The sequence below is a fragment of the Triticum urartu genome, chromosome 5, assembly GCF_003073215.2.
Source record: "Triticum urartu cultivar G1812 chromosome 5, Tu2.1, whole genome shotgun sequence".
Taxonomy (NCBI): Eukaryota; Viridiplantae; Streptophyta; class Magnoliopsida; order Poales; family Poaceae; genus Triticum; species Triticum urartu.
Genome location: NC_053026.1, coordinates 250,815,508 through 250,959,686, shown reverse-complemented (window position 1 = coordinate 250,959,686; position 144,179 = coordinate 250,815,508).

Below are 144,179 nucleotides of genomic sequence, written 5' to 3'. Positions count from 1 at the left end.
TGTGGACATATTTTTCGATTTCGGCTTTTCGCTTGAGGACAAGCGAGGTCTAAGCTTGGGGAGTTGATACGTCCATTTTGCATCATGCTTTTATATCAATATTTATTGGATTATGGGCTGTTATTACACATTATTTCACAATACTTATGCCTATTCACTCTTATTTTACAAGGTTTACATAAAGAGGGAGAATGCCGGCAGCTGGGATTCTAGGCTGGAAAAGGAGCAAATATTAGAGACCTATTCTGCACAGCTCCAAAAGTCCTGAAACATCACCGAAGACGTTTTCCAAATATATAAAAAATACTGAGAGCAAGAACTTCACCAGGGGGGCCACACCCTGCCCACAAGGGTGGGTGCGCGCCCTACCCCCTAGGCGCGCCCCCCTACCTCGTGGCCCCCCTGGTGGCCCTTCGGTGGGCATCTTCTACTATATGAAGTCTTTCGATTGCAAAAAATAACAAGCCATATTCTCAGACGAAACTCCGCTGCCACGAGGCGGAACCTTGGCAGAACCAATCTAGGGTTCTGGCGGAGTTGTTCTGCTGGGGAAACTTCCCTCCCGGAGGGGGAAACCATCTTCATCGTCATCACCAACGCTCCTCTCATCGGGAGACAGCAATCTGCATCAACATCTTCATCAACACCATCTCATCTCGAAACCCTAGTTCATCTCTCGTATCCAATTCTTGTCTCCAAGCCCGGGATTGGTGCTAGTAGGTTGCTAGTAGTGTTAATTCCTCCTTGTAGTTGATGCTAGTTGGCTTAATTGGTGGAAGATCATATGTTCAGATCCTATATGCATATTAATACCCCTTTGATTATGAACATGTTTATGCTTTGTGAGTAGTTACCTTTGTTCCTGAGGACATGGGAGAAGTCTTGCTATTGGTAGTCATGTGAATTTGGTATTCGTTCAATATTTTGATGAGATGTATGTTGTCTCTCCTCTAGTGGTGTTATGTGAACGTCGACTACATGACACTTCACCATTATTTGGGCCTAGAGGAAGGCATTGGGAAGTAATAAGTAGATGATGGGTTGATATAGTGACAGAAGCTTAAACCCTAGTTTATGCGTTGCTTCGTAAGGGGCTGATTTGGATCCATATGTTTCATGCTATGGTTAGGTTTACCTTAATACTTTTGTTGTAGTTGCGGATGCTTGCAATAGAGGTTAATCATAAGTGGGATGCTTGTCCAAGTAAGGGCAGTACCCAAGCACCGGTCCACCCACATACCAAATTATCAAAGTACCGAACACGAATCATATGAGCGTGATGAAAACTAGCTTGACGATATTCCCATGTGTCCTGGAGAGCGCTTATCTCTATATAAGAGTTCGTCCATGCTTTTCCTTTGCTACAAAAAGGATTGGGCCACCTTGCTGCACTTTATTTACCTTTGTCACTTGTTGCTCGTTACTAATTATCCTATCATAAAACTATCTGTTACCACTTATTTCAGTAGTTGCAGAGAATACCTTGCTGGAAATTGCTTATCATTTCCTTCTGCTCCTCGTTGGATTCGACACTCTTACTTATCGAAAGGACTATGATAGATCCCCTATACTTGTGGGTCATCAGGCTGTTATCCGGGCTAATCACCACCAACCCCGGTGTGCGCGGAGCGCTCGCCGGGTGCTGGACACCTGTCGAAGCTTTCACTCTCTTCGCCGCCCTCTGAGCCAGCGCCTCCGTGTCGCTGCAAAGATAAGGTCAAGTTAGGGAAGATGGTACAGGCTGAGGGTCAGAAATGTAGAAGGGCGAAATGCTTACTCATCCTCCTCTGCTGGCCTCCTCTTCCTCTTCGGGCTGAAGGACCCAAGGTTGAAGTCAGTCTCCGGGACGACGTCTGTAGGGGGAGGGGAAGGAAAAGGCATCCTGCGCCGCTTGGATGAGGAAGAAGCGGCGGCCATGGCCTTCTTCACTACCACAACCCTCGTCTCGCGCGCGGGTTGTGCCTGGGCCTGTTGCCGTTGTGTGGCCCTCCCGGGCCGGACTGGCTCGCCGGAGCTAGCCTGCCGCAGGGAACGCTTTCTCTCCAGGGCCAGGGGGTCATCCGCCTCGGTCTCCTCTTCGACCGGCTCCTAGACCATGTCTTCAATAAGGGGGGCTCTAGCGCCGGCACCGCTGGACCCTCCAGCAGCTCCCGCCCACTCAGCGAACTTTCTCTCCTCTGCGGCCATGTCGGCCTCATTTTCCATGGTGCCAAGGCTACCAGCCTCCTCGACAAGCGCTGCCTCCTCCGCCAGGGCGGCGATGTATGCTAGTTCCTTCGTGGTGGTGTCGCGGATGAGCTGCGGCTCGTCGCGAACCTACCTCTCTAACAAGTTGTCAAAGAATTCCTGCACCAGCTCTACTTCTGGCTCGGCCCAAGTTGGGTCGAAGCCGTGCGTGTTGAAGACATGCATCATGGAGATGATGGTGGTCTGGCAAGAGTTATTGCTCAGCGGGACCACCTCCTTTGGCAACCCGAATAGAGACCTACCAGCCTTGCCGGTCTTCTCCTCCTTGCCGGTCCTCTTGGCCCTGCCGCCCTCGTCGACCTTGAGATGAAAAAGCCTCTGGCAGAGGTGGGTGTGCTGCAGCACCATGAAGTTGTGATTTAGACCAGGCCGGAGCCTCATGATGTCGACCGCGTTCCTGAAGTCCCAGGCCGGCCTCCCCTTATTGTGCAGCGGGGCAATCCGGTGATGGATGAAATCGGCCCCGATCATCTCGAGGGTGAGCCTGGCCGAGGTGAGGCGATGGATCCTGGTGATGGCGAACGTGAGCTTCTTGTCGTCGGTGTCGACATCACTCCAGTCCTTCGTGCGGACCGGTGGCTTTCGACGGACCCGGCAGAACTCCCGCGGATCCTCCTCCATAATCCAGCACCACCGGGCCCGCCACTCTTCCCACCTCTCCTTCTGAGCGCCCTCCGGGTACGTGCCCTTTCTCTGGGTCTTCAGGATCCAGGCAATGCAACCAGAGATGGCGGCCCCTGACTGGATGCGAGGGGTAAAGTAGTGGTAGAAGAGCGCCGTGCTGGGATGCACTTTGGCAAAAGCCCTCACAAAGGTGGGCGAAGAAGGCCATGCATGCCACAATGTTCAGCATAAAATCCAGAAGATGGAAGCCGAAGGTGTGCATGATGTCGTTGAAGAAATCAGAGAAAGGGGGGCAGAGCCCGCTGGAGAAGTAATCGACAAAGAAGGGGTACCGATTTGGACCGACCTTGGCTAAGGTGGCGGGGATGATACGCGTGGCGGGGTGCCCCGACGTCTCCATTCCCACCAGGGGCCTGAACTTCTCCTTGAGGGTGAGCGCGTCGACCGTCGAGGTGAAGAGGGCGCATTCTATCCACATCCGCACCAACTCGCTCTCCGGCGCCTCTTTCTCCTCGGCATCCTTGGCCGCTCCCTTGCCCTTGCCTGTCTTGGGTGCCATGGCAGCTGAGAAGAGGTAAGGGATCGAGAGCAACGGGGGTGCGGCGGCGGTGGCGAGCAGAGGTGAAAGCTTCGGTTCAGGCTTGGAGAAGAAGAGAGGAACAACGATTCCAAGATTGGAAAGGGCGCAGAGGGTAAATGAGCAGCGCCCCTGCGGTTTCCTCTTTTTTATGGGGAAGACGTGGGCCACCTCTTTACTATTCACCGCAAGGTGACGCAAGCGTGCTGCAACCATCCCATGCACGACCCCCACGTCACGCACTCAATGCGGGTCCTGGGGAAGCGCAATTGGCGAAGGGATTACTACAGTTAAAACTCTGCCACGTGTGCCCGCGCACCGTTTTGGGCCTGGCCCAACAACCCTCCGTGCTTATGTGTGGCCCAGGCCCGGGGGCTCCTGTCGGTGTACAAAAGAAGGGGCCCTTCTGTACACCTTTACTTGTGCATGGGCAGTCGTAGCCACACCTGCGGCCAGGCTCGGCAGGGCAGAGGAAGCGAAGATACAAGGCTACCGAGGCAGCACTCAAGCCAGAAGCATATAGAGCAAGGGGACAAGATGGGCTTCCCCCGGCAAGATCCCTACCGGGACGGCCTACATGGCCCCGGCAAGAGCCTTGCTAGGGCAACTTGCCCAACACCAGGAAGACCGCCACCCTTGAGCCTGAGAGTTATGACGCCATCAACAACGTCAAGACCAAGGCTCGGGAGTGCCTTGCATGGTGGCATGTAGGTCTTTGTGGAAACCAAAGGCCTGCAAGCTTAGATGAGAACCAGAAGACGAAGACCCCTGGCAGGATCTTGTCGGGGACAACCGAAGACCCCCGGCAACCACGAGACCACGGCAAGACCCTTGTTGGGGGCGTATGCGGGGCCGAGGCCCGCACTTACCAAAGCTTCGCTGCCCCGCGCCCGTTCCATCGTGGCAACCAGCCTACCAACTAGGCACGCACTTGTGTGGCAGCATGCAGCTTTGGGGCCAACTAGCCGAGCACCTGCATGGTGGCATGCAGATCCTCGTGAAGCCCCAGCCACCGCACCAGCTCAGCAGCCAGCCAGCATGGCGCTACATGCCACATCAGCTTGGACGCGCGTCAAAGCGAGGCGAGGTGGCGATGGACGGGACGAGCTTCTTTGTCAGGAGATAAACTTGTACATTGTACATACTTTCCACCTCCTGTGCGCCACTGTGGCAACCCCTTTTGACATATAAAAGGAGGCCCGAGGTGTATTGAGGAAGGATTCAGACTTTTTGGACTAGGCACGCATCGCAGGTAGTTCAAGAGCTCAAGAACACCAAATACACACAAAGGAGGACGAGGGTTTTACACATCGTTTGTGGCCCGAACCTGGGTAAAAATCCCCACGTGTTGATCTTATAGACCCGCTCTTTGCGCAGCCCCATGCCACGCCAACCGTAGAAGGGACTCCCCGAGGGATCTCATAGGTGTCGTTCCAGAACCCCGACATCTAGGTTAATAGGTTAGTCCCAAAAATCATATAAAATAGCGTATAAAACATCCAAAATAGTTAATATAATAGCATGGAACAATAAAAAATTATTGATACGTTGGAGATGTATCAAGGGGGTGTCTGGTGGAGACAAGGAGAGATATGCCCTTCGTTTCTCTTTCCCGTGACTAATATTTTATGAGAAAATATAAACATTCACAATGCAGAAAAAATACTATTGGATGCACCATGCAATTAACTTTCACGTATAACTTTGTATTATTGTATATGCTTATTTTCTTAGTGGCCGATTGCGTGTGCGGTGTGGTGGACACATCATTTCTAGTTTTGGTGGGTCAACGTGAGGACTCATGGGTCGTTCCATCCTGCGCCACTTTGGTTGGACCGACACGCTACAAGTGTGGAGGACTCGGAGTACAAGACTAAGCTACAAGTGTCGTGGAGGACTCTATCCCCACTAATGATAATTCGGCTATATATGATTTGTAACCCTAGTCCATGAGTATGTTATAGAATCCAAGTGGCTAGTTCGTCAATAGTATACACACACACACAATGCCTGGTATTCACATGTACTTCGTACACACCCCTATCGCAAATATACAATACCAGGAGTAGGCTTTGTCCTCAACTGCCAGGGCGCGGACTTGGGTAAAACTTTGCCTCCTATTACCATCCAGCCTAACAGTCAGGGCTATCCTACCGAATGATCTGATGGAATCATATCTGCCAACTACTGAGAGAGGTGTGTGTGGGGAGGTCTAAAGATAATATGCATGGGGGAGACACGTTGGCACATATATGTGCCTATAGAGGGCTAGTAGAGACCGTGCGTGTGTATATATGCATGTGAGAGAAATAGTGTTTTCCAAGTGAGATTAGTCAAAAAAGTGGCACATAGTAGTAAGAAAGAGAGAGGGAGATATATAGAGCGTGTCTGAGTGAGACACCCCGGGAGAGATTGTGAGCATGTGTGAGAGAGAAATGTCGATGTATATAAAGTGTGTGCACTTATGCGTCAGATGTAGAGATATATAGCACATGTGTGCACTTACAACTTTACGTGTAAAAGGCGGTTCTACGCATTAAATTAAAATATAAATGGCATTATTATTTTTGGATGAGATCTTGAATTCTGCAATTTGCGTATGAACGAACATCGGTCTATCAGACACCCATACTCTATTGAATTATAGCATGTTGATGGGTTTATTTCATATCATCAATCCATAGAGTGAGAGTGGTTTGAAATCCGGATAATGCATTGCTTTTGCAATTCATATGTAAACACTAATTAGTGCCCTCCATGTTGTTAGTGTGAAGCACTTTATACATTTGTCACTTTCATGGATATATTCCAAATTGCTAGCTATGAAATAAAATACATGTTGAATTCAACATAAAGGGGGTTTCGAAGATTCGAATTCACAGGGAGTGCATTCATTTATTTGAATCCGAGATAATGGCATTTTGTAAATCAGATCTAAAAGGGGGCATCAATCTTTTTTATGTGTTTGAACATGCTATATATCCATACGCATGTCTAACTATTTTGTTGAAACCAAGGAGATTATATTTGGAACCATACATGAACTGAGGTAAGTTGCATATTTTTTAATATATACTCGTGTACATTCTATATTCAAAGGTACCCCCTCCATTCCAAAATAATCATAGTTTTAGGATTTTCAAGAGTCAAGATTTGTGAAGTTTGACAAATCTTGAAAGTGCAATTCAAGTGAATCGAAAACGTTAATGCTTCTGCTCCCAAATATTGAACGAAGTGCGAAATAAGACTCTGGTCACCCGAAACCGTGTAAGACTAATGTTTGGTGGTAGGAAATTATCGTCCTCACTCTGGCCCGTGTAGCATATCGGCCTGATGTCCAAAGTTTTAAACTGGGGTAGGTTTGTAACTTCACCAAGATGCCAGTCTCAACTGCATCCCAGAAGCATTCATACACCGTGGGCTCCTAAACACCCAAGCGCTCAGACGAAATCTATCCCGCCCACCATTTGGGACACCTGAGATTACTGTCCTACCCCCGACCCGCAATATGTGTGAAATTTTAGATGGGGGAAAAGTTTGTAACTTTCCCTGAATTTCAAACAAGCGCATCCCAAACGGAAACATTATTCCCCCTTAGTTCCCACTCCCCCCATTTCCCCATTCATACTCCGTGGGCGCCAAAATGCCCTCTCCACCAGCTGCGAAACCGCAGCCTCCTCCGTCCTCCACACAATCGCGCCCAATCCACCACCGCCCTCCTCCATCACGCCAGAGTCAGTACCCCGACGTCGTCGTCCAACGCAACCGCACCCGCAACACCCTTAAGGACTTAGCAGCCGAAGCTGAGGCAGAGCCGCCTCCATGATGCCGATGCCGACGTGTGCCATAGCAGAACGATATCGACCACGTCGTGCCATGCCTCACCACTACTGCTCCACTATCGCAACCGTCCATCGCACCGGAGCTGTTCCCGCAACGCCGAAATTCGCCGCCTCGGATTTGGTTCCCCGCCGCCGACAGACGGCCACCACGACACTCAACAACTTGGCATGGGTTCATCCAAGGCTCCATCGTCCTCCACAACTTCTTGTTTCCAGTGAACCCCAAGAAGATCGTTTTAAAAACAGAAGGAGGACACAACACTGCCAGCAGAAAGAGGTACTCCTCTTCCTTATTTTTGCAAATCTTACATCTCTGCTCACACCGTATTCATCCCATGAAAGAAACTAGTTGAGCACTTCTTACTGCATCTTCTTCATGATACTAAATACACAACGTTTCCTCCCATTTACTATTTCACCTTGGCTAGAGGTTAATAGCCCTCCTGGATTTCATTTCAGGGTTAGTTGATTCACAATTAAAAGAAGCGGCACCTGATTAGGCGCAGAGCACCTAGTCTGCCTGTTCGCCGGGGAAGCGGCGCATCGGTGTTTATCATAGGGGTGTGGGGGCGCAGGAGCTGCTTGCACCCGATTTGGAGGTCAGCGAGGCTTGAAGGGATAGCCGGGGCGGTGCCAAGAACGGCGTTGCGATGAGGTCGAGGGGAGGGTGGAGGCAGGGGACTTGGCCGGTGGTTGCTAGCGTCTCGAGGAAGATCGTCAACACTAAGTGGCTGGAGGTAGATGAAGGCGATCTACCCGTTCTTTGTACATCGGACGGTGCAGAAAAAATGGACTGACCTATTTGTTTTCGGTCGACTGTTATTTTCATAGGACCGCACCTTGTGGTGTGTTGGAGGAGCATTTACATTTCCCAGCCATCCGTTTTCTCATATTTCAAATCCTAGAATGTAGTAATTTCGTGTGTCATGCATGTTGTAGAGCTATCATATGTCTCCCATCATTTATTTCTCACTGAACTGCTATCTTCTACTTTTACACTGTACTACTTGTGCACACACTTCACCCATACTCACACTATTGTTTTTTTTATGCATGGGTATTTTAGACTCTGATGTAGTGTTCATGAATACACAAAAGAAAAGAAAGAAGTCGCTCTAGTGTAATTCAAAGATAAGCACTAATCATTTCAGTGCTCTAAAGGGTGTAGTGTGAGCAGATGGAGATAGTAAACATAGCTCTGCAGTTGATAATCTCAATTGCCACACACAACCATCCCAGGTGCTTGCTTTAACTTCACGTTGTCAAATGTGGTTGCATGTTTCATATGGTGTCTAGCTTGTATTGCTTCCAATTTGGTTAAGTTGCATCTGCTTACTTTACACATTATACCTTTGATAATGACATGCCTTCCTGTTTGTGATATATACTACATATGTCTAGTAACCATGTTAGTACATCAAACTAATGCTCTTTTGTATCCCTCATCAATCACTTATGATGAGACAGTCACCCAGGTGGGTTATTATGAGACACGCTACTCGTTTAAAGAGTGTAGTGTCATCCTCCCCACATGATTCTCAAGAAATAGCAAGGCTAAATGAAGATAGTCAACCTAGCTCTCTAGTTGATGACCGCAATTCCCCTACACCACCATCATAGGTGCTTGCTCTTACTTGGCAATGTGATATGTGGTTGCATGTTGCATATGGTGTCTACCTTGTAATGCTTCTAATTAGGGTAAATTGCATCTGCTTAGTTAACACATTATACCTGTGAATATGACATGCCTTCCTGTTTTTGGTACATACTACGTCTTTCTATTAACCATGTTCTTACATCAAACTACTTTTCTTGTGTATCCCTCATCAATCACTTCTGACGAGAGACCTTCAAATTGATAGTGTAATATTGGTTGCATCTTGCATATCATTTCAAACATGTATTGCCTCTGATTTGTTGAAGTGCCACTTATAATGAGACACATCTAACTTGGTATAGTGATTTTGGTTGGATATGGTGTCTAGATTGCATTGCTTCCAATTTGTTGAAATGCCTTCTACTTAGCATTTTTCGTACATATTCCATCCTCCTACAATGTGGCTGCCTTACATAAAAGTTTTGTTCATCAGTATCATGCATCAACAAATTTGGAAGAGCGAATTTCATTCCTTTTTCTTGTGTGTTTACTTGACAAGGAAAAATCTAAAAGGACGAACGCATGGAATGATGGTGGTCCTCTGGAGCAACCGAAACAAATGATCTTTGCAGATTCTCCTCCTACTCCTACTGCAGTGCAAGTTCCAAATCTCATGTCCCCTACTCCACAACCCCAGGTGCTTGCTCTAACATGGCAGTGTGATATCTGGTTGCATGTTGCATATGGTGCCTAGCTTGTATTGCTCCTAATTTGTTAAATTTCATCACCTTAGCTTACACATTATACATGTGAATATGGCACGCCTTCCTGTTTTTGGTACATACTACATTTGCCTATCACACCATGTTCTTACATCAAACTACTGTTCTTGTGTATCCTGCATCTATCACTTATGATGAGACAGTCACGCCCGTGGGTTAGTATGAGACGTCCTACTCTTATAAAGAGTACAGTTTCATCCTCCCCACATGATTCTCAAGAAACAGCAAGCCTAAATTAAGATATTGAATGTAGCTCTGTACTTGAAGACCGCATTTCTCCTACACCACCATCGCAGGTGCTTGCTCTACCTTCGCAGTGTGATATGTGGTTGCATCTTGCATACGGTGTCTAGCTTGTAATTCTTCTAATTAGGGTAAATTGCATCTGCCTAGTTTACACATTATACCTGTGAATATGTGATACGTCTCCAACGTATCTATAATTTTTGATTGTTCCATGTTGTTATATTATCAATCCTGGATGTTTTATAATCATTTTATAGTCATTTTATATCATTTTTTGGTACTAACCTATTGACATAGTGCCAAGTGCCAGTTCCTGTTTTTGCTATGTTTTTTACATCACATAAAATCAATATCAAATAGAGTCCAAATGCCACAAAACTTTATGGATAATTTTCCTGGGCCAAAAGGAACACAACAGGCCCTGCCTGCGCCTGGGGGTGCCCCGAGGGGGCACAACTCACCAGGGCGTGCCAGGAGGCCCAGGCGCACCATGGTGGGTTGTGCCCACCTCAGGTGCCCCCCGGGCCGCCTCTTTGCTCTATAAATACCCCAAAAATCCCAGAACCCCAGGGAAGTTGACAAAATATTGATCCAGACGCCGTAGAGTCCAGAACCACCAGATCCAATCTAGACACCATCTCGGATGGGGTTCACCACCTCCATTGGTGCATGTTCAATGATGCGTGAGTAGTTCTTTGTAGACTTTAGGGTCCATAGTTAGTAGCTATATGGCTTCATCTCTCTCTTGAGTCTCAATACGATGGTCTCTTGGAGATCCACATGATGTAACTCTTTTTGCGGTGTGTTTGTTGGGATCGATGAACTTTGAGTTTATGATCAGATGTTTCTTTTTATATCCATGAATGTATTTGAGTTTCTTTGATCTCTTTTATGCATGATCTCTTATAGCCTCGTATTTCTTCTCCGATATTTGGGTTTTGTTTGGCCAACTTGATCTATTTATCTTGCAATGGGAAGAGGTGATTTGTAGTGGGTTCGATCTTACGGTGCTTCATCCCAGTGACAGAAAGGGAACCGACACGTATGTATCGTTGCTACTAAGGATAAAATGATGGGGTCTATCTCAATATAGATATATCTTGTCTACATCATGTCATCATTCTTATTGCATTACTCTGTTTCTCCATGAAATTAATACACTAGATGCATGCTGGATAGCGGTCGATGTGTGGAGTAATAGTAGTTGATGCAGGAAGGAGTCGGTCTACTAATCTTGGACGTGATGCCTATATAATGATCATTTCCTGGATATCGTCATGAGTATTTGAAGTTCTCTCAATTGCCGACAGTAATTTTTTCACCCACTGCTTTGCTATTTTTCTCGAGGGAAGCCACTAGTGAAATCTACGGGCCCCCGGGTCTCTTTCTCATATTATTTGCCTTTGCGATCTACTTTTATTTGCTTTTATTTTCAGATCTATTAATGCGAAAATACAAAGTACTTTTTTGCACTTTATTTTATATGTGATCTATTCAATATATTACAAATTTTTCCCGTCACGCACCAATTTCTGGCACCGTTACCCGAAAGGGATTGACAACCCCTTTAACACGTCGGGTTGTGAGGATTTGTTCTCTGTGTGCAGGGGTTGTTTACGTTGTGTTGCTTGGTTCTCCTACAGGTTCGATAACCTTAGTTTCATATCTGAGGGAAATACCTATCACCACTGTGTTGCATCATCGCCTCCTCTTTGGGGAAATACCAACGTAGCTTCAAGCGACATCAATATGACATGCCTTCCTATTTTTGGTACATACTACATCTATCTGTTAACCATATTCTTACATGAAACTACCTCTCTTCTGTATCCTGCATCAATCACTTATGATGAGACACCTTTATTCGTTTCATATTCCATATTATTTCTAGCCTGTTGCCATGTATTGCTTATAATTTGGTCAAATACATTTATGAGGCTACCCTTTTAATTTGGCAGAGTGATATTGGTTTCATCTTTCATATGGTTTCTATCTTGCATTGCTTCTAACTAGTTCAAACACCTTGTGCTTAGTTTACACTTTATACATCATACATGTCAATATGTCATGTCGTCCTGTTTTTCATACATATTCCACCCTCCTATCATCCGGCTGCCTTACATGAAAGTAGCGTTCGTCAGTATCATGCATCAATGAGTTATGAAGAGCAAATTTTATTCCTTTTTCTTGTGATTTTGACTGGACAAGGCAAAATCAAAAAAGAGGAAGGAAAAGAGTAAGGAAGGCGATGATGGTGGTCCTCTGCAACAACGTAAACGGAGCATTTGTATAGATTCTCCTCGTACTGCTAGTGCATTACATGTTCCAAGTCTCCGCTCCCCCACTCCACCATCCAAGGTGCTTGCTCTAACTTGGCAGTGTGATATCTGGTTGCATGTTGCATATGGTGTCTATCTTGTATTGCTTCTAATTAGTGTTAACTAGATCTGCTTACCTTACACATCATACATGTGAATATGACACACCTTCCTGTTTTTGGTACATACTATATCTGTCTATCACACCATGTTCTTACATGAAACTACTCTTCTTGTGTATCCTCCATCAGTCACTTATGATGGGACACCTTTAAGTTGGCAGGGTGATATTGGTTTGCGTCTTGAATATGATTTCTAGCATGTAGTTCTTCGAGTTTGATGATTGCCACCTATGACGAGACAGTTTTAACTTAGCAGAGTGATATTGATTGCACCTTCCATATGGTGTCTAGCTTGCAGTGCTTCTAATTTGTTGAAGTGCCTTCTGCTTAGTTACCACATCAGAGGTGTGAATATGCCAAGCTATCCAGTTTTTCATACATATTCCATCCTCGTATCATGACTTTTCCTTTCATCAGAGTAGTGTTCATTAGTATCATGCATGAATGAGTTTTTAAGAGCGAATTTTATTCCTTTTTCTTGTCGGTTTGACCTCACAATGCAAAATCAATAAAGTGGAAGGAAACTGGTAAGGCATTGGATGATGGTGGTCCTTCCGAGGAACTGAAATGCAGGGTCTCTATAGATTCTACTCCGCCATCCTCCCAAAGAGATTCGCAAGACAACGTGAGGCTAGAAAGTCAACGTAGTTGTGTAGATGATGAGCACCTCTCCCTACTCCACCATCAAAGGTGTTTGGTCTAACTTGGCACTATTATATGTGGTTATATGTTGTGTATGATGTCTAGCTTATATTTCTTCTAACTTTGTTGAATTGCATCTGCTTACTTTACACATAATGCCCATGAATATGATGTTGTTCCTGTTTCTAGAACATACTATATTTGATCACACCATGTTCTTACATCAGACTACTGTTCTTGCATATACCGCATTAGTCACTTATGATGAGGCAGCTTCAAGTCGCCACTGTAATATTGGTTGCATCTTGCATATGATTTCTAGCATGTACTGCTTCTAATTTTTTTAAACGCTAGACAGTTTGAACTTGGCAAGGTGATATTGGTTGCATGTTTCGTATGGTGTCTAGCTTGCAGTGCTTCTAAATTCTTGAAATGCCTTCTGCTTAGTTACCACATCATAGGTGTGAATATGTCACACCATCCTTTTTTTCATACATATTCCGTCCTTGTATCATGTGTTTGCCTTTCATCGGAGTAGTGTTCATCAGTATCATGCATGAATGAGTTCTGAGGAGCGATTTTGTTCCTTTTTCTTATCGGTTTTACCTCACAATGCAAAATCAATACAACTGAAGAAAATTAGTACGGCAGTGGACGATGGTGGTCCTTCAGAGCAACTCTAACAGAGGATCTATACAGAATCTACTCCGCCGTCCTCCCAACAAGATTCGTAGGACAACACAAGGTTGGACAGTCAATGTAGCTGTGTAGATGATGAGCACATCTACCCTACTCCACCATCACAGGTGCTTGCTCTAACTTGGAACTGTTATATGTGGTTGCGTGTTCTGTATGATGTATACTTTGTATTGCTTCTAATTTTGTTTAATTGCATCTGTGTAGCTTACAACTTATACATGCAACAATCACTTACCCATAAGACACATTTAACTTGGGAGTGTGATGTAGGTTGCATCTTGCATTGTCTTCTAGCTTCTACTTCTGTTAATGTATTGAAAATGCACTTACGATGAGATACTTTTTACCTGATAGAGTGATATTGATTGCATGTTCATATGGTACCTAGCTTTCATTTCTTCTAATTTTTTTGAAATGCCTTCTGCTTACTGTTTTTCATAGGTATTCCATCCTCCTATCGTACGTGTGAATATGCAATGTTGTCTTTTTTTGTATATATTCCATCCTCCTATTCTACGCTTGCCTTACATCAAAGTAGTGTTCGTCTATATCATGCATCAACAGTTATGCAAAGCTAATTTTATTCATCTTCTTGTGGTTTTGACTTCATAAGGCAATATCAGAAAAGTGGAAGGAAAAGAGTAAGTTAGGGGATATTGGTGGTCCTATGAACCGACACAAACCAAGACTCTCTAGATTTGCCACTGCTACTGCTAATGTAGTTGAAGTCCCAACTCTACATGATGAGTCCATCTCCCGTACTCCACCATCGCAGGTGCTTGCTCTAAGTTGACAGTGTAATAATTGGTTTCATGTTGCATATGTTGTCTAGCCTGTATTTCTTCTATTTTGATTAAATTGCACCTATTGAGTTTATATGTTATACATGTGCATATGACATGCTTTTCTCTGTCTAGAATACACTACATCTATCTATCAAACCATGTTCTTACATCAAAGTACTGTTGTTGTGTATCCCGCATCAGTAATTCATGATTGGATGCTTTTAACATGGCAGTTTGATAGTGGTTGCATCTTACATTGATTTCTACGTTGTACTGCTTCTAATTTTCAAAATGCCACTCATGTGTAACATCCCAATTTCAATTTGGATGTTATTTAGATCATTCAAATGCATCCATGATTTATGCATTTTTGCCTATTTGTTTTATTTGAAATTTTGATCCAAAGGGCCTTAAGCAACTCTAGGACCAATTGAGAGAGTTGGGGGTTTTCCTAAAAATCCATTTTTGAATTTTCAAAATTTGAAAATTGGACCAAATTGTTTTATTCACAATTTTTTCCAATTAGTTCAAATAATAAAATAAAGAGAGAAGATAAAAGGACTTCTTCAAAAACAACAAGGAAATATAGGAGATTGAAATTTTGAATAAAAATATATTTTGATTTTATTTGCAATATTATTTATTGTATTTCAAAGTTTATTTGCACAAAAATGTTTTTTTATTTTAGGCATTTAGGCCCAGAAAAATGTTCACGAGGTCATTAATAAGGCCATATAGCTATGTGAATTTTTCTGGAATTTTTAAAAATATATTTATTTATGTTTTCCATGTTTTTCTTATTTTTGGTAAATGATTTAAAAAACCTTTCAGACCGACCGAACTAGGCCGTGCCCAGCCCAGCCGGCCCAGCCGCGTGCCCGCCTCGTCCCAGAGCTCGGGAAGGAGTCCCGAGCGATCTCGCGCCGCTGCCGTGTCCGCCTTGGACACGCACTGCAGCCGCCTCTCCCTTGCCCCTCCCGCAAGCCACCGCCTCCCCCTCCCCCTTTATAAGCCAACCCCGGACCCCCCTCTCCTCGCAGCAGCAGCAAGAGCCTCCTTTGCCGCAAGCCGCCGTCGCTGCTACCGCCGCAAGCCGCCGTCGCTGCTACCGCCGCAAGCCGCTGCCTCCACAAGCCGCCGCAAGCCGCCTCGCATGGCCCCGCCCCGCGTAGCCACCGCTGCTCCACCCGCCGCCCGATGCCGAAGCCGCCGCCACCGTCCATCCGCCTCGCTGCTGGAGACGCCCCCGTCGTCGGTAACCGCCGCCAAACCGCCCAGTTTTCGTTCCGTTTTTTCGGTTATCTTTAAAACCCGATTTATTATTTATTTTAGTTTTTTTAGCAAACGTTCGTTTGTTTAGGTTCTGTAGCGAATATATTCATTAGATTAGGTTCTGTAGCGAATGTCCGTTCGGTAGATTTTTTTTCTTTCTATTTTAGTTTTCTACCAGGGACCTATTTGTAAGTTTTCTTTCATAGTTTAGCCCCTGGTTTTCAAACGATCAAAACTTTTTACTCGTTTATCCAAATCCAACGAAACCAACGCCAAATTCTTCGTTATGATCCCTTCTATCCATATAACTAACTTAATAGTATTTTTGAAAGTTTAAAATTTGTTTTCAAACAGATTTTATTTTGAATTTCTTTTGTTCATAACTTGAGTTTTGTAACTCCGATTTGATTGATTCTTTTTGCAAGTTGAAGTTCTTCAAATGAACTTTCTGTTAAGATCTTTCTCTTAGGTTTTTCCTTTGCATTTTCCTGTTTAAGTGCTTATATATGCTATTTTTTGTTTGCGATAGACTTTTTGGAGTGCGAAGCTTGCTACTACGAGTCTCTAGGGTTTACCGATCGTCTACAAGGCAAGTTACACTTTGATCATACTTTTTCATACCCAGTTTTATTATGCATTAGCTACAACCTCAAACATTGCATGAGTAGGATTAGGAACATGTGGTTTGCTTTGTAGTTCATGAGGTAGGAACCTATTACCTTCGATCACCCTAGGAATATACGTTATGCTCATAGACGAGATTGGTATGTGAGAATCATTTAAGTTGGGAGAGTTATTAATTAATGATAACTTAAGGTGGCAACATTAATACACATTTGGGTGGATTGGTTGCGGGCACCTGGAGATTCAAGTGTTGTCCTAGGAGATCCCGGAGTAACCGTGTGATCATCCTATGGAATGCCACCTAAGCTCAAAGGGATCATATAATTATTCATGCCTAGAAACTTTCGTGTGCAGCCATAAGCCATTATGGTCTCTGGCATAGTTGAGTAAGTTGTGTGACCTCTTTCAGTGGTGGAGTAGCAGATGTAGGGGAAAGTAGGTGTACCGGTCTACCCAGAGTAAAGAGTAAATGCTTCAGAAAGACTGTGTATCGATCTTCCGATCATCGAGGTGGTCGAGTCTTTTGGGGAAAAGTGCGCAACCTCTATAGAGTGTACAAACTAATCATGATTAGCTGTGTACCCAGTTATGGACAACTTTGAGTATTTAGAAGTAGACTATTTGTTGATCTCATCATTCTGTCTAATGAAATTGTTGGGTTAATATTTTATACTTGGTAATTTGGGATTGAGTTTGAGGAACCTTTTAATATGGGTAATATAACTTGGTAGTAAATAAAATTTATTCTTTGTTTTAGGGGAAAATTAGCTTTATGAAAAATTAAACTTAGAGCCTCCACCAGCCAAATACACATGTAGTGATAGTTATTATTCATTATTGCTCTATAGTGTGATCTTGCCAGCATATTCCATGTGCTGACCTACACGGCTGCAATGTCTCATGTTGCAGAATTTTCAGACAAGGATTAAGGTGTGATAGGTCATTGCCGTGCACTCAGTTTTGCCATGGAGTTGGATTGACTAATTTATCTTCAAAGCTTCCGCAATTATTTTATTTAGTTGGCCTTCAGCCATATTTATGTAATAAGTACTCTTTATGAGGACCTCGATGTAATAAGTGTGTGATTGAACTTTGTTATAAATCCTCGAGTACTGTGTGTGTCAGCATACTGATCGAGGGATGACACTTACGCACAGAGACTTCGATCCATTGGGATCAGGTCTCTACAAGATGGTATCAGAGCACACGCTGACTGTAGGATGTGACCACTAGGAAAAGCCACATGATACTCCTCTCTAATCATTTCTAATCCTTCTCTATTTCTACACTATAGATGTCGGACCCCAGGAACAAGTTCACTCAGCCCGATGACGACACCCCTTTCGGACGACACTTGAAGGAAGTCACGAGGTACCTGAACATTGGCATACCAAGCTTCATCAGAACCTTCAATGAAACTTTACCAGAAGAGAAGCGCTGGAAGATCAAAGTTTGTGTTCCTGGAAGGACTTTCGCACCAACTACCAAGCCCATCGAGTTTTCCTTTTGATGCACCAACCTGGAGCTTAGGAAAAAGCATGGATGCCCACATCACCATTGGACGCATATGCAAGGTGTACGCCGGGATGAACAATGGGAGATGATTTGAACCAGGAAGGATGGATCTATTCCAGCCTACAAACATGGGATGAACCAGCACATTCGGTGATATGAGAATCAGATGTGCGCTATCATGATGGATACCAAGAAGGTGATGATTCGGAATATGGAGCTAGAAGAGGAACTCAAGGCAACCTACGATGGATATGAAGAAGAAATTGTTGTACTACTAGAGCTGAATGAAGACCTAAGGAGGAAGCTAGGAATACCCATGGTGAAACCAGAACCTGAAGTGGACATTCGTTCGGAAGACTACATCATACTAGATGACACAGACACATACCCCAACAGTGATGATGAAGAAGACATTGATGATGAGGACAGTGATGATTTTGAAGACGAAGCTGGAGTGGATATTACGGAGTCTTCCACCGATCAAAACTTCTAGTCGACCACCATATTTATATTATAATTCTCAAGTAGTTAGAAATCGTTCACGAGATTTTGTAATAGTAGCTTAGATTGATTGTATGAATCTTGTTTGAAATTGAGTGGTGTGAATTGAATATGTTTGTGTCATATACATATGGGTAGTGAAATCTCTAATTAGAACTTATTCTATTCTATTTCTCACCCCTCTAACCTATCAGATGCCTCTGAGATTGACCCGGATTCACTTTCCTGCCTGAGCTCACCCAGTTGATCCAGCAGCAGAATGCCTTAATGCAGATGCTCATCCAGAACCAAGGAAACAACAACAACCCAACACCATCACCACCACCACCCCTAGTTGACAACCTAGCTCGTTTCCTAAGGTTGAATCCGCCGGTGTTCTCTAGCAGCACCGAGCCGATTGTTGCTGATGACTGGCTCCGCAAGATCGGAAGGGAGCTGAGCACTGCTGGATGCATGGATGCGGAGAAGGTGCGCTTTGCTGATGACCCACAAGTATAGGGGATCTATCATAGTCCTTTCGATAAGAAAGTGTGTCGAACCCAATGAGGAGCAGAAGGAAATGATAAGCAGTTTTCAGCAAGGTATACTCTGCAAGCACTGAAATTATAGGTAATAGATAGTTTTGTGATAAGATAATTTGTAACGAGCAACAAGTAACAAAAGTAAATAAAGTGCAGCAAGGTGGCCCAATCCTTTTTGTAACAAAGGACAAGTTTGGACAAACTCTTATATAGAGAAAAGCGCTCCCGAGGACACATGGGAATTATCGTCAAGCTAGGTTTCATCATGATTAGATGGTTCACGTTCGGTACTTTGATAATCTGATATGTGGGTGGACCGGTGCTTGGGTGCTTTCCTTACTTGGACAAGCATCCCACTTATGATTAACCTCTATTGCAAGCATCCGCAACTACAACAATTTTTTAAGGTAAACCTAACCATAGCATGAAACATATGGATCCAAATCAGCCCCTTACGAAGCAACGCATAAACTAGGGTTTAAGCTTCTGTCACCCTAGCAACCCATCATCTACTTATTACTTACCAATGCCTTCCTCTAGGCCCAAATAATGGTGAATTGTCATGTAGTAGACGTTCACATAACACCACTAGAGGAGAGACAACATACATCTCATCAAAATATCGATCGAATACCAAATTCACATGACTACTAATAGCAAGACTTCTCCCATGTCCTCAGGAACAAACATAACTACTCACAAAGCAAATTCATGTTCATAATCAGAGGGGTATTAATATGCATATAGGATCTAAACATATGATCTTCCACCAAATAAACCAACTAGCATCAACTACAAGGAGTAATCAACACTACTAGCAACCCACAGGTACCAATCCCAGACTTGGATACAAGAGATGAACTTGGGTTTGAGAGGAGATGGTGCTGGTGAAGATGTTGATGGAGATTGACCACCTCCCGATGAGAGGATTGTTGGTGATGATGATGGTGATGATTTCCCCCTCCCGGAGGGAAGTGTCCCCGGTAGAACAGATCTGCCAGAGCCCTAGATTGGTTCCGCCTCGTGCCGGCAGAGTCTCGTCCCGAAAGCTTGCTTCTGATTTTTTCCTCAACGAAAGACTCCATATAGCAGAAGATGGGCATCGGAGGGCCACCTGGGGGCCCACGAGGCAGGGGCGCACCCAAGGGGGTAGGGCGTGCCCCCACCCTCATGGGAAGGGTGTTGCCCCCCTCTGGAACTCCTCGCACTCAGTATTTTTTATATATTCTGAAAATGACTTCCGAGAAGTTTCAGGACTTTTGGAGCTGTGCAGATGTAACGCCTGGATAATCATGCTACAGTAATCTCACGTTAATGGTGCCACGTCACCTCTGTCACTGTAGTTAATCTCGGGTTAATTCGAAACCGTTTCAAAGTTCAAGTTCAAATTAATGTCAACAACAAAAGTTTTCAAAAATTGAAACAAAAATGTTTGGTGGTTGCCGAATATTACAAGGGTAATTATAGTACAACAAACATTTTTTTAGAAAATTCTTAAATGATTTAAAATGAAATAAAATAGAATATAAAATAAGTAAAAGAAAGAAAATACAAAAAAGAAAAAAAACAAAACTAGAACTAGAAAAAAGAGGAGAAAACCCCCTGGGCCATGGCCCAACTGGGCCAACCCATCAGGCCCAGCCAGCCACCCACTCCCCCCCCTTATCCACTCACCACCCCACCCACTCCATCGACACCTCCACTCCCCCCCCATGAAATATCTCCCCCCTCTCTCTCCCGATTGGATCGGGATCGAGAGGAGGCCGCCGTCGCCGTCCCCGCGCCAGGACCACGCTACCTCGCCTGGACCTCGTCGGCGCCTCTTCCTCGCCGGCCTGCCCCTCTCCATCCCCGACGTCCTCGTCCTCTTCCCTGAGTCGCTCCTCGCGCCCCACTGCCCTTGCCCTGCGAATCCCGGTGAGGACCCCCGCCGCTGCGCCTACTTGCCCCGCCTACGCGCCGTTCGCGCACGCGCCCGCGCTCACCGTGGCTCCCGCACCGCCTCCACGCCCTGAGCTCCTCGTGCCCCCTGCTGTCGTCCTACCGCGCGCCGCCCACGCAGGGCAGCGCCCGCAGCCGCTCGCGGCTCCGGCCGGCCCGTATCGGCCTCACCACGCATCGTCTGCGCGCGCGACCTCGTGGCCACGTTCGGCCACCGCCGACCCCGCGCAGCCCGGCGCCCGTCTGCTGCCCCCGCGCTTGCCCACCGCTCCTCCTACAGGGCTCACACCTAGCCTGGTCGCACTCCTACGCCTCGGAGCCATGCACGCGCGCGCCCGGGCCACGTCTCGCTCGTGTGCGCCTACCCGTCGCCTCCCATGTCTGCTGAACTGCTGCTGCTCCCCGCTGCGCCTCCGCCGCCCGCTCCTGCCATGCAGCTGTGCTGCTCCCGGCCTCGTCGCTTGACCGCACCTGTGTCACGTCGCCCTGCTCGCTGCTCCTTTGGGCGCTGCTCTGCCCGTCGCTAGACGCCGCTCCCAGCGTGCCCCGCCTCCGCCTGGCCGCGTGGCCTCCCCACACGCGCCACCCGCGGCCGCCTCCCCACTGCCCCGCCCGGCAGGCTTTCTCGTCGCCGGTGGCCTTGCCTCTTGCCCCGACGGCCTCATCCTGCCCTGCGGGCGAGTGCCCGCTCGGGTACGCCCGCAACCGAACACCCGCACCCGCTAAGGCCCAGTGGCCCTATGACAATGGGGCCCCATGCCCAGAACGTTTTAACAAAAAAAGGATTAAAAATATAATAAATAAAGTAATTAATTAATTAATCTTAATTAATTAATTAAAGAATAAATTAAACTAATTAATCCTCATTAGATTAATCCTAGTTAATTAATCTAAACCCTAATTAGGCTAAGCAGAGAATGACAGGTGGGTCCCACTGGACCCACACGTCAGGTTGACCAGGTCAATGGGAAATGTTGACTAATGACATCATGCTAACATCAGCAAACACTATTCTGGATAATGTTGAATTTAAATAATTAAATAAATCCTAAAAATGATCTAAATCTTTTAAAATTAATATAAAATAAACCGTAGCTCGGATGAAAAAACTTTGTGCATTAAAGTTGCTCAGAACGACGAGACGAATCCGGATACGCAACCCGTTCGTCTGCCATGCATCCCTAGCATAGCAAACACGCAACTTTTCCCCTCCGATTCATCTGTCCGAAAACACGAAACACCGGGAATACTTTCCCGGATGTTTTCCCCCTTCACCCGTACCACCTCGTACCGTGTTAGGGCACCCCTAGCACCGATACCTGTCATGTCATGCATTGCTATGCATCTGTTTGCTTAATATTTATTGTTTCTTCCCCTTCTTCTCTTGCTAGACACCTAGACCAACGCCGCTGCTACCCAGTACGACTATGGTGTTGACGACCCCTCTCTCTTGCCAGAGCAACCAGGCAAGCCCCCCCTTTGATAACCAGATATCGCCTATTCTTCTCTCTAATACTTGCATTAGAGTAGTGTAGCATGTTACTGCTTTCCTCTATCCTATCACGATGCATAGCCTGTCCTTACTACTACTGTTGTTACATTTACCTGCAATCCTAAATGCTTAGTATAGGATGCTAGTGTTCCATCAGTGGCCCTACACTCTTGTCCGTCTGCCATGCTATACTACTGGGCCGTGATCACTTCGGGAGGTGATCACGGGCATATGATATATACTTTATACTGTTACATTACTTATGATACTGTTCGGAGATGGGGGCTGAAGGGGCAGGTGGCTCCATCCCGGTAGAGGTGGCTCCGACGGCCCCCGACTGTTACTTTGTGGTGAAGCGACAGGGCAGGTTGAGACCACCTAGGAGAGAGGTGGGCCTAGCCCTGGTCGGCGTCCGTGGTTAATTCAATTAAAACGCTTAACGAGATCTTGGTATTTGATCTGAGTCTGGCCACTGGCCTATACGCACTAACCAACTACGCGGGAACAGTTATGGGCACTCGACGTCGTGGTATCAGCCGAAGCCTTCGTGACGTCGGCGACTGAGCGGCGCGCGTTGGGTTGGACTAGAACACCTGCTCTTGTATAAGGGAGGCTAGATCTGCTCGCCGGCCGCGTTCGCAACGTGCAGGTGTGCAATGGGCGATGGGCCCAGACCCCTGGGCCATAGGATTTAGACCGGCGTGCTGACCTCTCTGTTGTGCCTAGGTAGAGCTGCGACGTATGATCTTTCCGAGGCTGGACATGACCCAAAAAGTGTGTCCGGCCAAAGGGGATCGAGCGTGTTGGGAAATGTGGTGGACCCCTGCAGGGAAGTTTATCTATTCGAATAGCCATGTCCCTCGGTAAAAGGACGACCCGGAGTTGTACCTTGACCTTATGACAACTAGAACCGGATACTTAATAAAATACACCCTTCCAAGTGCCAGATACAACCGGTGATCGCTCTCTCACAGGGCGACGAGTGGAGGATCATCGGTTAGGATATTGCTATGCGATGTTACTTGGTGAACTTACCATCTACTCTCTTCCACACGCTGCAAGATGGAGGTGGCCAGAAGCATAGTCTTTGATAGGACTAGCTATCCCCCTCTTATTCCGGCATTCTGCAGTTCAGTCCACATATGATACCCCTTTTCCATTTCATACCAATGCATACATATGTAGTGTAGCTCCTTGCTTGCGAGTACTTTGGATGAGTACTGACGGTTGCTTTGCTCCCCCTTTCCCCCTTCCTATACCCGACTGCTGCGACCAGATGATGGAGCCCAAGAGCCAGACGCCACCGTCGATGATGACTCCTACTACACTGGAGGTGCCTACTGCTACGTGCAGGCCACTGACGACGACCAGGAGTAGCTTAGGAGAATCCCAGGCAGGAGGTCTGCGCCTCTTTCGATTTGTATCCCAGTTTTGTGCTAGCCTTCTTAAGGAAAACTTGTTTAACTTATGTGTGTACTCAGATATTGTTGCTTCCACTGACTCATCTATGATCGAGCTCTTGTATTCGAACCCTCGAGGCCCCTGGCTTGTAATACGATGCTTGTATGACTTATTTTTATTTGTAGAGTTGTGTAGTGATATCTTCCCGTGAGTTCCTGATCTTGATCGTACACGTTTGCGTGTATGATTAGTGTACGATCGAATCGGGGGCGTCACAAGTTGGTATCAGAGCAGACTGCCTGTAGGAATCCCCCTTCCATACTCCTTGGCCGAAGTCGAGTCTAGACATTACAAAAACTTTTACTGACATGGCTGTGTGCCTTACGGGCCCACGTCGCCATCTGGGTTGTATTAGGATCTTTTACTCCTCGCTCCTTACTCTGGGACTCTGAACTCTCTCCTACTCGGGTTAAACGATTTTCTAACTCTAACATTAGGATCCCATGACCATGTTCACCCCAAAGTTGGATAAGCCCTAGCTATTCTTTAGAGTAGTATATTGAACATTGTCCACACTGTCAGTTGACTCCTTTGAAACATCTTTGTTTTCAGATGGAACCCACGAGACACGTCGTGCGCCACACGACGACCATTGGTGCCTCAGGATCACCTGCTGTGTTGGTTGAGATGATTACCTATCTGGGTTATCGCTGGCACCCTGAGTACACTGTCTACGAGGAGTACCAGGACTTCAACCAGGAGCAGTACCGAGCCATCGTACACCTCTACTCTCGGGAGTATGACTCCACTACCGTGTTGCACACTACTCATGGTGTTGGAGTGACTATCGATATGGCGGTCCACGATGCTGCTTATGCTGCTCTGACACGTCTTTGTGGAGAGTATCAGGAGTTGGACACCTCCCCCTTCAGGCACATTGCTATCGCATCCGATGTTGGTGCGGAGGGATACTACACTGCTGCCTACTCCACTGTCACCCGAGAGCCCTTCTACCATCAGAACCTGGTTCTGCATGCTGATGGGCTGGATAGAGCTAACCGAGCTCTTCGCCACAAGTTGTACACCACCCATCAGCACCTGTACCGTGCTCTGATGCTGTTGCACCCTTCTATCCCATATGGTGATCTATCGCGTTCTACGATCTACCCTGCCAGGACCGTGATGCCCCAGGGTATCGGCTGGCCAGATGTGGGAGGCTACTCTCCCGCACTTGGTCCTCTCCTGCCACCTGCGCGTCGGGTTCCGCACCAGAGTATCCACGCACCCCAGGCTACTCGCGTGGAGGTCTTCCCTTCGCGTCACTACCAGCTGTCAGGCTACACCTACCTCCACAGTTCCTCCTGGGACTGATGTAGGCTTGCTTGTTAGTGTTAGATGCATTCGTCGCGAGCCTGCGTGCCGCCTATGATGTTCTTAGCCTATGTACTGAACTCTGTGTACCGAACTCTATGCATGATCACTTTTGTAAGATATACCAACTTCTAAGTAGTATCTATCGTGCTCCTTTCATTATGCATGTTTCATCATGAATGATTTTTGCCCTTGCAAATTCTCAATGCTGAACTACCCTTGTTATATATTAGCAGGATGGTTAGACCATATGGCCGTGGTCGTGGTGGCAACGCCCCACCACCGCCTGAGTACATGGCTGGTATGATTCAACAGCTTGAGATGAATCGCCAGTTCATGGAGAATATGATGGGTCAGTTTCCTCACCCCAATATGAACCAGCAGCTAACCCTAGTAACTGCAGGATTTCATGCGCTTGAACCCAACTGTGTACCATAGCTCAACTCAGCCTCTGGATGCTGATGACTGGCTCCGTGACATCACCTATGAGATGGAGTCTGCTGATGTAGCCCCTGCCAGCTATGTCACCTTTGCTTCCTTCTTCTTGAAAGGACCCGCTGCTCAATGGTGGGACAGCCATAGGCGTACTCTGCCAGTTGGAACAATCATCACCTGGTCAGACTTCCAAGCTGCCTTCCGTGCTCGCTTCATTCCTGAGGGAGTCATGGACTGGAAGAAGCGCAAGTTTCACAACCTCACTCAGGGCAACACAACTGTGGAAGCTCATCAGTGGGAGTTTCTGGATCTGTCCCGCTATGCTGAAGAAGACATTACAACTGATGCACGCAGGGAGGAGAAGTTCCGTGATGGCATTCAAGATGATATCAAGCTCACACTTCTAGTGCATGACTTTGTTGATTTCGCCACCTTGGTGAACAAGGCCATCAATGTCAAAACTGGTCTACAAGAACACCAGAGCTCTCACAGGCGCAACCGCGACATGGGCTCATCTTCGGGCCCGTCCTCGCAGAAGCATAGGATATGGATTCCCAACAGCATGTACCAGCCAACTGCACCTGCTCCAAGGCAGTCCTATGCTGCACCGCGTCTACCTCCCCCACCAACTAGGCAGCCAAGGCTTCCAGCTCCACCACCCCAAGCTCCTGTTCCCACTCCCAATAATGGTCTGTGCTACAAGTGTGGCCAACCAGGTCACCTCGCCAGGAACTGCTTTCAGAACCAGAATCAACTGGCCCTTCCTGCAGCTGGCCGTGGAAGCAACCAGCCTCGCAACAACAATGCCAGGTCTTATGGTCATGTTCATGCCAACCATGTTGATCTCAATGAAGTTCTAGACCAGCATGCTACCGTGATGGGTACACTTCTCGTAAATTCAGTACCAGCATCTGTTTTATTTGATACAGGTGCATCGCATTCATTCATGTCAGAAGATTTTGCATGCTTGCACAACATTAAATGTGAGGACATGAACACTTCGCTATTAGTGCACACTCCCGTGGGCCAATGTCGGACCTCCATGATTTGCAACGACGTCCCCATTGAAATCGAAGGACTGGAATTCCTTGCCTCTCCCATCGTACTGAAGTCCTGTAGCATCGACCCCATTCTGGGAATGGATTGGTTGAAAGCGCATACTGCTTCTATAGTTTGCGCCACTAAGGTCGTCCATCTGCTACACCCTTCTGATGAAATAATTGCTTACCAAGCTCATCTAGTTCAGAACACCGAGGCACGGCTTTATGCCTTGAATGCGTTGAACGCTGCACCACTCGAGGGCATTGAAAACATTCCCGTCGTTTGTGAATTCCAAGACGTCTTCCCAGAAGAACTTCCAGGGATTCCCCCTGCTAAAGCTGTCGAATTCATCATCGACTTGAAACCCGGCACCACCCCTATAGCTAAACGACCCTACAAGATGCCGCCACATGAACTCATTGAGCTTAAGGAGGAAATCAACAAATCTCTTGTCAAAGGTTTCATTCGCCCAAGTTGCTCTCCTTGGGGAGCACCTTCTCTCTTTGTTAAGAAGAAGGATGGGACAAACTGATTAGTCCAAGACTACCGTCCTATAAACCAAGCTACCATTCAGAATAAATATCCTCTTCCTCCGATCAATGATCTTTATGATCAACTGGCTGGTTCATCAGTGTTCTCCAAACTTGACTTGAGGTTGGGTTACCACCAGATCCGTGTTCGTGAAGAGGACATCCCAAAAACCGCCTTCGTGACTCAGTATGGATCATACGAGTACACCATCATGTCATTCGGCTTAATGAATGCTCCAGCCACCTTCTCTCGTCTGATGAACTATATATTCATGGATTACCTCGACAAGTTCATCGTGGCTTATCTGGATGATATCCTTGTATTTTCCAAGAACAAAGAAGAACATGCTGAACATCTTCGTCTTGTGCTGGAAAAGCTTCGAGAGCATCAACTGTATGCTAAGTATTCCAAGTGTGAATTCTGGCTCCCCGAAGTAACCTATCTTGCGCATGTCATCTCCAAGGATGGTATTGTCATCAACCCTGAACGAGTTCAGGCTATTCTCGATTGGACTCCTCCGAAGAATGTCAAGCATGTCCGAAGTTTTGTCGGACTCGCCAGCTATTGCCGTCGATTCGTCGAGAACTTCTCCAAGATTGCCAGGCCTCTGACTAATCTGTTGCATAAGGGTGTCAAGTTCGAATGGATAGACAAGTGTTAGGAAAGTTTCCAGGCGCTCAAAGACAAATTGACTTCTGCCGTAGTGCTTGCTCCACCTGATACTAAGAAGGACTTCGTCTTTTACTGCGACGCTTCCCTTCAAGGATTAGGTTGTGTCCTACTGCAAGAGCGCAGAGTGATTGCTTATGCCTCTCGTCAACTGCGCCCTCATGAAGAAAACTACCCAGTTCACGACCTCGAGCTTGCTGCTATCATTCATGCATTGAAGCAGTGGCGACATTACCTTCTCGGTAATTGTTGCGAGATCTTCACCGACCACCAAAGTCTGAAGTATCTGTTTACTCAGCCAGATCTGAACCTCCATCAGCAGAGATGGATGGGGACTGTTGCAGACATTGACATGGGTATATTCTATACCCCCGGCAAGGCTAATGTAATGGCTGATGCCTTTAGCCGCCAGTCTTACTACAACCACCTCCAGGTTCACAAAGTTCAGCCCTCGCTTGTCGAAGAATTTAGAATGTTGAACCTTCATATTGTTCCTCCTGGAGCACTCGCTCCCCCTCCCCCAGAGTTCCAAAAGATGAAACTTCGTGTTGTTACTAAGGGTTGTCTAAATACCCTGGCTGTCATACCAGATCTCGTAGGTAGTATAAAGACTATTCAAGGTTATGACTCTGAAGTCCATAAGATTAAGCGCCATCTAGCAGAAGGAAAGCCCTCATTCTTCACTATCACCGATGATGGCACCATGTACTTCAAAGGCCGCCTAGTGGTACCACGTTCGAGGAAAAACCTGGATCAGACTAAAAAGGTTATGAAAGAAGCTCATCATACACCTTTGTCTATTCATCCTGGTAGTACAAAGATGTACCAAGACATCCGTCAAAGATTCTGGTGGTCTAATATGAAGCAAGACATTGCTCGATATGTTGCTGAGTGTGACGTTTGCCGCTGTATCAAAGCAGAGCATCAAAGGCCTGCTAGAACTCTACAACCTATCTCTATTCCTGAATGGAAATGGGACCATGTTGAAATGGACTTCGTCACTGGTTTTCCCAAATCGCAGAAAGGTAATGATGCTATTCTTGTCGTCATTGACCGCCTTTCTAAAGTTGCACATTTTCTGGCGGTCAAAGAAACAATCACCGCTAGCCAGATTGCAACTCTCTACATGTCCAGAATTGTTTCACTTCACGGTATTCCACTGGTTATCAGTTCAGACCGTGGTAGCTTATTCACTTCAAGATTCTGGGCAAGTTTCCAAGAAGCTATGGGAACTCATCTGTCGTTCAGTACTGCGTTTCATCCTCAGTCGCAAGGTCAAGTTGAACGTGTCAACCAAGTTCTCGAAGACATGCTTTGATCTTATGTAGTTTCCTTTGACAAGAAATGGGAGGAATCTCTTCCATATGCCGAGTTCTCTTATAATAATAGCTATCAAGCTTGTTTGAAGATGGCCCCTTCAAAGTGTTATATGGACGAAAGTGCCGAACCCCTCTGAACTGGTCAGAAACTAGGGAACGTCCACTCTTTGGTCTGGATATTATCCAACATGCCGAAGAACAAGTCCGCATTATTCGCGAGAATCTCAAGACTGCTCAGTCATGTCAGAAAAGTCAGTATGACTGTCATCACCAAGACATGGTCTATCAACCTGGCGAAAAGTCTTATCTTCGAGTTACACCAATGAAGGGTGCTCACCGCTTCGGGATCAAGGGCAAGCTATCTCCTCGCTATATTGGTCCCTTCACTATTCTCGAAAGGCGTGGAAAAGTGGCATATCAACTGGAGCTTCCGCCGAACCTTTCCCAGGTTCACGATGTGTTCCATGTGTCACAACTCCACCGTTGCTTCAAGGATCCAATCCGAGCAGTGGATCATGAAGTGCTCGAATTGCAATAGGACCTCTCCTACAAAGAGCATCCGGTCCGCATTCTTGACCAAGCTGAACACCGCACACGTTAGAAGGCGATCAAATTCCTCAAGGTCCAGTGGTCGCATCACTCTGAAGATGAAGCCACCTGGGAACGCGAGGATCTCCTACGTGATGAATACCCCGCACTGTTTCCTTCTACCTCCTAAATCTCGGGATGAGATTTCTTGTAGTGGAGGAGATTTGTAACGCCTGGATAATCATGCTATAGTAATCTCACGTTAATGGTGCCACATCACCTCTGTCACTGTAGTTAATCTCGGGTTAATTCGAAACCGTTTCAAAGTTCAAATTCAAATTAATGTCAACAACAAAAGTTTTCAAAAATTGAAACAAAAATGTTCGGTGGTTGCCGAATATTACAAGGGTAATTATAGTAAAGCAAACATATTTTTAGAAAATGCTTAAATGATTTAAAATGAAATAAAATAGAATAGAAAATAAGTAAAAGAAGGAAAATACAAAAAAAGAAAAAAAACCAACTCTAGAACTAAAAAAAGAGGAGAAAACCCCCTGGGCCGTGGCCCAACTAGGCCAACCCATCCGGCTCAGCCGGCCACCCACTCCTCCCCTTAACCACTCACCCCCACCCACTCCACCGACACCTCCACTTCCCTCCCCCCACGAAATATCTCCCCCTCTCTCTCTCCTGATTGGATCGGGATCGAGAGGAGGCCGCCATCGCCGCCCTCGCGCCAGGACCACGCCGCCTCGCTTGGACCTCGCCGGCGCCTCTTCCTCGCCGGCCTGCCCCTCTCCGTCCCCATCGTCCTTGTCCTCTTCCCCGAGTCGCTCCCCGTGCCCCACTGCCCTTGCCCTGCGAATCCCGGTGAAGACCCCCGCCGCTGCGCCCGCTTGCCCCGCCTACGCACCGTTCGTGCACGTGCCCGCGCTCACCGCGGCTCTCGCACCGCCCCCACGCCCTGAGCGCCTTGTGCCCCCTGCTGTCGTCCTACCGCGCGCCGCCCACGCGGGGCCGCGCCCGCTGCCGCTCGCGGCTTCGGCCGGCCCGTGCCGGCCTCACCCCACCTCGTCTGCGCGCGCGACCGCCGTGGCCGCGTTCGGCCACCGCCGACCCCGCGCAGGCCAGCGCCCGTCTGCTTCCCCCGTGCTTGCCCACCGCTCCTCCTACAGCGCTTGCACCCGGCCTGGTCGCGCTCCTGCGCCTCGGGGCCACGCACGCGCTCGCCCGGGCCATGTCTCGCCCGCGTGCACCTGCCCGTCGCCTCCCATGTTTGCTGAACTGCTGCTGCTCCCTGCTGCGCCTCCGCTGCCCGCTCCCGCCACGCAGTTGTGCTGCTCCCGGCCTCGTCGCTCGACCGCACCTGCGTCGCGTCGCCCCGCTCGCTGCTCCTCGGGCACTGCTGTTCCGCCCGTCGCTAGCCGCCGCTCCCAGCGTGCCCCGCCTCCGCCCGCGCCGCCTGGCCGCGTGGCCTCTCCACACGCGCCACCCACGGCCGCCTCCCCACTGCCCCGCCGGGCAGCCTTCCTCATCGCCGGTGGCCTTGCCTCTTGCCCCGGCGGCCTCGTCCTGCCCTGCGGCCGAGTGCCCGCTCAGGTATGCCCGCAACCGAAAGCCCGCACCCGCTAAGGCCCAATGGCCCTATGACAATGGGGCCCCATGCCCAAAACGTTTTAACAAAAAAAGGATTTAAAAAATATAATAAATAAAATACTTAAGTAATTAATTGATTAATTAACTTAATTAATCTTAATTAAAGAATTAATTAAACTAATTAATCCTGATTAGATTAATCCCAGTTAATTAATCTAAACCCTAATTAGGCAAAGCAGAGAATGACAGGTGGGTCCCAATGGACCCACACGTCAGGTTGACCAGGTCAACGGTCAACGTTGACTGTTGATGTCATGCTGACGTCAACAAATACTATTTTGGATAATGTTGAATTTAAATAATTAAATAAATCATAAAAATGATTTAAATCTTTTAAAGTTAATATAAAATAAACCATAGCACGGATGAAAAAACTTTGTACATGAAAGTTGCTCAGAACGACGAGACAAATCCGAATACGTAGCCCGTTCATCCGCCACGCATCCCTAGCATAGCAAACACGCAACTTTTCCCCTCTGGTTCATCTGTCCAAAAACACGAAACACCGGGAATACTTTCCCGGATATTTTCCCCCTTCACCGGTACCCCCTCGTACCACGTTAGGGCACCCCTAGCACCGATACTTGTCATGTCATGCATCGCTATGCATCTGTTTGCTTAATATTTATTGTTTCTTCCCCCTCTTCTCTCGCTAGACACCTAGACCGACGCCGCTGCTACCCAGTACGACTACGGTGTTGACGACCCCTCTCTCTTGCCAGAGCAACCAGGCAAGCCCCCCCTTTGATAACCAGATATCGCCTATTCTTCTCTCTACTGCTTCCATTAGAGTAGTGTAGCATGTTACTGCTTTCCGCTATCCTATCCTGATGCATAGTCTGTCCTTGCTACTACTGTTGTTACCTTTACCTACAATCCTAAATGCTTAGTATAGGATGCTAGTGTTCCATCAGTGGCCCTACACTCTTGTCCGTCTTCCATGCTATACTACTGGGCCGTGATCACTTCGGGAGGTGATCACGGGCATATGATATATACTTTATATTGTTACATTACTTATGATACTGTTCGGAGATGGGGGCTGAAGGGGCAGGTGGCTCCATTCCGGTAGAGGTGGTCCTGGGTTCCCGACGGCCCCCGACTGTTACTTTGTGGCGGAGCAACAGGGCAGGTTGAGACCACCTAGGGGAGAGGTGGGTGTCAGTGTCAAAACCGGCGGATCTCGGGTAGGGGGTCCCGAACTGTGCGTCTAGGCCGGATGGTAACAGGAGGCAAGGGACACGAAGTTTTACCCAGGTTCGGGCCCTCTTGATGGAGGTAAAACCCTACGTCCTGCTTGATTAATATTGATGATATGGGTAGTACAAGAGTAGATCTACCACGAGATCAGAGAGGCTAAACCCTAGAAGCTAGCCTATGGTATGATTGTTGATGTGTATGTTGTCCTACGGACTAAAATCCACCGGTTTATATAGACACCAGATAGGGTTAGGGTTACATAGAGTCGGTTACAATGGTTGGAGATCTGAATATCTGTATCGCCAAGCTTGTCTTCCACACCAAGGAAAGTCCCTTCCGGACACGGGACGAAGTCTTCAATCTTATATCTTCATAGTCCGGGAGTCCGGCTGAAGGTATAGTTCGGCTATCCGAACACCCCCTAATCCAGGACTCCCTCAGTAGCCCCTGAACCAGGCTTCAATGACGACGAGTCCGACGTGCAAATTGTCTTCGGCATTGCAAGGCGGGTTCCTCCTCCAAGTACTTCATAGAAGATTTTGAACACAAAGATAGTGTCCGGCTCTGCAAAATAAGTTTCCACATATTACCATAGAGAGAATAATATTTACAAAAATCTAATCTGCTGACGTATTCCGTAGTGTGACATCACACCACGGCCAAGCTTTTATTCGAACCGTTTTACTGTCCCATCTCAGCGCGTTATGCGAGGAGGCTTCCTTGGCACGTCTTGTTAAAGCAGAGATCGTGTCCCCTTATTCCGGGATTCTTATCAATACGGGCGTGGGTAACCCAACCGCGCCATCGATTACGGCGCTTGGGAGATAAGCGAGTTTTGCCAGGCTGGTGGGGACACGTAGTTGCGTCCACCCATATAAGGGGATAAGGATCCACCTTTTTACCTATGCCTTCTTCCTCCTTCGCCTATCCATTCTTGCGCACTCGAGCTCCAACGCCCAAGTACGCACTCCCCACCTCAACCTTCTCCAGCCATGTCCGGAGCGGGAGGCAAGTGGATGGTCTCCTCCGTCATGGAGGGACACATCAAAAAACTAAGGAAGGTCGGATACCTGTCTAACGACATTGCGCACCGGCTTCCCGAAGAGGGGCAGCTCATCCCCACCCCTAGGCCCCATGAGAGGGTGGTGTTCCTTCCCCATTTCCTCCGCGGACTGGGTTTCCCTCTCCATCCATTTGTCCGGGGGCTCATGTTCTACTACGGCCTGGATTTCCACGATCTGGCCCCGAATTTTGTCCTCAACATCTCGGTGTTTATCGTCGTGTGCGAGGCTTTCCTCCGCATCCGCCCCCATTTCGGCCTACAGCTCAAGACTTTCAACGTCAAGCCGAAGGTGGTGCGCTGCAACCAGGCGGAGTGCGGAGGAGCCATGGTGGGCAAGATGGCCAACGTCCTATGGCTCAAGGGCTCCTTTGTGGAGACCCTTAAGGGGTGGCAATCGGGGTGGTTTTACATCACCGAGCCGTGCGACCCTCAGTGGGTCGCAGCCCCCGAGTTCCGGTCCGGACCCCCAACGCGGCTCACGTCCTGGAAAGAGACGGGCCTGTCGTGGGGCAGCCAAAAGGAGGTGACCGGACTACAAACATGCATCCAATCCCTGGTGAACAAGCAGCTCAGGCTTGTCAACATAGTCCAGGTTATGCTCATCCGCTTGATCCTCCCGTGTCAACAACGGGCTTTCAACCTGTGGGAGTTTGATCCATCGCGGCACCAAACTCTGAGCAGGCTCTTCGACACGACGTACGAAGATGCCTGGAAGGTGCTTTTCAAAGGCGCCGAGGCTCCCGCATCTGCTACCGAGGATCGCGGATTCTGCGCGCAGCGTCATGCTAGCGTGGTAAGCTTTTGGTACTTTTTACAGGGCACTAGTTTTTCATAGTTTAACTCTGTGCGGGATCTAAGCTCCCTTACCTTTGACAGGATTGGCAGGCGAAGTTCGGACGGATCGACTATCCGGCACCTTTGCCCCAAGTCCCAGCCGATGCCCACTTGGCAAAGCTGCTGGTTCCGGCACCCTATGTGGTGCCGGAGAAGAAGGCCGCAAAAAAGGCCACAGAACTCGAAAGAGTGCCCGGTGCCTGGAGGTGTCGGATTCACCATTCGACGAATCGAAGACGCACTCCTCCCATGAAGATAAGGAGGAGGAAGAAGAGACCCCCCTTCAGCGGGGGAAGGGAAGAAAAGGAAGGCCGCCCCAACTGGGGAGGCCGAAGGGTCCAAGAAGGGGAGAACCCATCCTCCGGACTACTCCACCAACGCCGACGACGGCGAAGAGGAGTGGCCGCTTAGGGCCAAGCCCCTGGCGAAATCATAAGTATCCGGATACCAGAGTAATGCATAGTATTCATTTATTGTACAACTTTCCCTTATGTCGAATGTGTTTATGCAGCCCCCCCCAAAGACCAGCTCGACGCGTCGTCGAGCGGCTCACTGGACTCATCGGAGGTGAACTCGCTTCCGACGGCTTCCTCCCCCCGCCTTACGGATGACACCGAAGTGTTGTCCCAACAAGTTCCAATCCGGGAGGAGGTGGTCCTAGAGGCGCTGCAAGGCGACCTCCCGGACTCCAGGAGTAAAGGTGACGGAACCCCCCAGGGCTCCAACTCCGGCCCTAGGCCGGACACCGCTCCAGAACCTTCAAAGGTTCCAGAGTCTAGCGGGGGACCTTCTTCCAAGAGGAGAAAGCCCACCACGCCGGCGACCTCCGTCCAACCGGAGGCGCCGGACAATATGTTGGAGGCGCTCCAAGGCGCCTCCATCGACGAGGGGCACCGCACTATCATGAGTGCGTTGACCCAAAAGGTTCAGTCCACCAAGAGCGGACTGACTGAAGCTTGTACAAGCCTTTTAACAGGTTTTGAGGTAAGTAAAGAATGTGGAAATAACATAACCGCATAGACAGTAGCCCCTGATGCTCTGTTTGGCGTTCGGGAAGAAAAGCCGAATAGAGGATCAAATAAAATTCGCAGGAGTCTAACAAAAAGAAGTCAATATGCGTGTGCAGGCTTCCCTGCTGGCGTCCGCCGCACTGACTGCGGAAGTGGACGTGCTAAAGCAGGACCTCGAGCGGTCCGAGCAAGAGCTCGGACGTGCCAAGAAGCAGCTAGAGGACAGTGAAGGTAAGAAATACCTTGTATAAAATGTGTATAAAAAGGTGCAATTGCGAAAAATGATAGGAGTATCGTGGCTATTGTAGGGGCTGTGTCTGAGGTGGCGACCCTGAAGCAAGCGCTGCTCGAGGCCGAGAAGAGGTCGGCCGCGGAGCGCACTGAGCGAGAAAAGTATGAGGCCGAGGTTGGCAAGGTGCGGCAAGAGCTCCAGGCTCTCATGGAAAAACATGAGAGTTTGGAGCGTGACTCAAGGACGCGAGCGTCCGAGCTTGCGGCGGCTACTGAAAGTGCCAAGTCTGCCAAGGCCGAATCCTAGAAGACCCTCTAGGAGTTGGATGAGGTGAAGAATATAGCGGCGGGTAAGGCATTCTTTATGCAAAGTAAACACATAAGCGTGAGTTACTCATTACTTACCCAAATCCGGAGTTCTCCAAGCGCGTTCGCAGATCTTCCCCAGAGTATATCTGATGCTGCCGCATTCTATTGAGCCGAGGAGGGCAGCTCGACGGAGAAGGTGTTCTGGTCTTAGTACGCTGAGGCCAGACACCCCGTGCCCCTGAGCCACCAGTTGAAGCAACTGGTCGAGCTCCACAAGGCGGCCGAACATGCCATGAAGGGCCTCATAGTTCGGCTGTGGCCTGGAGAGGCTCAACCTGGGAGCTATTTCGGGCTGGTGCGGCGGCTGGTGGAGGCTTGTCCAAGGCTCGAAGTCATCAAGCGCTCCGTCTGCATTGAAGGTGCCCGTAGGGCCCTTGCCCGTGCGAAGGTGCACTGGGGCAAGCTGCATGCTGAGAAGCTTGTGAAGGACGGGACACCGCCGGGGAAGGAGCATCAGAAGCCCGAAAATTATTATAAGGATGTTCTGAAGGGTGCCCGCCTTGTGGCGGATGAATGTTCTATGGATGTAATCTTTGAGTAAAACTCGCTCGTTTTGTCCTATGCGCTGAAAACTTGTTCATATGCGCTTAAGCAATGCTGTTTGAATTCAAAATATTACCTTCTGTGCGGCTGTTTATCAATTCTGAGAGATGGCGAGTCGTCGGCTTCTGCCCCCGTGCCGCTAGTGCTGGGGTGTTCGGGGATAAACCTGAGGGCTCTTTTTCCCATGTTTGGGTCCTTCGAGGGAGGCGCTCAGCCCAACGAACAAGGCAATCAGACTATAATGCGTGAACACTCTCACTTAGCCATAGAATTCTATAATTTGAAATTTCGGCGAAGCCCCTGGTATTCGGAAGACCGAGTTCGGGGCGCTATCCACGCCTTGGCCGGACAGAGCCGGCTCCTCGCCCTAAGCGGCATAAGTCTTTAAGGACTCGAAAAGACCTCTCGAACAGCGACCAGCTCTCGCCTCATCATGACGGTCAGTTTTAGCTTTCTCCACTGAGGTGCTCGACCCAGCTCAACCGGGGCACAATCGCAGTGGTTCTCCTAGTGCTACCTTAGCCGATATAGCGGAACATAAGGCACCAAAACATAGGAGCCGGGCAAACCCAACTATTGACCCAAGACATGATTCGGAGCCGATGCATATAATGCTATAAGTTCGGGGTGCCGCACTTCTTAAAGTGTTCGGACTTCTCACACCATGTTGAGGGGTACTGAAGCCCCTGGCGTATTTTGGCCGTACCAAAGTGTATGGGTGCAACATGTCATTAAGGAACATATATAAATATAAAAAAAAGAGTAATGCAAAAATAGAGAAAAGCTATGCATTGTTTATTAAAGAGGGCTGCGATCAAAGCAGAACGATACAATTAATGCGATAAGCAAACGGTTGAACTATTTAACATGTCCGCTCCAGGGGCAAGCTGTGGAATAATATGCGAAACAGGTATACTGCTCGTGATAGAGACCACCTGGGAGTTCCATAATGCGGCGTGGCTTGTCTGCTTCCCTAGTTCTTGCATCATTTGTGCGGCAATTGAACTGCCGAACAGGCCTTCCAAAGAGTGGAGTCCTGAAAGTAAGAGAAAATTAAAAAATCGGCAGCCCATGGTGCGGTTTAAGCCGTGTTTTGGGCGTGCCGTGATGGTGCCCCTCCCCCTGTGCCCATGGTATCTCTAGAGCGTAGTTATGTACGCGAAGTACTGGCGTCGCCTTTTTGCGAGGGTTGGGGTTGGGGCCGCATTGCTACGCCTGCTCGGATCGTGCCAGGCGGTCTTGTTGTAGGTTACTCCAGGCACGCTTGACAGTGTTCGGTCGTTGACTGGCCGGACTGGAGAACTGCCTGGAGAGGCTGCTTTGTACTTCCGCTGCAAGGGCCGCTGTGTGCTCCTCCGTTCAGAGGGAGCGTTCGGTGTTTCCATTGAACGTAATTACTCCTCGAGGGCCTGGCATCTTGAGCTTAAGGTATGCGTAATGTGGTACCGCATTGAACTTGGCGAATGCAGTTCGCCCGAGCAGTGCTTGATAGCCACTGGGAAACGGGACTATGTCGAAGATTAACTCTTCGCTTCAGAAATTATCCAGAGATCCAAAGACCACTTCAAGTGTGACTGAGCCTGTACAGTTGGCCTCTACACCTGGTATTACGCCTTTAAAGGTCATTTTGGTTGGCTTAATCCTCGAGGGATCGATGCCCATTTTTCGCACTGTATCCTGGTAAAGCAGGTTCAGGCTGCTGCCGCCGTCCATGAGGACTCTAGTGAGATGAAATCTGTCAATAATTGGGTCTAGAACCAATGCGGCAAATCCGCCATGACGGATGCTAGTGAGATGGTCTCTTAGATCAAAGGTGATCGGGAAGGAGGACCATGGGTTGAACTTTGGGGCGACTGGCTCTACCGCGTATACGTCCCTTAACGCGTGCTTCCGCTCCCTTTTGGGGACGTGGGTGGCGTATATCATGTTCACCGTCCGCACTTGTGGGGGAAAACCCTTTTGTCCATTGTTGTTCGGCGGCCGGGGCTCCTCGTCGTCATCTCTATGCAACCCCTTGTCTTCATTGTCGGTGCTTAACTTGCCTGCCTGCTTGAACACCCAACAATCCCTGTTGGTGTGATTGGCTGGCTTTTCGGGGGTGCCGTGTATTTGGCACAAGCGGTTGAGTATTCGGTCCAAGCTGGACGGGCCCCTAGGATTCCTTTTGAATGGCTTTTTCCGCTGGCCGGATTTAGAGCCTCTGAATCTGGCATTAACTGCCGTATCCTCAGCATTGTCGCCGTTAATGCGACGCTTCTGCTTGTTGCGACGCGACCTGCCACTAATGTCCCTAGTGTCTGAACTACCAGGGTTCTTGGTTATATTGTTGCTACGAGCAAGCCAGCTGTCTTCTCGCGCGCAAAAGCGGGTCATGAGTGTCGCGAGTGCTGCCATAGATTTCGGCTTTTCCTGTCCAAGGTGCCGGGCCAGCCACTCGTCACGGATATTGTGCTTGAAGGCTGCTAGGGCCTCAGCGTCCGGACAGTCGACTATTTGATTTTTCTTTGCTAGGAACTGTGTCCAGAATTGCCTGGCCGATTCATCTGGCTGCTGAATTACGTGACTTAGGTCATCGGCGTCTGGGGGTCGCACATAAGTGCCCTGGAAATTGTCGAGGAATGCGGCTTCCAGGTCCTCCCAACAACTGATTGATCCTGTTGGCAAGCTGTTGAGCCAATGCCGAGCTGGTCCTTTAAGCTTGAGTGGGAGATATTCGATGGCGTGGAAATCATCGCCGCGGGCCATGTGGATATGAAGGAGATAATCCTCAATCCATACCGCAGGATCTGTTGTGCCATCATATGATTCGATGTTTACAGGTTTGAAACCCTCGGGGATTTGATGATCCATTATTTCGTCTGTGAAGCAGAGTGGGTGTGCGGCACCTCTGTACTGGGCTATATCATGATGTAGCTCCAGTGAGCCTTGTCTACTGTGTTCAGCCCTGCCGAATTTGTGGCCGGCATGATGGATGCCGTCTCAAGCCGTGGGGCGCCCACGCGATCCATAGATCGATCTTGTTTGTCTAGCCTTGTCCTCCAACATATCTCGTAAGTCCGGCGCATATTCCCGTGCCTTGGTATGGGGTGCGGCTTGAGTGGAGGGCCGAGAGGCCTCTCTGTCGCGGCCACGAGGTGGCCGGTCGGCCGCATCAAGTGCTCCCTCCTCTAATTGGGGTAGCAACCTGCGCTTTGGGTAGCTCTTGGAGGGGTGTTCGAGTTTATGCTCTGCGGCCGCAAGGACTTCGGTCCATCTGTCGACTAGCAAATCTTGATCAGCTCTAAGCAGTTGCTGTTTTTTCTTGAGGCTTCTTGCCGTGGCCGTAAGCATGCGTTGAAAACGCTTTTGCTCGATGGGATCCTCTGGCACGACGAATTCGTCGTCGTCGAGACTTGCCTCGTCATCGGAGGGAGGCATATAATTATCGTCCTCGACCTCTCTGTCTGCCGCTCTCTCATGAGGGCTGGTTTCTCCATCCTCCTGTGCTAAATCTTGCTGGAGGGGTTTTTCTTCGGCGCTTTCCAGAGTATTATTATCTCCCGTGCAGGAATCGCCATGTTTGTTTTGGTAGGATTTTGAGCGGCGCCGCTGACGCCGGCGCTTAGGCTGTTTCTTGGAGGGGTCATCCTCCGCTGTTCCATCACCATCTCCCTCTTTTGGGGTGTCCACCATGTATATGTCATATGACGACGTGGCTTTCCAGGGCCTATTAGGCGCTGGTTCATCATCATCTCCTTCATCGGCGTCCATATCGTCGATGTCTTCGGAGTCAAAGTCGAGCATGTCGGATAAGTCGTCGACAGTGGCTACAAAGTGGGTGGTGGGTGGGCTTTGAATTTCTTCATCGTCCGAATCCCAACCCTGCTGGCCGCAGTCCGGCCAGGGCTCTCCTGATAAAGAGAGAGACTTCTGACTTCAGAATATCGCCAAAAGGCGAGTGCTAAATGATGTCTGTGGCAGTAAACTCCATGATCGGCGCCCAATCGGATTCGATTGGCCGGGGAGCGGAGGGTTCGGAGTCCGGAAAGGAGTCCGGCTCCTTGGAGTCACGAGTTTCGCGGAGTGCGGGGCTAGTGTTTGGCTCAATCGCCGTTGGGATCGCAGCCCCTGAGGCGGCGTCCAATCGCCCATCCTCGATCGGCGTAGTTGGCTCCGAATTAAGGATCAAGTCCAATCGCCCATCCTCGATGCGGGTGCGGCCTCCAGGGCACTGTTCGGCGGCAGAGCTAGATCATGCTCGTCGGGACAGTGCGGCGCGCTCGGCAGTGGCTCGAATCCCTCGAGGATCAAGTCCCCACGGACGTCATCCGTGTAGTTTAAACTTCCAAATCTGACCTGACGGCCAGGGGCGTAGCTTTCGATCTGCTCCAGACGGCCAAGCGAATTGGCCCGCAGTGCGAAGCCACCGAAGACGAAGATCTGTCCGGGGAGGAAGGTCTCACCCTGGACTGCATCATTATCGATGATCGTAGGAGCCATCGAGCCTGACGGCGATGACATAGAGGAACTCTCAATGAAAGCACCAATGTCGGTGTCAAAACTGGCGGATCTCGGGTAGGGGGTTCCGAACTGTGCGTCTAGGCCGGATGGTAACAGGAGGCAAGGGACACGAAGTTTTACCCAGGTTCGGGCCCTCTCGATGGAGGTAAAACCCTACGTCCTGCTTGATTAATATTGATGATATGGGTAGTACAAGAGTAGATCTACCACGAGATCAGAGAGGCTAAACCCTAGAAGCTAGCCTATGGTATGATTGTTGATGTGTATGTTGTCCTACGGACTAAAACCCTCCGGTTTATATAGACACCGGATAGGGTTAGGGTTACATAGAGTCGGTTACAATGGTAGGAGATCTGAATATCTGTATCGCCAAGCTTGCCTTCCACGCCAAGGAAAGTCCCTTCCGAACACGGGACGAAGTCTTCAATGTTGTATCTTCATAGTTCAGGAGTCCGGTTGAAGGTATTGTTCGGCTATCCGAACACCCCCTAATCTAGGACTCCCTCAGTGGGCCTGGCCCTGGTCGGCGTCCGTGGTTAATTCAATTAACATGCTTAACTAGATCTTGGTATTTGATCCGTGTCTGGCCACTGGCCTATATGCACTAACCAACTACGCGGGAACAGTTATGGGCACTCGACGTCGTGGTATCAGCAGAAGCCTTTGTGACGTCAGCGACTGAGCGGCGCGCGCCAGGTTGAACTGGAATGCCTGCTCTTGTATAAGGGAGGCTAGGTCTGCTCGCCGGCCGCGTTCGCAACGTGCAGGTGTGCAATGGGCGATGGGCTCAGACCCCTGCGCCATAGGATTTAGACCGGCGTGCTAACCTCTCTGTTGTGCCTAGGTAGGGTTGCGACGTGTTGATCTTCCAAGGTGGGACATGACCCAAAAAGTGTGTTCGGCCAAAGGGGATCGAGCGTGTTGGGAAATGTGGTGCACCCCTGCATGGAAGTTTATCTATTCAAATAGCCGTGTCCCTCGCTAAAAGGACGAACTGGATTTGTACCTTGACCTTATGACAACTAGAACCGAATGCTTAATAAAATACACCCTTCCATGTGCCAGATACAACCGGTGATCGCTCTCTCACAAGGTGACGAGGGGAGGATCATCGGTTAGGATATTGCTATGCGATGTTACTTGGTGATCTTACCATCTACTCTCTTCCTCATGCTGCAAGATGGAGGTGGCCAGAAGCGTAGTCTTCGATAGGACTAGCTATCCCCCTCTTATTCTGGCATTCTGTAGTTCAGTCCACATATGATACCCCTTTTCCATTTGATACCAATGCATACATATGTAGTGTAGCTCCTTGCTTGGGAGTACTTTGGATGAGTACTCACGGTTGCTTTGATCCCCCTTTTCCCCCTTCCTATACCCGATTGCTACCGTTGGAAATATGCCCTAGAGGCAATAATAAACTGGTTATTATTATATTTCCTTGTTCATGATAATCGTTTATTATCCATGCTAGAATTGTATTGATAGGAAACTCAGATACATGTGTGGATACATAGACAACACCATGTCCCTAGTAAGCCTCTAGTTGACTGGCTCGTTGATCAATAGATGGTTACGGTTTCCTAACCATGGACATTGGATGTCGTTGATAACGGGATCACATCATTAGGAGAATGATGTGATGGACAAGACCCAATCCTAAGCCTAGCACAAAGATCGTGTAGTTTGTTTGCTAAAGCTTTTCTAATGTCAAGTATCATTTCCTTAGACCATGAGATTGTGCAACTCCCGGATACCGTAGGAGTGCTTTGGGTGTGCCAAACGTCACAACGTAACTGGATGGCTATAAAGGTACACTACAGGTATCTCCGAAAGTGTCTGTTGGGTTGGCACGAATCGAGACTGGGATTTGTCACTCCGTGTAAACGGAGAGGTATCTCTGGGCCCACTCGGTAGGATATCATCATAATGTGCACAATGTGACCAAGGAGTTGATCACGAGATGATGTGTTACAGAACGAGTAAAGAGACTTGCCGGTAACGAGATTGAACAAGGTATCGGATACCGACGATCGAATCTCGGGCAAGTATCGTACCGATGGACAAAGGGAATTGTATACGGGATTGATTGAATCCTTGACGTCGTGGTTCATCCGATGAAATCATCGTGGAGCATGTGGGAGCCAACATGGGTATCCAGATCCCGCTGTTGGTTATTGACCGGAGAGTTGTCTCGGCCATGTCTGCATGACTCCCGAGCCCGTAGGGTCTACACACTTAAGGTTCGATGACGCTAGGGTTATAGGGAATAGATGTACGTGGTTACCGAATGTTGTTTGGAGTCCCGGATGAGATCCCGGATGTCACGAGGAGTTCCGGAATGGTCTGGAGGTAAAGATTTATATATGGGAAGTCATCATACGGTCACCGGAATAATTCGGGGGTTACCGGTATTGTACCGGGACCACCGGAGGGGTTCCGGGGGTCCACCGGGAGGGTCCACCTTCCCCGGAGGGCCCTATGGGCTGTACGTGGAGAGGGACAGCCCCTTAGTGGGCTAGGCGCCTCCCCCCTAGGGCCCATGCACCTAGGGTTTGGGGGAACCCTAAAAGGGGGGCGCCCCCCTTGCCTTGGGGGGCAAGGCAACCCCCCTTGGCCGCCGCCCCTCCTCAGATTGGATCTGAGGGGGCCGGCCCCCCTCTCCCTTGTCCCTATATATATGTGGGGGTGGGAGGGCAGCCATACCCCAAGTCTTGGCGCAGCCCTCCCTCTCTCGCAAGTCCTCCTCTTCTCCCGCGGTGCTTGGCGAAGCCCTGCAGGATTGCCACGCTCCTCCTTCACCACCATGCCGTCGTGCTGCTGCTGGATGGAGTCTTCCCCAACCTCTCCTTCACCCCTTGCTGGATCAAGGCGTAGGATACATCACCGGGCTGTACGTGTGTTGAACACGGAGGTGCCGTCCGTTCGACACTAGGATCATCGGTGATTTGGATCACGACGAGTACGACTCCATCAACCCCGTACACTTGAACGCTTCCGCTTAGCAATCTACAAGGGTATGTAGATGCACTCTCCTTCCCCTCGTTGCTAGATCCATAGATTGATCTTGGTGATGCGTAGAAAATTTTGAATTTCTGCTACGTTCCCCAACAGTGGCATCATGAGCTAGGTCTATGCGTATTTTCTATGCACGAGTAGAACACAAGTTACTGTGGGCATCGATTTTGTCAATTTGCTTGCAGTTACTAGTCTTATCTTGATTCAGCGACATCGTGGGATGAAGCGGCCTAGACCGACCTTACACGTACTCTTACATGAGACTGGTTCCACCGACTGACATGCACTAGTTGCATAAGGTGGCTAGCGGGTGTCTGTCTCTCCCACTTTAGTCGGATCAGATTCGATGAAAAGGGTCCTTATGAACGGTAAATAGAAATTGGCATATCACATTGTGGTTTTGGCGTAGGTAAGAAACGTTCTTGCTAGAAACCTATAGCAGCCATGTAAAAACTTCCAACAACAATTAGAGGACGTCAACTTGTTTTTGCAGCATATGCCTTGTGATGTCATATGGCCAAAATGATGTGATGAATGATATATGTGATGTATGAGATTGATCATGTTCTTGTAATAGGAATCACGACTTGCATGTCGATGAGTATGACAACCGGCAGGAGCCATAGGAGTTGTCTTAATTTATTTATGACCTGCATGTCAACATAAACGTCATGTAATTACTTTACTTTATTGCTAAAGCGTTAGCCATAGTAGTAGAAGTAATAGATGATGAGACAACTTCAAGAAGACACGATGATGGAGATCATGATGATGGAGATCATGGTGTCATGCCGGTGACAACGATGATCATGGAGCCCCAAAGATGGAGATTAAAAGGAGCAAATGATATTGGCCATATCATGTCACTATTTGATTGCATGTGATGTTTATCATGTTTTACATCTTATTTGCTTAGAACGACGGTAGCTTAAATAAGATGATCCCTCACTAAAATTTCAAGAAAAGTGTTCCCCCTAACTGTGAACTGTTGCGAAGGTTCGTTGTCTCGAAGCACTACGTGATGATCGGGTGTGATAGATTCTAACGTTCGAATACAACGGGTGTTGACAAGCCTAGCATTTACAGACATGGCCTCGGGACACATGCGAAACACTTAGGTTGACTTGACGAGCCTAGCATGTACAAACATGGCCTCGGAACACGGAAGACCGAAAGGTCGAACGTGAGTCGTATAGAAGATACGATCAACATGAGATGTTCACCGTTGATGACTAGTCCGTCTCACGTGATGATCGGACACGGCCTAGTCGATTCGGATCATGTTTCACTTAGATGACTAGAGGGATGTGTATCTGAGTGGGAGTTCATTATATAATTTGATTAGATGAACTCAATTATCATGAACATAGTCTAAATTGTCTTTGCAAATATGTTGTAGATAAATAGCTCACGTTGTAGCTCCCTGTTTCAATACATTCCTAGAGAAAGATTAAGTTGAAAGATATTGTAAGCAATGATGCGGACTAGGTCCGTAGTCCGAGGAGTGTCCTCACTGCTACACAGAAGGCTTACGTCTTTGATGCACCGCTCGATGTGCAAACCCCTACAACATCGTCTGTGGATGTTGTGAACACCTGACAGACACATCCCGATGACTACTTGATAGTTTAGTGCACCATACTTTACGGCTTAGAATCGGGATTCCAATGACGTTTTGAACGCCATAGAACATATGAGATGTTCCAAGATCTGAAATTGGGATTTCAGGCTCATGCCCGTGTTGAGAGGTGTGAGACCTCTGACAAGTTCTTTTGCCAACAAGATGGAGGAGAATAGCTCAGCTAGTGAGCATGTGCTCAGAATGTCTGGGTGCTACAATCACTTAAATCAAGTGGGAGTTAAACTTCCAGATAAGATAGTGATTGATAGAGTTCTCTAGCCACTATCACTAAGCTACTAGATCTTCGTGATGAACTATGACATGCAAGGGATGGAGTTGATCCCGGAGCTGTGCGCGGTGCTTAAGACCGCAAAAGGTAGAAATCAAGTAGGATCATCAAGTGTTGATGGTTTAATAAGGGCAAGGGCTAGAAAGGAAACTTCATATGGATGGCAAACCAGTTGCAGCTCAAGTGAAGGAACCCGAGGTTGAACCCAAACCCGAGACTAAGTGCTTCTATTGTAAGGGGAACGGTCACTGGTAGCGGAATTACCCCAAATGCATGGTAGATAAGAAGGCTGGAAACTTCAACAAAGTATATACGTGTTATTAATGTGTACCTCACTAGTACTCCTGGTAGCACCTGGGTATTGGATACCGGTTCAGTTACTATTATTGGTGACTTGAAGCAAAAGCTACGACTAAACGGAGACTGGCTGAGGGCGAGGTGAGGATGTGTGTTGGAACTGTTTCCAAAGTTGATGAGATCACCATCGCACGCTCCATCTGCCTTCGGGATTAGTATTGAACCTAGATAAATGTCATCAGGTGTCTACGTTGAGCATGAATATGATTTGATCATGGTCATTGCAATACGGTCATTCATTTAAGTTAGAGAATAATGGTTATTCTGTTTACATGAATGATACCTTTCATGGTCATGCACCCTATGTGAATGGTTCATTGAATCTCGGTCGTGGTGATACACATGTTCACGCCAAAAGATGTAGAGTTAATAATGATAGTACCACTTTCTCGTGGCACTACCGCTTAGGTCATATTGGCGTAAGATGCATGAAGAAACTCCATGTCGATGGATGTTTGGAGTCACTTGATTTTGAATCACTTGACACATGCGAGCCATGCCTCATGGGCAGAATGACTAAGACTCCGTTTTCAGGTACAATGAAACAGACAAGTGACTTGTTGGAAATCATGCATGCTGATGCGTGTGATCCAATGAGAATTGAAGCGTGCGGTGGATATCGCTATTTTCTCATCTTCACTAACGATTTGGGTAGATCTACTTAATGAAGCACAAGTCTGAAACGTTTGAAAAGTTCAAGTGATTTCAGAGTGAATTTGAGAATCATCATAACAATAAGATCATGTTCCTACGATCTGATCAAAAGGGGATTTTCTGAGTTATGAGTTTGGCAATCACTTAAGACATTGTGGAATTGTTTCACAGTTGAAGCCACCTGGAACACCACAAGGTAATAGTGTGTCCGGACGTCGTAATCGAACCCTACGAGATATGGTGCGATCTATAATGTCTCTTACCAATCTACCGTTTTCATTTTGAGGTTATGCGTTAGAGACAGCTGCATTCACTTTAGATAGGACACCATCTAAGTCCGTTGAGACGACGTCGTATGAAATTGGTTTGGCAAGAAACCAAAGTTGTCGTTTCTTAATGTTTGGGGCTGCGATGCTTAAGGCTTCAGCCGGAGAAGCTCGAACCCAAAGCGGACAAACACATCTTCGTAGGATACCCAAGGGTGACAGTTGGGTATACCTTCTATCTCAGATCCAAGGGCAAATTGTTTGTCGCTAAGAGCGGGTCCTTTCTCGAGAAGGAGTTTCTCTCGAAAGAATTGAGTGGGATGAAGATAGAACTTGATGAGGTTGTCGAACCTTTACTTCAACCAGAGAGTGATGCAACACAGAAAGATGTTTTCTGTGGCGCCTACGTCTGTTGAATAGGAAGTTAATGATAGTGATCATGAAGCTTCGGATCAAGTTGCTATCGAACCTCGTAGGTCGACAAGGATATGAACTACTCCTAAGTGGTATGGTAATCCTGTCTTAGATATCATGTTGTTAGACAAGAATGAACCTACGAGCTATGGAGAAGCGATGGTGGGCCCGTATTCCGACAAATGGTTAGAAGCCATGAAATCCGAGATAGGATCCATATATCAGAACAAAGTATGGACTTTGGTGGACTTGCCCAATGATCGGCAAGCCATAGAGATAAATGGATCTTTAAGAAGAAGACGGACGTGGGTGGTAATGTTACCGTCTATGAAGCTCGACTTGTCGGAAAGAATCTTTTCACAAGTTCAAGGAGTTGACTACGATGAGAATTTCTCACCCGTAGCGATGCTTAAGTCCGTCGGAATCATGATAGCATTAGCTGTATTTTTCGATCATGAAATCTTACAGATGGATGTCAAAACAAGTTTTCTTACCAGTTTTCGAAAGAAAAGTTGTATGTGATACAATAAAAGGTTTTGTCGATCCTAAGGATGCTAAAAGGTATGCTGGCTCCAGCAATCCTTCTATGGAGCAAGCATCTCGGAATCGGAATATATGTTTTGATGGAGTGATCAAAGCTTTTAGGTTTATACAATGTTTGCTAGAAACTTGTATTTACAAGAAAGTGAGTGGGAGCACTACAACATTTCTGATAAGTATATGTGGATGACATATTGTTGATCCGAAATAATGTAGAATTTCTGGAAAGCATAAACGGTTGTTTGAATAGTGTTTTTCAAAGGAAGACCTGGATAAAGCTGCTTACATATTGGGCATCAAGATCTATAGAGATAGATCAAGACGCCTGATGGTACTTTCAAAGAACGCACACCTTGACATGTTTTTGAAGGAGTTCAAAATAGATCAGTCAAAGAAGGGGTTCTTACCTGAGTTGTAATGTGTGAAGTTGAGTAAGACTCAAAGCTTGACCACGGCAGAAGAAAGAGAAAGGACGAAGGTCGTCCCCTATGCTTTTGTCATAGGCTCTATATGGTATGCCATGCTGAAGTACCGCACCTGATGTGTGCCTTGCCACATGTCTGGCAAGAGGGTACAAAGGTGATCTAGGAGTAGATCACCAGATAGCGGTCAAAATTATCCTTAGAGGAATAAGGAAATGTTTCTTGGTTATGGAGGTGATAAAGAGTTCGACGTAAAGAGTTACGTCGATGCAAGCTTAACACCTATCCGGATAGCTCTGAGTAGAGATACCGGATACGTATAATGAAGCAATAATTTAGAATAGCTCCAAGTGGAACGTGGTAGCAGCATCTACGATATAAAGTTTTGTGAAATACATAGGGATCTGAATATGGCAAGACCCATTGACTACAACCTCTCTCACAAGCATAACATGATCAAACCAGAACTCTGTGAGTGTTAATCACATGGCGATGTGAACTAGATTATTGACTCTAGTGCAAGTGGGAGACTGTTGGGAATATGCCCTAGAGGCAATAATAAATTGGTTATTATTATATTTCCTTGTTCATGATAATCGTTTATTATCCATGCTAGAATTGTATTGATAGGAAACTCAGATACATGTGTGGATACATAGACAACACCATGTCCCTAGTAAGCCTCTAGTTGACTATCTCGTTGATCAATAGATGGTTACGGTTTCCTAACCATGGACATTGGATGTCGTTGATAACGGGATCACATCATTAGGAGAATGATGTGATGGACAAGACCCAATCCTAAGCCTAGCACAAAGATTGTGTAGTTCGTTCGCTAAAGCTTTTCTAATGTCAAGTATCATTTCCTTAGACCATGAGATTGTGCAACTCCCGGATATCGTAGGAGTGCTTTGGGTGTGCCAAACGTCACAACGTAACTGGGTGGCTATAAAGGTACACTACAGGTATCTCCGAAAGTGTCTGTTGGGTTGGCACGAATCGAGACTGGGATTTGTCACTCCGTGTAAACGGAGAGGTATCTCTAGGCCCACTCGGTAGGACATCATCATAATGTGCACAATGTGACCAAGGAGTTGATCACGGGATGATGTGTTACGGAACGAGTAAAGAGACTTGCCGGTAACGAGATTGAACAAGGTATCGGATACCGGCGATCGAATCTCGGGCAAGTATCGTATCGATGGACAAAGGGAATTGTATACGGGATTGATTGAATCCTTGACGTCTTGGTTCATCCGACAAAATCATCAAGGAGCATGTGGGAGCCAACATGGGTATCCAGATCCCGCTGTTGGTTATTGACCGGAGAGTTGTCTCGGCCATGTCTGCATGACTCTCGAGCCCGTAGGGTCTACACACTTAAGGTTCGATGATGCTAGGGTTATAGGGAATAGATGTACGTGGTTAACGAATGTTGTTCGGAGTCCCGGATGAGATCCCGGACGTCACGAGGAGTTCCGGAATGGTCCGGAGGTAAAGATTTATATATGGGAAGTCATCATACGGTCACCGGAATAATTAGGGGGTTACTGGTATTGTACCGGGACCACCAGAGGGGTTCCGGGGGTCCACCGGGAGGGTCCACCTACCCCGGAGGGCCCTATGGGCTGTATGTGGAGAGGGACCAGCCCCTTAGTGGGCTGGGCGCCTCCCCCCCTAGGGCCCATGCGCCTAGGGTTTGGGGGAACCCTAAAAGGGGGGCGCCCCCCTTGCCTTGGGGGGCAAGGCAACCCCCCTTGGCCGCCGCCCCTCCTCAGATTGGATCTGACGGGGCCGGCCCCCCTCTCCCTTGTCCCTATATATATGTGGGGGGTGGGAGGGCAGCCACACCCCAAGTCTTGGCGCAGCCCTCCCTCTCTCCCAAGTCCTCCTCTTCTCCCGCGGTGCTTGGCGAAGCCCTGCAGGATTGCCACGCTCCTCCTTCACCACCATGCCGTCGTGCTGCTGCTGGATGGAGTCTTCCCCAGCCACTCCTTCACCCCTTGCTGGATCAAGGCGTAGGAGACATCACCGGGCTGTACGTGTGTTGAACGCGGAGGTGCCGTCCGTTCGGCACTAGGATCATCGGTGATTTGGATCACGACGAGTACGACTCCATCAACTCCGTTCACTTGAACGCTTCCGCTTAGCGATCTACAAGGGTATGTAGATGCACTCTCCTGCCCCTCGTTGCTAGATTACTCCATAGATTGATCTTGGTGATGCGTAGAAAATTTTGAATTTCTGCTACGTACCCCAATAGCTACGACCAGACGATGGAGCCCAGGAGCCAGACGCCACCGTCGACGATGACTCCTACTACATTGGAGGTGCCTACTGCTACGTGCAAGCCGCTGACGACGACGACTAGGAGTAGCTTAGGAGGATCCCAGGCAGGAGGCATGCGCCTCTTTCGATCTGTATCCCAGTTTTGTGCTAGCCTTCTTAAGGAAAACTTGTTTAACTTATGTCTGTACTCAGATATTGTTGCTTCCGCTGACTCATCTATGATCGAGCTCTTGTATTCGAGCCCTCGAGGCCCCTGGCTTGTAATATGATGCATGTATGACTTATTTTTATTTGTAGAGTTGTGTTGTGATATCTTCCTGTGAGTCCTTGATCTTGATCGTACACGTTTGCGTGTATGATTAGTGTACGATTGAATCGGGGGCGTCACAGCAGAATAGGTCTCTAATATTTGCTCCTTTTCTAGCCCAGAATCCCAGCTGCCGGCATTCTCCCTCTTTATGTAAACCTTGCAAAATAAGAGAGAATACGCATAAGTATTATGACATAATATGTAATAATAGCACATAATGCAATAAATATCGATATAAAAGCATGATGCAAAATGGACGTATCAACTCCCCCAACCTTAGACCTCGCTTGTCCTCAAGCGAAAGCCAAAATCGAAAATATGTCCACATGTTTAGAGATAGATGTGTCGATAAAAATAAAATACGGACATGAGGGCATCATGATCATTCTTAGAAAAGTAACTTATATAATTCTTGTCATATGATCTCTTATGCTAGAGTAACAATTCAATCACAATTTCAAGTATGAATCATAAACTTCATTGAAAACTAACAAACTATAATCTCAGTCATTGGAGTAATTGCAATTTATCATAACATAGGAAAGAGTCAATATAAGAGCTTTTCAGCAAGTCCACATACTCAACTATCATATAGTCTCCCACAATTGCTAACACTCACGCAATACTTATGGGTATGGAGTTTTAATCGGACACATGGAAAGATAGGGGCTTATAGTTTTGCCTCCCAACGTTTTACCTCAAGGGTGATGTCAACAATAATAGTTCATGAAAACTCACTTCCAATTAGCCATATATACCAGGATCTTTCCAACATGTTGTGCTTGCCAAAAGATAAAATGTAAAAAGGAGGGGTGAAGATCACCATGACTCTTATGCAAGATAGGAGATAAAATAAAAAGATAGGCCCTTCGCAGAGGGAAGCAAAGGTTGTCATGCGCTTTTATGGTTGGATGCACAAAATCTTAATGCGAAAGAACGTCACTTTATATTGCCACTTGTGATATGGACCTTTATTATGCAGTCCGTCGCTTTTATTTCTTCCATATCAGACGATCGTATAAAAGCTTATTTTCTCCCACACTAATACTCATACATATTTAGAGGGCAATTTTTATTGCTTGCACCGATGACAACTTACTTGAGGGATCTTACTCAATCCATAGGTAGGTATGGTGGACTCTCATGGAAAAACTTGGTTAAGGGTGTTTGGAAGCACAAGTAGTATCTCTACTTGGTGCAAAGAATTTGGCTAGCATGAGGGGGAAAGTCAAGCTCAATCATGTTGGATGATCCATGATAATATAATTTATCTCAGATGTAAGAAAACATAACCCATTATGTTGTCTTCCTTGTCCAACATCAACTCTTTAGCTTGTCATATTTTAATGAGTGCTCACAATCATAAAAGATGTCCAAGATAGTGTATTTATATGTGAAGACCTCTCTTTCTTTATTAGTTCCTATTAATTGCAACGATGACCAAAACTATGTTTGTCAACTCTCAACAACTTTTATTCATAATACTCTTTATATGTGAGCTCATAACTCTCCATAAGATCCATATGATCTCTTTGTTTCTTTTTATTATTTTATCTTTCTTTTAATCACTCAAGATCATTGCAAAATAATCAAGCCCCTGACTCAACACTAATCTTTATTATATAGCTCACTGACTCGATTACATAGAAGGATCATAAAGCAAAACAACTAGATCGTACTAAAACTTTATGATACTAGATCAAGATATTACCAAAAGAATTGAACTAAAAAAATGGTAAAGATAAAAGTGATGGTGATACGATATCGGGGCACTTCAAGACGACATGACGACCTAGATCTGTCAGAAAAACAGCTCGAAACAAAGACGAGAGATATTTGCGTGATACGGGAGTCAAAACCTTCGGGAGATTATATAATGAATTTTTACCGACCAAAATACGTATCATGCAAGAAAACAGAGTCCGGAGAGCACACGAGGTGCCCACGAGGTAGGGGGCATGCCCTCCACCCTCGTGGAGCCCTCGTGTCCTTCCCGGACTGCTTCTTATTTTTCTATTTTTCTAAAAATTCCAAAACGGAGAAAATTGCCATTAGAACTGTTTTGGAGTTGGTTTACTTACCGTACCACATACCTCCTCCTTTTCGGAGTCTCAAATGATCTGGAAACTGTCCCTTATGTATTCCTCCAGGGTTACGGTTTCAATAACATTGGTTTCAACATTTATAGGATTACCTGAGATATAATGTTTGATTCTTTGATCGTTCACCACTTTCGGATTTGTGCCTTCGAAGTTGTTGATTTTCTTGGCGCCGAAACGATGGACCTCCTCGATAACGTAAGAACCTTCCCATTTAGAGAGAAGCTTTCCTGCAAAAAATCTTAAACGAGAGTTGGATAGCAATACATAATCACCTACATTAAACTCACGCTTTTGTATTCTTTTGTCGTGCCATCTTTTAACCTTTTCTTTAAACAATTTGGCATTCTCATAGGCTTAGGTTCTCCATTCATCAAGTGAGCTAATGTCAAATAACCTTTTCTCACCAGCAAGTTTGAAATCATAATTGAGCTCTTTAATGGCCCAATATGCCTTATGTTCTAGCTCAGGAGGTAAATGACATGGTTTACCATAAACCATTTTATATGGAGACATACCCATAGGATTTTTATATGCAGTTCTATAGGCCCATAATGCATCATTAAGTTTCTTGGACCAATTCTTTCTAGATCTATTAATAGTCTTTTGCAAAATTAATTTGAGCTCTCTGTTACTCAATTCTACTTGTCCACTAGACTGTGGGTGATAAGGCGATGCAATTTTATGATTAACACAATACTTAGCAAACATTTTACGGAGAGCACCATGAATAAAATGTGAACCACCATCAGTCATTAAATATCTAGGGACTCCAAACCTCGAAAAAATAACTCAAATATGTAGAGGTGTTATGATCAGCACTACTAGTTGGAATAGCTTCTACCCACTTAGTAACGTAGTCAACAACAACTCAAATATGTGTATATCCATTAGAGGTAGGAAAAGGTCCCATATAATCAAAGGCCCAACATTAGATGGTTCAATAACAAGTGAATAATTCATAGGCATTTCTTGACGTCTACTAATATTACCAATTCTTTGACATTCATCAAAAGACAAGACAAACTTACGGCCATCCTTGAAGAGAGTAGGCCAATAAAAACTGGATTGCAATACCTTGTGTGCAGTTCTATCTCCAGCATGGTGTCCTCCATAAGCCTCGGAGTAACACTTGCCTAGGATCTGTACCTCTTCATGATCAGGTACACAACGTCTAATAGCACCATCTACTCCTTCTTTATAGAGATGTGGGTCATCCCAAAAGTAATGTCTTAAATCATAGAAAAACTTTTACTTTTGCTGGTATGTGAAACTAGGCGGTATAAATTTGGCAACAATGTAATTAGCATAATTAGCATACCATGGAACAGAATGAGAAGCATTTATGACATTTAATTGTTCATCAGGAAAGCTATCCTCAATAGGTAGTGGGTCATCAAGAACATTTTCCAACCTAGACAAGTTATCTGCAACGGGGTTCTCAGCTCCCTTTCTAACAATAATATGCAAATCAAATTCTTGTAGCAAGAGAACCCATCTAATAAGTCTAGGTTTAGCATCTTTCTTTTCCATAAGATATTTAATAGCAGCATGATCAGTGTGAATAGTTACTTTAGAATCAACAATATAAGGTCTGAACTTATCACAAGCAAATACAACTGCTAAGAATTCTTTTTCAGTTGTAGCATAATTTCTCTGGGCATTGTCTAGAGTTTTACTAGCATATTGAATAACATTTAATTTCTTCTCAAATCTTTGCCCCAAAAAAGAACCTACAGCATAATCACTAGCATCACACGTAATTTCAGAAGGTAAATTCCAATCAGGTGGCTGAACAATAGGTGCAGAGAATAATGCTTTCTTAAGTATTTCAAAGGCTTCTACACAGTCATCATCAAAGACGAATGGTATATCTTTTTGAAATAAATTAGTTAGAGGCCTAGAAATTTTTAAGAAGTCCTTAATGAACCTCCTATAAAAACCGGCATGACCAAGGAAACTTCTTATACCTTTGATATCCTGGGGACATGACATCTTTTCAATAGCATCAACTTTAGCGTTATCAACTTCAATTTCCCTTTCAGAAATTTTGTGCCCCAAGACAATACCTTCATTAACCATAAAGTGGCATTTCTCCCAATTCAAGACAAGGTTAGTTTCTTCACATCTCTGCAAAACTCGATCAAGGTTGCTTAAGCAATCATCAAAAGAGGATCCATAAACTGAGAAATCATCCATGAATACCTCACATATCTTTTCACAAAAATCAGAAAATATAGCCATCATGCATCTTTGAAAGGTAGCAGGTGCATTACAAAAACCAAAAAGGCATACGTCTATAAGCAAAAGTACCGAAAGGGCAAGTAAAAGTGGTCTTAGATTGATCATCAGCTGACACAGGTATTTGGGAGAAACCAGAATAACCATCTAGAAAGCAAAAATGTGTATGTTTGGATAATCTTTCTAGCATTTGATCAATAAAAGGTAAGGGGTAATGATCTTTTTAGTAGCCTTATTTAATTTGCGGAAATCAATTACCATCCTATAACCTGTAATATTTTTTGCGGAATCAATTCATCTTTATCATTAGGAACGACAGTAATACATCCCTTCGTAGGAACACAATGGAAAGGACTTACCCACTGACTATCAGCAACGGGATAAATTATACCTGCCTCAAGGAGCTATAGTATTTCTTTTCTTACCACTTCTTTCATCTTAGGATTCAGTCATCGTTGGTGATCAATAACTGGTTTGGCATCTTCTTCCAAGTTTATTTTGTGTTGACATAGAGTGGGGCTAATGCCCTTAAGATCATCAAGAGTATATCCAATAGCAGCACGGTGCTTCTTCAGAGTTTTCAATAATCTTTCTTCCTCCTTCCCTGAAAGGTTAGCACTAATAATAACAGGATATATCTTCTTTTCATCAAGATAAGCATATTTAAGAGTATCAGGCAATGGTTTAAGCTCAAACACGGGATCACCCTTGGTTGGAGGAGGATCCCCTAAGATTTCAACAGGCAAGTTGTGTTTCAAAATAGGTCCCTGTTTAAAGAACACTTCATCAATTTCCCTTCTTTCATTCATATACATATCACTTTCATGGTCTAGAAAATATTGTTCTAAAGGATCACTAGGAGGTACGGCAGTAGAAGAAAGACCAATAATTTCATCTTTACTAGGCAATTCCTCTTCACGGTGTTGTCTATGAAATTTAGAAAAGTTGAACTCATGAGACATATCACCTAAACCAATAGTAATAACATCCTTTTTGCAGTCTATCCTAGCATTATCAGTGTTTAAGAAGGGTCTACCAAATATAATGGGACAAAAGCTATCTTGTGGGGAACCAAGAACAAGAAAATCAGAATGATATTTAGTTTTCCCACACAAGACTTCAACATCTCTAACAATCCCAATTGGTGAAATAGTATCTCTATTGGCAAATTTAATTGTGACATCAATATCTTCTAACTCAGCGGGTGGAATATCATGCATAATCTCGTTGTACAAGTCAATTGGTATTGCACTAGCACTAGCACCCATATCACACAAGCCATGATAACAATGATCTCCTATTTTAACAGAAATAACAGGCATGCCTACCACAGGTCTTTGTTTATCTTTAGCACAAGGTTTAGCAATTCTAGCAGTTTCATCACAGAAATAAATAACATGCCCATCAATATTATCAGCCAAGAGATCCATAACAATAGCAATATTAGGTTCAACTTTAACTTGCTCAGGAGGTGTATAGGTTCTAATATTGCTTTTATGAACCACAGTTGAATTTTTAGCATGATCTTTTATCCTAACAGGAAAAGGTGGTTTCTCAACATAAGCAGCAGGAATAATGGGATCATTATAAGTGACAGTCTTTTCTTCAACTTTAATAGGTGCAGCTACATTTACTTCTATGGGAGGATGATATGTAAACCACTTCTCTTTAGGGAGATCAATATGAGGACCAAAAGATTCACATAAAGAAGCTACTATCTCAGAGTCAAGTCCATATTTAGTGCTAAATTTATGGAAAACATCGGTATCCATAAAAGATTTAACACAATCAAAATTAGGTGTCATACCTGACTCCTTACCTTCATCGAGATCCTAATCTTCAGAGTTGCATTTAATTCTTTCCAATAAATCCCATTTGAATTCAATAGTCTTCATCATAAAAGAGCCATCCCAAGAAGTATCGAGTATGGTGCGGTTGTTATCAGAAAGCCGAGCATAAATTTTTTGAATAATCATTTCTCTTGAGAGCTCATGATTGGGGCTTGAATATAACATTGACTTAAGCCTCCCCCAAGCTTGAGCGATGCTTTCTCCTTCGTGAGGCCAAAAATTACATATATAATTTCGATCACGATGAACAAGATGCATAGGATAAAACTTCTGATGAAATTCCAATTTCAATCGTTTGTAGTTCCATGATCCCATATCATCACATAGCCTATACCATGTCAATGCATCTCCCTCCAAAGATAAAGGGAAGACCTTCGTCTTGATAACATCATCGGGCATACCTGCAAGCTTAAATAATCCACAAACTTCATCCACATATGTTAGGTGCTCATCAGGATATAATGTTACATCTCCTGAAAAAGGATTAGCTAGCAGTTTTTCTATCATACACGAAGGAATTTCAAAGTAGACATTTTCATTTTCAGTAGGTTCAGTAGGTTGAGGAGCAACTATTTGCTCTACTGGTCGAGGTGAACATACCCCAAACAAGCCCCTCAAAGGATTACTTTCCATAGTAACAAGTGACAGTAAATTTCAGCACACTATATAAATTTTTCCTTACCAAATTCCACCTACCAAAGGCGCTTCACTCCCCGGCAACGGCACCAGAAAAGAGTCTTGATGAATCACACATATAGGGGATCTATCGTAGTCCTTTCGATAAGTAAGAGTGTCGAACCCAACGAGGAGTAGAAGGAAATGATAAGCGGTTTTCAGCAAGGTATTCTCTGCAAGCACAGAAACTATAGGTAATAGATAGTTTTGTGATAAGATCATTTGTAATGAGCAACAAGTAAATAAAGTAAATAAAGTGCAGCAAGGTGGCCCAATCCTTTTTTGTAGCAAAGGACAAGCCTGGACAAACTCTTATATAGAGAAAAGCGCTCCCGAGGACACATGGGAACTATCGTCAAGCTAGGTTTCATCACGGTCAGATGATTCGCGTTCGGTACTCTGATAATCTAATATGTGGGTGGACCGGTGCTTGGGTGCTGTCCTTACTTGGACAAGAATCGCACTTATGATTAACCTCTATTTCAAGCATCTGCAACTACAACAAAAAGTATTAAGGTAAACCTAACCATAGCATGAAACATATGGATCCAAATCAGCCCCTTATGAAGCAACGCATAAACTAGGGTTTAAGCTTCTGTCACTCTAGCAACCCATCATCTACTTATTACTTACCAATGCCTTCCTCTAGGCCCAAATAATGGTGAAGTGTCATCTAGTCGACATTAACATAACACCACTAGAGGAGAGACAACATACATCTCATCAAAATATCGAACGAATACCAAATTCACATGACTACTAATAGTAAGAATTCTCCCATGTCCTCAGGAACAAACGTAATTACTCACAAAGCATATTCATGTTCATAATCAAAGGGGTATTAATATGCATATAGGATCTAAACATATGATCTTCCACCAAATAAACCAACTAGCATCAACTACAAGGAGTAAACAACACTACTAGCAAGCCACAGGTACCAATCCCAGACTTAGAGACAATAATTGGATACAAGAGATGAACTAGGGTTTGAGAGGAGATGGTGCTGGTGAAGATGTTGATGGAGATTGACCCCCTCCCGATGAGAGGATCGTTGGTGATGACGATGGCGATGATTTCCCCCTCTCGGAGGAAAGTGTCCTCGGAAGAAGAGCTCCGTCAGAGCCCTAGATTGGTTCCGCCAAGATTCTGCCTTGTGGCGGTGGAGTCTCATCCCCAAAGCTTGCTTCTGATTTTTTTCCTCAACGAAAGACTCCATATAGCAGAAGATGGGCATCAGAGGGCCACCAGGAGGCCCACGAGGCAGGGGGCGCGCCCCCACCCTCGTGGGCAGGGTGTGGCCCCCCTCTGGAACTTCTTGTGCTCAGTATTTTTTATATATTCTGAAAATGACTTCCATGAAGTTTCAGTACTTTTGGAGCTGTGCAGAATATGTCTCTAATATTTTCTCCTTTTCCAGCCCAGAATCCCAGTTGCCGGCATTCTCCCTCTTTATGTAAACCTTGTAAAATAAGAGAGAATATGCATAAGTATTGTGACATAATGTGTAATAATAGCCCATAATGCAATAAATATCGATATAAAAGCATGATGCAAAATGGATGTATCATTTGACGCACATCAGCTTAATGGACCCGTAGACTCTTGGTGGGAGAACTACACCACCACCTTCCTCGTGGCCAATGTGACACAGGATCAATTCCAGAGGGCTTTCCGCACCGCACATGTCTCGGCTGAAGCCATGAGTATGAAGAAGCGTGAGTTTCACAACTTACGCCATGGAAATCGTACAGTGGGGCAGTACGTGGAGGAGTTCAGTAACTTAGAATGCTATACCATGGATGACGTGGCCACAGATGCCGCGAAGTAGGAGAAGTTTCTTGTGGGACTCAATGATGGGCTGAGTATGCAGTTTATTGTGGAAACATTCACCAACTACCAGGAGCTGGTAGACAGGACCCACATGATCGAAGGCAAGCAACAGTAGATAGAGAACCAGAAACGGAAGTATGGACAGGGGAATTACAACTTTGGAGCTCAACAGAAGGCCAGCTATTCCCCGTACTCGGCAGCACACACTCATCATACACATGGAGGACATAACCATGGATGCCATTCTCACAATGGAGGAAATTCACACAACAATAGTGGCCCTAAGAATGGTAATGGGAGTGCAGGAAACAACAGTCAGAGCCGTTCCAACCCAACAACCCCCGCCAAGAAGGATCTGAGTCACATTACTTGTTTCAAGTGCGGGAAGACCGTACACTATGCCACCGAGTGTCCTGAGGCAAAGAATGGCAATGGCAATGGAAGCTCAGGAAAGAAGCCAAATCCGTTCACCAGAGGTCAAGTGAATCACATCAATGTGGAGGAAGTTGACGAGTAGCCTGATGCAGTTATTGGTAAGTTTTTGATTAAGTCATTTACAACCCTTGTTCTTTTTGACACTGGTGCATCGCATTCATACATATCAAGTGGATTTGTGGACATGTTTAAGTTGCCAACCATAGCCCTTAAGACACCTATGTTAGTGAGCTCACCAGGAGCGGAGTATATGGCTAGCAAGGTGTGTTTTCAGTTGCCATTGACCATAGGTAGGCATGTTTTTTCCCACAGACCTCATTATTCTGGAATCACAATAATTGGATGTGATACTAGGCATGGATTGGCTACCCAAGTATGGGGGAAACATCTATTGTGCTAGTAAGTCTATCCTTCTCACCAACTGAGAGGGAAAATGGGTCAAGTATGTGTCTAGGCATGCGCCAAGGAGGACTGAAGTGAATTCCCTTTCCGGAGTTGTTCAGGAGGAAGTGCCAGTTGTGAAGGATTATCCCGATGTTTTCCCAGAGGAATTACCAGGCATGCCACCAGACCGAGACATAGAGTTTTTGATTGAGTTGTTCCCATGCACAGGACCAATATCCAAAACACCGTATCGGATACCCACGAATGATCTGGAGGAAATTAAGAATTAGATTAAGGAGTTATTGGAGAAAGGATATATTCGATCAAGTTCCTCACCATGGGGAGCCCGAGTGCTTCTAGTTGAGAAGAAGGATGGATCCTTGAGAATGGTTGTTGATTATCGTGCATTGAATGAGGTGACAATCAAGAACAAATATCCTCTACTGATGATCAATGAATTGTTTGACCAGCTGCAGGGAGCTAAAGTTTTCTCCAAGATCGATGTTCGATTAGGATATCACCAGCTGAATATCCGAGAAAAGGATATACCTAAGACAACTTTTACCACAAGGTATGGGCTATATGAGTACACGTTCATGTCTTTTGGTTTGACTAACGCCCCTTCTATTTTATGAGTATGATGAATAAGGTGTTCATGGAGTTCTTGGATAAGTTTGTTGTGGTGTTCATTGATGATATATTGGTGTACTCGAAGAATGAAGAAGAACACATGGAACATTTGCGCTTGGTTCTCGAGAAGCTCAGGGAATATCAGATGTAGGCCAAATTCAAAAAATGCAAGTTTTGGTTGAAGGAATTTGGATTTTTCGGACATGTTATATCAGGAGAAGGAATAGCAGTCGACCCTTCCAAGGTTAAATCCGTCACCGAATGGATAGCACCCATATTAGTTGGAGAGATACGCAGTTTCCTTGGATTAGCAGGATATTATCGGAGATTTATTGAGAATTTTTCCAAGATCGCGAAGCCCATGACGGAGTTATTGAAGAAGGACACCAACTTTAATTGGACCGAGGATTGTGATACCAGTTTTCAGGAGTTGAAGAAACATTTGGTTACAACCCCTGTGCTAATTCTTCCGAATATACGCAAGGATTTCCAAGTATATTGCGACGCTCCTCATCAAGGACTTGGAGGCGTTCTTATGCAAGAAGGAAGAGTTGTTTAATATGCCTCACGTCAGCTTCGACCTCATGAGTTGAATTCCGTCACGCATGATTTGGAGGTAGCAGCCGTAGTGCATGCGCTTAAGACCTGGAGACATTTTTTATCGGAAATCATTGTGCGGTTTACACGGATCATAAGAGTTTGAAGTACATCTTCACGCAGAAGGAGCTGAACCTCAGGCAGAGGAGATGGTTCGGGCTCATAAAGGATTATGACATGAGACTGCATTATCACCCAGGAAAGGCCAATGTTGTGGCAGATGCCTTGAGTTGTAAGAGTTATGCTAGTACTCTCATAACCGAAGGATTACCTCAGTAGTTAGTCGATGATCTCCGAGAAGTTTGCTTGGAGATAGTTTCGAGGGGTTTTGTTGGAGCATTGGAAGTTCAGTCCACCTTGTTGGGAAAGATCCGAGAAGCCCAGAAGACGGACAAAGAAATTGCAGAGATAAAAGAAAAGATGAGTAAAGGAAAGGCTAAAGGTTTTCGTGAGGATGAACACCGAACTTTATGGTTTGAGGATCGCATCTATTTGCCCAATGACCCAGAGATTAGGAAGTTAATTCTTCAAGAGGCTCATGATTCGCCTTACTCAATTCACCCAGGAAACACCAAGATGTATCTGGACTTGAAGGAACGTTTCTGGTGGACAGGTATGAAGAAGGATATCGCCGAGTATTTAGCAGTATGTGATGTATGTTAGAGAGTTAAAGCCAAGCATCAGAAAGCAGTAGGATAACTTTAGCCTTTGCTAATACTCGAATGGAAGTAGGATAAGCTTGGCATGGATTTCATCACAGGATTACCCAGGACGTGTTCGGGATATGACTCCATTTGGGTTGTAGTTGATCGCTTGACCAAGGTGGCCCACTTTATCCCTGTGAAAACCACCTATACGAGCGCTAAGTTGGCCAAGATATATATGACCAGGATCGTATGTAAACATGGAGCTCTGAGGACCATCGTATCAGATAGAGGAACACGGTTTACTTCGGAGTTTTGGAATTAGTTACACAAACTTTGGGTACCAGTCTAGAGTTCAGTACAACCTTTCATCTGCAGACAGATGGACAGACTGAGAGAGTCAACTAGATTCTAGAGGACATGTTGAGAGCTTGTGTGCTAGACTATGGATCTAGTTGGGATGATAATTTTCCTTATGCAGAGTTCTCATATAACAATAGCTATCAATCTAGTTTGAAGAAGGCCCCTTTCGAAGGTTTGTACGGAAGAAGGTGCAGGATACCATTGATGTGGGATGAAGTTGGAGATCAACAATTGTTCGGACTAGATTTAATCAGAGAGTCTTAGGAGAAGGTCAAGTTGATCCGTGATAGGCTCAAGATAGCCCAGTCTAGGCAGAAGAGTTATGCCGATACTAAATGCAATGAGGTAACCTATGAAGTCAGAGACAGAGCCTATCTTCGTGTGTCGCCACTTCGAGGAGCTAAACAGTTTGGAGTCAAGGAAAAGTTAGCACCACGCTTTGTGGGACCATACAGAGTCTTGGAACGTATGGGTGAAGTTGCCTACAAGTTGGAATTACCCAAAGGTTTGTAAGGAGTTTACGATGTGTTTCACGTTTCCCAGTTGAAGAAGTGTCATGCAGAGATGGCCGATATTCCTCTAAGAGATACAGTGCCCCTGGAAGCAATTCAGTTGGAGAGTGACCCGACTTATGAGGAGAAACCCGTCAAGCTTCTCGAGTTCGCCAACCGAGTTACCCGCAATAAGGTCATCAAGTTTTGCAAAGTTTGGTGGAGTCACCATACCGAGGAGGAAGCCACCTGGGAACGAGAAGAAGACCTCCGAAAGGACCACCCACACCTTTTTCCTAGCCAACCTAAATCTCGAGGGCGAGATTCATCTTAAGGGGGGTAGGTTTGTAACATCCCAATTTTCAATTTGTATGTTATTTAGATCATTCATATGCATCCATGATTTATGCATTTTTCCCATTTGTTTTATTTGAAATTTTGATCCAAGGGGCCTTAAGCAACTCCAGGACCAATTGAGAGAGTTGGAGGTTTTCCCAAAAATCCATTTTTGAATTTTCAAAATTTGCAAATTAGATCAAATTGTTTTATTCAGAATTTTTCCAATTATTTCAAATAATAAAATAAAGAGAGAAGATAAAAGGACTTCTTCAAAAACAGCAAGGGAATATTGGAAATTGAAATTTTGAATAAAAATATATTTATTTGATTTTATTTGCGAAATTATTTATTTTATTTTGAAGTTTATATGCACAAAAATGTTTGTTTTTAATTTAGGCATTTAGGCCCAGAAAAATGTTCACGAGGTCACCAATAAGGCCATATATCTATGTGAATTTTTCTGAAATTTTTAAAAATATATTTATTTAAGTTTTGCGTGTTTTCTTATTTCTGGAAAATGATTTAAAAAAACTTTTGGACCGACCGAACTAGGCCGTGCCCAGCCCAGCCGTGCGCCCGCCTCGTCCTTGAGCTCGGGACAGAGTCCCGAGCGATCCGGCGCCGCCGTCGTGTCCGCCTCAGACACGCCCCACCACCGCCTCTCCCTTGCTCCTCCCGCAAGCCGCCGCCTCCCCCCGCTTATAAGCCGACCTTGGACCCCCCTCTCCTCCCAACAATAGCAGCAACTGCTGCCGCCACCGCCGCCTCACATGGCCCTCCCCCACGTAGCCATAGCCGCCGCCGCTCCACCTGCCGCCCGACGCCGAAGCTGCCACCGCCGCCGTCCGCCTCACTGCCGGAGACACCGCCGTCGCAGGTAACCGCCTAGTTTTCATTTGGTTTTTTCAGTTTTCTTTAAAACCCGATTTATTATTTATTTTAGTTTTTTAGCGAACGTTCATTCGTTTAGGTTCTGTAGCGAATAGATTCATTAGATTAGTTTCTGTAGCGAATGTCTGTTCGATAGATTTTTTTCCTTTTATTTTAGTTTTCTGCCAGGGACCTATTCGTAAGTTTTCTTTCGCAGTTTAGCCCCTGGTTTTCAAAGGATCACAACTTTTTACTCATTTATCAAATTCCAACGAAACCAACGCCAATTTCTTCGAAATGATCCCCTCTTCCAGATAACCAACTTAATATCATTTTTGAAAGTTTAAAATTTGTTTTCAAACAGATTTGATTTTGAACTTCTTTTGTTCATAACTAGAGTTTCGTAACTCCGATTTGATTGATTATTTTTGCAGGTCGAAGCTCTTCACATGAACTTTCTGTTAAGATCTTTCTCTTTGGTTTTTCCTTTGTATCTTCGTGTTTGCGTGCTTATGTATGCTACTATTTGTTTGCGATAGACTTTTCGGAGTGTGAAGCTTGCTATTACGAGTCTCAAGGGTTTACCGACCGTCAGCAAGCACTACAAAACAAGACACTTATGTGATGATACGTGTTTGTCATAGTAGGTCACATTTTCTATCATGCATGTACATCCATGACGATTTAATGACAGAATCAAGAGAGTCATACATGTGCTATCATAGAAGTGTTCCATGACATTAGCAAAATTATCATCACGGAAGTGTCCACTTCCATGACAATAAATGGCGCATCATGGAAGTGTTTTCGTCAACCGTCGGGTCCAGTTTTGGATCCGATAACCCGTTAAAAGCCCGGACCAATGGGGATTTTCCATGTGTAAAATTCTCATTGGCCAGAGGAAACACGTGTTGGCTCACCGTTGGGACAGATGTCCTCCACTCATTGGAAGGAGGCGCCTATGATATGTCGACACGTGTTATGGCCCAATAGAGGCCCATTCCGGTGAAAAGGCCGGCCCGTTTGACTTGGTCAAAAGGTAACGGGCCGGCCCATCGAAAGCCTATTAATGGCATGTTCGTATATAGCCCATTTACGGCCCGCTAACTCCCGGCCTGTTATGGCCTATCGGAATTAAGCCTAGTAGCTTCATGTGGGCCGTCCAATATGATTCCAGCCCATTGTAACTTTTGGCCCATGTATGGCCCATGATGTCTTTCGGCCCATATGAGGCCCTTTGTAACTCTAGCCCATTAAAGGCCCAAGATGAAATTGGCCCATAATGAACAATTTATCGCTTTATACCCATTAACGGCCCATTATTCCGTCGGTTGTTTCCAGCCCGTGTTAACTTTTGGATTTCTAAGGGCCCATTTATTCTTGGGCTCATTTCTATAATTCGGTTAGTTACAGTCCGTTACTGGCCTATTCCGTTTGTGGGCCAAATTCAGCACGTGGTTACATTCAGCCCGTTTGTGGCCCGTTAACCCGCTGGGCTGTTTTCATAGCATTATTAAGTACGGCCCGTTATGGTCCACAAATAGTATGGACCATGTTTGGTGAAATGATTATACGCCCCGTAGAAGGCCCATGGATCCTACGGCCTGTAGAAGGCCCATGGATCATATGACCCATAGAAGGCCCATGGATCCTACGACCTGTAGAAGGCCCATAGATCATACAGCCCGTAGAAGGCCCATGGATCATACGGACCGTACAAAGCCCATGGATCGTACGACCCGTAGAAGGCCCATGGATCCTACGTTCCGCAGGAGGCCCATGGTTACAACAGTCCGTGTGTTGCCATGATTACTGTGGCCTAGTAATCAAAAATAGGTTAACGCGGCCACTAGAAATACGCGGAAAAAGAACTGCAGTGACTACAAGCAAACAACTAAACATGACAATAAGGAAATAAATAAATAAGCAAGCAACTAATGCTATCCTATTACAGCTATTACACATATTACATCCACTGGGCATCAAAGTTCGCCACTAGTGGAAATATAGGGAACAAAGCAGCATATTACATACACTAGCCGTCAAAATTGTCCACTAGTGCAAATAAACGTGGGAGCAAAACAAGTCCATAATTGAAACAACTTCAGAAGAGCTCAAGAAATGTTATCTTGGGTATGCACCATGCTGGCAATAAGCTTGGCAAGCATATTAGCTTTGTCCTATTTGGTGCTAAAATCCTCCAACGCTAGCTGTTGCACCAGAAAGTTTGCATCTGAATGCTCCAGGGACTTCCGCAGTCCTTTCGTTCTTGTCGCAGCACAACTGATCGATGTCTTTCAGCTTGTAGTTGAGACTCAAGAAACCGAACTCATTCAGACAGTGAGTTTGAATAGCTTGTGCTAGCGGTAGTGGCCAGTAATTCAAACACTAAACTAAGACAGGACTTTGAGGTTGTTTCACTGTCTTCAAGATTGTTTTCCTTAGATGTTTTATCAGCTTTGTTGGAGACCAACAAGGATGTCTCACTATCCTGAACCTTATCTGCATTACTTCCCCAATATTCTGTTTTATCAGCTTAATAAGGCATTGTTCCCCAATATTCTGTCAGCATTCTAAAAGAAGAAAGAAGCAGACACATAACATGTTTACCATGTACTAGTATATGAAACTCATTTCGATGAACTAGTTCATTAGTAAGGTGGACAAGATTAAACTACCATGTCTTCTATTGCCAAGTAGTACATTATAAAGCATCAAACAAACATATATCTATGTCCTATGGTCACTTCATTGTCTTGCCAAATCAAAATAGAGACACAGTTGAAATCATATCCGTTCAAGAGAAAGCAACACTGAAAGAATACAAAGTGTGGGAAGCTACACGGCACAACAAGATTTCAGATGGGTACCACGGGTCTACATGTACAATAACACTATTGCCCCTATTGTGGTGCTAGTAATGCGCATTATATGAGAAGTCAACTGTATACACAATTGAAATTGAAATCAACAAAGCTATTTATAAGAGCAAACCTGTTAAAGAAACATGCGTAAACATACCTGTTGTGCCATTGGAGTTTCCATTGGATCGTTTAATTTAAAAATAAGTTTGTATGAGTAAATACAGTGATACAAGAGCAAAGTAGTATGCATGATAGCAATGGAATCTTAAATGAGAACAGTTGTTCTTCAGGTTTAAGAACTTGTTCTACATGAACAGAGTACAGTAAGACGCAAGCATATAGTACCGAAAATAAAATGAGCTCATTGACCTGACCACATTCTTGGTTCGGGACCAGTACAAAACAAGGCGTTCCCAGTCATCTTTCAATAAATGTGTTTCAGGAGAACGTAAGGGAATTTGATGAGTTTCTTTGCCAGTGAAGTATGTTTTCTTCAAGCAATTCCAAAACTTCCACCAAGCATTCTTGAAGATAGCAGAGGTATTAGCACAGGTTACCTCATCCTGAGTTTCCAAATTGGTCCTTCTCTATAGAGAAAAATGGGAAAATTTGCTGTATTATAACCATCATGGAGGTAGAATGTATGGCACAAAGAAAAGTAATTGCCATGAATAACATTACTTACACATAACTCTTGGACAAACACCTGCAACTGGCATTTTCCTTCATATTCAGTATAATATTTTCATGATGGGAAGATACGCACATAGGATTTAACAACATCGAATGCGATAGATGCTAAACCATGAATGGCTGGTTGTGCTTCCTCCACGGGAATAGGTTTACTAACTGGTGGAGTTGGGGTTCGCCATGGTAGTACTGGCGCTTTGGGTACTACAGCTGCCTTAGTAACTGCTCTTGTTTAGGAGCTCTGTGGTGGAGATGGTGCTATGTCAACAGGAACTGGGTTACTATCTGCTGGGGTTGGGGTTAGATTGGGTGAAGCTGGTTCTCTGTCCATCGAGTAGGGGTAAAATCTGCGAGAATCTGGGTTATGTGTTGTAGGGCTGGTTCTCGGGCATGTACAACCGGGGTGCTATCTCCACCAAGAGGTAGCACTGTTTTATTTGAAGACCGTGTTTTTACTCCGCTAGATACTGCCATCACCTGCTGCAATTCAAATGGCTGATAAATAGGAAACATAGTTGAGTGTACATACATTGTATGAGAGACAGATGCAATAGACAGTGTTGAAAAAAGAGGGCATGAAATAGTGGACATGTATATTGTTTAATTAAAACAGATAGCTGACATAATTTCACATATATGATATGTATCTATACTGGATAGCACAGCATAACATAATTCAAAGATATGATGACTAACGAAACAGGATCGCATGAGATAATTCACATACATGTTATCTAAGTAATCAGGATCGCATGATTCAATTCACATATGTGATTTATATGCTAATTAGAGGGCATTCGCATATATGATGTCTGAACTAAGAACATGGTGTTGAATATTGTGTATATGATGTCTAAACTATGCAATGCAAGACACCATATGCATGATATGAGCAGTATAATCGTGCCAAGTTAGAGGATACACCTCGGTGGGGGAATATGACTGGTCATCTTTCTCTGAATCCATCTCTGAGGAGCTATCGGGACCCGGCAAGAGATCTGCTTCGACAGGTAGCACTATCTGCTCTAAAGGCCTTGTTTCCACTCCAGATTTTTCCATCATCCAGTCAAATGGCTGATTCACAGAAAGAGTAGTTTAATGTACAAACATTGTTGACAAGTGGAAATGTAATGAAGAAAACGATGGGTCAGATATCATTCAAATATATGATGCCTAGTTAAACAGGATGGCATTGCACATTTCACATATATTATGACAGGATAAAAGACATGAGACTGCATAATTCCCATATATGATATTGAAACTAAACTGGTGGCATTACAGAACATGTCTCAACTAAGCAGATGGCATATATGATGTCGAAAGTAGGCACAACAAGGCAACATATGCATGATATGACTAACATCATCATGCCAAGTTAGAGAAAACACCTTGGGGGGTAAATAGGAGTGGTCAGCTGCATCTCAATCCGCCTCAGAACAGATATCTTACTCTGGATTACATTCTAGAGAGGGGGGAGGGTTTACCATTGAACCCACCATGGAGTGATGTCTGCATGACATTGTATTGCCGCACAAAACTCTTCTCTTTTTCTCTACATGTTCAGCATGACTGTGTACAATATCTGACATGCATACAAAAAATATATGGTGAGGTTATGTAAGGAGAGCATGCAGAAATCTAGAGTAGTGCTAACATCCAGTGGATGGATCCAAAAATAATTATAGCAGGCTGATGATTGCTTTAATTTAATAAAAAATAGATGATGATTGCTTTACTATTTGTTTCCCACCCAAGATGAAGAACATAGGCATACCCTAGGTGAACCAGATATTAGACAGAGATACTATTCATTGTTGCCTCGATATGTGCCCCACAACTAATTTAGAACTCAAGTTTGAACATCAATTTGGACCTGACTTGGAGTCTAAGAGGTGAACAGGACAATAAAGTAGGAGGTAGTATTAAGCAATGCATAACATAAGAAGAAACAAAAGAGTGCGACCTCTCTTGTGGACCCGTGTACTGCTCAGGTTCATCTGCTGAGACGATGATGGTGATGCCGTTGCGGTGGGTGTCAGCGGCAGGGAAGGAGATCTGAGGTAGGAAAGATGGTAAGGAGTCGTGATGTCTGGTTTGCTGGATGCTTCTGTTGATGGAGCAGCTCAGGTGAGGTGGACGACGTCGCTGTAGGAGAAGGACAAACCACACAAAGTTTTCTTCGATACCTACCTATAACTGAAGTAATTCTGTAAGGGCTCATTTGGCTTGCATGATTCTAAAAACGCTGGGATAGGAAGAACACCGGAATATGATAGGAATGCACATGGGAAATAGAGCATTTGTGAACATAGGATTTCTATCAACTTGGGTGTTTGGTTCACACGAATTGGAGCAGTAGAGGAATGCAAAGAAACATGGCCAAAATAAAGTGAAACCATATGAAAGCGTGTACAGTTAGAATGTTATTTTACCACTCATGCACGTGGTCTTGTTTTCATGCATAGGATTTTGAAAAGTAGGTCCAGGTGGATGTTTTGCTCCATTCCTTTCAACAAAATGCATGAATAATTGAATAGTAGAGTGGCATAGGAAAATTTCCTATTGCTACCGTTGAACCAAAATAGCTATAATGGATCGACATGAATGTAGAGTAATAAGTGACGCGACAAGTGTACAACCTCTTTGCCGTAGCCATGTCGACCTCAGCATCAGTGGGTTGGTCGCTGAAGAAGTTGAGGCATAGGTGGCTGTCGGAGGTGTGGAGGAAGATCTGAGGAATCTGTAGACGGCGTCCAGGGCACTGCTCTATTGTGATGGATCGTTCCATTGTTGGAGCAGCTCCGGTGAGCCGTAAGACGTCGAGGCTGAAGCAGCACAAGACAGACATTCTCAAGTGGGAATCTAATAGCATCTCCAATAGATGATGTAAAATACATTACCTAAAAGTGATAGATGTAAAATTTACATCGCCAAAAACCACCTGACTACAACGGATGAGGTAAAAACTGTTGACTCTGAACTTAATTGGCAAAACTGAAATTAACTGCGGAATCTGAATGTTACCGTCGAAACTGAACGCAATGGTAGCAGAGAGGCACTTCACATGTAGTTTAGGGAGGGCCTGTAGTTCATCTTCAACCTCCACCCCCCTGAGCCGCTAGCCACCACCGGCCCCCGCACCGCCTCGCCGACCCGAAACAACTCCCCACCGCCGGCCTGCCGTCGCCTCGCCGCCCCGAAACTCCCCACCGGCGGTCCGCCGCCGCCCCGGCCAGCCCTCTAGGCCCCCCTCCCCCGCGCCGAGCTTTTTCTCCAGCGATCCCCACGCCACCGCCGCCCCCTCCCCCCACCGCGCGCCCCACCGCCCCACCCTGAACCCTAAGATAGATAGTCGGGTACCTCTTCGGCGGGCCCCCTCCCCGCTGCAGGTGGTTCTTCCTTAACTCCGGCGAGCCCCACCGCCCCTGAAAATTGACTGACCCAAAAGTCGATTCAGTCGACTGAAGTGTAGCTAAATCGGAGCAGAGCAGTAGCACGAGCGAGGTGGAGAGTAGCACCAGCAGTGCGAGCGAGAAAGCGAGAGTGAAAGAAGCAGCAGCAGTGCGAGTGAGCGAGTGAGGGGGAGAGCAGTAGCAGCATTGCGAGCGATCGAGCGAGAGCCGGAGCAGCAGTAGCAGCAGCGCGAGCGAGAGACGGAGCAGCGGCAGCGCGAGCGAGCGAGCAAGAGCCGGAGCAGCAGTAGCTGCCGAAGGGGCCTCGCACTAGGGGAGAGCCGCCGTGGAGATGTCGCCCTCGGCGCCGGCTTCGAGGTAGCCGCTCCATGGGGGTGCGGGATGGAGTATCGTCGGTGCCGGGAGGTCGAGTTAAGGAGAAGGTGCGATGTGATGAGTGTACAACCTCTTTGGTGGCGCCAAGTAGCCCTCGGCTTCATCCGAGGAGTCGGTGAGGAAGCTGCGGTTCCGGTGGAGCAGGTTAAGGCGGCGCTGTGGGGATCGAGTAGCCGCGATAGATGAGGCGATTGTCGGAGCAGCTCCTTGGAGGTGGAGGACGGGGCGGCTTAACTGGCAGGACAAAGAGATGGACGACGGATCTTCATCCGGGGAGGTGGACGAGGGACGTCGAGCTGTTGCGGTGGAAGACGTCTTCGGGGAAGAGGCTTCGGCTGGGCAACGATGAGGTGGCGGACGGAGGAAGGTGGGGTTTCGCGGCTCGAGCAGAGAGGTTATGGGCCCCTGGGATTTAGAATGGTGAAAAGGAGGCTTTGGGAGGGGGGGAACCATGACTTAGGGACGTGCTTGTCCAAAATGTAGGGTGTGTTACAAAAGTACCCCCACCAATTTGAACGAGCGGCCCTTTCGGCTCAGGGTTAGTAGGGGTTTTTCGCGTGCCGGGATTTGGCAGCTGGAGGGAGTTTTCGCGCGTGTTGTAATTTCGGGATAGCAAGGCATGGGTTGTGAAGGCGCAAGTTTTGGGAGAACGATATCTGAATCTTCGGGATATAACAAGGCGTGGGTTGAATTTTAGGGACAAGCCTAACGTGTAATATTGTAGTTGTACGTACCAAATCAATTTGCACTTCCCTCAATGAAAAAAATAAAACTATTCACACCACACAAAGAGAGAGTCTTGTCCTGTTTTACTATACAAATGCTATTCAAAGCTATTAATCCATGTTATGTCCAATTAATTTTTTCTGTTGGCTGTAAAATGCATGTAACCTGCTGATACCAACATTCTAGTGCATTCCAAATGTCTATACTACCACTGAAATTCGAACTAAATTTGAATTCGTTTCTCTTTTATTTTGCGGGAATTGAATTTGTTTCTCTGTTTCAATAAGAATCTGTAATCATGATTGTTGCCAACTTCAACCATCATTTGTGTATTACCGTAACATCACATCACATGATTACTATAGAGATAGATATGAACTATGTGTAGTATATGAACTCGTATTCAATTTTTGGAATACACTTGATGTTGATTCCAAATAATAGTACATTTGATGTACTAACTATATATTCATAATCTAAACCATGTTCCATACGTACACCGTCTTCACCACACAAAGTATAGTGCCCCGCCCCCTACATTATGACAAGTATTTAGCCCTGAGCTGCAAAAGCCACACATTAGCCCATATTATAATCAATGTTCTATATATTATATGTAGTACTCGCAAGATGACCATGCGTTCCACGGAACATCAAGATGATCGAGGGGAGGCCTTATTTGCAAATATGGAGAGGGGTGTGGGTGTCTTTTTCAAAATTGCCATAGTTTCCTTCCTATCCGTTAGATATAAATCGAACGGCCTATATTGTAGGATGGCAGGCACACCATCATTAACAACTCAGTTTTTTATAAGAGTAGAGATAAAATAAATTATATGTAGTATAACATGCTCATAACCACACCATGTGTATCACCGTTATATATATTCACGCATGCATTGGTTTAAAACACTATGATAAATTCTTCAAATATCTGAATTCACTTTTTATAATGAATTATGATCTCTATTCATCATTTACACCCACACAATCCTCTTATCTTTGTAGCTAGCGCTAACTTTCTCTTGTGCATGCACACACCTGTGTCCCTCTCACCCTCCCTCAGCATTCTCTAGCTCCATCGCGCAAATTCGTCTTTTCACTTTAGGTCGTTCACCCACGGTGTGTGTAGGCCCCCTAGCTCCTTCTTTACGACACACATCGATCAATATGCCTCTCTAGCTAGGTGTGCCTACCACAAACACAAGCTTCCCCTCTTCTCTCCTCACAGTCCATGCCTCACTCCCACCACTCTTTTCATTGATCTCGTACTCGCCCACTCCTTCCCCCTCGATATAGTATGCCTCTCGCACCACCTCCTAGATGCATCCCTCTCTCTATCCTTCTCCCCGGGCGTTATTTGCTTCTAACACATACATGCATATATACCTAGGTTGACTTTAACAATTTTCCGGCCACCCATCCATCGACGTACCCCACAAGTTATGTCTCTCCTTTCCCTGACAAAGGACGATTGATCTTCCTATGTAGTTATATCTGCTTACCACAGCCTTATCGTCCCCCTCATCATTCGTGCATGCCTCCTGACCCATCGCTCACACGCACGTGCACAGACAGGCAGCCATCCCCTCTCTTATTGATATTGTACGCGTGCCCTCCGTTTGTCTAGCAAGCCTCTCCCACCATTTGTTAGAAGCAACACCACTACCACCCCCTCCAACACTATAGCTTTGTCTCTCCCCAACCTTATTCCTCTCCTACACATATGCATGGACGCCGATTGATCTCCCTTAATACATAAGGTAGGCCTCTCTCCTCCTCCACACATATACCAGCCATTGTACCTCTATAGTTAATTAGGTCTCCCCACACTCACCACACACCGATAGTCGAGTGCTGTAGGTAGGTATCCATGCCATAGAGACAAACTGCACCTGTCCCCTCTCACATTCCAGTAGGCCAGCCACTCTATATCTTTGACATGGGCACACACAAATTCGATGGCACTCTTTATCGATCGCGTGCACGCGCACACACACACGCGTCATCATCCCTCTCTTCGATTCTATGGATACCTGAAGCCGATGATACCTCCACTCTCTTCTCGTGGATCGCCCCCTCTATATATATATGATATATCCATGACTCTATTTCACACACATTGCATATGTTAAATTTTTTATTGAACCCCCCTCCCCCCCGCCAAAAGAAAACACTCACGAACCCACACACTATATCTCTCTACGTTTGTATCTCTCACACACAACGCCATGTAGGTAGTATACCTACATAAAGAGAATAGGTGCACGTACTCACCCTTCGTGCCCAGCCACACCCGTGCGGGTACACGGTGGAGCTCATTTCTGTACGAAATGGCAGCCCACATGCTAATTAGGATGCGTGTAGCGGTTGTTTACCTATGGAGGTCGTGTACCATGCATGCACAAAAAAAAGTTCGACTTGATGGCACGAAATGACGTGTTATTTTTAAATAAAGTTATATCGCTCAATGGCACGTGCACAGAATATAAAACGGTTTTTATGGACAAAAGGTAGTCCGCTCCACTATACACAATGGAGCCTGCCTGCCTGGGTTTGTCTCTCTTCAGAGTATCTCACACAAGGTGGTGGTGGCCTCTCTCTCTCTCACCGTTGGTCACTGATCCGGCCGCATCCCGTCCGCCAGCGGAAAGGGAGGTGATACGTCTCCAATGTATCTATAATTTCTGATTGTTCCATGCTATTATATTATCTATTTTGGATTTTAGTGGGCTTTAATATGCTCTTTATTTTTTTTGGGACTAACATATTAACCGGAGGCCTAGTGCCAGTTTTAGTTTTTTCCCTATTTTAGAGTTTCACAGAAAAGAAATACCAAACGGAATCCGAACGGAATGAAACCTTCGCGATGATCTTTCTTGGACCGAAAGCAAACCAGAAGACTTGGAGTTGAAGTCTGGAACTCCATGAGGCGGCCACGAGGCAGGAGGGCGTGCTCAGGGGGTAGGCGCGCCCCCACCCTCATGGGCCCCATGTAGCTCCACTGACATACTTCTTCCACCTATATATACTCTTATACCCTAGATCGATCGCAGAGACCCACGAAACCACTTTTCCATGGCCGCAACCTTATGTACCCGTGAGATCCCAACATGGGGCCTCTTCTGGCGATCTCCCAGAGGGGGAATCGATCACGGAGGGCTTCTACATCAACACCATAGCCTCTCCGATGAAGCGTGAGTCGTTTACCACAGACCTTCGGGTCCATAGTTATTAGCTAGATGGCTTCTTCTCTCTCTTTGATTCTCAATACAAAGTTCTCCTCAATGTTCTTGGAGATCTATTTGATGTAATACTCTTGTGGTGTGTTTGCCGAGATCCGATGAATTGTGGGTTTATGAACAAGATCATCTATGAATAACATTTGGTTCTTCTCTGTATTCTTATATGCATGATTTGATATCTTTGCAAGTCTCTTCGAATTATTTGTTTAGTTTGGCCTACTAGATTTATCTTTCTTGCAACGGGAGAAGTGCTTAGCTTTGGGTTCAATCTTGCGGTGTCGTTTCCTAGTGACAGTAGGGGTAGCAAGGCACATATTGTATTGTTGCCATCGAGGATAAAAAGATGGGGTTTATATCATACGGCTTGAGTTTATCCCTCTACATCATGTCATCTTGCTTAAAGTGTTACTTTGTTCTTATGAACTTAATACTCTAGATGAATGCTGGATAGCGGTCGATGTGTGGAGTAATAGTAGTAGACACAGAATCGTTTCGATCTACTTGACACAGACGTGATGCCTATATTCATGATCATTGCCTAGATATTCTCATAACTATGCGCTTTTCTATCAATTGCTCGGCAGTAATTTGTTCACCCACCATAATACATGCTATCTTGAGCAAAGCCACTAGTGAAACCTATGTTCTCCGGGTCTCTTTCTTATTATTTTGCATCTCTTTTATTTACATCGCATCTCATTTACTATTTTTGCAATCTTTACTTTCCAATCTATACAACAAAAATACCAAAAATATTTACTTTACTATCTCTATCAAATCTCACTTTTGCAAGTGACCGTGAAGGGATTGACAACCCCTTTATCGCATTGGTTGTGAGGTTCTTGATTGTTTGTGCGTGTACTAGGTGACTTCTGCGTTGTCTCCTACTGGATTGATACCTTGGCTCTCAAAAACCGAGGGGAATACTTACGCTACTTTGCTGCATCACCCTTTCCTCTTCAAGGGAAAACCAACGCATGCTCAAGAGGTAGCAGGAGGATGTGCATCATTTCTCCGTTCGACGGCGCCGAGGCAGCACGTCCTGATCTACGGTACCTGTCGTTCTCTCTGACCAAGCTCCGGCGTGATAGGGCCTATGCCACCTGCTCGCTGCCGCAGTATGGGCAGATCCCGCCCGCCGCCGCTCACCTAGTTACATCCCGACGACCCCCAGGTATCCCCTCTGGCCTTGCTCCACTGCCCGTCTTCCCAGGTTGCTGCATGTGGAAAATCTTGCATGTGGGTCTTCCGTAGTTCTTTGGCTGAAACCTAGCTCGTCTGGCGTACTTTCCATATTGCAATCTCGTTCTCACACCGTTTTAGACAAACACAACCGTGTTGTTACCTTCCCTTAGGACAAGGAATATGCTTCTTTTTTGTCGTCGTATGTGTCATCAACTGTTATTGGCCAGTAATTGTTTCCTTTCTACCTCTTTTTTTTGCAAACAGGGCTATCCGTTTCACCTGGTTGCTATTGCGACCTTTTGGTGAACTGCACGAATCACTTTTTTCTTAAGAGTGTTTTGTGCAGTTGTACTAAAATATCACACGGGTAACATCTCTACATTTCAGTGCGATTGCACAAAGGGAGATTGATTTTGCTCTATCCTCCTCATCCAACTCCGAGCCTAATCTTCTCCAACAATTTGCTTAATCTTCTCCAACTAGTTAGTCTTAAGATAGATTGCAAAGGTGTCCGGCTTCTAATTGTGTGTTTATTGTTTCATTAGCAATCCTCTATTATCGTAATCACACTTAATATCTTTGGAACAGGGACGCTCAACTCTATTTTAGTGGAAGTGCACAAAATGATCGGAATGTTGCGTGCTCTAGACAGCTACTTTTTCCCAACATGCCTTGTTGATTCAGAGAGAGCTGGGGGATGTTGCTGCCATTGAAAGCATGGATCAGTTTTAACTTAACACCTTCCCACAACTTTGTCTTTAGTTGTGATGTAAATATTAGCTCTGATCTGCTAATCATTGAGATGCATTAGCAAGGAAGTTAGTTTTTTATTATTTCTGAAAGAGCATCGAAGGCAAGACACACGAAACAAAAGCTGAAAGTTCAGAGCATTGTACAATTTCATGTCGCTGGAAAATTATTTGTATAGCACGTCAATTATGTAAACAAATGTTGGAATCTTGATAGCAGAGCCAGAAGCCTCTTCAGCATCCGGGTCCATGTGCCATGCACAAAATTATACTCCTCCATTCCTAAATATTTGTGTTTTTACAAATTTCAAATGGGCATCTTTTAGAGTGTAGGTTCACTCATTTTGCTTTGTATGTAGTCACTCTTTGAAATCTCTTGAAAGACAAATAATATGGAGTATATTTAAGAACCGAGGGAGTAGTACACAAATGCATGGGAGACTCAGCCCGGTCGTTGCGCCGCATTAATAGTGAGTAATGAGCAGTCAAATCATAAGCCCCACCTTTCCCACTGTAAGTTGCTCGGAAGAAGCAACCATCAATACCCTCTTCTTAGGGCATCCACAGCGTGGTGCTGCCAAATTTATGACATGGTCAGACTTTTGGCACCGATGTAAACTGGAGCATTTCTCCACAACATGCATGGCTTCCAATTTGTGTGCGCTAGACCCCACTACAGAATAAGAAAATGGCTACATATATGCTCACCGTACCCTGCTTGTACTAGTCCAGTGAGATTTGCTTAGTATTTTATTGCCCAAGGTAGTTTGGCATCGAAGCTCAAAGGAGCTTCGGTTCCCAGTTTTTTCGCTATGGCATTAGTCTCCACAATGTGTAATGGTGATACCAAAAGCCAAAAGTCAATTTGGCAATGGTATTTGGCATACATTGTGGATGCCCTTATGTATCTAGTGCCAAAATTCTAACAAGCATGCCACATATACATCAATGTCAGATGAAAAGCTTTTGGCACCCCTCTCACAACGTAGACAATTTGGCACCGGTGAAAGACTAGCCCACATCTAGCAGAATAATGGATCAAAGTACTACTCTTCCTCTCACAGGGAACCCATTCCATCTAGTCTGCATGCAAGATATGTATTTTTTATTTCCTCACTGAATTTGGCATCGGAGCAGCTACTTGCTCCGGTTCTCATATTTTTTCTTAAGGGACCAGCTGGACAATGAAGGGCACCAATGCTAAATGAGCCAAAAGTGAATATGACACCACTTTTGGCCTACATAGTGGAAGGCCTGAATCCGCTCATATTACTCCATCCGTCATTTTTTATAGAGCAAGCTTTAAAAAATAAAAAATCTCTGGGACCAAGGCGACTAGCGATCGGCCTGAAAAATAGCATTGGTAGTTATAGCACGACGTCTATTACTAGAGGAAATAATGCGTACACACATGCATGCAGTGCTTCCACCTCGGGTACACACACGCATGCACTTAGTCTACTCCGTAGTACATCGAGAGAAAATTGTGGACTTGATTGCGGTTACCACGCCCTAATTAATTGGGCATTAAACGAAATAGGTCTAAAGTCTCTCTGGTGGTGGAAATGCATGGAGAGAAATGCATCAGAATGAAGCGCGCCCTGTAAATTGTGACGGAGGGAGGAGTAGTATGAAGTTGCAAAACCAAGTACGTGTATGGCCAGTCAGTCAACGCACTTCCTCCTGGCAAATCACTGACATGTGGGACCGGAGTGTGAACAAATCGATCTCAATTGACGGCAAAATGGCCAACCCGCCGTTCCTTGAGAGAGACGAGGAGCGAGAACACATAGACGGGCTCACACGAAAGCCAAGATATATTCGATCTTGGTTGATTGATATCATCATTACATGTTCAGTGTTTTTTAATACTAGTATTGGGCTGCCGTTCTTGGCCCTTCTCCTGAATAAATGTGTACCTTATCAGAGATTAAAATAAAATATGAGTATAGATGATCCACCATGCTGTTCTAGTAGTAGTACTACTCGTAGAGTACTACTAAGCCTTGCGCTTGGCTCTTCGCCTCTTCGTGAAGTCGAACAATGATGGTACTCCGCATGTTGGGTACTAAAGTGTATGCCTCTGGCAACCTAACACCGAATGAACTGATGCATGTCCACCGCCTAGGCAAGGGTAGGTTCCAGTAGTCAAAAGGCGTAAGCGAGCTTCACCTTGTCCTGCAAGCCTCTCTTCGTTCTGCAAGTTGACGGGACACACCAAAAAGTAGTGCTAGTCCATACTCCCTCCTTTACGGTTAATATGTGCTTAATATTTTTTGCGTGCAAATGAGGGAGCTTTATTCATATATATATATATATATATACATATGCATTCTTAGGACGATCAGCCAAGAGACTGGTCACTAGGAAGCGAGGTACCCTGCAAAAAGAAGAAGAAGGAAGCGAGGTGTTTCATCACGCCAGCTCTCGGCCACATTCAAAGTGGAACAAGCACGGTTCGCACGAAGATGCGCCGCAAGGTTTGCTGACCTGTTTAGATGCTGAATAACAAAAAAGAAGAAATATTAATGAGCGATCCTATTTGTAACAGGATATGAGCCAGAATTAAGCAAGAATTGTGGCGGGTGTTCCATGCAATCAACTTTCATTATCACATGCGAGAACCCTCGAAGAGAACCAAATGTGTTGAAGATTGCTTTATCACATTTTAAAAATATTATAAGATTGCAGACACTCCTCCATCTGATTCCTAGTAGTATAGTACATATGTGTATAGTAGTAGTACTAGTACTAGTAAACTTTGCGCTTGGTTGTTTGCCTCTTCGGAAAGTCGAACAATAATAGTACTAGTATAGTGTATGCTTCTCGCAATCTGACACCGAATTAACTGTTGCACGTCCTCTGCCTGAGCGAGGGAGAGCTTGCATTAGTCAAAAGTTTCTCCTTGTCCTGTGAGCCACCACGCGCAAGCTTCTCCCATCCTGCAAGCTTCTCCTCGTTCGGCAAGTTGGCAGGACACATCAAAGTAATGCTAGTCCATACTGCCTCCTTTCCGGTTAATATGGCTTAATTTCAAATGAGATAAATACATTGTCTGTCAGTATATATTTGTAAAAATATGGTCAGTGGACTTCATAATATGCTCATTGCACTCAATATATACATTTTCCGGTGTTTATACGGTCACTACCTCACCCTGCCTAAGTATGTGTGTGCATGCGCGTGTAGGTTGAGCACTTGAGCGTGACCGTATGTGTTCTGTTGTGTTCTTGGACACGCATGCTTTTTCATAATGTTGCATGCAAGGTTTAATCATTCGTTGGTCACGCATGCATTCCTGATATTAATACGTTGGTAAAGACAATTTCTTGAGGAAAACGAGCCCATGAATTGAGTACAAAGGGGACCAGTAAGCCAGAAAGGAGGGAGTACCAATAGTGAACTGGAACGAGGGAGTAGGTACTAGTAGTAGTATGTAACAACATGCAATAACAAAATTCCACTATGTGCATCATGTCAACGTGTCATGCAAGAAAATAGAGATAACTACAAGTGAGACTCAAGAACGGTCATACACGTAGGGGGAGTACATGTAGCAGCCACTAAGGATCAGTCAAATCACACAGTAAGTTAGTCCGAAGAAGCAACCATCAATACGCTCTTCTTAGGGCATCCACAGTGTGATGATGCCAAATTTATGACATGGTCAGACTTTTGGCACAAATGTAAACTGGAGCATTTCTCCACAACGTGCATGGCTTCCAATTTGTGTGCACTAGACCCCACTACAGAATAAAATGTAATAGAAAATGGATACATCTATGCTCACCGTACCCTGCTTGTCCTAGTCCAGTGATATTTGCTTAGTATTTTATGGCCCAAGGAAGTTTGGCATCGAAGCTCAAAGAAGCTTCGGTTCCCATCTTTTGGGGTATGGCAATATTCTCCACAATGTGTAATGGGGATGCCAAAAGCCAAAAGTCAATTTGGCAATGGTATTTTTCATACATTGTGGATGGCCTTATGTATCTGGTGCCAAAATTCTGACAAGCTTGACACATATACATCGATGTTAGATGAAAAGCTTTTGGCACCCCTCTCACAACGTAGACAATTTGGCACCGGTGAAAGACTAGCCCACATCTAGCAGAATAATGGATCGAAGTACTACTCTTCCTCTCACAGGGAACCCATTCCATCTAGTCTTCATGCAAGATATGGATTTTTTATTGCCTCACTGAAGTTAGCATCGGAGCAGCTACTTGCTCCGGTTCTCATAATTTTTCTTAAGACCCCAGTTGGACAGTGAAGGGCACCAATGCTAAATGAGCCAATGGTGAATATGGCACCACTTTTGGCCTACATAGTGGAAGGCCTGAGTCCGCTCATACTACTCTATCCGTCACTGTTTATAGAGCGTGCTTTTAAAAAAATCTCAGGGACCAAGGCGACTAGCGATTAGCCTGAAAAATAGCATTGGTAGTTATAGCACGGCGTCTATTACTAGAGGAAATAATGCGTACACACATGCATGCAGTGCTTCCACCCCGGGTACACACATACATGCACTTACTCTAGTTCGTAGTACATCGAGAGAAAATTGTGGACTTGATTGTGCTTACCACGCCCTAATTAATTGAGCATTAAACCAAACGCGTCTTAAGTCTCTCTGGTGGTGGAAATGCATGGAGAGAAATGCATCAGAATGAAGTGCGGCCTGTAAACTATGACGGGGGAGGTGCAAAACCAAGTACGCGTATGGCCAGTCGGTCAACGCACTTCCTCTTGGCTTATCACTGACATCAGGGACTGGAGTGTGAGAAAACCGATCTCAATTGACGGCAAAATGGCCAACCCGCCGTTCCTTGAGATAGACAAGGAGTGATAACACGCAGATGGGCTCGCACGGAGGCTAATATATATTCGAGCATGGTTGATTCATATCATCATTACATGTTCGATGTTTTTTAATACTACTATTGGGCTGCCGTTTTCCGCCCTTCTCCTGAATGAATGTGTACCTTATCAGAGATTAAAAAATATGAGTATAGATGCTCCACCATGCGGTTCTAGTAGTAGTACTACTCGTAGAGCACTACTAAACCTTGCGCTTGGCTCTTCGCCTCTTCGTGAAGTCGAACAATGATGGTACTCCGCATGTTGGGTACTATAGTGTACCTCTGGCAACCTGACACCGAATTAACTGATGCATGTCCACTGCTTGGGTGAGGTTAGGTTGCATTAGTCAAAAGGCGTAAGCGAGCTTCACCTTGTCCTGCAAGCTTCTCTTTGTTCTGCAAGTTGACGGGACACACCAAAAAGTAGTGCTAGTCCATACTCCGTCCTTTCCGGTAAATATGTGCTTTATCTTTTTTGCGGGAAAATGAGAGAGCTTTATTCATATATATGCATTCTTTGGATGATCAGCCAAGAGACTAGTCACTAGGAAGGGAGGTACCCCGCAAAAAAAGAAGGAAGCGAGGTGTTTCATCAAGCCAGCTCTCGGCCACATTCAAAGTGCAACAAGCACGGTTCGCACAAAGATGCGCCACAAGGTTTGCTGACCTGTTTACATGCCAAAGAACAAAAAAAGAGGAAATATTACCGAGCGCTCCTATTTGTAATAGGATATGAACCCGAATTAAGCGAGAATTGTGGCGAGTGTTCCACGAAATCAACTTCCATTATCACATGCGAGAACCCTCAAAGAGAACAAAATGTGTTGAAGATTGCTTTATCGCATTTTGAAAATATTATAAGAGTGCAGAGGCTCCTTCATGCGGTTCCGAGTAGTATAGTACATACCTCTATAGTAGTTGTACTAGTACTGGTAAATTTTGCACTTGGTTGTTCGCCTCTTCGGAAAGTCGAACAATAATAGTACCAGTAGAGTATATGCTTCTCGCAATCTGAGACCGAATTAACTGTTTCACGTCCACTGCCTGAGCGAGGGAGAGCTTGCATTAGTCAAAAGTTTCTCATTGTCCCGTGAGCCACCGCGCGCAAGATTCTCCCGCTTGCAAGCTTCTCCTCGTTCAGCAAGTTGATAGGACAAATCAAAGTAATGCTAGTCCATACTGCCTCCTTTCCGGTTAATATGCCTGAATATCAAACGAGATATATACACTGTCTGTCACTGTATATTTGTAAAAATACGGTCAGTGGACTTCATAATACGCTCATTGCACTCAATATATACATTTTCCAGTGTTTATACGGTCACTACGTCACCCTGGCTCAGTATGTGTGTGCATGCATGTGTAGGTTGAGCACTTGAGCATGACCGTGTGTGTTCCGTCGTGTGCTCGAACATGCATGCTTTGTCAAAATGTTGCATGCATGGTTTAATCATTTGTCGTTCACGCATGCATTCCCGATATTAATATGTTGGTAAAGACAATTTCTTGAGTAAAACGAGGCCATGAATTGAGTACAAAGGGGACTAATAAGCCAGGACGGAGGGAGTACCAATAGTGAACCAGAAGGAGGGAGTAGGTACTAGTAGTACTATGTAACAACGTGCAGTAAATTTTTTCCTCTATGCGCATCCTGTCTATGTGTCATACAAGAAAATAGAGATAAGTACAAGTGAGACTCAAGAACGGTCTTACACGCAGGGGGAGTACGTGTAGGGGCCACTAAGGAGCAGTCAAATCAAACAGGAAGTTAGTCGGAAGAAGCAACCATCATTTCGCTCTTCAATAACACGTACACAATATAAAATGCTTGATATGGAGAGAAAAATAAAATCACTATATTGGGTTGCTCTCTTCACAAGCATAGAACGATGGTTGCCACACCGCTGGTCACATATCCAGCCTGATCCCGCCGCTGGGGAGAAGGGAACAATGTTCTGCATAGACACGGTCGACATTGGTGAGGGTGAACACCCACAGTCAGTGTGTCCCAATCGTGGGTCCCCGCGGTATGGGCTGATGCCACGTCCTGACCGCCCTTCTAGCTATAGCCCGATGTCCCAAGTAGTACATCTTCCTTTTGGAGCCGGCTTGCTCCACTGCCGCAGCTCCCCACGTAACTCCATCTCCATGTTGATCTTTCTCTACTTCTATCGGCTTCTACTTGTGATGAGTTTATGTCTCATGAACTAGTGCCGGTACTATTATTCTAATCACACTTCTTCAATATCTTTCCCATCAGGAATGCTTAGCTCGATTTTAGTGGAACTACACAAAAGCATCGTATGATCCGAGAGTGCCAGCCGTCTTTCCTTCGACATGTACTACCTAGCCAGGAAATTAAATCATGTTTAGGGTTTAGGGTTTAAGTCGTAGCGACCCCATCAGTAGTTTTTCTTTTGTACATGCTCTCACAACTTTTTTCTTTAGTTGTGAAGTAAATATTGGCTATGATCTGTGAATCATTGAGATGCATCAGCATGCGTGTTAGTTTTCCTTTGTATTTAATGGAATGTTGTAACGGGGCAACCTTGGAGTAGGAATGAAAATGGAGTGGAAAGTTTCCGTTTTTTCGGAGAAAAAATGGAAATGGAGAGAAACCAACGCTACGTTTCGTTAGATCGCGCCATTGAGCAAAACCAACATTTAAATCATGCCTGTCGCGTTCGTGTCTCACCCTCCTCCACGGCTCCACCACACATGGTCGCTCGGCATGCCACTCACCGCAAACCAAGTATACGATAACTTTTCCGCTTGTTTGTCGATGGATCGCACCATGGAGTACTAGCACTACTGGAAGAGATTGACGAGTTGGGGAAGGACAGATAGCTGTAGCACGGACTCCCAAGCACTTTTTACATGCATGTTGTGGCTAGCTATTGCGACCTTTGAATGCGGAGCAGTCGCGTGCACCGGAAGCGGTGCGGGAGACGCTCTCTCGGCCAGAGCGCCGCTTCAATGCCGGCGCCAGTGAGAGGTCGCGTCCGCTCTAGCCGGGCATGAATGCGGCACTGACCGTTTCTGGCGGGAAGCACGCATGGGTGATGAAGATGGTTCGGGTTGGTCAGGAGCGGGCGTGGCAGCGGTCCGGACGCCCGCAAACAAGAGATGTTGTACGTTAATATTGCTGCGTATATAAAGGCTGGTCATAGTGGGGAGTAACTTATACTAGTGTCATGCATATGACACTAGTCTAAGTTACTATCTTCATAGTGCAAAGTAATATAGTAGTAGTGTCGTAGGTCACTTCATTTATTATGTTGTATACTCATCTTTTCTCGCGGAGCGCTATGTTACAGTAACATATTATGTTACCACTTCTCATTAACTACATGCCGCAAGCAAAATTTTCTTGGAATGCGCCATGTTACTAGCTAAGTTACTCCCACTATGACTAGCCTAATTAACAACGTAAATAATGTGCTAGGTGGATAAATATGATTGGAGATGGAGATGGAATTTTACATAAACACGGATATGCATGTCTATGTCTATGTGTGTGTGCGCGACAACTCTCGTGACTTGGAAGTGGGGGCGTGTTTTTGATCGAGTTTTCTTTTTTGGTATGTTAAAAAAATTGTCCGCCAGTTTTTGTTTCTTTTTTTGGGGAACGCGTGTATTCTATTTAAAACCACTGCTATGGAGAGATTTTTTTACTCCATTGTATATATAGCCTCTTGTTTGATAGGGTTTCTCGCCTCTCGCTCTCTCGCCCTCTCCATATCAAAACAAGATGACAATGTCCACTCTATCTCTCTCCTCACCGGTGGTCAAAGATCCGGCAGAAACCCGTTTGTTGCGGGAGGTGAGGAGGTGCAGCGTTGACGTTGTTGCCATCGGCGATGGAGGAAGCCGATGTGCACCGTCCTCTCAGAGCTGGCGTTAGCGCGGACGAAGGTCCTCTGCGCCCTTGTTCGCTGCCGTCGTGTGGGAAGATCCCGCCCACCCTCCTAAGTGATATCTCACCCACCAGAGGTATAACTTCTTGTGCTGGCCCAGCTCCCCAGGTCGCTGCATGCGGGTTTTCTTGTATGCGACTACTCCCCAGCTCCCCATATATAGTAGCTACGGTTCGTCGGCTGGTCCAACATCACCTACTATTATAGAGGAAATGCCACTCGAAAAGTTGTCTTGGTTTATGCCTCAATGGATGTATACAAGTTGTTTCGATAAAAAGTACATGGTGGTTGTGCGGTCATTGTGCAGATGCTCCTATTGCTGCTGCTAATTTAATACTATCACTGGTTAAATGAAGAAATGTTTTTTTCTCGGGTATCCTGGTTTAGTTCCCATCAAGATAATCATGATGCTTCTGTTCGTTGGTGTACTTTTCATTAATTCTTATTGACAATTGAGATGTCGCTATTAATCTTGTACCATTCCAAAACAAAGTAACAACACTATGTCCCTTTTTTATATTTTTGCAAACAGCGATGTGTATCTCCATAGTCGGGCATGTCTTCCTCAATTGTAGTGGAAATGCACAAAATTGGATGGCCATTGTTGTTCCGCCTCACTGTCCTTTGCCATGTGGTTCTTCCTTCCTCGAGCTTGATTACTGAGAAGAAACAGACCACAGTGAGGATTTGTTGAACTTCATAGGTGCCTCACCCAAACTTGATGCCAAATGGATGATGCATCACCACGATGACCTATCGATGCTCATGGTTGCGCCTCATGGTTGCATCGGCTGTTGAAGCGGATCGATTTTCCACAAAAAACAAGTTGTCTTCCATCAGTGCTCTTTGCTTGTTACCCACAAAGATGATATCCTTCATCAGTTCACCTTGGTTGCGCTGGAGACGTAGTCGTCTTTCATGTTGGTGCAATTTTATCACACAATTGGCTGTGGACCAAATGTTTCCTCGAAGAAGGATCGACGCTGGTACTAAGAGCATAAGTTTTGTATTGGTTTCTAAGCCTTCTCACAACTTTGTCTTCAGCTCCCCTATAATTTTATTTGTCCAGCTATTAACTTTTGATTAAAAATGGTGTGGACTAAAAACCTGGATGAATGTAGTAGCCCTCCATTTTTATTTACTCTGCATATTAGATTTGACTGAAATCAAACTTTGTAAAGTTTGACCAAGTTTAGGCAGAACACAACAAACCATTATTATTGAGAGAGGGCAAACTGTACATATTCTCAAACCATTCCGATAATTGAAATTAAAATTCTTTTATTTGTACACGCTCTCACACGTTTCCGATAATTTGGCGCATGTGTGGTTGTTCACTTAAGGGAGGGTAATGTACCGCACATGAAGGACAGGAAGTGCGACCAGGACGCGTGGACAGTAGTTTTCTTCACTCGTACGTTAAATAAAGAGTTTCATTTCGTACTTACACAATTTAAAACGATTGTTATGGAGAGAATAGAAAACCACTCCACTATATCTTAGTAGTATACACGAGTACTATATGGACGCAACTTCATTGACTTAGTGCACCTGCCTTTGGGTGTATGACAGGTGGGCCCAAAATGTTGCTGGCCCACCTGTCATATAGCCAAAGGCAGGTGCAGTTAAGGCATCGGAACTCAGTCCATAATATAGTATATATGTAGTACACTATATAAGCTGGAGCCTCAGAGCTTGTTCGCTAGGGTTTGCACTCTCCACACTCCCGCCACACTACACATATATATACACGCTGGAGGCTCAGCGTTCCTTTGCTAGGGTTTGGTATATTCACAGTCTCTCACCCTCTTCACCAGATCTAAACAATACTATATTGTGGCCTCTGTCTCTCTCTCCCCCCTCATAGCTGGTGAAGGAGGCATCCGGATCCCTTTGCACCGGGAAGGGGAGGAGGTGCAGCGTTCACTCTATCGCCTTCGGCGAGGGAGGCAATCCACTGCCGACTGTGCTATTCTCTTTCTCCCAGCGCCTGTGCGGGAGGGCCATGGACCCCTTCTTCCTCGCTGCCGTACGTAGTGTGGGCAGATCCAGCCTCCCGCCGCACGCCTTGCCACATCCCGACCACCCTAAGTTTCGTTGAAATCGTCATTGCTCTAACTTCATGCAGATCTTTTTTGATTCTTTAGTCGAATCTAGGATGTAGTTCAATGAGGAAAGGAGGCAGGGAAAGTAGTATAGACAGGCTATCCAGCCGCTTTGTTGGTCGAAAAGGGAAAAAGGGGGTAACCCAGTAGACACATCTGTAAGGAACCGATCTCTTTGTTGAAAAGGGGTCGGGTAGTTTGTGCAGGACTAGATTTGCTGCCCTCACATAGGAAAAAGGTTCAAAGAGAACAAATATGGGACCAACGCAGATATGCTGCTTGGCTACATACTCTGCATCACCGATTTATACGTGTCGACGCATATGGTGCTGGCATGTCCCATGTCCCATACAACTATTTTGCTGTCGTTAATCTAAGAATGCTGCTGGAAAATTGAAGCAATGCCACTGTTAAAAGTAAACTACATTTTTTAACGAATGTTGTTTTAATAGAATGTCTCTGTTAATATGAATCAATGCAACCATTTTAGAAATGCTACTATCCTACTTTGTTTTCCATCAAGATAAGTTAGATGCTTCCTTTTGTCGCCGTTTGTTTCATCCTCCTTTATTGGCCAGTAATTGTTTCCTTTTTCGGCTCTGTTAAAATAGGGATATCTATTCAACTTGTTGCTATAGCAAACTTAAATGTCACACCGGCGACTTTGCTTGATTTTAGTGCAACTGCAAATAACGAGATTGGATTTCCTATTCGTGTTGGCAGATTCATATGTGATCTTGTGTGCGTCATGACAGGTTGGTACTTGCCTTCATCCACATGATCGTCTAGTGTGTTTTGAGATGCTGTGCTACTTGTATTGGTACTATTTTAAATAAATGTTGAATTGAAGCTATTGTATTGCTCTCTTTTCCCATTAAGTAGTGAATGAACAAAAATGGTACCAACCTAGACGTGATGCTTGTTGCTTCGTTACAACAAACTCTGCATCACCCCCTTTATAAGTAGATGGAAGCACATGGTGTTGTTGCGCCCACTCTCCCCTGGAACTGTTTATGCTTTTTGTTAATCTAATGCCGCTGGTAAAATTAACCAATGCCACTCTGAGAATATGAATGAATCACACTGATTGAGAATTGGTACTCTCCTGTTTTGTTTCCCATTAAGATAAGGTAGATCAGTAGATGTTTTTCTTCTGGGAGTACAAGTCATCAACCGTTATTTCTCACTAATTGTTTCCCTTATACCTTTTGTTGCTTACAAGGTTATCAAAATTAAAGCTCGGTTTTATTCTGACTTTGATTTTAGTTGAACTGCACAAAAGGAGCCAATGTGTCTAAGGCAAACTGCTGTATTAGTGGGTCCAGTTGGTCTTACCACTTTGCAGAAAGAAGCAGTCACTGTTTGCGCTACATTACACAAGGAATAATAGAGAAGCTTTACGGAGTATTAGTAGACACTGATGACATGACTAGTCTGCAGAGAGTATAGGCAACTCTACAACATGTGGAGTGCACTGGGAAAAAAGTGCCCAAACAAGTACAAGAAGCCAGGATAGGACTCCAAGTCTGTCAATGTCATTCTAAGCAACAATGATTGTGCATCTCAGTATGGTAATCTGTTTACCGTACTTTCAGTTTGTTAGTTCACCGATTGGTGGATTGACACTGGGGCCAATATTCATGTGTGTGCGGATGTGTCTTTGTTTTCTTGTAGCATATAAATACGAAATCCATAGGGATGCTCAGCTTGATTTTAGTGGAACTGCACAAAATGTTTAGATGGTTCGTGTCCTCCATAATACTTCATTATGCACAATACACCGAATGGTTCCCTAATCATTCGTTGTCACCTTGAGTCACCGGACAATCAGGTGACAAACTAATGAGAAACCTTGCCTGTTCCAAAATCATAGGCATTACATATTTTGAACGGGAAAAGCTTGTCAAAGTTTAATCATTGATGTTAGCAAGAAGACATTTGTTTAATATATTGGAATTGGAAAAACTTTTCAAATTTTTCTTATTGATGTTAGCGAGAAGATATGCATTTGATATTTTTGAGTGGGATGCCCTTTGCTGTGAGCAACATCAATCGTTTTTTCCTATTCCTCTTCTGTTCAAAAATATTTAATCTACTGAGATGCATAGTCACATGAACGTTGACTTATGTAAGGTATTTTAAGAGTTTGTTCTGAATGTTGTCTATGTAATGCCAGGCCTTGTGAGTTTGATTGCAAAGTTGAGCTTGGAATGTTGTGGCATGCGACATCATGAGCTGTTCACCGTGCCTCCTGAGAACAATGCTTCATATCATTTTGCATGTTGAGCTAATGCCTGTGATTTGCATGTTGTGAAGATCATCCTCTTTCTGTTGTTTTTGTGCTTAAGAAGTTCATTGTCTTATGTTTCATTCATGGCCTATACGACAACACGGGTAGGTTAGAGGTGAAACCATATGATCTTCCGACCAACTCATCATCTTAGGCCGTGATTGGATCGTTGTTTTCCAACCAAAACCGCTTGTAAAACTGACGCTTGTAAATAAAAGCAGATGGTCTTGGGCTAAGTGCTTGGTTGGTCGATTTCGACTAGTAAAATTTACACTGGTCTCTCAAATTACACGCGTAACATGTTGGTGTTCGTTACAGACCTCGGGCCCTCGGTTTCATTACACATGTGTTTTATGCGTTGTTTCTGATGACGAGTAAATTACACTTGTATCTTAATACATGTGTGAACTAAACTAGAGCTCCCCAGCACGGCCTTACCGTTTCATGCCGTCTCAGTCTCTCGAAGGTGCTCATAGGTGTCCAATGATCCTGGCTTCCTAAATGAGCAGCGGGCGCTATATCAGACCATCCATAGAGCCCACAAGGCCCTCTCCGTCGTCCTGCGAGTTGTTGCGCTCGCCGTGTCGCCACCCTCTCGCGTTGTCAACATGGTCAACGAACATGAGGAATGAAGTGATGACTTTACTTGGAGAGGATGACAGTGGGGACCCACCAAGACCATAGCCGCACGTACGCAAGTGCCTCCTTATTGTATAGGTGGGATAATGCTAAAGCCCTGTGGCCCGTGGGAGAAGAAATTATGTGGACTAATTTCAAGGACCAATTTCTCAAGTATCATATTCCAGCTGGTGTCATGAAGATCAAGCAACGCGAATTTCTAGGTCTCACTCAAGGTTGTCTGTCTGTCAATGAATATTTGCACAAGTTCAACCACCTGGCCCGTTATTCTCCGTATGATATGGCCACCAAAGAAAGGAAGATTGACAGGTTCCTTAGCGGATTAAGTCAACACCTCAGGAGTGTTCTCTACATGCTCGATTTTCCAAATTTTCAGTCTCTCGTAAATAAGGCCATCATCGCAGAAAAAGAACAAGCCTGTGCAAGACAACCGACCCGCAAATAATGACAACAAGCGCAAATTTGAGCCAAAAAAGGGCAGACAACCCATACAGAAGGCCCGTACATGGCAACAGACTCAAGTGGAGTACAAAGCCAATTGGCAGCAGAATGTGAACAAGACAACTGTTCAAGTCAAGAATGTCGTGACCAGTCCAGTACACGAGGAGCATGATGCGGAGCATCCTACGGACATCACCATGTCAAGAGTCCGTTTGGCAAGTGACACGTGCGACATCTACTTCACATACATCAAGGTGAATCATCTCCTTTATACACTCCCACTTGACACCTTTGAGGATGGCATACTACTTGACACTCCACTCGTGTGCATGCATAGGTATTACCGGAGCTTCACGGACGACGAGGAGGAGTGCAACCACCAAGGAACAACTACACCATCCGCGAGGGAAGCATGGAAGAGAAGACGGAAGAAGACGGAGCTGCAGCAAAGCTACAGTCACTTGATGTCCGACGGACACCGGACGTCCGGCCGCCCGCAGAACAGACGGCCAGAAGAACAACAACCGACAAGAGCTACAGCGGCCGGACGACCGACGACCATGAGACGTCCGAGAAGTACCAGTGACCGGACGACCGACGCCGACCGGACGACTGGTGCCACCGGAGAAGAGAAGAATCGTCGGAAGTCCGACGCCCTTTGGACGTCCGGACCCCCGCGATCGGCCGGACGTCTGACCCACACCGGACGTCCGACACTGCCTGTGCGCAGCCAGACCTTTGGCCTTGTATCCCTCACCCACTTATCCCTTCGTGGCTAAGACTATAAATAGACCACCTCCACCTCATTTCTAGGGTTAGCAGAGTGATAGCTCATTTGATAGAGAGCTTTGCTCCTTGTACCACTCTACTCTTGAGAGAGAGACTACTACTACATTGGAGGCCAAGACCTCCATCTAGGAGAAGATCCTGCGGGATATATCGTCAAGACCCCTTCATGGGAAGATTCGTCTAGGATATCATCAAGACCTCCTTTTGAAGATGAACCTTACCTTGTATATTTCCCTTTTTTGTTCATGTACCTTGTGGATCATGTGTGTTTGATTGTCTAGTGGATGTGTGATTAGACTTGTTCTTGAGTGTTTCTCATGTGATTTCTGTCTGTTCTTCCCCGTATTCTTCGTGATCTTTGAGGGATCCCACTCCAATCGTGAAAGATCGGCCTACACCGGGTTAGCCCCGCATGATATGGTATCATGAGCCACGTTGATCACGTATTTGGACTCCCTCCCACTGTTTTCTAGCCTTCTTTTGCTCGATTTCGTCCTAAATTTCGAAAATCCCCACCAAAAATAGCCCCATTTTTTTGTTATTTCTTGTTTTGATGAAGTTTTGTTGATTTTGATCCATGGATTTTCTTGGTTTCAAGTGGATCCAGCATTTCCCCAAGTTTCCCCACTTTCCATCCACGAAATCTCATCAATTTTGACCACAAAATGCCCATTTTCCGCCCAAAATCGTGTCCCGAAACTCGCATCTCGCGTTGACCCCGACCCACCGGACGACCGACGTTTTTACGGACGTCCAGAGCACCAGGACCCACCGGACGTCCGACCCTTACCGGACATCTGGAACCGCTAACCCGAGCAGAATTTATGGATTTCCAAACCCTCCGGACGTCCGGCCTCCGGACATCCGTCCATTTCCGAACGTCCGTAACTATAGATGTTGACATCGGCTGATTCTTGTTTCGGCCATAACTAATTCATGCGAACTCCGATTTTGAGATTCTTTAGCTTGTTTTGAAGCTCTTGACATCCCCCTTCCCACAAAAATACCATCATCATCATTTGACTCAATCAATTTTTTGGAACTTTGGCATCTTTACTAAGGCTTCCACCATATATTCCGTATTACCACCACCGACTTCCGCAACCTAACCCATCTTGATCCCTATCGCATATATGGGTGCTTGAGTAGTGATTCCAGTCTTCTAAGGTGTTTCGGCTACTTAGGGACAGTTGCTTCCTCATCAACCACCACCACCACTTTCGCATAGGCTTGCCCACCATACACTTCCACCACCTCAACTTAACCCAATTTTGTTTGAGCTTGTTTGACTTGTGGCTTGTGTCTCCTAAGAGGTTTTGGCTACTTAGGGACGGCAACTTCAACTTCGACTCGCATAACCCATCATCCCACATCCGCAATGCCAAGTGCAAAACTACCACCACTTTCGGCTACCACCATTTTGACTTTTGTCCTTGAGATTTTGAGTTGTGATTTTTCCGTTTCCTAGGGTGTTTCGGCTAACTAGGAATGGGTCGACATCGGCAACACCGCCTCTCATCATCTCCAAGGATGGTAACCTCGACGACAACTACATTGGTGCTCTCAAGGCGGAACAAGAACACATGAAGGCCGAGGTTTCTCGACCCCAAGCACACTTCTCTAAGACCAAGCTCCAAGTCGACGAGCATGAGGCTAGTACCACCACGATGTCCAAGCCCGAAGAGCTCCAAGACGATGCTCCCAAGTTCAACTTCACCGCTATACCTCTTTATGGCATTGACGATGCCGAGTCTATCATGACTCTTTTTCAAGATGGTGCGGCAACGAGTACGACTGCGGAGACCCTCAAGGACCAAGCTTTGGAGGAGAGCGACAAGGTGGCGAGCAAGGATGATGCTTCCATCTTAGGAGGTATGAGTGATGATGTGCCATCTTCGGCCTTCATAAACGGCGATGGTGATGAGATGATCGAGCATGGGATTTTCCCTTCGGTCATGGAGGAGAGTGATGATGTGCCATCTTCGACCTTCATCCATGGCGACAGCGATGAGATGGTTGAGTATTTCACCTCGACCACGACGATGTTCGATGACTTGAGGGACCTGTGCCACCATATTGATAGTGAGTGTGATTTCACCACTAGCCCCATATATGACGAGTTGCCCCAATTCCCATGTGAGGAGAGCCACAACCCCCAGCACTTGAGTGAGATGAGTGACTCCACCATATGTGAGATTGAGTGCACCTACCTTGAGGGAGTGGGTGAACCACCACATAGAGAGAGTGAGATAGTTGATAGGTCATGTGAGGCCACTTTCAACACTAACGACTTGACCTCTACCTCTATTGTGTCTTCTCATTTGGTGCTAGGCCCCATCTATGATGACGCGCTGATTCGCGATGACTTCGTCCTCCCTTTGGACAAGACGATGGCCATGGTGGAATATGATGCACCCCCACATGGTTCCATCAATATGAAGATGACCACCATTTGGTATTTCCCACCTCACCTACACCACTTGCGTGGAATGATAACAGTAACATTGGTGACGGTGATGCTCTAGTCCCACTAGTGGGCATTCTTCACAATGATTGCTTGCATGATGTTGATCCACCTAGTACCATGATTCATGCTAATGCGACTTCCTGTGATGATTTCTTACCCATTGATGATGAGTATGATGATTGCCATGTAGATTCTCTTAGTTGAGATGCCATGTTACATAGGATTTCTTGTGACAATTCTCTAGGTCACATCATGTTTGATAATCCTCTTGACTTGTCATATGCTATGCATGAGATCAATCATATTTCATATTTGCAATCTCTTCATAGTGACTATGCATATGCTATTAAAATGAACCCAATTTGCACATATGGCATAGATGACAAGCCCATTGTTATTGGCATTTGTTGTTCTTGTGATGATATTAATATGCTCCCTTTGCATCATTTATCTCATATGCCATGCCATGACCACCTATCTTAGAATATGCATTGTTTTGGATGTTGTCCATTTTCTCCATATGATGTTTCCAACATTGCTCATGAGGAGACCCCCATAGTTTCCTCATACATTTTAGGAGATTTTGATCACTCCTATCCATTGCATGATCCCAATACTTGTGTGCACCATATGCTCCCCATGAATAAAAATGCTATTGTTGTGCCTTATACTTGTATGCTCAATTTGCATCCCCATCGTGTTATACACAATAACTATTCTTTCATGATGGATGACATGTTCTTATACAATGCATCAAATTTCTTTGAGCGATGCTTATCTTTTGCTAACTCTCACGTGGACATACACATCATGATCAATGATGTGTACATTTATCACACACACAATTTTTTTCATTTGTGTCTCTTTTGTGTAGGTACCCATGAATACTTGTCAACCTCACAATCCCATGAGTTGACAAAACGAGCTCTAGAGAGCAACGATGATTTGGGATCTCATGGATTGTCTTTACAATCGATCTCTTCGCGCAAATACTTCGCGCATTTCTTCTACATGGACCTCAATTGGCTATGGGTTATTGTCCATTATATATCATTTGCCCATCTTGCCATGTTCACTTTGCATGATATGTTCATTCATATACCTTTGCCATGCATTTGTGACCCATGATTTGCAGTACACATGATGATTGATTCTACTACTTGTATGTGTATTTGCAAGCTTGGTGGATATATTGCTTGCTATTTCCATGTTTGCTTTGTACCCCATGCCTATCATGATACTTTCATCTTGCTTTGTGTTCGTGCTTGCGATATGTCATTTACATTGCCTATGACTATTATTTGCTCACATGACATGATTGCCATGATTTCCTCTAGTATGTTGCATCTTCGCACTACTTACTTGCACGACTTGATTCCTATGATTGCTTGCCTTGTTGCATCACCGATGATTCATACTTGCTCATTTCATGCAGTTGATGACAACCATCTACATGCTTTGCACATGATTGTTATTGCTTCTCACACTACTAGGGAAAAGCCTAGCAGTAGCGCTGGTTTTTGGCCTATCAGTAGCGCGGGTAAGCGCGCTACTGATAAGGCGCTACAGCTAATGCTTAGTAGTAGCGCCTACTGGCACTCGCTACTGCTATATCTACTTAGTAGTAGCGCTTTCCAAGTCAATCGCTACTATTAATTATTAATAGCGCTTTCGAAAACAACCGCTACTACTATTATTCCCTATTCAATTTCTTTTGAATTTTAGGTCATATTCATATACCTGTATACAATTTTTCATACAGTAGCAATTTAGAGATTGTTGTTACATCATAATGAGTTATTAAATCACTAGGTGAAAGAACCTTCGATTAGTTTCAAGTGCATGGATCCAAAGTAACCGGTCCTTCACCATAATGAAGAATGGACATAAACCTATCTCCAACTTGTGGCTTGCGCACATTCATTTTGTCTCCAATTATTTGCGTGTGTGCATTCATCACTTTGCTCCATTCTTTGATTTTGAGCCTTCCATCATTTGAAGAAATCGAGTATGCAGTATTGTAAGCCTCTGAAGGAGTTGGTCGTAAGCTAACCATATGCATATCACCTTCGGTAAATAGCATGTCAGGCACAACCTGCTTCGGGAGCCTCTGTTCAAAAACGAAATAGTAACATATATAGTTAGCAATGGTTTACTTAAGAATAATGTATGCAATGAAGTTACCATCATTAACAAAATCTTACCAAGTTTTTAGCAATGAAGTTATCATCAAGCAATGTATGGACTAGTGGCACGTATCTAGTATAATTTTGGCTGATAGAGTGACTGGTTTTGAAGGCCTCAACATCTTCTATGAATGAGACAAGATAACCTTTCTCCTCACAATTAAGCTTGGAGTCATACCTGTAGTATGTGTTGTCTACTACCTTCCGAGTATTTCTTGAAGATAAGAAATAAGCTGAAAATTATAAATAAATAAGTTTAGTATGGACGAACACCAAATATTTTTAAATTAACAACATAAATTACTGAACTTAACAAATTAGTTTGACAAAATCACATCTAGGCAAAAACTGGAGGCATATCCACATCCACCCAGATGTCGATATCATCATCATCATCATAATCTTCGGGACGAATATCAAATCTTATTCGCATTCCCTCCTCAAATCCATATGCCTTGCAGAGAGCTTCCCAATTAGAGCAACCGAAATGGGAGCGATCGACCGCATTGTAGAACTTAACCAGAAACTCGTAACCATGTTTAGTTCTTAAGTGAGCCCTCCTCGTCTCCACATTCTCAAAGTCATCTAAACCAAAACCAAGCTTCTCCAATACATATGGTCTAGCATGGCACGGGATGTAGTAATCGAATTGAAAAAAATCCATAAATTACAGGTTGAACAAAAGAAGCACAAGTGATGATATTAATTACGATGAAATGCTTGTCGTTGCATACAGTACAAACATCGAAGGTCTCTTATAGCTTCATGGTGAAAAACCTATCATTTTGCAGGTGAGGAAACTTGTCGCACACACCACGGTCATCATAGCAGTACCCACACTCCCGGATCCCATCGTCATCAGACACCTCCTGTGTTCAAAATTTAGAGATTATAACTCGACAGCAAAACCCAAAGAATCCGGCATGACCTTTGCTAAAAAAGGACACATTGAGCGCCTGAAATTTGCCAGAACGGAAATTAATCAACACTCCGGCAAAACATAGGCCACTTATCGATGGTAATTGCATTTCAATGGTTCAAAATATGAAAAAAAATATTCGAAAATATCTTATATATAATCCTAACACTAATTAAACTAGTTTTATTAACTACTTACTAAATAAACTAGTTTTATTAACTATTGACTAAATAAACTAGTTCTATTAAGCACTTACTAAATAAACTTGGTCCATTAAGCACTTCATATAAATAAGCTAGTTATATTAATCACTTGCTAAATAAACTAGTTACCTACGATTTGCAAGAACAGAAACAAGGGAGGGAGGGAGGAGAGAGGAGGGGGAGGGGCGGCCGGAGGAGGAGGGGGAGGGGCCGGCCGGAGGAGGAGGAGGGAGGGGCAGTGGGAGGAGGGCTGCCGTCGGAGGAGGGAGGAGGGGGCGGCCGCAGGCGGAGGGAGGAGGGAGCGGTGGGAGGAGGTGGGTGGAGAGCGCGGTGGGAGGAGGAGGGATGGAAGGAGGGAGTACCTCGGTGGCGGATGGACGACGGCGGCGGAGGCGACGAATGACAATGGTTATCGGCGTGGGCGAGAGTGACTGAGAGGGAGAGTGAGTGAGAGAGAGGGTCGGCCGCGTGGTGATAAGGTAGGGTTAGTTGTAGCGTGGGTATGAAAAAGCGCTACAGGTAAGGAGAATAGTGGTAGCGCGGTACGGTGTAAGGCGCTACTGCTATAACTAGATGGACGGCGAGGTCATGGCAATTAGAGTAGTAGCGTGGTTTAGAGATGACGCGCTACTACTATTTTTCTTTCAGTGGCGCGTTTTCCCGGCACGCGTTGTTGCTAAATAGCAGTAGCATCGTATTTTGAAGAGCGCTGCTGGTAATATTCTGTGTATAAGGTTTTCCCTAGTAGTGTTATCATATATCTCCATATGTTGCCTCTCTCATGCTAGATGATTTGCCATGTATTGAGTGCAACGATACATTTAGCAGTGCTAATGAGATTGCCCCCATATCATTCTCACATATGATTGGAGATTTTGAAATTTTTCTTGTGAAGCATGCTTGTCTTGCCTCTTTGCACCATATACCTAGTGCCATGAGTATAGCCATTATTGCATCATATTATTCATGCACTTGTGCTACTAATGGTTATGTGCAAGAGCGGAGAACCATCATGATGGATGATGTGTTTATCTACCATGCGCATACATTCTTTGCTTTGTTTTGTGCATGTGTAGGAAACTTGGACTTCGTGTCAACTTTCACATCACGTGAGTTGACAATCCGAGCTCTTGAGAGCGAACCACCTTCTACCATGGCAGTTCTACATCATACTTGCTTGTGCTTCGGCATTGTGAAGGACGCACAAGGACATGCTTTCAAGGTGATATCCCTCTCTTTTGAGAACCCCCAAACCATGAGCATGCATATTGTGGATCATACTACTTGTGTTGCTTGCACCATGAGACTTATTTGTCATCTTGGACCCTTTGCTTTCACACATGTTAGTGATATTGCCTCCATTCATGATTTTCACATTCCCATGCATCATGATATATATATATGCCTTGTGTGTTGCATACAATTCTTGGACTGCTTGCTACTATAATATGTTTGGTTGCAACAATGTCATCACTTCACATATGCCATGTCACATTGCTTGTCACATGATTGACTCGATTGCCTCACACATGATGAACACTTGCTCTTTCTATAGTGTTGAGCGCAATACTATCTTCACTACACACTATGCACATTATGCTTGGATTGTCTTGCACTTGTCCCATGTGTTTGGACACTTCCTTTTACTTGGTGTTGTGAATGATTCCTATGCCTACCATCGACCATTTTTCGAGCGCTTTATGCATGATTGCTATGAACTTGAGGTAGATGCTTGTTCTCTTGTCACTCATATTTGCATCACTACCTCACATTTACATGCTTGTCCCCATGATATCTTTGCTTGTGCTCAATTTATGTGCTTACATGCCATGTCACAATCCTTTGTTAAACCATATGCTTTGCATGATGATGACACTTGTTTGGTGAATCACCTCTTGAATGCTTGGTTTTGCACTAATGCTAACCACATTTATTTTTCCAAATGTTTGTGGTCCTTGCACATTTTGAAGGAATCACTAGACGGTGCGACATTGGAGAGTGCCCACTTCAAGCTTGAAGATGATGACTACTTGGTGAACGTCCGCTTCTCCACAGCGAAGCCATCTCTTTCCCATGGTGATTTGGTTTTCGATCCGACGTCGGATCTTTCCCAAGGGAGGGGAGATGATGCGGAGCATCCTACGAACATCACCATGTCAAGAGTCCGCTTGGCAAGTGACACGTGTGACATCTACTTCACATACATATAGGTGAATCATCTCCTTTACACGTGCCCACTTGACACCTTCGAGGATGGCATAGTACTTGACACTCCACTTGTGTGCATGCATAGGTATTTCTGGAGCTTCACGGATGACGAGGAGGAGTGCAAGCGCCAAGGAACAACTACACCATCCGAGAGGGAAGCATGGAAGAGAAGACAGAGCTGCAGCAAAGCTACAACCACCGAATGTCCGACGGACACCGGACGTCCGGCCGCCCGCAGACCAGACGGCCAGAAGAACTACAACCGACAAGAGCTATAGTGGCCAAACGTCCGACAAGTACTAGTGACTGAACGAACAATGTCGACCGGACGACCGGTGCCACCAGACTAGGGAAGAATCGTCGGAAGTCCGACGCCCTCCGGACATCCGGACCCCCATGAGCGACCGGAAGTCCAACCCCGACCGGACGCCCGACACTGCCTGTGCGCAGCCAGGCCTTTGGCCTTGTATCCCTCTCCCACTTACCCCTTCATTGCTAAGACTATAAATAGACCACCTCCACCTCCTTTCTAGGTTAGCAAAGTGATAGCTCATTTGATAGAGAGCTTTGCTCCTTGTACCACTCTACTCTTGAGAGAGAGAGACTACTGCTCCATTGGAGGCCAGACCTCAATCTTGGAGAAGATCCTGCGGGATATATCATCAAGACCACTTCATGGGAAGATCTGTCTAGGATATCATCAAGACCTCCTTTTGGAGATGAACCTTACCTTGTATCTTTCCCTTTGTTGTTCATATACCTTGTGGATCTTGTGTGTTTGATTTTCTAGTGGATGTATGATTGGACTTGCTCTTGAGTGTTTCCCCTTGTGAACTCTCTCTCTGTTCTTCCCCGTGTTCTTCGTGTTCTTCGAGGGATCCCACTCCAATCGTGAAAGACCAGCCTACACCGGGTTAGCCCCGCATCAGAGCGCCAGTGCAATAACGCATGTTTTAACTATGGGCAGACCGGACATTATGCCAGGCAGTGTCCCAAGAAGTTAAATGCTCCATTCCGTCCGCAAGTCAATCATATGGGGCCATATCATACCAAGTAGATCTTCCAAGGGCAAGCGCATCACCCCTCCACGGACTAGGCTCAGGAAAACCCTGAAGTCATCATTGGTATGTTCCGTGTTAATATCATACCCGCAATAATTTTATTCGACTCTGGGCTTCCCACTCTTTTGTTTTTCGAATTTTTGTTGCCCAAAACAAATTCCCTTGATCTCTTATGGGGAAAAGTATGCTGGTTTAGTCCCTGGGATCTGTGCTCAAAAGCAAATTGGTCTACCGAAATTTGGAAATTGATATCAAGGTGGCCCGCTTTCCAACAGCTTTGATAGTAATCGAGTCTGCCAAGTTGGACGTTATTTTGGGAGTGAACTAGTTGACTCAATATCAAGTATGCATAAACTGTGCAACTCGAGAAGTCACCTTGACAAATCAGGAAGGGCAGGCTATGAAGTTCTATGATCGCAGGAGTATATCCAAGAAAGAAATGATTTTCACCGCTGTGGCGAACGAGTTGGGATTAATTCCTGTGGTCAGTGAGTTTCCCGATGTATTCCTAGAAGAATTGCCTGGCATGCCACCGGACCGAGAGCTTGAGTTTGCAATTGATCTTCTACCTGGAACTACACTGTTGTACAAAAAGTATTATCGGATGCCTTCCTCCGAACACGTGGAATTAAAGAAGCAGTTGGATGAAATGCTACAGAAAGGATATATCCACCCCAGTTCATCACCATGGGGATCACCTGCAATATTTGTGGACAAGAAAGACAGTGGTCTTAGAATGTGCGTTGACTATCGTAAGTTGAATTATGTCACCATCAAGAACAAGTACCCTTTACCAAGGATTGATGACTTGTTCGATCAGCTCAATGGTGCAAAATTATTTTCCAAGGTTGATTTAAGGACCGGATATCATCAACTAAAAATCAGGAAGGAAGATATTCCTAAGACTGCATTCACTACTCGGTATAGTCTCTATGAATACACGGTGATGTCCTTCAGCCTCAAAAATGCCCCTGCCTTTTTCATGCATATGATGAATAAGCTATTCATGGACATTTTGGACAAGTTTGTGGTGGTTTTCATCGATGATATTCTCATTTACTGCAAGATTAACAAAGAACACGCGGAACACCCCCGAGCAGTCCTACAAAGACTCCATGACCATCAGTTGTATGCAAAATTCAGCAAGTGTGAGTTTTGGCTAAAACAAGTTGGATTTCTGGGGCATGTTATGTCAGCAGAAGGTATCGCAGTGGGTCCTAGCAAAGTGGAATATGTGCTTGATTGGGAAGCACCCATGACCATAACCCAAGTCCGGAGTTTCCTTGGATTAGTCGGGAACTACCATCAGTTCATTGAAGGATTCTCCAAAATTGCCAACGCAATGACATAACTTCTCAACAAAGACAAGAAGTTTGAATGGAGTGAGGATTGCGATCGGAGCTTTAATGAGCTAAAAACCAAATTGACATGAGCACCGGTCTTGACTCCCCCAGACATTTACCATAGCTTTGATGTGTATTGCGACGCATCCAGACAAGGCATTGGGTGTGTACTTATGCAAAACGACAAGGTAGTAGCTTACGCATCTCGCTGGCTACGAGCTCATGAAGGAAACTATCCTACACATGATTTGGAACTAGCCCCTGTGGTGCACTCTCTGAAGATTTGGGGACATTACCTCATTGGAAAGAGATGTCAAATATTTACCGACCACAAGAGTCTCAAATATATATTCACCCAGCCAGACTTAAACCTTCAACGGCGAAGATGGATCCAGTTGGTCAAAGAATTTGATTTGGAAATAAATTACCATCAGAGAAAGGCCAACGTAGTTGCTGATGCCCTCAGTCGTAAGCCTGCCAAATTGAATGCCATGATATAGTCTTTGCCTTTAGAACTCCAGCAGGAGATCGCTCAGCTCAACTTGGTAATTATAAATGCCGGCCTTGCAAATATTTTGGAAGTAACTCCTACCCTAGAAGAGGAGATTCGCATAGCACATGCTAAAGACAAGTGTCTGCAAGGATATATCCAAAGCCTGCGAGAAGGCAAGACTCAGGATTCCTCAAGAGACGCACTGGGTACACTCAGGTTCCGAGCAAGGATATGCGTACCTAAGTTAGTAGATTTGAGGAAGAAAATTTTGGCAGAAGCACATGAATCCTCATACTCAATACACCCAGGCTGTACTAAAATGTATGAAGACTTTCGACAGATATTTTGGTGGAATGGAATGAAAAGGGACATCGCATATTTTGTCACTTGTTGTGACATCTGCAACAAAGTAAAGGCGGAACACCAAAAACCCGCCGGACTTCCCCAACCTCTACCTGTCTCACAATGGAAATGGGACGATGTCTTCATGGACTTTATCACTAGTATACCACGGAGTCACTGAGGCAATGATGCTATATGGGTCATAGTGCATACGCTGACTAAAGTGGCTCATTTCATTCCTATCCACACCACCCTTCGCGCTGATCAACTTGCACAATTATATGTATCCCGGATTGTCAGTTTGCATGGAGTACCAAAAAAAATCACTTCAGACTAAGGTTCATTGTTTACATCCGCATTCTGTTCCCGGTTCCATCAAGCTTTGGGGACCACTCTCAAATAAAGCACCACCTATCATCCACAGATAGACGGTCAGACTGAGTGGGTAAATCAAATCCTTGAAGATATGCTTCGAGCATGTGCCTTAGCCCATGGACCCAAATGGGAAGATTGTCTTCCATATGTAGAATTCTCATACAACAACAGTTTTCAAACCAGCTTGAAAATGTCACCCTTTCAAGCTTTATACGGTCGTAAGTGCCGCACTCCATTAAATTGGTCTCAAACCAGAGACATCCAAATTTTCGGTACTGATTTGTTATTTGAGGCAGAGAAACAACTCAGGGAATTTTGAGATAGACTACAGTTGGCTAAGTCACGACAGAAGAATTATTATGATGCCAAACACCTACATGTTAGCTTTGAACCTGGTGAACATGTGTATCTCCAAGTAACACCCATGAAGGGGGTCAAGAGATTTCAGACCCGAGGAAAATGGCACCAAGGTATATAGGTCCGTTCAGTCATGACACGAGTTGGCATAGTTGCTTATCAGTTAGAATTGCCACCCAAATTGTCGAATGTGCACAATGTGTTCCATGTATCACAGCTGAGAAGGTGTATTTCACCACCTAAGAAGAGGATGGATATGTCAGAAATTGAGCTTTCCAAGGATTTAACTTATGAGGAGAGACCATTCAGAATCTTGGATGAGGCAGAAAGGGTCACACGCAACAAAGCGATCAAATTTTTCAAGGTTCAGTGGGAGCATCACATCGAGGAAGAAGTAACTTGGGAAAGAGAGGAATTTTTAAGAACAACCTACCCAGAATTTTTTTCCAAACAACCGAATCTCGAGGACGAGATTCATATTAAGTGGGGGAGGTTTGTGTAGCCTAGTTTTTGCCTTCTATCTTTTTCCGTACTTTCTACTGCTTTTGCTTTTGGTTTGGAGTTTTGAATCAATTCAAATGGACTTGAACACTTGGGTCCAACCTTGATTTTCACCCAAGTGACCTCTCCACCTCTAACTCATCTTTTCCTTCTTTGATAAACTCCACAAAAGCCCAAGGAATATTTTTCATAAAGGAAACATATTCATTTTCTTCCCTAAAAATCATTTCAGAGAAGTATGTTCCAAAGCAACCCTCATTTTTGTTGCCAACAAAAATCTGAGAAAATTCCCAAATAGTATTTAAACCCTAGGGCACCTTCCTGAGCAAAAATATTGCATAAATTTTTGTAATATTTTTGCTATAGAACATCATTTTTGTTCTGGACAGAATGATCACTTTCTACAGCAAGTACCATTTTCCTTGATCCAACGAGGCTGGTTTTTCTTGAGCTTCATTACCCTCCTAAGAAACTATTAACCACCAAAAATCAGCCCTTAACCCTCTCTGGTTTGACCACAGTCAAGATCACAAGTTTCTGTCCAGAAACTTGCTAGGAAGAGAGCCACTCCCACAGTGCACCTGTGACCAAGCCAACTATGCAAAACGACCAAAACCACTAAGGACTAGCTGCCAGACATGGTGTTTGCGCTTAGCTCGGCCTGATGCCATAGTTCACGCGGTGACCACATTCGTCCAAGGGGGTTGGCATGTGGTCGATGCGCTCTGCGTTGCACCAGCGCCTCTATTGCGCGCGTGCTCACTGCCCTGACCATCATACCTTGCCAAACCGTGCCCCCATCTTCATTTGAACCTCCATAACTGCACTCAGGCGCTCGCCAATGTCAGAGCTCATCGCACCGAGCATGGGCATGGCGCGGCCAAGGCAATTGTGCGCCCGTGCCCCTGTGCTCGTCGCGTACCGCGCTCCTGTGCTCGTCGCGTACCGCACTCCTGTGCTCGTCGCCACTCGTCTACAGTCTCTGCATGATCACTGACGTCTTCCTCCTCTGTCACTGACGCCATTCGTCGCCGGGCGATGCTCGAGAGAGCTCCGGCGAGCTCTCGATCCCTGCCTCGGCCTCGCCTATATATAGTCCCTCCCGAGCTCGTTTCCCTCCTCACTCACCACCACCACATCACCACGATCCCGTCGGAAGCCGCAGCCCGGCCGGGCAGGCCTCTGGCCGTCGCCCCCGTCCTGATCTCGCTGGCAATCCCCGTCCTAGGGTCCCTCCCTCTCCAGAGCCGCTTGTGCTCTACCGACTCCTTAGGCGTGTTCATGGTGGTCCACTAGTGTGAGTTGGTGACATTGGAGCAGCTGGACCGGCCTTGCCTCACCAGAATCGCCAACTCCGACGAGCCCCGCCCGCTGCCGCCGCTAGAGAGCTCAGTTCCGACCCCGTCCGGTCACCTCTAGCTACGCTATGGGTACGGGAAGGTGCGTCTCAACCTCCTCTCCAATCCTATCCCTTTTCATCGGGCCAAGGAACCCACCTCACCGGCGTGTGCTTCGGCGAAACCTTGTTGTGCTCTATCTCTCTCCCCCTCCCACTCCGACCTGACCAGCGGGGCCCGTTGTCAACCACCCAGGCCGTGCTCAAAGTGGTATGAGTGGTGGTGCCCGGGCGTTTTACGCCTTCGACGTCACCCCCTGGATTTTCTTTTTAATTCAAATTTAGTTTAAATTTGTCCAGAACTTTGACCAGCTCTAACTCTTATTCTACAAGTCCAAATGAATTGATTCTTTTTGCATTTCTGTTCTTACTGGAAAACTCTAGCAGCACACGCAAGATGGCATTTTTCCTTGCTTCCTAGAATTTCTGGTGATTTTCAGAAGTGTTCTTGATATTTTATTTTTGTCATTTGAATTATTTTCAGAAGGTGAAGCTTGTCTTGAAGGCATCCAGGAGGAGTGTGAAGCTCCTCTGCACTAAGGCAAGCCACAATAACATTATCATGGTGTCTTTGCAATATTCATGATTTTCTACTTGAATATATATATATATATATTATTCATTGCATATAGTATTAAAATTAATTATGCTTGTGTTATTTAGTTTGTCATGGTCAAAGGGCTTGGTTAACAGAAGTGAATGCTTGAAGTAGTGAAGAATAGATGGAGTAGTTGATCTAAGTAAGTTTGACATGACTATTGTGATATGATTATCAGTCTTATTTTGCTATATTCTTACTGAGAAAAGTTTTACTTGATTAATGCCAACCAAAGTGATGAGTTTAAATAACGAGTAAGAAAGGACCAGAAATGTTGAAAGTTAAGTTTGTGCAAGTAGAACTTGGAAGAAAGTTGATCTGTTGTGATTTGTGATGCATGATATATGGTTGCATAAGCATGGCATATTCTTGACTTGAGCATTTTTATTTCAAGTTAAACTTGATGGTAATTGAACTTGAACATAAAAGTTGGTCGGGTCATGGTGCCACAAATCGGGCTGACGAGTGCAACCACACTTGCCTTTGTGGTGAGGTCGGTAGTCATCCGTTGTCATGCCTTTTGTCGGTGCCTCCGAAGAGGGAAGGTTATGGGCGTGCATTACCCTGGCCCAGTAAGCAGACATAACCTTGTGAACCTGTTGTTGTTATGGTACTGTATCCCATTTGGGACTGTTTGTTTGCCACGACGGTGGTAGTTTTGCCTTTGGTAGGCTGGGTTACCCAGGACTAACCCCAGTGGGGAGATGGTCGGAGCGGCCGTAAGAGTGTCATGGCAATGGGAGAGTTCTGTCGGAATGCCGTTGGTCCACCAGAATGGGAGGGTGAGGCCATGGATTCGGTGGTGTGGGTAAAGTGCGCTACCTCTATAGAGTGTATTAATCTATCGATAGCCGCGAACACGGATAAGGGCCCAGTTCGTAAGTAAGTCACACCATGGACCAACTGTTATTAAGGAAACTTGCACACTAATCAACTTGCATTGCAGTGGTTAGATGATGATGAAGTCAGTGAGGCTGACTATTGTGGTTTTATTTGTGATCCGGTAGCGATCATGGTTTGGTTACGAGGTAACCAGTTGGACCAAGTATGGTTATGTTCGTGCTTTGTCATGAGCACTGTTCGGTTGCGAGGCAACCTGTTGGTAAGGGAGTCTGTGTGACTCGATGCACAAGTTTGGTTTCACTATATGAGTAGCATGTTGTTGTTTGCATCTAACTTGATTAAATGTCATGATGTTGTTTGTCATTATGGTTCTGTTTGCTGTGAGCTTGCAAGTACATTCAATGTACTGACCTAGCGTGTTATGCTAGATTTCAGGAAAGCCTAACTAGATAGGAGAGCTGCCGTGTCTAGACCGTGTCCACATCGGTGTCCCTGTGCTATGGAGTCCCGCTATGTCGTTGTTCCGCTGCCGTGTAGATGTCGTGTTCGAGGCCCCTTTATGTCTACTAAATAATGTACATATTGTTAAGCCACACCGAGTGTGTCGCTTGGCCTTGCAACTTGTTGTAATGTCACTCTATGCTTCTGGTAGTTTCAACAAAGCGGTGATTTCTATACCAAGATTTTGTGTGTTGCTAGAAGACATGATCCCTGAGCCAGGGTGCCACAGAGGCTTTACATGGCAACATGGGAGGCTATATAAACAAGTGGTAGGTAGCACGACATAGCGATAAAACAACCAACTAGCAAGCAAAGATAGAAGTGATATCGGGGTAATGATCATCTTTCCTAAAATGTCCTTTGTGGTATCAGGAACTTGCTCCTCGTGAACATATTCAATAGGGCCCTCGGATTCAATATCGTCTCCGGAAACTACCCACAAGAAGCACAAGCATACAATAAACAAACAAGGCATGGCAATGAACATATACTCCATGCAACTCTAGCATGAATGCATATGAAGAATGTTATGCATGGAGCTACGGTTCTACCAGAACGAGGGATACGTAAACCGGGCGGAAATGGTGAAGACAAGATGGATATGGGCAGAATGTTGGTAAACCAAGCATGCCACTGGAAAGATTGGAAGAGTTCCATTGAAATAGATATAAAGATCACCAGAAACGGATGCACGGTTTGAAAATGACAAGCAAAACCATATACAATGCAATCGGTTGAAAACAACAACATGACAACTTGGATGCAAAGTTTAAATATGCTAGAACACACCGACATGAAAATGAATGGCATGACATTGAAGCACATGTCAAAAACTACAAAACATGATTACGGAGCGACTGCTAAACCTCACTAGAACATGTTTAAAAGAGCATGGCAAAAATGCAAATGATAACAGTTTTACAGACTTGGCAGAAATTCACTGAACATGGCAAAACATATTTAGATAGCAATGTTTTGGACTAGTAAACTATATGATACAGGAACATATCATAGCAAACAAGAAAATGGCATGCTATTACTAAATGCACTTAACAAAACTCCCTCACTAACCATGCTCCAGGGACATACAGATATGATGATAGCATCAATGCAAAATGACAAGTTATGCTGACAGTTTCAGACTTGGCAAAATAAGTATGACATAGCAAAATTTGCATGACATGGCAGAAACAGATTTAAGTAGGCATGTTTGCAAGCTTGTTGCACTCACTACAATGCATTTCATAGCATGAAACAAATTCTAGCGGTAAGATGTCATGTAAAAGAGCATGTTCATGTACAAAGTTATCATATATCATAGTTGCATAATTATCCACATAAATGACAAAACAACAATGTGATGTAAAATGACATATGTGCAAACTTGCTCAAATGATGAAACTAATGACACCACTGGATTGGTGGTATTTTTTTACCCCAAAAACATATATAATATGTCTATGTTGCAGTAGAAAATAACCACAAGTGCATTAAGTTATAACCTGCTTAATATGGAATTAAATAGAAATGGCAAATTTCCTTATATGGAATGTCCAGAACTGGACTTGCCTGAAAAGGAAAGATGATCTCTGCCTGAAATGGAATATGATGGAAAAATGCATAAAAGAAAATAAGAAAAAATGGGGAGAGGGGATGACATGTGGGACCAAGGCGTCAGTGTCCCAAGAAAAAATAAAAGGCCAATGGAAACATATGGAGGCCGGGATTCGAACCGTGCTCTCCTAGGTGGAACAACAAGGCTAGACCTAGTACATTGCAGCTGTTGTTGTCACTAGAAGGTGTCGCTGGGCCTCTTGGCCTAACGCTAGCTGGGGGCTGGCTGGTCCTGCCGGCGGTAGAGAAGTAGACCACGCTTCCAGCGGTCGTGACGGCGTCCACTCGAGCAGAGGGTCACCGGCGGGCGCATGAGATTTGAAGGTGGAGCCAGGGCATGCAAGTGGTGCAGCTGCTAGAGAGTGGCGCAAGGCACAGGCTTGCAGGGGTGCTTGACCCGGGGGACGGCACGATGCAGCGAGCGACGACATCAAATTACGCGAGGAGGCAGCTGAGCTGGGCTAGTTGCAGAGGAGGCGTGAGGCCCGAGGGTTGGCTGCAACTCTGCTAGAGGCCTCTGGTGCACGGGATGCAGAGGAACATCAACTAGCTAAAAGATTCAGACTTCGCCAAAGCATCAAGAACACGACAAATGGCAGGACTCTAGCAACTCCTACGGGGAACGATCGGCGACAGGAAAGAGCAGGAAGCGAGTTGAGTATACCTATGATGACAAGATGTGGCCGAGGATGCAGTAGATCGACGACGAGGAGGCGAGGAACTTTGGTGGACTTGCTATCCATGAAGAAGAGGAAGAAGATGGGTCGAGGCGGTCGATCCAGGGGCCGTGGCGACGCATGTGTTGTGGTAGAAAGACACGGAGGTGTCGGTGGAACTCTCCACGGTGACAGGCCGGTCGGAGGCACGACGCGGACGGCTACCCCGAGCTCGAGCTCTTTCTCTCTTGCGTCATGGTGGGCAGGGCGATAGCGTGGCGTGTGGTGACCTACCTAGCGGCGGCGAGGGCAAGAGAGGGACGGATGTGGACGAGGGGAACTAGGGCTAGGTCTAGGACACCATATGTAGGGGCTAGGGGCGCTGGACGGCCATCAAATCAACAAGCACATTGAGGTTGCGCCTTGGATATGTGCCGTACAGAGGAGGACGCCTCTTCTGTTGCTGGTGGGTTGGTTGGGCCGGACGAGGTAAGTGGCTGGCTAGTTGGAGGGATAAGGCCCCAGTGCAGCGCCCAGCTAAGGAAAAGGTGAGTTCCCTTTCTCTGTTTTATTAACAAAACAAATTTAAGAAAAGGAAAAGAAGGGGGAGATAGGGAGACAATTTGGAAGATTTAAAAATATCTTCATGCTCCTGGAAGCACGCACTATTTAATAAAATTGGTTTGGGCATTTTTAGAGGTAAAAAAATAAAACAAGTTTGAAAAAATTCAAACTTGGGCCATTTTTGAGCCTGACCAAAACAACTTCAAATGAGATGAAATTTGACAGGGAGGTAAGTGGAAGGGTCTATCATTTATAGGGAAAAGATGAACATTAATCGAGAAGGGAAAAGTGGCACTTGCAAAAAGAAAGGAAGGAGGAAGGGAGAGGTGATGGTGCAAGAGCATGGATAGAGAGAGATGGCCTTGGAGTGATGCACACTTCACCACAACAATATTAATAACACAATGCACATGATGAGCATGATGAAATGCAATACGACAAGAAGCACAAATGGAACATAGCAATGGTGATCATGGCAATGCAATAAGTAAAACAACAAAGCAAAACAAGATGAAGCAAACATGATGGAACCCACATGGAATTAGAAGAAGATAAAGGTTGGATACATGCCAAAATGGGAAGTGTTACAAAGGGCGTGTTACAACTCTCCTCCACTACAAGAAGATCCTGAGATCTAGGACTGAAAGAACTCTTAATATTCAGATCGGAGGTGATCCTCGTGCTCCAAAGTAGCTTGTCGATTGGAATGGTGAGACCACTTAACTTTGAGGAACTTGATCGACTTGTTTTGAGTTTTCGCTCGGTTTCTTCAAGAATGGCAACATGATTCTCATGATAAGACAAGTCCTCTTGGAGGTCAATCTCTTTGAAGTTGATTGTGCGCTCGGGCGTCTTGAAGCACTTGCGAAGTTGTGACACGTGAAACACATCGTGTACATTCGATAAGTTGGAAGGGAGCTCAAGTTGATAGGCAAGGTCACCTCTTTTGCCAACAGTCTTGAAAGGACCCACATATCTTGGGGTAAGCTTCCCTTGGATACCGACGCGTTGAGTGCCTTTCTTTGGAGAGACTCGGAGATAGACATGGTCTCCAATCTCGAAAACAAACTCACGGTGCTTGCTATCATAGTAACTCTTTTGGCGCGATTGCGCGCCTTTGAGATTTTCACGAATGCCTCAACACATTTCTTCGGCTTTTGTGATCAAGTCATTGCCAAGAAGTTGGCGTTCACCAGTCCTGGACTAGTTGAGAGGAGTATGACACTTTGTGCCATATAGAATTTCGAATGGGACCTTGCCCGAACTTGCTTGGTAGCTATTGTTGTAGGATAACTCGGCATACAGGAGGCAATCTTCCCACTTCATACCAAAAGAGATGACACAAGCTCTTAGCATTTCTTGAAGGATTTGATTGACTCTTTCCACTTGGCCACTTGTTTGAGGATGAAAGACCGTACTGAATAGAATGTTGGTGCCCATGGCCTTCTGGAAGGAGTCCCAAAACTTGGAAGTGAAAATGCTTCCGCGGTCTAAGGAGATCAACTGAGGAATTCCGTGCAATGAGAAAATTATGGAGGTGTATAGCTCTGCCAACGGAGCTGCCATGCTGGATTGTTTGACTGGAAGGAAATGAGCCACTTTTGTGAGCTTGCCAATGACGATGAAGATAGCATCATTTCCTAGCTTGGACTTGGGAAAGCCGGTGACAAAGTCCATTTCGATATGGTTGAACTTCCACTCGGGAATAGGTAGAGGTTGGAGGAGTCTAGCTGGACGTTGATGTTCTGCTTTCACCCTTCGATAGACATCACATTCATTCATGAATTGAACAATCTCTCGCTTCATTCTTGTCCACCAAAATGTCTGCTTGAGGTCATGATACATCTTGGAACTGCCTGGATGGATGGAAAGGAGAGAATTGTGTGCTTCGTCCATTATGACCTTCCTTAGATCACCCTTAGGAACCACTAACCGGTCCTCCAAGAATAAGGTGTCTTTGTCATCATGCGATAGCACTTGTATTTGGATAAGCCATTGGCAACACCATCTTTCACCTTCTTCACCATAGAGTCAAGGAGTTGTGCCTCATGAATTTGGTCTTCCAAAGTTGGAGTGACTTGAAGCTTGGCAAGAAAACCTTGAGGAACAACTTGGAGGTTGAGCTTGCGGAATGTTTCACAAAGATCAGGCTGGAATGGCTTGAGAATTAAGATGTTACAATATGCCTTTTTGCTCAAAGCATCAGCAATCACATTTTCCTTGCCTGGAGTGTAATCAATGCTTGGATTATACTCTTGGTTCATTTCAACCCAACAAGTTTGCCAGAGGTTGAGGTTGGTCTGAGTGAAGATATATTTGAGGCTCTTGTGATCGGTAAAAATGTCCACTTGCCTACCCAACAAGAGATGTCTCCATGTGATTAAGGCATGGACAACTGCCGCCAACTCAAGATCGTGAGTGGGGTAGTTATTCTCGTTTGGCTTCAACCTCCGAGAAGTGTAAGCCACAAATTTTCTTTGTTGCATAAGAACGACACCGAGACCATGCAACGAAGCATCATAAAATACTTGGTAGGGCTTGGACTCATCAGGAGGACTAAGGACCGGAAATGTGACGGGTTTCTCTTTGAGAGTATTGAAGGCCACGTCACACTCAGGAGTCCAGGAGTATCTGAAATTCTTGTGGAGCAGGTTGGATAGAGGCTTAGCAATTTTGGAGAAGTTCTCCACAATCCTTCTGCAAGAGCTTGCAAGCCCAAGGAAGCTGTGAAGGTGCTTGACATTCTGAGGAGGCTCCTAGTTGACAATTGAAGCAACCATTTCTGGATTGACTGAAATGCCCTTAACAGAGATGACTTGACCAAGGTAAAGAACTTCATCAAGCCAGAATTCACATTTAGAGATTTTTGTGTAAAACCGATACTCTCTGAGCTTGTCGAGAACCAATCGCAATGTTTAGCATGATCCTCTTTATTCTTGGAGAACACTAGGATATCATCAAGATACACCAGGACGAATTCATTGGTGTAGGGGTTGAAGATGAAGTTCGTCATATGAGAGAATGTTGGAGCAGCATTTGCGAGCCCGAAAGACACGACAATATATTCATAAGAGCCAAAGCTCATTTTGAAAGCTGTCTTTGGGATATCTTCTTCACGAATGCGAATCTGGTGATACCCCATATGGAGATCAAGCTTGGAAAGCACCTTTGCACCTTTGAGTTGCTCGAATAACTCATTGATATTGGGAAGTGGTTATTTAATCTTGATTGTATTCTGGTTCAATGGGCTGTAATCGACGCAAAGTCGTTTCGTGCCATCTTTCTTCTGGACAAAGAGAACACCACATCCCCAGGGAGACGAACTTGGTCTGATCAAACCCAGACATTCTTGTTCATCAAGCTATTTCTTCAATTCTTCCAGCTCTTGTGGCCCAAGCTTGTAGTGGTGCTTACAAATGGGATATGTACCGGGCTCAAGGTCAATAATGAACTCAACTGGCCGGCGAGGAGGCATACTCAGAAGCTCTTCTGGAAAGACATCGTGATACTCACACACAATTGGAATCTAAGAAATAGCATTGATTTCGCCTTTCTCATTGAGAGAGAACAACTGAATGGTGTCATCACGAGCCGCAAAGATAATCACATCTTCATAAGGATGAGTCAGTCTAACTTCGTTGGCAGCACAATCAAGAAAAGCCTTGTGCTTAGAAAGCCAATCCATGCCAAGAATGAGGTCAATATCGGAATCACCAAGAACCATCGGAGAAGCCAGAAAAGAATAATTGCCCATCTTGATGGTGACATCTCGAACGAATACATTAGAGCTCATCAAAGCACCCGGAGAAACGACATGCAAAGGCTTAAGTAGTACTTGTGAAAACAAGTCATGCTTCCATACAAAAGGTCTTGAAATGAAAGAATGCAATGCACCAGAATCGAATAAAACTTTTGCAGGAATATCACTAAGTGGAAGATTACCCATGATCACTTCTGAAGAATCCTCTGCTTGAGCTGAAATCATCAAGTTCACCCTTGTAGACTTGGGACTGTTCTTGACAACTGCATTGCTTGCTGATCTGACAGGAGGAGGAGGCAGAAGGCACCTCTGGTTGAAACACTTGTTGGAGTAATGCCCTTTCATACCACACTTGTGACAAGTGATCTCTGAAAGTGGGCGAAAAGGTGGAGGAGGAGGACTGCATGTCCTCGGAGCCTGAGACTGAGACTTGTTCTGTTAGCTTGGGTTGGGTGGGTGGGAAGATCCACGGCCACCTGACTGCTTCTATTGATAGGGCGGACGAAATGGAGGAGGTGGAGGAAGCCAGAATTTTTGCTGCTTTGAGACCACATGAGAGGAAGAAGAAGAGTGGACTGCATCCCTGAGTCTCTTTTTGGAAGCTTCACACTTTAGTTGAGTCGCTTCTTGTTTTAGAGCCATGTTATAGAACTGATCGAACTGAGTGGGCTCCACAAGAAGGAGAGCTAGCTGAAGGTCCTCTCTGAGGCCACCTCTGAAGTACTAGATCATACTTTTCTCATCTGGAATATCTTGCCTTGCATAGCAAGAAAGATTTTGAAACTTGATGTTATATTGATACACAGACATGCTGCCTTGCTTGAGATTGCGGAATTGCTTATGCATGCTTTCGACAACACTTGTTGGAATATGATGAGATCAAAAATCCCGGCAGAAGTCGGTCCAGATGATCATTCGACCCCCTCTGGAATCTTTGTACTACTGATACCAATCTGCTACTTGGTTCTTGAGCTGGAAGGAAGCGAACTTGACGTACTCCTGAGGTCTGACATTGCTGTACTCAAAATGCTTGTTGATGTCCACGAGCCAATCATCAGCATCCATGGCCTCAACACAAGCATTGAACGACTTTGGCTGATTTGTGAGGAACTGATTGAGTGTAGCAAATTGAGGTTTATTGTTGGATTGCCCTGGACCTTGATTTCCTTGGTTGCCTTGGCGTTGGTTGCACTCTTGTAAGAGCTAAAGAAGCATCTGGGTATTGGCATTGGTGGCCGCCATCACAGCATGACATGCCTCCGGAGGCGGATTCAGACGAGTTGCGGGAACCTTCCTGAAGAAGATGACAACCGTTAGAATCACCATAGATATGATAGATGAGCTGAACAGAAAGATTGAACGAATGCATCTGAACAGAAAGATTGAACGAATGCATTCCAAAGTTAATATGATACGACCATTGAATGAGAAGCCACTTGAAGGAGGTTGAAGAATAAAAACCAAGGCAACAACCAGAACAAATACATGGTAGAGATTCCCCAAATCTCATAACAAATATCTATCAGAAAGATAACCTAGAGCTACTTGAATTCCCACCTATTAACTCCCGAAACTTTCTGGTTATGCAATCTGGTGTTGGGGTATAGGGAGGCATAAATATCTCACACAACTAACAAGCCCTACGCTCCAACTGTATCCATCCATCAACACATAACCGAGAAACCTTCAAAAATCGTGTACCTCACACCTTCGAAAGAACATCACCTATACTAGCTGTGGCAATACATCTGGTCGCTCTCCCCAGTACTGGGTGTCACCAAACTACTCTCACCACTAGTAGCATAGAAGCGCTTTCGATATCAGTGTCCTATGGTATTCTGAAACTGAAACGATAAACACTGTGACGAAAACACCTTGGTGCTCAACTCCCCGGGACACTGTCACAACCCCTAAATGTCAGGAGGCACCAAGACAGAATCCCTGTCTCCACAATACCTGTGTGATCCTAAAAACATTTGAGTGAAAAAGGATAGAACAGTGAGGAAAACACCTACATGACGAGTCCTTAGCAGAGCGACGAAGGGGATAAGGAGTAAAAAGAATTCCTACTCTCCGATATAACTAAGACTCAAAAAGTTTTCTTCTAGACTCCTCAGCGGTTCGATCAAGCAGGGGCTCCGATAGTCGGTATGGCTCTGAATACCAACTTGTAACGCCCAAGATGCGGTTCTATCCCAATCACGTGATGAAATCATGATTGGGGCACAATCGCATTTCCAGCGCGTAGCAAGGTGGCATACAAATACATACATCCAAGTGAATAGATAGAATACGAGATCCAGGCATACACTTGCCCCAAACTAGCATAAATATCACAATCATCATTCAATCATCCATACATGTAGTAGAGTCCAACTACGGACTAGATAAAAAGAAAACACCACCCTGCTACTATCCCGGATACTCTGACTAGGTCCCCTACTGATCGTCCGGATAGGTAACATAGAAACAACCATGATCCTCGTCAAACTCCCATTGGAGCTCAATGGCATCTTGCTACCTCTTGAGCACTGCGTTGGTTTTCCCCGAAGAGGAAGGGATGATGAAGCAAAGTAGCATAAGTATTTCCCTCAGTTTTTGAGAACCAAGGTATCAATCCAGTAGGACGCTACGCGCGAGTCCCTCGTACCTGCACAAAACAAATAAATCCTTGCAACCAACGTGAATGGGGGTTGTCAATCCCTACATGACCACTTACGAGAGTGAGATCTGATAGATATGATAAGATAATATTTTTTGTATTTTTGTGATAAAGATGCAAAGTAAAATAAAGGCAAACTAAAAAGCAAGGAAATAACTAAGTAGCAGGAGATTAATATGATAAAGATAGACCCGGGGGCCATAGGTTTCACTAGTGGCTTCTCTCGAGAGCATAAGTATTCTACGGCGGGTGAACAAATTACTGTTGAGCAATTGACAGAATTGAGCATAGTTATGAGAATATCAAGTTATGATCATGTATATAGGCATCACGTCCGAGACAAGTAGACCGACTCCTGCCTGCATCTACTACTATTACTCCACTCATCGACCGCTATCCAGCATGCATCTAGAGTATTAAGTTAAAAACAGAGTAACACCTTAAGCAAGATGACATGATGTAGAGGAATAGACTCATGCAATATGATGAAAACCCCATCTCGTTATCCTCGATGGAAACAATGCAATACGTGCCTTGCTGCCCCTACTGTCACTGGGAAAGGACACCGCAAGATTGAACCCAAAGCTAAGCACTTCTCCCATTGCAAGAAAGATCAATCTAGTAGGCCAAACCAAACTGATAATCTGAAGAGACTTGCAAAGATAACCAATCATACATAAAAGAATTCAGAGAAGGTTCAAGTATTATTCATAGATAGACTTGATCATAAACCCACAATTCATCGGTCTCAACAAACACACCGCAAAAAGAAGATTACATCGAATAGTTCTCCACAAGAGAGGCGGAGAACATTGTATTGAGATCCAAAAAGAGAGAAAAGCCATCTAGCTAATAACTATGGACCCGTAGGTCTGAGGTAAACTTCTCACACTTCGTCGGAGAGGCTATGGTGTTGATGTAGAAGTCCTCCGTGATCGATGCCCCCTCCGGCGGAGCTCCGGAACAGGCCCCAAGATGGGATCTCGTGGATACAAAAAGTTGCGGCGGTGGAATTCGGTTTTTGGCTCCGTATCTGATCGTTTGGGGGTACGTAGGTATATATAGGAGGAAGGAGTGTGTCGGTGGAGCAACAGGGGGGCCACGAGGGTGGAGGGCGCACCTGGGGGGGTAGGCGTGCCCCCCTACCTCGTGGCCTCCTCTTTTGTGTCTTGACGTAGGGTCCAAGTCTCCCGGGTCTTGTTTGTTGAGAAAATCACGTTCCCGAAGGTTTCATTCTGTTTGGCTCCGTCTGATATTCTTTTTCTTTGAAACCCTAAAATAGGCAAAAAACAACATTTCTGGGTTGGGCCTCCGGTTAATAGGTTAGTCCCAAAAATAATATAAAAGTGGATAATAAAGCCCAATAATGTCCAAAACAGTAGATAATATAGCATGGAGCAATCAAAAATTATAGATACGTTGGAGACGTATCAAGCATGCCCAAGCTTAATTCCTGCTCGTCCTCGAGTAGGTAAATGATAAAAACAGAATTTTTGATGCGGAGTGCTACTTGGCATAATTTTAATTTAATTCTTCTTAATTATGGTATGAGTATTCAGATCTGAAAGATTCAAGACAAAAGTTTCATATTGACATAAAAATAATAATACTTCAAGCAAACTAACAAAGCAATTATGTCTTCTTCAAAATAACATGGCCAAAGAAAGTTATCCCTACAAAATCATATAGTCTGGCTATGCTCCATCTTCACTACACAAAATATTTAAATCATGCACAACCCCGATGACAAGCCAAGCAATTGTTTCATACTTTTGACATTCTTAAAACTTTTTCAATTTTCATGCAATACATGAGCGTGAGCCATGGACATAGCACTATAGGTGGAATAGAATGGTGGTTGTGGATAAGACAAAAAGGGAGATGATAGTCTCACATCAACTAGGCATATCAACGGGCTATGGAGATGCCCATCAATAGATATCAATGTGAGTGAGTAGGGATTGCCATGCAACGGATGCACTAGAGCTATAAGTATATGAAAGCTCAACAAAAGAAACTAAGTGGGTATGCATCCAACTTGCTTGCTCATGAAGACCTAGGGCATTTTGAGGAAGCCCATCATTGGAATATACAAGCCAAGTTCTATAATGAAAAATTCCCACTAGTATATGAAAGTGACGAAATGAGAGACTCTCTATCATGAATATCATGGTGCTACTTTGAAGCACAGGTGTGGTAAAAGGATAGTAACATTGTCCCTTCTCTCTTTTTCTCTCATTTTTTATTTTTTTTATTTGGGACTTTTCTCCTTTTTTATGGCTTCTTTTTTTTCGTCCGGAGTCTCATCCCGACCTGTGGGGGAATCATAGTCTCCATCATCCTTTCCTCACTAGGACAATTCTCTAATAATGATGATCATCACACTTTTATTTTTCTTACAACTCAAGAATTACAACTCGATACTAAGAACAAAATATGACTCTATATGAATGCCTCCGGCAGTGTACCGGGATATGCAATGAATCATGAGTGACATGTATGAAATAATTATGAACAGTGGCTTTACCACAAATACGATGTCAACTACATGATCATGCTAGGAAATATGACAATGATGGAGTGTGTCATAATAAATGGAACGGTGGAAAGTTGCATGGCAATATATCTCGGAATGGCTATGAAAATGCCATAATAGGTAGGCATGGTGGTTGTTTTGAGGAAGGTATATGGTGGGTGTATGATACCGGCGAAAGGTGCACGGTATTAGAGAGGCTAGCAAAGGTGGAAGGGTGAGAAAAGTGCGTATAATCCATGGAATCAATATTAGTCGTAAAGAACTCATATACTTATTGCAAAAATCTACAAGTTATCAAATCAAAGTATTACGCGCATGCTCCTAGGGGGATAGATTGGTAGGAAAAGACCATTGCTCGTCCCCGACTGCCACTCATAAGGAAGACAATCAATAAATAAATCATGCTCCGACTTCATCACATAACGGTTCACCATACATGCATGCTATGGGAATCACAAACTTTACACAAGTATTCTTCAAATTCACAATTACTCTACTAGCACAACTTTAATATCACCATCTTCATATCTCAAAACAATTATCAAGCATCGCACTTCTCATAGTATTCAACACACTCATAAGAAAGTTTTATTACTAATCTTGTCTACCAAGCATATTAGGATTTTAAGCAAATTACCATGCTATTAAAGACTCTCAAAATAATCTAAGTGAAGCATGAGAGATCAATAGTTTCTATAAAACAAATCCACCACAGTGCTCTAAAAGGTATAAGTGAAGCACTATAGCAAAACTATATAACTCAGAAGATATAAGCGAAGCACATAGAGTATTCTAACAAATTCCAAATCATATATGGCTCTCCTAAAAGGTGTGTACAGAAAGGATGATTGTGGTAAACTAACAAATAAAGACTTAAATCATACGAGATGCTCCAAGCAAAACACATATAATGTGGCGAATAAAAATATAGCTCCAAGTAAAGTTACCGATAGAAGTAGACGAAAGAGGGGATGCCTTCCGGGGCATCCCCAAGCTTTCGCTTTTAGGTGTCCTTAGATTATCTTGGGGGTGCCATGGGCATCCCCAAGCTTAGGCTCTTGCCACTCCTTGTTCCATTATCCATCAAATCTTTACCCAAAACATGAAAACTTCACAACACAAAACTTAAAGTAGAAAATCTCGTGAGCTCCGTTAGCGAAAGAAAACAAAAGACCACTTCAAGGTACTGTAATGAACTCATTCTTTACTTATATTGGTGTTATACCTACTGTATTCCAACTTCTCAATGGTTTATAAACTATTTTACTAGCCATAGATTCATCAAAATAAGCAAACAACACACGAAAAACAGAATCTGTCAAAAACAGAACGGACTGTAGTAATCTGTAGCTAGCGCAAGATCTGGAACCCCACAAATTCTAAAATAAATTTCTGGATGTCAGGAATTTATCTATTAATCATCTGCAAAAATAATTTACTAAATATCTCTTTCCAAATAAAAATGGCAGTAGTTCTCGTGAGCGCTAAAGTTTCTGTTTTTTACAGCAAGTGTAACAAGACTTTCCCCAAGTCTTCCGAACGGTTCTACTTGGCATAAACACTAATTAATCACAAAAAAATACAACCAAAACAGAGGCTAGATAAATAATTTATTACTAAACAGGAGCAACAAGCAATGAATTAAAATAAAATTGGGTTGCCTCCCAACAAGCGCTATCCTTTAACGCCCCTAGCTAGGCATAACAAGCAAGGATAGATCTAGGTATTGCCATCTTTGGTAGGAAATCCATAAGTGGCTCTCATAATAGATTCATAAGGTAATTTAATTTTCTTTCTTGGAAAGTGTTCCATGCCTTTACTTAATGGAAATTGGAATCTAATATTTCCTTCCTTCATATCAATAATTGCACCAATCGTTCTAAGGAAAGGTCTACCAAGAATAATAGGACATGAAGGATTGCAATCTATATCAAGAAAAATAAAATCTACGGGTACATAATTCCTATTTGCAACAATAAGAACATCATTAATTCTTCCCATAGGTTTCTTAATAGTGGAATCCGCAAGGTGCAAGTTTAAGGAGCAATCATCAAAATCACGGAAACCTAACAAATCACAAAAAGTCTTTGGAATCGTGGAAACACTAGCACCCAAATCACATAATGCATAGCATTAATGATCTTTAATTTTAATTTTAATAGTTGGTTCCCACTCATCATAAAGCTTTCTAGGGATAGAAACTTCCAATTCAAGTTTTTCTTCATAAGATTGCATTAAGGCATCAACGATATATTTAGTAAACGCTTTATTTTGACTATAAGCATGAGGAGAATTTAGCACGAATTGTAACAAGGAAATACAATCAATCAAAGAGCAATTTTCATAGTTAAATTCCTTGAAATCCATAATAGTGGGTTTAGCAACATCTAGGGTTTTAATTTCTTCAATCCCACTTTTATCAATTTTAGCATCAAGATCAAAAAATTCTGAATTCTTGGAACGCCTTCTAGGTAAAGGTGGACCATATTTAGTCCCATCATTATCCAGATTCATATTGCAAAACAAAGATTTAATAGGGGACACATCAATAACTTTTAGATCTTCATCTTTATTTTCATAGCAATCCGGTTTAGCGGCCATCTTATTAACTAAGGTAGCCTGCTTATCTGAAATTTCAGCAGTTAATTTCTCAAGATGAGCAATTTGGGATCTCAAACCATCGAATTCTTTAGACATATCATCAAGCTCTTTATTCATAAAACTCATAAAACTTTTCTGTTCTTTAAGCTCGTTTCTGAAGAAACTATTATGTTCAAATTGCAAAACCATAAAACTCGTGACATTGCTTTCGATCTATTCTAGCCTTTTAAGGTGGAGATCACCAAATTTAGGTAGAGCCATAGAGGCAAGCAAGCAAACTAACACACAAGCAAACAAAAAGCAAGCGGGCAAAAAGAGGCAAATAGAGAAAGAGTGGGAGGATAGAGAGAGAGGGGGCGAATAAAATGGCAAGGGTGAAGTGGGGGAGAGGAAAACGAGAGGCAAATGGCAAATAATGTAATGCGGGAGATAAGGGTATGTGATGGGTACTTGGTATGTTGACTTTTGCGTAGACCTCCCCGGCAACGGCACCAGAAATCGTTCTTGCTACCTATTGAGCACTTCGTTGGTTTTCCCCGAAGAGGAAGGGATGATGCAGCAAAGTAGTATAAGTATTTCCCTCAGTTTATGAGAACCAAGGTATCAATCCAGTAGGAGGCTACGCGCGAGTCCCTCGTACCTGCACAAAACAAATAAATCCTCGCAACCAATGCGAATAGGGGTTGTCAATCCCTACACGGCCACTTATGAGAGTGAGATCTGATAGATATGATAAGATAATATTTTTGGTATTTTTATGATAAAGATGCAAATTAAAATAAAGGCAAAGTAAAAAGCAAGGAAATAACTAAGTAGTAGGAGATTAATATGATAAAGATAGACCCAGGGGCCATAGGTTTCACTAGTGGATTCTCTCGAGAGCATAAGTATTCTACGGTGGGTGAACAAATTACTGTTGAGCAATTGACAGAATATAGCATAGTTATGAGAATATCTTGGTATGATCATGTATATAGGCATCACGTCCAAGGCAAGTAGACCGACTCCTGCCTGCATCTACTACTATTACTCCACTCATCGACCGCTATCCAGCATGCATCTAGAGTATTAAGTTAAAAACAGAGTAACGCCTTAAGCAAGATGACATGATGTAGAGGAATAGACTCATGCAATATGATGAAAACCCCATCTTGTTATCCTCGATGGCAACAATACAATACGTGCCTTGCTGCCCCTACTGTCACTGGGAAAGGACACCGCAAGATTGAACCCAAAGCTAAGCACGTCTCCCATTGCAAGAAAGATCAATCTAGTAGGCCAAACCAAACTAATAATTCGAATAGAGTTGCAAAGATAACCAATCATACATAAAAGAATTCAGAGAAGATTCAAATATTATTCATAGATAGACTTGATCATAAACCCACAATTCATCGGTCTCTACAAACACACCGCAAAAAGAAGATTACATCAAATAGTTCTCCGCAAGAGAGGGGGAGAACATTGTATTGAGATCCAAAAAGAGAGAAGAAGCCATCTAGCTAAGAACTATGGACCCGTAGGTCTGAGGTAAACTACTCACACTTCATCGGAGAGGCTATGGTGTTGATGTAGAAGCCCTCCGTGATCGATGCCCCTTCCGGCGGAGCTCCAGAACAGGCCCCAAGATGGGATCTCATGGAATTAGGTTTTTGGCTCCGTATCTGATCGTTTGGGGGTACGTAGGTATATATAGGAGGAAGGAGTGTGTCGGTGGAGCAACAGTGGGCCCACGAGGGTGGAGGGCGCGCCTGGGGGGGTAGGCGCGCCCCCCTACCTCGTGGCCTCCTCTTTTGTGTCTTGACGTAGGGTCCAAGTCTCCCGCGTCTTGTTTGTTGAGAAAATCACGTTCCCGAAGGTTTCATGCCATTTGGACTCCGTTTGATATTCCTTTTCTTCGAAACCCTAAAACAGGCAAAAAACAATAATTCTGGGCTCGGCCTCCGGTTAATAGGTTAGTCCAAAAATAATATAAAAGTGGATAATAAAGCCCAATAATGTCCAAAACAGTAGATAATATAGCATGGAGCAATCAAAAATTATAGATATGTTGGAGACGTATCACATCTCCTGTATCAGACTCAATGGTACCTGCAACTGTATTTGTAGTATATTGTTAGACACAAGGACTCAGCAATCCTATTACCCACGGTGTCAAGACTATCAAAGCTTAAATAGGAATGGCATAGTTAAGTGGTGAAGTTGTAGCAAGCACTAAGCATATGTATGGTGGCTAACTTACGTATACAAGAATGAGATGAGAAACTACACAAACGGTCGCAAACTAGTAATGATCAAGAAGTGATCCTAAACTACTTATGATCAAACATAACCCCACCATGTTCTCTTCACGAACTTTGCCGAAATGAGACGATCACGGTACACACGTGGTTGGTGTATTTTAAAGAGTTTAGTGTCAAGTTCACTACAACCGAATATTAAATACTCCCATCTTCCACATAACCATGGGCACGACTTTCGAAAGTTTAAACCCTGTAGGGGTGTCCCAACTTAGCCGATGACAAGCTCTCATGGTCAATGGAAGAAAATCCTCCTCCCGGAACAACCCGATCAGGCTCGGAATCCCGGTTCACAAGACATTTCAATAGTGGTAAAATAAAACCAGCAAGACCTCCAGATGTGCCGACACCATGATAGTAGCCACGTGTACCTCGTCTCAGGACATGGTAGATGAGCTACGCGTATAGGTGCCAAAATAACCTTGGAAGCCCTGGGTGGCCCCGCACAGTGCTCTAATTTGGACCAACACTCATGAGGAGCACTGGCCCGGGTTGTTGATTAAGAATCCTTGGGTTAATTACTCCCTATGCAAATTTTAGTTGTTCTTAGGCAAATGGAAAACCAATGTTGGGCCTTGCTGGAAGAGTTTTATTCAAAGTGAACTACCAAGGGGGCCCATAAACCCCAACCATGTAAGGAATGCAAATTCAAGAAACATAATACCGGTATGACGGAAGCTAAGGCAGTAAGAGTAGAACGAAACACCGTGCAAAAGCCAAGCCTTCCACCCTTTACCAAGTATATAGATGCATTAATCAAATAAGAGATATTGTGATATCCCAACATATCCATGTACCAACATGGAACGACCTGCATTGCACCTGCAAGTAGCAACGCTATAAGAGGGGCTGAGCAAAAGCGATAACATTGTCATACAACGGTTTGCTAGGAGGGTGGGTTAGAGTCTTTTCAAGGCAACATGGGAGGCTATATATACAAGTGGTGGGTAGTGCGACATAGCGACAGAACGAACAACTAGCAAGCAAAGATAGAAGTGATATCGGGGGTAATGATCAACTTGCCTGAAATGTCCTCAGTGGTATCGGGAACTTGCTCCTCGTGAACGTACTCAACAGGGTCCGCGGACCCAATTCCGTCCCCCGGAACTACCCACTAGAAACACAAGCATACAATAAACAAACAAGGCATGACAATGAACATATACTTCACGCAACTCTAACATGAATGCATATGAAGAACGTCATGCATGGAGCTACGGCTCTACCGGAATGAGGTAATAGGGCTGAAATGGTGAAGACAAGATGGATATGTGTAGAATCTTGGTACAACAAGCATGCCACTAGAAATATTGAAAGAGTTAGGTTGAAATCGATATAAAGATCACCGGAAACAGATGCACGGTCTGAAAATGACAAGAAAAACCATATGCAATGCAATCTGTTGAAAACATCAACATGACAACTTGGATGCAAAGATTAAATATGCTAGAGCACAGCGACATGAAAATGAATGGATGTCATTGAATTACATGTCAAGCACTACAAAACATGATTATCGAGATACTACTAAAACTCACTAGAACATGTTTAAAACAGCACGGCAAAAATGCAAATGATAACAGTTTTACAGACTTAGCAGAAATTCACTAAACATGGCAAAACAGATTTAGATAGCAATGTTTAGGACTAGTAAACTATATGCCACAGGAACATATTATAGCAAACAAGAGCATGGCATGCTAGTACTAAATGCACTTAACAAAACTCCCTGACCATGCACCAAGGATATATAGATATGATGATAGCATCAATGCAAAATTACAGGTAATGCTGACAATTTCAGACTTAGCAAAATAAGCATGACATAGCAAAATAAGCATGACATGGTAGAAACAGATTTGAGTAGGCATGTTTGCAAGCTTGTTGCACTCACTACAATGCACATCACAACATGAAACTAATTCTTGTAGTAAGATGGCTTGCAAAAGAGCATGTTCATGTAAAAAGTTATCACATATCATATTTGTGTAATTATCCACATAAATGACAAAATAGCAATGTGATGTAAAATGACATGTGTGCAAACTTGCTCAAATGATGAAACTAATGCCACCACTGGATTGGTGGGATTTTTTACCCCAAAAATATATATAATATATTTATGTTGCAGTAGAAAAATAACCACAAGTGCATTAAGTTAGAAGCTGCCTAATATGGAATTAAGCAGAAATGGCAAATTTCCATAAATGGAATGTCTAGAATTGGACTTGGCTGAAAACGAAAGATGCTCTCTGCCTGAGATGGTGTATGCTGGAAAATGCATAAAAGAAAACAAGAAACAATGGGGAGAGGGGATGACATGTGGGACCAAGGCATTAGTGTCCCAAGAAAAAAAGGCCAATGGAAACATGTCGAGGCTGGGATTCTAACCCTGCTCTCTTAGGTATAACAGCAAGGCTACAGCCACTGCGCTGCATCTTTTGTTGTTACTAGAAGGGGTCACTGGGCCTCTTGGCCTAATGCTACGCAGGGACTGGTTGATCCTGCCGGCGGCAGAGAAGTAGACCACGCTGCCAGCGGGCGCGACGGCGTCCACCGGTGCGGAGGGTCACTGGAGGGTGTGCAGGATTTGAAGGATGAGCCGGGGTATGCAAGTGGTGCAGCTGCAAGAGAGCGGCGCAAGGCACGGGCTTGCCGGGGCGCTCGACCCGAGGCACGGCACGACACGGTGAGCGATGACAGCAAGGTATGTGAGGCGGCAGCTGAGCTGGGCTAGCTATGGAGGAGGCGCGAGGCTAGAGGGTCAGCTTCAACTCTTCTAGTGGCCACGGGTGCGCGGATGCAGAGGAACAACGATAACGGTAGGGCTCTAGCAACTCCTACAGGGAACAGTCGGCGACAGGAAAGAGCGGGGAGCGAGTTGGGTATACCTAGTATACCTATGACAAGAAGATGTGGCCGAGGACGCAGTAGATCGACAATGAGGAGGCCAGGAACACTGGTGGACCTGTTGTCCGTGAAGAAGAGGAAGTAGATGGGTTGAGGCGTTCTATCCAGGGGTCGTGGCGACGCGTGTGTTGTGCTAGAAGGACGCGGCGGCGGCGGTGGACCTGTCCACGGCGACAGGCGGGTCAAAGGTGCGACGTGGATGCCTACCCCGAGCTCGAGCTCTTGCTTGCTCGGGTCATGGTGGGCAGGGTGATGGTGAGGCACGTGGAGACCTACCTGGCGGTGGCGTGGGCAAGACAGGGACGAAAGTGGATGAGGGGAACTAGGGCCAGGTCTAGGATGCGCGTCGAACGACCATCAAATCAACGAGCTCAATGACATGGTGCCCTGGATGCACGCCGCACAAAGAACGACGACTCTTCTGTCACTGGTGGGTTGGTTGGGCTGGATGAGGTAAGTGGGTGGCTTGTTGGAGGGAGAAGGCCCAAGTGTATCGCCCAGGTAAGGAAAAGGCGAGTTCCCTTTCTCTGTTTTTATTAATGAATAGATTTAAGAAAAGGAAAAGAAGGGGGAGCTAGGGAGAGAATTTGTAAGATTTAAAAATATCCTCATGCTCCTGGAACCACACACTATTTAATAAAATTGGTTTGGACATTTTTAGAGGTAGAAAAATAAAACAAGTTTGCATAAAATTCAAACTTGGGACATTTTTGAACTTGACCAAAACAACTTCAAATGAGATGAAATTTGACAGGGAGGTAAGTGGCAGGGTCTAGCATTTTAGGGAAAAGATGAACATTAATGGAGAAGGGAAAAGTGGCACTTGCAAAAAGAAAGGAAGGGGGATGGGAGAGGTGATGGTGCAAGAGCATGGATAGAGAGAGAGATGGCCTTGGAGTGATGCACACTTCACCACAACAATATTAATAACACAATGCACATGATGAGCATGATGAAACCCAATATGACAAGAAGCACAAATGCAACATAACAATAGTGAGCATGGCAATGCAATAAGTAAAAGAACAAAGCAAAACAAGATGAAGAGAACCATGATGGAACCCACATGGAATTAGATGAAGATCAAGGTTGGATACATGTCAAAATGGGAAGTGTTACAAATGGGATGTTACAATAAGCTGTAGGGTTCTTGCTGCAGCCTTGGTCCCGAAGAGAAGAAATGGAGACGAGCCCACATAGCGGTCCCCGGCGAGCCAAACTAATAAGTTCCTTCTTATCCATTCATGTTCTGTAAAGTGAAAACTTGTGAATATGAAAACCTTGTTACCTTCGAAACATGGGTGCTCCCATCCTTTGTCCCAAACGTTGCTTCAGTCAAGGTGGCCGTAGTGGCCTTTGACGGAGAAGGTTCGACGAGGAGCTGGTTCCTTTTTATTGTTTTGTGCCTGGCAGGCCTAGCCCCGCGGCAACAAACGAAAGGCAGAGGTAGGATAGCTTTCTGGAGAAAACTTGTTTACTTAAACGTATAGAGGCATCTCACCTCTGCATGGAAATGATACATCCACAAGTACCCGGCAAGGCTTGTCTTTTTCATTAATATGCGGAGAAGCAAGTACATATCATACATAACACAACCATGGATAGAGGAGATTGAATAGTTTAGACTAAAATTTGGCAAATGCCCACACATTTTAGACTGAAAAAATAAAGTGATCTGTAATACCTTTCTTGTGCCTCTCCTCCTAGGCATTGCGGTGGGAGGCGAAGAGGGCAAAAGGAGCGCCTAGGCAGAAGCCCGGCCTGACCCCGTCAGACCCCATGGAAAGGAGCCTGACAAGATCGGGCTGGCGCAGGCAAAGATGATTGTGAAGAGATCAGCGGAGACAGCCCCCTCATGACCCCCACCAGGGCCAGCAGGACGCGGTAAGGTGAACAAAGCCGGAGCCCATGAGGAAGCCTACCGAGGTCCAGCTGGATGGCTGCTGGAGGAGCCGGAGACACCATCCACACCTCTACATCAAACTCCCCGGCAAATTGCCTTATCGGAGAGGAGATGCAGGTGTAGATGGTGGTGCCGCCATCCGACGGTGATGGTGCGGCTGGTGTTCAGCCGGAGTTGGAGCCGTCGTCCTCCCCGTCGGCGCCGTCATCATCGTCGTCACTGTCCTCCTCGTCGCTATCGCTCGAGGAGGAGCTGTCATCGTCAGTCGATCTGTCTGCGAAACACCCTAAGAGAGCACCCGAGCGTCCGAAGACTTTGACGGACAGCAGGGTGGCATCCATTAACTTAAAATGGAGGACGTGCCCAGCCGCCAAGCTGTGGGCACGAGAAAAAGTCTTCCAACCACGCCGGAGAAGCATGACATGAAGAGCGGGGAATTCCATGTCTGCCCGCATACTACCATTATAGTAGCCCCTCATGTGCAACCTTAGCCCCGATGGCTACTCAACCTCCATCACTCTTGCGAATGGAGTGGGGAGCCGAGGATGGCTGCGCAGAGGCCCTCGCAGCTTGAAAATGAACTCCAGCGGCTCATCTCCGACGTGGCCTCCATTCAGATCATGAATGGCCGGAGGAGGTGCGATTATTGCACCACCCCATTCTCCTCGACGCCGAGCGCCGCGGCGACCACATCCCCATCCTCTCCTGCCTCCCCTCATGACGGGCTTCGCCTCCGCACCCCCAATAGGAGGAGGGAGGCACTGTAGAGCAGAAGCCCTCGTCGCCGCTACTGTAGTGCCGTTGTGCCCTCTTCCCCTCACCATGATGAAGAAACGGTACCAGAAGAAAGAAGGAGGAGATGGGTGTGAGCCAGCACCTCGCCTGTGCCCATTTTATAGGCAAACGAGGCCAAGGGCTGGCTCCTTACTCTGAGGTGGCAACCGCCCCGTTCCACCAATCCGGCTTCCCCCACACCATCAACGGCTAATGGAATCGAGACTGACCCCCTGCGCCAATCCACGGCTTCTGGCTTTCTGCCATGGCACATATTTCCGCGACCTCCATGTTCGCCACCAACCCTATGCCATGCATGCAGTATACGTGACAGAACACTAGTAGAAAAGGGGGCTTTCGTTCGGGCCTCGCCAGCCCATTAGTGCCGGTTCCTCCACGAACCGGGACCAATCGATGCATTCGATCCGGTTCGTGAGCCCACGGGGCCTCATGGGCATTGGTCCCGGTTCGTATGGACTCATTTGTCCCGGTTCTAGGCATGAACCGGGACCAATGGGCCTCGCTCCTGGCCCACAAACATTGGTCCCGGTTCTTGGCTCGAACTGGGACAGAAGGCTGGGCTTTAGTCCCGGTTCCAGCCTCGAACCAGGAGAAATGAGTTGCCTATATATACCCGTCGCCGCAGCAGAGCACTCCACAGTGCTCTGTTTTTTCTGGCTGGCGAGGAGAGCGCATTGGGGTGCTCTAGCTCACCTCCTATGCACACGAGGTGTTCGATGAAATGCCCAAGCCACGCTAGTTAAGCTTTCTCCTCTCGAAGCTAGACCTCCAAGCTCCATTTCCCCGAGATTTGTCTAGGTTTAGCGGTCCGTCACATCCCGTCCCCGTCTCACCGCCGTCGATAGCCCGCACCGATCTCGTCGCCTGCACCACCGTGGTGAGCCTCTTATCTTCTTCTGAAAGAAAAAGATTTCTTACTTTAGGTAGATACTTGTCTAATTTTCTTATTTTCATTATTGCTTGTTACTATATAGTGCGATGGTTTTGGCATCCGCCCCCATCGGCCCTCGTCCTGGCTATGATTCGGATGTGGTATATATATATTATCTTTTATAACTATTTGGTTCATTTATTGTTTATGACAATTATGTCCATCAAGTTGACATAGATTTTACTTATGTAGGAGGTAGTTGAACCGGAAATTCCAAACGACCCTATTGTCGAGAGGTTAAATTTAGTTGAAGAAGAAAACAATTACTTGAAGGAAAAAATAAAAAAATTGAGGAGGAGAAGATGATATTGGAGTTGCATGTTGCAGATGTCGTCGATGATCACAAGATCAAGATGGATGCAATGCGCTTGAAGATTAGAAAGATAGGAAAATATGCCATTCATACCAAGGCTTGGTATCATTATGCCGTTGGATCAATATTTACCTTGGTTGTGATTATGATCGCATTTGTTGTTGCATTGAAAGGTTTTACATAGTTTCAAAGTATGGTTTAAGTAGATGCTCTGGAGAGCTATATGTTGTTCAATGAGAACTATGTATGTACTTTGTTTTTAATGTGATGATGAACTTCTATTAATTTGGTCACTTATCTATTCATGAGAGCTATATGTACTAAATTGATGATGTGGCTTTGAGTGGTGCATTTTATACACGAAGTTCATCCAGTTTTGGCCGTAAGCCTCTCTAATTTCTTGCAGATGATATGTGGGTGAAATGATCATACCATGCCAACTTTCAACCTTTTCAGAGTTCATTTGTAGTGATTTTCAATTTCAGGGTCTTATAGCTCAAAATAATCAGTAAATGCATGAAAAATAACAAATGAAGTTAGAAAGGGTTGAAAATTGATGATGTGGATTTGAATGGTGCATTTTGAACACATAAAAGTATGGAGTTCAAATAAGTTCAAAAAAATGAAATCCCTTTGTAATAGACGAGTTTTCGTATGAAACCCTGATACTTCGAAAGAGATTGTCCGTTTTGTACACGAAGTGCATCCAGTTTTTGCCGTAAGCCTCTCTACTTTCTTGCACATCCTATGTGGGTGAAATGATGATACCATGCCAACTTTCAACCTTTTCAGAGTTCATTTGTAGTGCTTTTCAATTTCAGGGTCTTATAGCTCAAAATAGTCAATAAATGCATGAAAAATAACAAATGAAGTCAGAAAGGGTTGAAAATTGATGATGTGGCTTTGAATGGTGCATTTTGAACACGGGAAAAGTATGGAGTTCAAATAAGTTCAAAAAAATGAAATCACTTTGTAACAGACGAGTTTCCGTATGAAACCCTGATACTTCGAAAGAGATTGTCGGTTTTGTACATGAAGTGCATCCAGTTTTTGCCGTAAGCCTCTCTACTTTCTTGCACATGCTATGTGGGTGAAATGATGATACCTTTTCATAGTTCATTTGTAGTGCTTTTCAATTTCAGGGTCTTATAGCTCAAAATTATCAGTAAGTGCATAATATATACGAATTTCAGGGTCTTTCAGCAAAAAGAATTATCATAAAATAAAATAAATAAGTAATTTGAAACAAAATAATATAAAATTTAATAAAATATATAAGTATAAACAAAATAAAATAAAATTTAATAACATAAATAAAATTTTTGAAGCTAAAATTATCAAAGTATTTACTATTCAAAACATTATAAGCAACCTCTAAAATTTATGAAACTAAAATTATATAAAATTGATGCAACTAAAATTATCAAAGTATTTTCTGTTCAAAATCATTAAAAGCAAAAAGAATTTTCATAAAGAACTTTTTTGTTAGAAACTTTAATAGCAAAAAGAATTATCATAAAATAACATAAGTAAGTAATTAGAAACAAAATAAAATAAAATAAATAGGTATTTTGTTGTAAGTAGAAACAAAACAAAAAAAATAAAGCAAAAAAGAAAACAAAAAACTGGGAAAAAAATAAAAAAATTGCCAGCTACTAGGCCACCATGGCCTGAATACGACTAGAAACCCATCCATGGGCCAGGATTCAGGCCCGCAGAAGGCCTAGTAGGCCCATCAGGCTTAGCAGTTACAATTAGGTCCGTAAGCCTGCAATGGAGAGGAGGTCGAGAGGGGTGCGACAGTGGGGCTTATAAACCGCTGCGTGCCCCTCTCAACTAGCGAGGTGGGACTAAACTCGCACCACCACCCCGCTGTGCAAGGCCTTTGGTCCCGGTTGGTGGCACCAACCAGGACTAAAGGAAAAGAAAACTGCCCGGCCCAGCCACCACCGCATTTTTCATAAAGTGTTTCCACCGAGTCCACGTCGCACCGATCGAGCACCCGCGGCGAAGCAATTCTTTTTTAATGTAGTTCTTTGTTAAAGTGAGGGGGGACGTCAGGAGCACCCCCGGCCCTCTCGCTCGACCAAAACTCTCGAGGACACGCAAACCCTAGAAAAAAACAATGTCGGTCTCCTACGCCCTCCCGCCGCGCCCCTACCCGATCGACAAACTCTCTTGAGGCCACCCAAATTTACCAAGTTAAAAGAGCGTTGGCGTCGAGGCCACCCCGAACCCTTGAAGCGTTGTTGAGGCCACCCCTGTAACGCCCTCGATGCGGCTATATCTCCCACGTGTCGAAGCACGACTTAGAGGCTTAACCACATTGAAAGCAATGTCGCAAGTGAGGTAATCTTCACACAACCCATGTAATACATAAGGGAAAGAGATACATAGTTGGCTTACAATTGCCACATCACACAATACAATGAATAAAGCATTACAACATCCAAATACAATCAAGGTCCGGCTACGGAACCAAAATAAAAGAAGAACCCCAAATGCGACAAGGTCCCCAATCGACCCCAACTGGGCTCCACTACTGATCAACTAGAAACGAAACAAGACTACGAGCACGATCTTCATCAAGCTCCTCCTTGAGCTGGGTTGCGTCACCTGCACGGTATCGTCGGGACCTGAAACTGGTTTTGGAAGTATCTGTGAGCCATGGGGACTCAGCAATCTCACACCCTTGCGATCAAGACTATTTAAGCTTATAGGTAGGGAAAATGTATGAGGTGGAGCTACAGCAAGCGACTAGCATATTTGATGGCTAACATACGCAAATGAGAGCGGGAAGAGAAGGCATGTTCTTTGGGATCCAAGCTTCATCACTTTCCCCCTCATCACCACCTCTCCTTCCCTTCCTTTTTCTTTTCTTGCAAGTGCCATCTTGCCCTACTCCATAAATGTTCATCTTCTCCCTATAAACCTTGTACCATGCCTACACCCTCTTTGTAAAATTGCATCCCATTTGAAGTTCCTTTGGTTAGGTTCAAAAACGCCTCAAGTTTGAATATAATTCAAACTTGTTTTATTTTTATACCTCTAAAAAAGTCCAATGCAATTTATTCAAAATGAGCATAATTCCAGCATCATGAGAATTTTCTCATACCTCTTATATACATCTCCTACCTCCCAGGCCTTTTCCTTTTTCTACAGCTGTGGATTTATATTTGCAGTATTATAAAGAAAAGAAAGGAAAAGCCTCGCAATGCTCCACCTGGGCTTTTTCCCTCTCCCGCAGCCCATCAGAGCACATCAACCGCAGCCCAGTCAGCCCACGCGTACAGGAGCTTCGTCCTCCTGTACGGCAGTGCATCCAGCGTGTCCACGTCGGCACTCTCGATGATTTGACAGCCGGAGTTCGCCCCTAGACCCTATAAAGTTGTCCCTGGTGCCCTAGGGTCTCCTCTCGACCGATTCCCGCTCCTCTTCTTCCCTCTCCGTCTCCGGGTGAGTCTCCACGCCCACGCCATCGCCCTGCCGACCATGCTCCGGCCGAGCTCGAGCTCGAGCTCAGGGTAGCCTCTCCGACCGCGGCCGATCTCTTATGCCGCCGTGGGGGAGTCCGCCAAGTTCCCCTACGTCTCCTTCCACGACGCACGCGGCCACAAGGCTTCCAGATCGACTTCTCCGACCTGTCTTCTTCCTCTTCTTCCCGGACAGCAGCCCCGCCAGTTTTAGAGCTCCCTCTCGTCGCCTTCAGCGCGTCTCCTGCAATCTCCTCATGTCCTAGGGTGAGCTGGGTAACGCACCTCCCTCTTCAGTCTTTTGCATGGCGTGTAGGCACCCCGTAGGACTCGCCCGATCTGTGTCTTTGACGCGCTTGTGGTGCTCCGGCTAAGTCTGCAAATTTCCTTGTGTGTGTAGTTGCTGCAGCGTGCCCACGCGTTCTCCAGCTTCGGATCCCCAAGTTGCTCTCTCACACACACATGCACGCACGCCCCTGCAGTGCAGCAGCTCACGCAGTGCTATTGTAGCCCTGCCTCGCCGTGTTCGTCGCCATGATCGCAAGCTCGGCAAGCTCCTGCCCACACGCACACCCACACATGTGCGCACGTTCCCTTCCTGCACCGCACGGGCACTGCCTGATCCCACACACCCGCCGCCACCTCCCGAGCCCCGCCGTCGCCGCCGTTGCTCGCCGGCGCCGTCGGCGTTTCTCTCTTCTGCCCAGGAGAGGAACCCGTACCAGGAGAGCTTACCTCAAAAGGAGCGAGCTCCCCTCTTATCATGATCATGCTATTAGCCCGACTGGTTCCCGCGCCGTGTCTCCACTCAGGCGACCCGGGTTTGATTCCCCGCGGGCGCAGATTAAACTAGCCCTATTTTTTGGGTTATTTGAGTCACTAACAGGAAGACCCCACATGTCATCCTCACCCCCTCCTTCTCTTATTTCTTTTAATTATCTTTTTGTCCAGCGAATATTCCTTTTCTGGAATAGGGCATCTTTCCGAATGAGGCAAGTCCAATTCTGGACATTTCCACTTCAGGAAAATGCCAATTCTGTCATATTCCATTTAGGGCAGTTTTTAACTTATTGCACTTGTGGTGGTTTTTCTACAGCAACCCCAACATATTATATATGTTTTTGGGGTAGAAAAATCCCACCAATCCAGTGGTGGCCTTAGTTTTGGCATTTGAGCAAGTTCATAAACATGTCATTTTACATCATGGTGTTGTCTTGTCATTTTTGTGTGGTTTAATTCAAGCATGCTATGAGGTTGTTTTGGACATGGATAGCTTCATTTTCATGCCTACTACATGCTAGATTTATTTCATGCCATGATATGCTATGTAGTGAGTTAATCAAGCTTGTTAACATGCCAACATGAATCTGTTTTGCCATGCTCCAGTTTTTCTCTAAGTCTGAATCTGTTTATGTTTTTGCTATGTTCGCATGCTTGCAATTGTATTTTCTGATCCCTTTTGGCTTATGGTCACTAAGGGACTTTTCTTATATGCTTTGAGTGGCTTTATGCCATGCCTTGCTTTGCCATGATATGTTCCTGTAGCATGTAGTTTTCATGCTCTAAAGTATGCTTCCTAATGATAAATCCCTGATATGCTGTTAATTTCACTAAGTCTGAAACCTGTTATCATTTGCACTTTTGTCATGCTTGTTTGAACCTGTTAATGAGTGAATTAGCCGTAGCTCAGTGTTCATCTTTTGTCAAGCATCATGAGTGGATGCCTGCCATGTATTGTTTTGCTATGTTTGAGTGCTGTAGCATATTTAACTTGATGCATTTAGTTGGTCACTTGCTGATTATCACAGACCAGTGCCATATTTGTTTTGCTTGCCATTTCCAAACCGTGCATAAGATTCCGGTGATATTTATATCGATACAACCGAAATCATCTCCTCTTTCCAGTGGCACTCTTGGTTTTCCAAGATGAGGCCAGGTTCATTGATTCCTTTGCAAATCATGCCTATGCATCTCGTATCGCATCCCGCATATCATACCATGTTTGCATCATATTCCTTGAGCATTGCACATGGTTGATTGTGTTCCTTTTTGCTTGTTTTTCGTGTTTGGGTAGAGCCGGGAGACGAGTACGTGAACAAGGAGCCCGTTGAGTACGCTCACGAGGATCAAGGCAACTCTGAGAACTTTGCAGGCAAGATGACCATACCCTCGAAATCACTTCTATCTTTGCTTGCTAGATTCTTGCTCTTTTGCTATGCCTATGCTATGATACCTACCACTTGCTTATCATGCCTCCCATATTGCCATGTCAAACCTCTAACCCACCTTGTCCTAGCAAACCATTGTTTGGCTATGTTACCGCTTTGCTCAGCCCCTCTTATAGTGTTGCTAGTTGCAGGTGAAGTTTGGAGATCGTTCCTTGTTGGAACTTGTTTATTGTTGGGATATCACAATATTATCTTGTTTATCTTAATGCGCCTATATACTTGGTAAAGGGTGGAAGGCTCGGCCTTATGCCTGGTGTTTTGTTCCACTCTTGCCGCCCTAGTTTCTGTCATATCGGTGTTACGTTCCCGGATTTTGCATTCCTTACGTGGTTGGGTTATAATGGGAACCCCTTAACAGTTCGCCTTGAATAAAACTCCTCCAGCAATGCCCAACCTTGGTTTTACCATTTGTCACCTAGCCTCTTTTTCCCTTGGGTTTCCGGAGCCCAAAGTCATCTTTATTTAAACCCCCCCGGACCAGTGCTCCTCTGAGTGTTGGTCCGAACTGGGCAGCCTGCGGGGCCACCTCGGGGAAACTCGAGGGTTGGTTTTACTCGTAGCTTGACCTATCTGAGTGTGCCCTGAGAACGAGATATGTGCAGCACCTATCGGGATTTTTCGGCACATTCGGGCGGTGTTGCTAGACTTGTTTTACCATTGTCGAGATGTCTTGTAACCTGGATGCCGAGTCTGATCGGATTGTCTTGGGAGAAGGAATATCCTTCGTTGATCGTGAGAGCTTGTGATGGCATAAGTTGGGATTCCCCTGCAGGGATTTGAACTTTCAAAAGCCATGCCCGCGGTTATGGGAAGATGGGAATTTGTTAATGTCCGGTTGTAGAAAACGTGAAACTTAACTTAATTAAAATGCATCCACCGCGTGTGTAACCGTGATGGTCTCTTCTCGGCGGAGTCCGGGAAGTGAACACGGTGTTGAAGTAATGTTTGACGTAGGTTGTTCTAGGATCACTTCTTGATCATAGTTGTTCGATCGTGCCTTTGCTTTCTCTTCTCGCTCTCTTTTGCGTATGTTAGCCACCATATATGCTAGTCGCTTGCTGCAGCTCCACATCATACCTTTACCTTACCCATAAGCTTAAATAGTCTTGATCGCGAGGGCGTGAGATTGCTGAGTCCCCATGACTCACAGATTCCTTCCAAAAATGCTCCAGATGATATGACCGATCTCAAGTGGGAGTTCGATGAAGACTCTCGTCGTTACTATGTGTCTTTCCCAGATGATCAATAGTGGTTCCTGGTTGGGGCGATCGGGGACTTTGTCGCATTTGGGGGTTGATCTTTATTTTGGTTCCGTAGTCGGACCCTGAGTGTATTGGATGAATGTAATGACTTATTTATGTATTTGTGTGATGTGGCGAGTGTAAGCCAACTATGTACCTTTCCCCTTTATTTATTTACATGGGTTGTTGTGAAGATTACCTCACTTGCGACATTGCTTTCAATGCGGTTATGCCTCTAAGTCATGCTTCGACACGTAGGAGATATAGCCGCATCGAGGGTGTTACAACCCCAAACCCTTGAAGTGTTGCTGAGGCCACCCCAAACCCTAGAGAAGTGTCGAGGCCATGCCACTAATATGATTCCTTATTGTGCTTAGCTAGCTAGTTCTATGTTTGCCACTAATATATCCATCTGTCATGTTTGAATAATAATTGTCATGTTGTAAATATTTGCAGAAACTATGGATCCGCACCCCCGAGATGAAGCAACAGAAGCGGTGTTGGGGGAGATAATTGCACACGGAAGTGATACCGTCTTGTCGTTTCTCAACGACACATGCACCGATGGTCTGGAAAGACAGGATGAAGAAGCAGGCTATGATGATGATCAAACAATGGATGAGGAAGGACACTGTGATGACGGCTCCGGTGACCGCATGGAGGGGAAAGACACCGTGATGACGGCTCCGGTGACCGAATGGAGGGGGAAGGACACCATGATGACGGCTCCGGTGACCGAACGGAGTCCGGCCAGGTATATATATTAATTAATTAAGCATGTGCTAACTATAGCTAATTGATGCATTAATTATTTTTGGTATGCACACATATTAACTCTCTTCTTTTTCTTCATTTCTAGCCCTCCGGATCAAGCAACACTTCGGTAACGAGACGACGCCCGAAGAGAAAGTTGCGCGTGGATGAAAGGTACACGATCATCGAAATTGATCGCGCTAGCCAACTGATTCAACCCCTCCGGACCAAGCAAAAATTTAATGCTCAGTGCGGGGTTCTAGTTAGGGACATGATCCCGATGAGCATCGAGCAATGGTTGAAGCCTAAGGACAAAGTCTCTTAGGTGTCTTAGGTCAGCGATAGGCAGAAAGCTGATCTGTGGACCGCGATGCAGGAAAATTTCACCTTCCCGCTAGAGGAGGATCTAGAGAATCCAGTTAAAAAGCCAATGATCAAGGCTTATGCTCTTAAGAAGAAGGCTGAGCTATTCAGGACGTGGAAGAATAAGCTGAAATCATCGTTTGTCGACCAAGAGAAGACTCCAGAATTCATCGGCCGATTTGAGAAGATCAAAGATCAGTGGCCCGCATTTGTCACCAAAAAGAAATCCAAGAGAGCAGCGAAGATGTCAGCGACAAACAAGAAAAATGCTGCAAAGATGAAGCATCACCATCGCACGGGGTCAGGTGGCTACCTGAAAGCCCGGCCATTGTGGGACAAGGCTGAGAATGACCTCATTGATAAATGGATCAAACCAGAGACGCGACGCTGGCCAGACCGTTGCAGGACTTGGTTCTTCGGGGTTGGGGGAAAATTGGACCCTGTAACAGGGAAGTGCATTAGGACCAACGAGCAGCTGAACACATCCATCGAGAAGCTTCAGGAGTATATCGAAAAGGCGCAGCAAGGGACGTTTGTTCTGGACAGAGACAACGACGAGCTCATAGAGGCCCTCGGGAATCCTGAGCACCCCGGACGGACACGAGGCACGCCAGGATCCCTTTCGTGGAAGGCTGGATTTCCCGACGCAGGCGGTTACAAACGCCGGGAGAGGAAGAAGAAAAAAGGAGTTGACCCAACTAGAGGCACTGTACACAAGGGTACAAGCGCTAGAGGAATGAGACAAGGCCCGCAGCACATGACCTGCCGAAGCTGCTACACCCGAAGCTACCCCGCCATCTTAGCGGAGAAGCAGCGTGGCTTCCACGGAGCTCCTTCAGGAGCCTGTCTTCACGGCTCCTGCTAGCTACCCCGTGGATGCTATCACGGAGCCTCAGAATTGCCACCTTATGACGAAGTGGATGGAATTGAAAGTCAAGGTGGCTGTTGGCTCTGTTGCACCTCCTAAACCTGGCACAACTTTTTACTGCCGGCCGATTCCAGAAGGATATGCTAGGTTGATGGTGGATGAAATCACAGAAGGATTTGAGGACCCCCAGCTTGACCACCCTATGGGTGACGGGGAGATTCGGCTGGGTTCTTGTCTGAAGACTCCATGCCTATGGCGGAAGGAGCTCATCAACCTTCCGAACTTGACGCCTCCGCCTCCTCCTCCGGCAAGTCAGGGCACTCCGCCTCCTCCTCTGGCGAGTGATCAGGGCAGTCAATCTCCTTCTCCTGCGCGTGGCGGCACTCCGTCTGCGCCGGCGCGCCCGAGCAGCCACCGGCCTCCTCCTTCTCCGGCGCGTGGCGGCACTCCGCCTCCTTCTCCGCCTGCACCGGCGCGACCGAGCAGCCACCAGCCTCCTCCTTCTCCGCCTCGCCAGCAAGGGCGGAAGAGACCCGCTGCCGCCCCGGCTGCTCTGGCGCGTCGTAGTCCTTCTCCTCTGCCTTGTAAGCAAGCACGAAAGAAGACGGCCGTAGCCGCTCCGTCTCTTCCGGCGTCTAGCAGTACAGCTAGAGGCCGGAGGCAATACAGATTCGGTCCACCTCTCAAGCCTCTAGAGAAGTTACCATACGAGATGATCATGGAAGAAAATGCGAAGATCGTGGAAAAATAAGTGAAGGACTTCTTTGAAGGGGTGAAAGCAAAGAGACATCCACCTCCGGAGGAGAAGGTAGACCGGGTGAAAGCAAAGCGCACTATCGATGCCCTGAGGAAACCACCAAAGTCTCCGCTGAAAAACAATTATGAGCGCATTACTGCAAAGGTATATATCGAAGTGGAGTGGTCGGGAAATACTATCAGTGGGAAAAAATTGCCCAGCTCGGCGAACAAGCGGACGAATCGTGCCCCCCGCTCAAGGTGTCTAGCGATATCGTCGCTAATGATCCGGGGATGGTGCCCGGTTATAGCAATCTTGAAGATTACCTGCCCGACGATGTACATTATGATGTCTTGGAGGTGGAAGAACACCAATACCATTACGGGAAGCCTCTTGTCAAAGATGAAAAATCTCTAACAATGATGATGCGAAGATTCCATGATTGCTACATGAAAACGTCCAGAGAGTCTGGGGGACGGATACTTTGTATCTGACAGTGAAAGAGGAGCACGACCTCGTTGGAATTGATTTGTTGACTCTTCCATTTGAGGTGTTCTTCTAGTGGTTCAATCAAAAGGCCCTTGATAAATTAACGGTCACTTGCTACTGTCTGTAAGTACTACTTCTGTCATTAAGTCTTTATATATAGCTCAGCTCTTATATTGCATGTATCCTCACTATATTATGCAGATTGAAGATCGTCGAGTGCAGAAAAGCAGAAATGTATGATATTGGGTTCATTAACAGAAATCTCATAGATCAATTTGAGGTTGAAAAGAACGCCGATGATGCTGAGGCCAACTTGCTCAAATCATTGATAATAAATCAAAACAAAGATAAAATGCTCTTTCCTTACAACTTCGAGTGAGTGTTACTGTCTTGTGCATATTCGGTTTCCCTTATTACTCGAGCGAGGTTATAGTAATGTAATTGATGAGTTATGCATGGTGCGCAGCTTCCGCTATATTCTCCTGGAGATTAAGCTTGAGCAGGGACTAGTAACCATCTTAGACTCGAGACGAAAAGATCCCGAGACCTATGCGGACATGACTAAAATTCTAAACGAGTAAGTTCAATCGATCATTTTCGCACTATATCGGCAACTTTTTGTTCATTTCCTGATATCTCAAGTAATAATTATTTTCTTTGTCTTGCAGGGTTTGGAAAAAGTTCACCGAAGAACTTCCGGGACTGCCGAAGGAGCTGCGATATACATACCCGAAAGTAAGTACTACTAGCTAGCTAGTTCCGTGCATCTCCCGTTGATTCTAGCTACTTTCATCAATGCAATTTATAATGCTTCATTATCAGTTTGATTGACCTCTATTTCTCGTAAAGTGCTTGTGGCAGGAACAAGGGAATGATTACTTGTCGGAGTAAATGGCCATGGGTAGCCTAGCCGGCTTCCCCTGGCACTTCTGCAAAAATTACGAGCCCGCCCGGCTCTCAAAGATCCAAGACACGGGGCCGCCTTCCCCCCGCCGGCTGCGATCTAGGCCGGCTTTGGGAAGGCGGCCCGACTTCAACCTTCATGAGAGGGCCGATTCCAAGAAGCCAGCTACGAGAAAGCCGACTCCTTCAAGCCGGCTCCCCATAAAGTAGTCAAGACCGTACCCACAAAGTTTGCACCCACCTAACGGCGGTGCGACGGGGCATGGCTACAGAAGAGCCTGCCACCCCCGAATCCCGGAGCACGCCTGGCACAGTGCGCCGTACGAGGTAGGCATGACCCGTCCGGCGCAGCACTGTTGCCATGTTGACCCTGGCGTCACCCACGACGGGCCGCCAGCATGGCCCACAGGCGGTGGGCCCCTTAGAGCAGGGAGGCGGCCGAAGGCGGCCGCGCTTCCAACCAGCCGGCCCAAGATGGAGCCGGCTCCGCCAGCCGGCTCGCCGCTTCCCTCGAAAAGGACGCCCCATTAAGGAGACAAGACGCGGTAAGGCTACAGCGATCACCCGGCAGGCGGCGGTACTGTAGCCGCGCCTACCACGATGAAGCTCACGTCAGCAAGATGAAGCCACAGTGACCAAGGAGTTCATAGCCGGCGGGACCCACCAGCCGGCGGGCCCCAGCAGTCGGCGCAGAAGCCGGCGAGTGCAGTCACAGACGGCTGGGCCCCGCGCCCAGCCGGATTACCATTGTGCCCCTGGGGGGTAGGCCTATATAAACCCCCCGGGGCACCCATGCAAAGGGTTCGACCCCCTGCTAG